Source organism: Lepisosteus platostomus, chromosome 11 (genome assembly GCF_059453375.1).
Source record: "Lepisosteus platostomus isolate fLepPlt1 chromosome 11, fLepPlt1.hap1, whole genome shotgun sequence".
NCBI lineage: Eukaryota > Metazoa > Chordata > Actinopteri > Semionotiformes > Lepisosteidae > Lepisosteus > Lepisosteus platostomus.
Genome location: NC_142621.1, coordinates 18,755,240 through 18,860,152, shown reverse-complemented (window position 1 = coordinate 18,860,152; position 104,913 = coordinate 18,755,240). Strand labels below are relative to the sequence as shown.

Genomic DNA, 104,913 nt, shown 5'->3' with positions numbered 1-104,913 from the left:
TTCCTTTAGTTGAAACCTAATAATCCTTTTGATTATCAACATTGAAATACAAAATTGTTGAAATCAACTGGTCCATTCTACTTTTTACATGCACATGGGAAAAATGTCTATTTAGAGATACATGGATACAGGTTAAAAGAGCTAAAGAAATTAAAGGAATTTTATTTGACCTTGTAAGATATTATTGATTTTAGATTGAAGATTTCCAGAATTGCTTGCTATATAAACTAATATATCCATACCATTTAAGTGCAGAAGTATTACAGACTTTAACAAATCTCTACATATTGTAGAAAGAGTATATTGATTTAGAGTTGATAGAATCTGCAAGCACTATCACAGTGAAACACACTGGATCCTTTACTACTACAAATGAAAAGAGTTTTAGTTAGTTTTAGTCATCTATTTTTAAAGGACACAATTTTGCTGAAAGCCAGTGGTTACACAGTTGGTCTTAAAAAGCAGACTCACTTTAAAGCACCTAGCAGTTTCACTATAGGCTTATATACAGACTGTAATTGATGTAGTGGTAGTAAGGGAAAAAGAAGGAGACAAAATCTATTTTATATCTTTTACAAAAAAATGAAGTCATATGTTTACTGGGGACTACTGGAGCAGGTACGCAGAGGGGCTGATACAAATGAAAGAGGACAATTTGACATTAAAAGAAAGGTTCTGTACCTGAATGACTACAGTCAATCCAATTTCCAGCACCTCAGGCCCAGTTCTTTCTTCTTTATATTCCTCAAACAGGATGAAATCTGTGAATGAGCCCTTGAATAAACCAAGCTCATCCCATGTCCATCGTGCTTAACTGGTAGACCTTTTTCTTTTTTTTAATCAAAATCTGTACAAATGGGACACATCTTCCAGCATCTTCAGAAGTCACTAAAGACATTTTAAACCCTATTTAAACAGCACCTAAAGAAGATGATCATAGGCTGCACCACATACAAAGTGAGCACAGAAGTAATAAAAATAGGATGTGAAATGTATTCACAAACATCAATAAATGCAAGCTTTTATACATGATGTCCTGAGACTGAAACATAGCTAAAAGAGGGAGTGAGTAGTTTTAAAATAAAAAAATACACTAAACTGAATCAAATATGTGCACTCTGTTGACCTTGTCTTAAAATAAAGTCACAGCTAGTGATTTAATTACTCTCAGCATGATATTGCCTAGATCAAGCCTCTTTATTGCAGAGACCTTACTGACGCAGATTCCCTTATTGCCTTCTCATCAGGTCAGCATAATGCTGTAGGTTTTATTATCTTTAGAAAATATATTGAATCTGGAGTATAGTCAGCTAGTGTCAAGCACTGTAATGAGTGTGTCCTATTGTTGTAATAAAAAAACTAGAATTGCTGTTGGCGTTATACTGTAGGTGAAATGTAAAATGTAAAAAGAAAACCATGTTGTCCACAGTAATGCTTAAACACATTTTTAAAACGCTTTTCTCTAAAGTGAAGGGTGATAATTGTGCTAAAAAGGTATATTGATTTGGTGTTTTTACCTTTAAAAATATTCAACACACTTAAGTTTATCAAACAAACCTGGCACAGAATCAAAGCAACAAGAGGATGCATTTTCAGCATATAGCTACAATAAAAGTACCCATTTGTTTAAAAAAATGCTTCCCAGAGACTACACATGCAGTGAAATTATTAGTAGCATGACTATTATTCTCCTGTAGGTAACTGATTTGGGTTATGCACTTCTCACATACACCTCATATTTGTTATTCGCATAGTGTATTGTAGATCATTGTAAGATCCTCAAGTGGCTACTTGTAGCTAACTCTTCCTTGCATTTTATCTTTGTCCAAAAACCCTATCTACAGATAAGACTAGAGTGGCACAGAACTCTATTTGGTCAGAATGACAAGATTTAAAGCGTAACTCCAGGGTGAAAAACTCATTACTAAAACATCAGTTAAACTCTTGGTTTATACAGTATATCATGAATTTAATTCATTTATAAGAATTTCCTAGAGAGGATGAAATTATTTTTCCAAATAATATTATCTGTATTTAATTTTTTAACTGAGCCTAAAAAAAAATGGATTTCCCTAAATAGAATTCTGTATGTAATGCAGTGTGAATTCTTATCGCCATCTGTTGGTTAAAAGTTAGTACTGCATGCATTGCGTCTTTAGTGTAATATAACAAAAGGGAAACTTCTAAGTAAATGAAAGTACCTGCGAACATTCTTACAGTCAAGGTCAATTGATGTAACAAATAAACAAAATATCAGAGACACCAAAAATGAATATTACTGAATCTTGATTGTGTATATACCCTAGGTATCATCAAGGTAAACACTAAAAAGCATCCATTCATTAGCAGAAAGCTTCTTATTTCTGAAATGGCCCATGACACAGTTTGCAAGCTGAGATTATACAGTGTTTATGGCATAAATAAATTACATGGCACACAAACACTTTAATTTAATTTGACTAGTGATACCTGCACATGGAGCATTACAGCAGTCCAAACCTACAGACTCATGAACTCTTCTCTCATTATCAGGAAGTCATAAGCATTAACTGATGTTTACAATATTTCTAAATGACAAAAGGATAATTATAAGTATTTTTTCAATATGTGACTCAAACCTTAAATCAGTGATTTAGCCTAATAATTCTGAATATGTAGTGACCAGTTGTGTACCATCATCATAGCATTGAGAGTTTATGCAATGTTAACAGATAAGTTGACAAATACAATTGGACCAAGAATGGAACTTTAAAGAACACCACAAGTAATATTTTCAAGGTTTTATACTGAAATACCAAGCACAAGAAAGAACTGTACATTTGATAGTAAAGATCAAAACCAACAGAATAAATTTACAGATGGGCTGACCCAGTTTTAAAGAGAATATTATTAATATATTTAATAATTAATAAGATAGACCACTGCCTCCAATGCAGAATTGTTGTCTAGCAGTGTTATAGTGCTCTATACATAAGGATTTGAAGTTCTCATCAGTACAGGTTACAGGATCTAGCACATTAAGGGGAATATTGAGAAAATGATACTACAAAGATATACGATTCAAAGACTCTCAGGTGGGTATGCATCAGCATTCATAAACTGCAAAGGAACAAGTAAAGGTTTATTACATGCTGAAAAGTGAAGAAAAGAAACGTGATGTTTGTGTTTCATCACAATGTGATTTGTTGACACTTGAAGAAGGCTCCACAGCCGAAATATCGCGTTTCTTTTCTTCTCTTTTCAGCATGGAATAAGCCTTTAGATGATTCAAAGATAATGAGAGGAGTCACAACTAGGGATTAAGATTTAATGATACAAGCTGATTTATATACTAGGTTTATGAAATTAAAAGATGCAACTCATGTGAAATCCTATAATAAATACAAACGTTTTACCAATACATAAAAAGAAAAAAATCAATTGTAAATATACTGTGACTGACTTAGAATTCCAAGCTTTATGGGCAAGAAAGATTTAGGCGATGTTTTAGTGTTTTACCGTTTGCAAATACGAAATGCACAGAAGCAATTAATGAAACTGTTGTTGAAACTGCAATACCCTGCTAGACATTATACAGAATGCCAGTCCGCAAGCAGAATTTACAAATACAGTTTCTTTGGCATGCAAGATTAACTAGAACGCTTGGTACCGCTACAGTTTGTGCTTTTCAGAGCATACAACAGGATCTTCTGCATTCTTTAATAATTAAAACACCCACTGAAGTTAGGCTCTTTAGGTCATTGCAGTTCACAGCTCACCACTTGTTTAACAGGATAAACCGACTCTGCGACAGAGACCTGGATACTTATTTCATTGCCTTTATGATTCCCAGGATTGGTATGCGACAAATGTGACCAGAACGCGCACGCAATCATTCCCTTATTCTAATCACCCATACAGGTGAGCTTTAAGCGAACGCGCACGCAGTTTCGTGCTTTTTCCCCCTCTTGTTTGAATTGTATCTTAAGTCCAGCTCCAGAAGAATCTAACCATATTTTCTTGTCTTTCTGCAACGTTAAACGCCTGGATTTCGATATTTGAAGGTCTTTCTTTCGCTATTGGAAAAACAGATTATATCACTTTCTTCGATAATACAGGAGACGATATTCAGAATGGAACAGGTGAGGCACTTGTTTTAATTTTTACGTTTGGGGTAGAATTACGCAATTCACCGTAATACAACTATATAAATATAGGAGGACAGCAGAGCCTCATTTCTTTTCTGCGTTATCCATAAGTAAATAGTTGCGAATGTCCGTTTTGTATCTCGCTATTAATTTTTAATTATCGCTGATAGTAAAGATCGCCCACGTTAAAAACCTATCATTTTTTTCACACCGTTTTTACTTCCCTTATTTGCGTTAAATGTTACATTTTATAATGACTGAAGGATGTGTGTATTAAAAACATTTTAAATGTTTTAGTTGTGAATAATAAATAGGCAACCAGGCTGTTGTAACCGGAGGTTCTTCTTGTAATGAGAATTCCATCTATTTTTTTTTATATATCTTTTGAGGTATTTTACAGTTTGTTATCTTAAGTTTTAGCTCAGATCGAGAGTACTCCACCAGAACGTGCTTATCCAAGTAGCGAAAGGAATACTTACATATGTATCCGAAACACTTCTTTAAAACGTTCTAATTATACATAACATTTTTCACGGGTTAATTGCACGATGTGAATGCCTGACAAATAGCTTTATTTTTGTGAGTAGTCTACTTTTGTAATTGATCTTCCAGATTTCTGAAAGGTTTATCTATATTCATAATTTATTGATTGTGTTTTAATTAGTTAAGCCGAATGAAGACAGAAATGTTGTTGAGTTTTAAATTGACCATAAATCTCTCCAATTACCTTAGGAGAAAGGAAGAGACATTAAAGGTGTACGTGCCATGATGCAGCACAGTCCAGCCTTTTTGAGAAATGGGAAGAGCAACAAACCTGCAATTGCTGAGAAACCGAAGGTGATACCACTGCCTGAGAAACGAGTTGCATGCCTACACACAGGGATAGTGGCCAGAGAAGGAAAGGAAAATGTTGCAAAAACACCACTCTCACTCCCTCCAAAACCCAGCATCACACTTCAGAGCTGGCTGCAAAGCAAAGAGACTCATGTGGCAAGAGACCCTAACATTAAAATGGGTACACCAGACAACAAAGCTAAGAGGTATGAGGGATTAATAGTAAGTGATGCCTTAAGACAAAATAATGTGCAGAGGACTGTGAAGCCTGGCATGGCTCAATTGAATTCATTTGAAACTACAAATCCACTGCCAGGCAAACCAGAAAAGTTGAATTGTGACTCTTGTGATTATTCAAAGCAGAGTTCCCTTTCAGTCCCCCCAACCTTGATGGAGGAACTTACTCGGGTTCTACTACCTACAGTGGCAAAACAGGGAAACCAACCTCAAGTCAGTGGCAAGTCATCAAAGGAAGATCTGGAGTCTGACACTGAAACATGTAAGACTGACATGTCAGTGGTTTCTTTTGCAGCAGTGGAAGAACCTGCAAGCTCCCAGGCAACTGGGCATGACCCTCAAAGGGCAGATAAGATTGGTTTCTCCCAGGTGCAGAGAAATGACAGTGCAACTCTTTGTCTGCCAGCCAGTGTAATACCAGAGAACAAATCCAAAGTAAATGGAACTGTGCCCCAGGGACATGCTTTTCCAAAAACAAAGAAGCAATTGTTTCCAATGTCATCACCAATCAAACCTAAAGATGTGTCTTGGGGAACAGCTGATCTACTCCATGGCCTGAGCACAAGTCGTCCTGAGCTTCCTGCTGTAGATTATTTGATGTCTGAAGATTCTATCCCAGAGGAGGCCTTGATTCAACCCAAGAAGCACCAGGCTGTTGTAACAGGGGCATTTCCTCTTGTACTGTCTGTTCCATGCTCTCAGGGTGACAGCTCACCTTACAGTAAGTCTTCACAGGGAGACAAAGATTTCCCCCAGGGTAATTCAGGTGAAAACCCCCTTAGGGTTCTTCCCAGACTATTATTTATCTTAATAGTTAAATGAAAACATGATAAATGTTATAACTGTATAGAGATTTGCACTTTGTTGAAGCAGCTCAATTGACTCTATGCCTTCTTTTGTTACTGTATGGTATGAATTATAAAATATTGACAGTAGTTAGATTTAGGTACTGTCTTGAATTCTCTTGAGTTGATTAAATTCCTAGACAATTGCTGAAAAGATGGTTTGAAATATTTAGGGGAAAATAGAAACAGTTGACAGTGAAAAAACAGATGCAGAAATAACATCCAGCAGCACTGAAAATGAATAGAGCAATCTTCTTTTAGCTATGACTAAGTATTTAAAGTATTTGGTTCATTCCACTTTGCTTGTGTTATCTGAAATGTCTGCCATTCTCAAGAAAGCTCTCTGGTCACATTTTTTAGATGGGGGGGAGTTCTTGAGAATTTGAATACTTATGCAAATTTAATAAATAACATTTCTTCACCAGAGATCGACAAGAAAATAATTTTAAAATGCAACTTGTATAAAAGGATAGTTTTTGGCATAGGTAGTGATATACTGTATATAGGTGGCAATTCCTACAGCTATTTTCTTAAGAATGCAAAGTTTGCACTCCTTCCAGGGTGTCTCTGAGGTGCATGATCACATTGATGTTGATTATTTTCCAGGTGACAGAGAAATCAGAGCAGGTCTTTTTCCATCATATTTGGAAGCTGAAAAGCCTCCTCTGAGAAGACCTCTTCCAGATATGTGGTCACTGGGCAAAGCCCCAGAGAAGCCCCCCAGGCCTGAGATTGTGGCCCTCAAGCCATTACAGACTGGGATGCAATACACCCAGAGACAGAATGGTAATACTAAAACAATTATTGCTTATTTTTAATCTACATGAATGCCAAGAGACATGACGGAGTTCACATTCTAAAGGCTTTGTACTTTCTTAAACCATCATGTTTTTGTTCATTCACATTTCCGCATTGGAGTTCCACAGGACCCTCCCCTTATGTTTGCCTGCTATGCCTTTTTATTCATTAAATTTCTATTTTACTGCATACAGGAAGATACAATTCTTGCAATAGTCATATTGTAGTACAATACAAATTCATTTAATGAATTAAAACTAAGCACAACATTATAGTGCCAGAGCAGAAGTAACAAATCAAAATGACCTGTGAATTAACTAATTGTCATTTTTACAGTTTTTAAAGGTTTTTGTTCATCATATAAATTAATTAGTTATTTACTACCTTTCCATACTGAAACAATCTTTAGCTCAAGTAATGTTAGAGGAGGTACAGTATGTCCAATGAAGTCCCAGGGAGCATCAATTTTTACTTTTTTTTTATTCATTTCATTTTAATGCCAAGTAACAATTTTCCAAGGTTCTTTACCATAGACATACCAAAACATACTGGGAAGTAGCCTTGCAGGACTGGAGCTCTTGTGGACTCAGTCTGGACACGCTTATTTTAAAATGCCTGTTCAGGTATCTAGGTCTAGGTCTCCTAGTAAAAGTAATTAATACTATGCACTGACCTAATGTCACTTTTAGGGCCTGACATCATTGGCAACATGATTCATGAGTCCTATTATGCAATACTGAATTTTGTTTAGGGAGTGTCTTTAGCAGGTGTTGCTAGTAGCTCTCATAAATCAAACGATCTTTTAGTTACCATTCAGTCTTAGTTATGTCAAAGCCAGTTACTGTGCCTGCTTGGTTCTTTAAAACAGCTGAGTCCTAAATCATAAATAATGATACCTGTAAATATTGGATTGTCCACCCTGATGCATGAGTAAATTAAGTTCTGATACTGAAGGTTTATTGTGCTAAATCTCTTAGTTTTAATTGTGTACAGACTGAGTTTTTTCCCATTTTGCTCCCTAGAACCTGAGGTTCTAGAATTGACAAAAATATCTGCTGGAGACACGAATGACCCAAATGAGAGGTAACCTCATACTTGGTCAAATGGCCAGCCCATCAGACTCTATCATTTTATCAATAAATATGTTGCTTTCACATGGATGTGGGAATTTATCCATTGCTATTGAAATGTAGAATTTAAATAGGCAGCATAACACAATTAGCAAACAAGGTACAGTATGTAGTTTACACCGGAAATACTCTCTCCTGTTTGTGGTGTAGTCAGGACCATAACTCACAGTGGCATAGTGTTGGATCTACTCCTGAAAGGATACCTTAAATTCATATGATCTCAAAATCTCACATAGAAACTATACCGAAGGTATTGAACTAGAGTGTATTAATGGGGCTAGACATGGTGGATGATCCAGCATGAGCTAATTTTCCCCCAGATGTTCCCATCTGTCCCAGCTCCAGGAGTGGGTAGCTCTAGAAAATGGGGGTAGCAGGGTCTTCTGCATTCCATTTTATCCACATTCTTGAAGAATTAATCAAACCACTCATTTTCTGTATGGAACTAGTTGAGCATTGTTTCCTTGATTCAAGTGTAAAGATACCTAAAAACCCTACAGGACTGCAACACTCCTTTAAATGCCTAGTTATCGCTTTACTGTTTTTTTTTCTTGCTGATAAAATCTTTGCAGTGTCCTTTGCAACCCATTTGATAATGTATATGATGACATTGAACTGAGAGGATTTCCACCATCTGCAAGTGCACAGAAGGATCAAGGAGTCCATACAAGTAGGGGATTATTATTACCAATTTGTTATAAAAGAAGCATATTATGTAAATATACCTCTTGCTATCGGAGAATGCAAAAATTCCAAAATAAAAGTTATCTATGGCATTGTAGTATAGTTACTAGAAGATGACTAATGATCACAGTCCACTAAGATCTCATTTTTAGGGTTGTGAAAATGACAGAATACTTAAACAGAAACCAACTTTTCATACATTTGAAAAAGGTTTGAGTCAATTCATCTCTCTACCTTTCCAATGATTCACCTCCCTACTGTATATCATATAACCTGATCTTTTACTCTTATACACTGTTTATAAAACAGGTGAACCTTATAATAACACTGTTCTGAATAATAATCTAGATGCAACCAAATAAGCTAGTTTCTTCCAAATAATAAAATAGTTTTTAATCTTCATTTATTTTGTTGTTTATGTTTTTAGCAGACCTGGATTCTGGAAGCCAACAAAAGGTAAGAGAATAATTATTCTGATTAATTAACTCTATTGTCAGGATTGATGCAATCAACAGCATGTGTGATTTTATAAGAAATGCAAGTTTATCTCATCAGTCATCCATCTTAAGATTCTTGTGTTCTGTGAGTCTAAAACAAGAAATGTTCTGCGCAGAGCATGTTTCTAAAATGGAAACCAACTGCTGACCTCATTAAATTTTTTACCGCATGCCAGGTATTATTGTGTGGTAAATCACCATTTAATCAGCACCAGATCAGTGATCACTAAAACGTATTTGTAGATGCCACTACGTTAAAAAAGCATATATAAATCAGGTAGCAATAAATATGAAGTTTTTTTTCTATTTTTCATAAGGAAGTTTGCAATTAAGACTTAGTTATTGACCTGCTTTTAAGTTTTACTGTAGGTTTGAATAAATTATATATTACATAGATTATTACAATTAATATGTATGTCTGCATTTAGGTTCTACTGTACATGTAGAAATCTGCATTACATTCAAAAAGTAAATTATCTTTCTAAAACAATTGCTTTATATTTGTCTGTATTACTTGGGCTGTAAGATTTAATATGATATTTAGTAGCTCTGTCTTACCATGTTTTTCAGAATGAAGAAGCAAGGAAAAACGTGTGGTTTGTAAATTCACGGTAGATCTTAATACTTTCCTGCTGTACGAGCATAAGGAAAATTGAACCTGAGTCAGTGTTAGATGTAAATAAAAGAAATACAAAATCAATATTAGGGTCATTTATTTAAATGTTTTTTTCAAAAACTTTGTATCTTACTAAATTTGATACTGAAGGATAGTACTAAATAAAAGGTGAATTTTGTTTAAAGTCATCCAGGCACACTTAGAATGCATTGTAGAAAACAAAATATTTTTCAAGTACCTTGAGATTTCTTTTAACTGCTAAGGGCCTTCAGGATGCCAGATTTCTTGATTTAAGTAAAATTACATGAAAAGTAATTTAGAGTTCAGGTGGAATGATGAAAGCAAGGTGAAAGAAAGGTTCTATCCAATTTGAGAGATGTCGTTTTTTGAGACTCTTTCAAAAATATTTTCCAAGCAGTGTTTTAAGGTGAGGGCTTTGTTTATGCTGATGACCCTCCCCTCACAGGTATGTTTTTATTTTTTCCTTTGCAGGGATCGATCCGAGAGTTCTGATAGTCAAAGTGACAAGGAACAAAAGAAGAGGGAACGTCAGAGGATTGAGAAGGAAAGAAAGGAGCAAAGAGAAAAGGAAAGGAGAGAAAATGAAATAAAAAAGAAGTTTAATGTAAGTTAAAACATAGGGACTGCAGAGCAAACATTGTCAGTGAAGATAGCATTCCTCATATTGTTTTATTAATTTTGTACATTTTATTTAAAGCATTTTGAATTCTCCATTTGCTTTGAGGGGGATTGTGTGCTTATGAACCTGACAGAAATGTGAAACTGCTTCATTCTGTTTGTAGATTACTGGTTTAGAAGAGCCTTTGTACCATGCACGGGTGATAGCAGCAAGTAAAAGCTGGAGGAACGACCTGCAAGTGAAGGTTGGGGAGACCGTGAGCATCATCCGTACCACCAACTGCCCGCAGGGAAAGTGGCTGGCGAGGGACTGTGACTCAAACTGTGAGTCTCAGCAGTGCTTCTGGATGTGCAGGGCTTAGTTACGAAATACTGAGTTAGATCGGTAGATGCTGCATATCCAACCCTGATTCTGCCTTAAAAAGTTTTATAAAATGATGGATTAAAGTATGAAATCCATTTTACATGCAAATGTAACAGGTGTCATGCTCTCAGCCAGTTACAGAAGTGATGTCACCCAATCTGAAATCAAGATGCTGTAAAATTCTGCTGCAACTAAGGACCATGCCTTGATTTTTTTTTCTTTACTGTCCAAATTGTGAGTTAAAGCTTATTGTGTTTTACAGGAAAAGATTCAGTTGTTTCACACTTTAAAATCCAAGGTGAAAATATTAAGGAAGAAATTAATTGAAGCATTTCATTTAGACATGTTTATTTACTTTGTTCAAAATTCTTGAATCCAATTCACACAATTTTGCAATTAATTTTAGGTTGGGATTAAAGTACCTTGAATAAGTAATTATAATTTTAGAGAAGTTTTCCTGTCAACACTTGCATTTCTGAATATGATAACAGATGGCTACGTCTTGGTGAAGGATCTGGAGTTGGATATAAAGGAAATACTTGAGCTTGGAAAGAAGACCTCACAGGCTGTGAGATGCAGCTCCAATGATGAGGATTCCTATAGTGTGGGAAGCAGGTATTCTGTCTGCTGTTGATTGCCAAAAAAATCATTTTTATGCTGAAATTCTTCATTTTTTGGCATTTTATCTACAATAAATAATGAAGCACATAAAATCCATGCTGAAATTAGAACAAGACATATGAGAGTGTTGCAGGGCTTGAGGGCATGTTTTTCCACTGTGATTTGTAACTATTTTGCTTATGAGACTCTCATTGCCATAGGCAAGATTAAGAAGTACTCCTAGAACTTTTACTATCTGAATGCATATGCTAATATATTGGTTATTTAATACATTCTGATTCCCAAGGTTCAGACACCACCCAGGTCCCCACCTCAGTTAATTTGTCTCTCTGGGGAGAGAATTTAACATAACAGTGATAATATATTTATGATAATATTCTGATGGTATCATTAGAAACCAGTCATTTTTACTCAGCCTATTCATCACACAGCATACTTGCAGTTCAATTTTTTTTTTAATTTGTAGTAGAACAACTTGCTGTTTTGATTTCAAGTGATCATTATGAAAAGTAAATGTAACGTTTTAAAAATATCTAGCATTTTTTCAGTTATTGTGAATGTGTACATACTGTAGGTTCCTTTCCTGGCAATATACTGCACTTAATATGTATATACCACAACACTGGGTTTTAATAGATTGTTTCTGATTTCAGTTTGCAGCCTGAAGAATTCTGATATTAAGAATGTAGTCCAAGAAATGTGAATTATGGTTTTGTTTTTGAACAATGCATTGCGATTCAGGAGCATATTTAAGATTTCAAAATAAATATTGATTTAAATATACTTAATAAAATGTTTACAGGTTATATATACTTAATAAAATATATAATATTAATATAAATGTATATATATTTAATATACTTAATAAAATGTATCTCTTGAAAGTCTAGTGTTTTGAAAATTTCAGTGGTCTTCCTAACATATTTTTTTCAAGGATTCAAAACCATCACATTATTATAAAAAGGTATTAAATGGGAGGTTAGATGGATAGGTTTGACCTATTACACACCTCTTGATGGATTTTGCAATGAATAACCTAATGAGTGATAATATGCAGGTCCTACCTGCACTGAGGAGATGCCACAGTAATTATTACGAGAATTACAGGTAGTGGACTAAAAAAGAAACACCTGGCTAAATCCCACCATGCTTAGGGTGATGATTGCTGATAAATATGGCTAGCATTGTTGTGAGTGGAGTGATGATTGGGTCCATTTGGCAGCACATTTCTCAGATCTTTCATGAGCAACAGTGCCTATGGTGTCGGCATGGAAGTCAAAGGGAAAGACATCTTCAGCAAAGGGCAACTGTTGAGCGCAAGTGCATAATCAAGGATCATGATACCAGTGCATTAATTCAAAGTGTAAACAAAACACGTTAGATCTTTTGACTGAAAATTTCAAAGTGGTGTGCAAGCAGCCTGTTAATGAAAAGTGGCCCACTGGTAACTGCACAGAGCAGAATACCTTAGTTGGATTGCAAGCACAAACCACTCATCATACCTGGCAGTGCATGTTTGAAAGTCCATTTTTGCAAAGAGCACAGACAATGGACTATCAGGCAGTGGAGAAATGTGATACGGGTGTGGCTCTGCAGTTTTTACTGCTTAATTACAATAATAAAGAGTTCCATAATGTTGTAGGCATTTTCCTGCCATGGTTTGGGTGAACTGAACAAACTTGAGCATTTATGGAATATTGTGGAATGATACACTGAGTATTTTCCACCTCAACCAGGCATGACTTGACTGACTTTTTCTTTGAAGAATGGTCCCTCTAATAGAATTCCATACACTGGGAGATTCTGTGCCGCAGAACATATAGGGTATACCGGCTGCATGAATTGGCCTAATGCCTCATTATATTACTTTACATTGATGTCAACTGCCTGTACCATCTTGCAACAACTAATACAGTAATGTGTTTATGTACATGATGTTATGTAATAGTGTTTTGCATGTTTTTTAACTTGTTCAACCAGTTATTGCTCAGACTCGCATGTTTGTTGTGTATATTTTTGTGCTTGTTGTGTACATATTTCCCATAGCCTTAGTGCTGTTTCCATAGTTAGCATACATATTTATAGGTACAATGATTTTCTGCAGTCTAACTGTAATTGTTATTTTGCAGGTCTTCTGCCCTTTATCCAGTTTCTACTGGCAGTTGTAAGTGGTCCTATTTCTTTAATTTCTGAACAGTGGATTATACTGCAGAAAGCACAATTTTGTTCCAAAGTGAATCCTTTACACGTTAACCAATAAGGGGCTATTCAGGTTTTTGCTTATATGGCTTTATGCTAACTGAGCTCATGCAGTGTGTTTTTATCTTCAGTCACAGATGACAGTGAAGAATGGTCCTGCGATGATGAACTTATCCTACCTCCCGAGTAAGTACATACAGTACTAGCAACTTGCAGCTGAAAGAACGCAAGAAATATTGTCACATAATATGATTTATGCTTTTTTGTGGTGTTTTCCACATCTGCACCACACATACTGAAGGTGTTATTCTCTTGATATGTAGGGCAAATTGGTTCAAATTTTAAATTGTCTTAATTTTTACTGGTTATGACTTTAAATTATCTCAATCAGTATCTAATTAAGTCTATCACTTAAGTGCTTATACAACAAAGATGATCAAACATATTACATTTGACCAATTAATCAAAAAGGCACTACAAACATTTAATCAATATCAAAAATCCGTATTTATTATTCTAAAATCATACATGAATAGTGATAAGCTTCTTATGATATTCAGTGTAGTATCATATCCAGGTGTCTACATGTAAATAAGATGTACAGCACTGATGTTTTGTGTATGTATTAGAATAAACACATAGTTCAGCTGCCATATGAGCAGTGACTGTGCCTTATTAATCCTCATCAGGTTGCTAATTTTGACAGGTGACATGCATGTATATAAAGGAACAAGTAATAGGTTTATTCCGTGCTGAAAGGAGAAGAGAGAAAACACAACGTACATGTATATATGCATCGATAAGCAAATATCTACTCGGTTATCTTTGCTTGTTTCTAGAGTGCATCTTCCTACACCCTTGGATCCAGAAGCAAGTGAGTATGAGTTCTTGTGCTTTTGAGCTACAGATGATTCCCCTTTAGGAAAAGGTTATGGCTAAAATATGAGATGTTACAATGTTAGTGTTTTCTTTGATGGTAACTTTGTTGCTGCAGTTTATGCATTATAAAGAGACTTTTCTAAAAACATGCAGGGTTTCTAGTCTTGTATCAAAATTAAATACTTAAAAATTTAAAAATTCTGTAGTAATATTAAGATTGTATTATTTATTGTGACAGATAGTAGACCTGTGAGTGCTGATTGTACAGATGGTGAAGCTGCTCAAGAAGACAGCCATTACCAGTGAGTGTAATTGATTATCATTTCTAGAATTAAAACATGTTCATGACAAATCATAACAAAATCTGATTCCCCATTAAAATATCATTTTAAGATCATGAAACAATTTCTAGAATTAGTATATACAGTACCTATAAAGAAAGATCAATGCTTTTTAATTTTTATTAACAGGTTTATATTAGTTTAATAGTTTCAACATTTTAATTATCAATTATATTGATTATCAATTCTTAATTCATCCTAACTTAATATCTGTGCTTGCACTTTTCAGGATGCAAAATGAAGCACTTCAGAAACTTGCCACTTTTTTTCAAAGCCGTGTAGAGACAAAGGAGCAGCAGGAAGAAAACAGGGATGTGATTCCTGAAATGTAAGTTCCTTTTTGTCTGAATGGATGCCACACATCTTCTTAGAAAGACATTCTAAACGGGTCTGGTCTTCAAAATATTTGCTTGTTTTACTGTCCTGAAAAAGCAATGGGGTTTTTTTAGATTGTGAAGAACAATCCACTAACTAAATCAAATACTATGTTAGTAGTTCAGGTGGGTAGCTGTGTCAACATGCATATGCTGCAAAGGATCAAGTAATAGGTTTACTCCATGCTGAAAAGAGAAGAAAGAAAACACAACGTTTCGGCTGTGGAGCCTTCTTTGGAGGTAAGAATGATAGGGCAGTCAGCAAAGATTATATAGAATGGGAAAAGAAAAGCCAGGAGAGAGAAGGAGGCGGGAGCAGGGGAGAGGCAGAGTGGCCAATCAAGTGGTGCAAGGTGAGGAGAGGTGTGAAATGAAACCTGTAAATGAATAGAGAGAATTAGAAGAAAACAAGTCTGTTATTGAGAGAAGGGGGAGGTGTGAACCAAGGTGCAGGATAATTTTAGTTTCCGATATCTTTCCGCTATAGGAGTTAAGAAACCCTATTTTGAGAATGCAGAGGGTGAGATCGGTGTGATCATGGCTGTCAGAGGTGAAATGAGAAACTATGGGCGTGGAGAAATCTTTAATTTTCACAGCCCTAACATGTTCTCTGAAGCTGTCTCTGAGTCTCTTTCCTGTTTACCCAATGTAGATGGCTAGCTATTTACTGCAAGAAAAACAGTAAATAAGATTGCTGGAGGTACACGATGTCATCTCAGTGATCCGGAATTGGCCTGAGGGGCCTTGAATGAATGTGGTGTGGTGTCAGATATGTACTTGCAGGTGATACAGTGATCTCTGTTGCAGAGGAAAGTGCCTGGTGTGGATGATTGCTGAGGGCTGTCAAGGGAGCTGTGAACAAGAAGGTTACACAGATTAGGTGGTCAGCGATATGAGATGATGGGGCAGTCAGGAAAGACGGCCCCAGTGGAGGGATCATCCTGTCGGATAGGATTGTTAACGGTCCTGGGTATAGAGAGTGTGTTAGGGTGGTAGGGAAGCACCAAAGGTTGTTAGGCTGGGAGTTGATAGTCTGAGGGCTGTTTTTGGCTCGGGTGAGGGCCCTGTCAATAACACGGGTGGTATATCCTCTCTGAAAAGGAACTGTGAAAAGGGGAGAGTTTTTTGTGTGTTTGGGGTGAAATGAACCGTACAGAAGATAGCTGTGTGAATCTTGGGTTTGTAATAGACTGAAGTAGAGAATCGGGGATGGTTAATTGATAGGTTTATGTCTAGAAACGAAAGAGTAGCGGAGGATATGTTAACTGTATATTTGAGGGACGGGTGGAAGTTGGTGAAGTGATGCAGAAAGTGCTCTAGCTGGTCATTAGAGCATGTAGCGACGTCGGCTTGTAGAGGTCCAGGACAAAGCCAGTGTAGAACTGTGAAACCAATATAGATGTCTGTCAAAATTCACTTAAAATCCAAATCAACAGGACAATTCATTTTGTGTTTATAAAGTGTTTACATCATGTTATCTATATGTGAAAATGTTATCAAATTAAGTTGGCAAAATGAACCTAATATCTAGAGGTGTAAGTATTTAAACGTGTGAAATACTGAGTAACTTTTTAAAAAGTATCAGCCTAATCTGTAAAACTCATAATAAGCTTGGGAAAGCAGGAAAGCATGTTCTCTTGAAAAAGAATGTGTGCTCAGTGAGAGGTGAAATACCTAAGGAAGTGAAGTCATGAGAACGTTGCTGACATTCTGCGTTTTTTGCTTGTATTTCCTCCCAAACCTTCATAATAATCTTTTACTGTTTGATCCTAGCCATGTCATACAGTAGGTTCCAGAAATGCATGAGGCTAAATGATTTGAATGTCTTTTCTCATCATACAAGAATATACTTGTGTTGAATACACTAACCTTTTTATACTCTTTCTCCCTGTCATGTCTATCAAGACGAGAAAAACAATCAAGTAAGTGAAATAGTCTGTTCTCTTACTGCTGATTGTGTTACCAGCTTGTCATTAGTGTAATTAACTGTTAATATTTTGCTCCTTTGCATAATTTTATCAAAACAATATGTCCAGAGATCTTAAGTATAGCTGATGAACTGCCTTATGGCATTTAAACTGAATGCAGTAAAAAATTTAAATGACAAGTTTCCGACCTCAGCAGTTACTGAAATTTGCTTTTCTTTACAGCTGTTTTGCTTCCCATGGAGGAAAAACTCTCCCAGTAAGTAAACTTATTTATGTGTACTGTTGGAACAAAAAACAAAACAGACTTCTCTTTAACATTATTTTCAAAAGCACAATCATGTTAAAACTATGCATCAATCATGGTTAACTTTTACAAGGTTTAATACTCAGAGTTCTGGATTTTGTGTATTTATTCTAGTGTCTGGAATGACTTCAGGAGATGTTTTTGTCTTCTGTGATCTTCCCAGTGCATGTGTAGATGATTATTTCCCTCTCTCACACATGCTTTTCCTTCAGAGACCAAAATCCAGCTTATGAACCCATTGAAATTGTCCAAAATCAGGCAAAGCTGAAGGAGAAGAAACTGAATAGTGGAATGGAAAGGTAGAGTCTTTGATGTAACAAAATAATTTACCTCCCTACAAATGTCTGTTGTTAAATAAAACGTTCTCCAAATCAAATCTAGTAAAAAGATATCCAAGCATTAGCACAAACCCTACTCCCCAGGCTTTTGTCCATTAAAATTAAACTATTCTACGATTAGTGATTTAAATCTAAGTGAGCTGTATACTGTATATCTTGAGGTCCTCTTTAGCAGCATATTTGAATGTAATAAATACTTCATATTTGAAATACTTCAGATCAGAACTTTGTTGGCATTTATTTTTTAATTAATATAGGATAAATTAGGTTTTTAAATTGACTGTTGTCTCTCATAATTGTTTGCAATATACGTTATTTGTAAATCTACAGTCTCGAAGCCTCCTTGGTTGGGACTTAGAGATCTAAATTACAAGACTTTTACAACAGATAAAATATTGATTAAGTTTTGCCTGGATGTTTTTGTGAGGAAACGTTATGCATTTTACACCTAATTTATTGCTCTAGACTACAGTTGTGTACTGGACAGCCTTTCTCCAGTTAATCTTACTGGTCACGTGGTTCTAAAATGTGCCAGCCATTTATTGATTGATTTATTAAATATTTGCTGAAGAGTACCCAGATTCTGATTCTACCTTATCTCTAAATTACTTAGTTTAACAATTCGCCTTCTCATTTGGTCACAGTGAGATTATTCCAAGTCTTTAGAAATAGATGATTTCATGATGACCTATAAAATCTACTGGACTGTGGCTCTCCAGGTCCAGGGTTGGAAAACCTAATTCTGTGTTCTTTTGTACTATGCTGAGTACATAAAAATAAATTGTAATTTATATATATTTGTAACTTATTTCTTTTTTATGTTTGTCCCCAAAGAACCAAAAAACTAAAAGGTAAGAATCAAAATTCGAAGTGACAAATACTTAGTATGTTTTCTAGATTTTAAAATTTTAAATGCTAATTTAGTTTTTTTCTTTCAAGTCATGAATCCTTATCTTGAGCTGCCTACAGCTGCTCAGAGGTATGTTACACACTACATTATTGTTGTTCCTGCAATATAAAGGCTTTTCATACTGTATTTTAATAATGCATAGGCAATCTTTATGAAATGCAAAGACTATAATAATCACCATGAAATATTTCATATGAAATGCATTTTGTTTGTGTTCGGGGTATCTTCTCATTGAGAAAGATTGCAGTAAAATACTACACCTTCATTTGCTCATTTATACTTATGTGAGTGGAAAAGATAAAGGGCTGCAAAGATCATTCAGAGAGTCTTTAAGTTTTCTTATAAGAACATAGAATGGTTACAAAGGAAGGAGACTTTTAGCCCATATAACACATTTTGTATTTAGTTGCTAATTTCTCAGAATCTCATTCAGCCAATTCTTAAAGCAGTGGTTCTCAAACTTTTTGGACCAAGTACCACCCGTGATCAAACCAAAGCATCCAAGTACCACCTACAAGTCATCTTCTCATAGGAACCCCAGAAATTCTCAATGACCAACATGAGAATACAAACTCTGTACAAACTCCGACGCATTTTATCCGGCCGATGACATTCTCTTCGATAAATTCATTCAGAAGCTGAAATATGTGCTCTACTGTAGTTCCCGTTGGTAGCAGCTTACAGAACGGAAAGTCCTCATGGGACGTACCCTCAAACTCATATCTAACGTAAACGAGCAAATTGGCCAAATCGACTACACACTCATCTAATTGCAGTGAAAAACATCTGCTCATCTTAACGCGCTCTATTGGCGTACTTTTGATATCATCCGCCATTTTAATAATTCTATGACTGACTGTGTCTTTCAGAGGGGGCAGCAGGTCGAGCTGTTTAGCAGCTTTTTCTCCACACATAATTTGTGTCATCTTTTTTACCCACGGTAAATTAGGTTCTTCAAAAATAGTGTGGGGCTTACCTGCTTTAGCAATCTGCAAGCTTGCATTTTCCCCCGTTTCCGTTTCAGGATTCTGTCTCAGAAGTTAAAAGAAATGTTTATTTCATGCACATGGGAGCGAAACACAGAGACGCTCTGTGTATTTTTCTCAAATTAACTTAGAACAGTTCTTAAATATTTTTCTGTTATCCGTCATGCTTTCCTGTGCTCACAAGATTACCAGCATTCCTACTGTAGCACGCATTTCTATGCATTCCTGTGTTTACAACATTGGCATTGGTCCAAAATCACGCACATTCTCCTACCTCTCTATTTGCTGGAGATAAGTTTTTTAAATACAGTTGGCCGCTTTCGTTCGCAGTACGCATTCCTATAGAGTGGTATAGAATTACATTGTAGTTCTGTGTCCACTCAAGTATTAGCGTGCACTGTATCGTAGTACGTAGGCTGTGTATTCGACACGTCTTAAAATAGAAAATATGAAAACCCGTCCCGATTTTTCAGCGCATACAACAAAGTTCCAGGGTCATATGGCGTACCAGCTGGCGGCGCTCCGCATACCAGGAGTGGTATGCGTACCACAGTTTGAGAACCACTGTCTTAAAGTAATATGAAGCCATCTTCCACAACACTTTGTTTGAAGATGTTCCTGCTATCCACAGTGTAACTAGTGAGGAGAGGGGATCCAAATCCAAGAATGCTATTCGAGACAAGGGAAAAAAAAACGAAAAGAAAATGACAAAGGAAGAGAAGGAGTTCAGGAAAAAGTTTCAGGTGAGTTATATGGTCACTGTTTCTCTATTTACTTCTCTTTGGCACTCCATCTTTTGCTTTCTCCAACTTTGGACATGAGATGTGTTGAGTATGCTGCACAACGCAAGGTATTTGCCTTTTACCGTAGAAATTGTTTCCATACCTAAACAGTTTTTACATAGTCTCAAAAGTAAGTGAGAACAAACTGCCAAGAGTTGGTTTAGAAGTCACAATGGATACGTAAAACAAGTAAACAAAATTGTTCTTATCTCTGTAAATCTTGTTTTATTGCAATATTTTTGTCACTTTATATTAGTCGCAACATTTTATATTTTTTATGTTCCAATAGTTTTGAAGTACATTTGGAATTCAATAAGTTTTACTTATTACTTACTCTAATACAGATTTGGATATTCTAGTATTTAGCTGCATTAGCATGCGCAGGCTGCAAAGGAACAGGTAAAGATTTATTCCGTGCTGAAAAGAAAAAAATGTTTCGGCTGTGGACCTTCTTCAGATTCTCTTTTTTTCATGGAATAAACCTTTACCTGTTCCTTTATATATTCTATAACATGAATGTTCTAGTTTCTGGTTCCCTAGAAAGACAGACTATATCACTTAATGTACAGTTGTGGATGTGACGAAGGCTGCTTATTTTCATATTGTTTCAGTACACCAAGCCCATTGAGGTACAAGGGCAAGCAGTGGTGAATTACATCATTGTACAGGAGTTTCCTGATAGCTGTGACCTGCCCATTCTCCCTGGAGAGAATCTGGATATTATTGATGTGAGCAGTGCTGATAGACTCATTTGCAGAAACATGGCTGGAAAATGTAAGGATAATTTTGTTTTCCATTTCTGAGGAAAGTAATATTCTCTGTGGTTGTGAAAGGCACTGTCATAAGTGTTTAAATCCTACATTTAATGGCTAAAAACTATGACCATAGAAGTAGTTCAGATCAATTAAGGCAATAGTTGATTAAAAATTATTTAAGAGCAGTTAGGACAAAGCTCTCTGCTCTTATAAGACCTAAAATGAATTGCAATATTGTGTAATATTTTTTTAAATGTTTTTCAGGAGAAGAGAGTGTGTTTTTTCTTTTGTGGGTCACAATGTTACTCCCTTTGTAAAGCATTATTTACAGTAGACACGATTTTTTTTTAAATCTGAAAACCTTTGATGGGTGTAGACATTGTGTATATACAGAAATGGAATAATTGTCTCAATGGTTTGTTTGCAGATGGCAGTGTCTTGCTAGAAAACCTAACTTTGGTAAGTATTAAGGCAAAATTGTCACATAGGAAAATGTTAAATATTTTGACTGAAGATATGTTAGATATGAACATTATAACTTTCTATTTTTAATTAAAACAGCATATTAAATATATTTTCCTTTAATGTCTGTGATGTGCATTTGTTACACATTGTGTACATTTTGATTCCTTTCTTTTTTTACAGTTAACGTAATGCTGGACAGGACCCAATCAGCAATATTGTTTATCTCGATTGAGAACCACCTTGTGTCGTGTACAAAATGTATATTTGCTGGTGAAGGATTTTCTTTGAGTTGATTTAAAGTGAAAATGGGACCTTATGAAGTATCCTCTGGAAAGCACTGATAAGAGAGACTGAGTTGGTTTTGCAAGTTTTGTTTTACTTTCTCGTCTTCAAAACTTACCAGTCAGTTCTGTTGATAACTGTTTACATGAGAATGTAAACACAAAACCAACTGAGTCACTGTAATCAAAACTTAATATGAAGGTAAAATGAATCACTTAGATCAATAAGAATGAAATGTTTTTCTGAGAAGATAGGAATTATTGCTGTTGGAGTTTCATAATACAGAGCTTAAAAACTTTCAAGCTCTAACAGTTCTTAGGCTAAACCGATTTGAATAGCATTGTGTAATCATGAATTTTTCACCAACTCATGATACAAGAATTAAAGTTGTCAGTATAGTGTGCACATAGTGTGATGCAGTCTACAAAATTGAGAGTATAGAATCCTGGTAACAATCTGTTACCAGAATTAATTCACAGGGAGCACTGTAATGATCTTTGTGCACATACTGTATGAGCAAGAATATCACCCACATTTATTTAAACCAGTGCACAATGGACACACCTATAGACACCTGGTCCAGTAAGTCCAGAAATTGATGAAGGTGAGGCTGTGCAACCTGCAATGCTAGTTGATCAGGTTTTTGATGACCAGTGTTAAACGATATGAGACAAAATCCACAGCCATTGCCGAACTCTTCACAAGGTTGTCACACTAATGAGACGATGTTTGCATTAATCTGGAACAAGAAAAACATAGAAATCTAAAATCTTGGTTGCTTCTACTACACTCTTTAACTGCACAAATCTCAGTGTGAGATGTTTTAGGTTTATGTTAAGACCTATGTGTATTTTTAGTTTATTACATATACAATTTTCAGTTGACTATTTACAGGATGTACAGATAAGCTAAAGTAAATTGAGTACCGCATTATAACTAGAAAAGTTTAGCAGACTATGTACAGCATTTCCAACATATGGTCGACTTCTGTAATTTTTAATTAAATTCATCCCTGTGCTAGGGGATATAATAATCCTATTTCAATTTAATTGAAACAATCAGTGCTACAATCAATAAATGTCATAATTTAAAAATCTTCATTCTACGTTATTGAATCTGTGGAATTTACTGGATTAAATAGGTATTTAGAAAGTGAGACCGCAATTTACACTAGCACTGTAGGTGATAGGACATGATTAACCATGACAACTGCCTCATAGAACAGTGCAGTACAGTAAAGTATTATTCTTCCTAAAACTTTAGCAAGATTAACATTTCCTTTAATAAATATATAAGATAATGAATACTGACTATGATAAGGTATATTGCCAAGCTGCATTATGCTAACTCCCAGTCCAGACTGGAAATTAATCATAGTTTATAATTTGTCAGTCACTTGAAGTTTGTACTTATATCTGTATATGTAATTGTTTAGTTATGTGTCTGGTTTAGAATTTTTTATGTATTAACCGATACTCATCCTCATGTATGGAAACAAGTTAAATCATCTGACAAAGCAAAAACTACAAGGGCAGATGAATTACTGTTGTGTTATGCCTATGCATAGTCTTGAATAAAAACAGATGCTTCAATTTTTACTTTTGCTTCTTAATGAAACACACACAGTGTTTTTGCATAAATATTTACTGAAGTGCAAATCATCAAAACGCCATGCAAGACCAGAACAAGCAGAAAAACAAAATGTAGAAAAAACTATGGCTGCTGGAAGGCCAAAGCCTTTTAATTTTCACTTTTCACACACATGTGGCTTGGAACCAGGGCACAATCAGCACATGACTTACAGACCTAAGGATACACAAGCTGTATTTTGTGACATTGAAGAGGTACACATAAACGGTAAACAATTTATCAGTAGATAAATTTAATGCTTAACATAAATTGTACTTTGGTTCTAATATTCTTGACATTCAGTAGAGCATTACAGTGGAATACAGATCAGAGTGACAGATAAGACATTGCATATGTATGACTGTTTTTCACACGTAGTTGACATGTTACTGTTGTTGTTATTATCTGACCAAAAAACATTTTTATAACCATTTTAAAGAGTCATTTTCTGTATTCAGCTAATGAGAAATGTACAACATACTGTACCAAAGTAACTAGTATATTTCATTGTATAGTGTGATTAAAATAAGATCTAAACATGCATAACTTTTGTGGTTACACAGTATATTTGTGTATTTATGGGTGAAAATAGCAATTTATTGTCTACAATGATTTTTAATTGTAAATGGTAGTTTGGATCTTTATTTCATACATAAAAATATATAATATTAAAAAAAACTACAGAGCAGATGAATACTGAAAAAAAGGACCATAACATAACCTTAGGTGCTTCTTCTCCACATTACAACATGCTTGTTTTTATATTTAATTTTGCAAGAAGTGAATTATAGAATAGAAATCAATTGTAGAACTCACTTGGATTCATTAAAATACACACTTCTTCCATTATTATGTACTTCTAAAACCTTTGAAAAACCTTTGCATATGGGCATGGTAGAAGGGAGTGTACTGTATATGTTGCAGTGTCAATATAAGAGCCACTAAGATCTTTGATATCTTGAGGTTTAAGTGTAATTGTAGGATCTACACTGGAGAGACCCAGTGGTATATTCTGTAATGATTCTATTCCATCTCATGCTCGACTTGCATTTGTTTTTATCAAGGTATGAAAAGCACATGATTTCCGCATAATTAAATCCTATGCTGCAGCATGGTTATTTTTATGTATGTTTACTTCAAAGTCTCCCTTAACTTAATCATAGGCACTAGCAGATTATTACAATTACACATTATATCATCTATATATCTGCTGAAATTACACTTGAACACTTATATGATATTGATGCCTGTGTTTTTGTATTAAAACTGTCCGTTACAACATTCACAAAACACTGCAATATCTTAGTAACTATAAATCGGAGCTTCACTACACTTTTCAGTCTGGTGAAATTAATGAATGTTTTTTACATTCATTTAAAGTAATGCATCAATGCCCAGGAGCACGCAATCACATTCTTTAATTGGAAAATTCTGTCTCGCATTCAATACAGTACCTGAACAGGTAAACGGGTTCTGATGTACTTACAGTATTCAGCAAGCTGTGAAACTGACCAGAGTTCCTTCAGTGCATTGAGGCACTTCTAGGACACAGCATATAAACCTACTAAAATGTGACAAGTGAATGTACAAGATAAGAGACTGATATTGACCCACCTATTTTTAGTACACTCAATTCTGAAAGCCATGGCTCTTAGAATGAAAGTTGGACTAGACAAACAGCAGTAGTGTGAAAACATAACATGGAGAAATGAAGTTTGGTACATAAACGTGCAATAAGTCACAGCATTGCTTGGCAGTGCTCACAGGGAGAAATGGACAATGATATTCCCCACCTGTGAGCACTGTCATCCACAGACGAAAGAATCCGTTCACAGTCACAATGAGCCTAGGGTGCTGCCATTGTCTAAGTGAGCATGTCCCCATTGGCCTATATATATATACCCATATAGGTCAAGGGTGCACAGTTTCCACATTTAAACCAATCCACATAACTTGAGAAGAACCACATATTTTGGAAACTAAAAATAAATATTGGTAGGCACTTAAAAGGGGTGTCTCCCCATTTGATAGCTAGTAATGCCAGAGGTGTCATATTCACTTCCGGGAGGACTGCAGGGCCTTCTGTCTTTCATTACATGCCAGTACTCCCTTTTGTTATTGCCCTAATTAAATATTTGGTATAGAATGCGTAAAACTTTTATTCTAACACCAAAAGACCATGGAAAAACTATTTTATGACTAGTTGACTTGATAATTAGACCCATGAATATAATTATAAGCTTGTGCTGGTACAAAAACCAGGAGCTAAAACTGACATCCCTGCCCTGTTCCCTACTTGGAACAACCTGGTAAGATGACCTTTTTCAAATGTGTACTTCCAACAAGGACATGCTTCACTTCCAACTCGCCCGTATATATTTTTAATAATAATCTACTGATCCTCCATTAGAATATCATAATATTTATGTTGGAGAACTTCATTATGTGAGGAAACAGTTTCAGGCTTTTTGGAGATACCCTGAAATGACTTTGAGGCTCCCCCAATGCTTCCATGCACCCTGGCTAGGGAAGCCGTGGAGTTTGTATGTTCTCCCATGTTTGCATGGGTTTTGTCTGGATGCTTGTTTCCTCCCACAGCCCAGAAATGTACTGGTAGGTTAATTGGTTAATTGCAAAATTGGGCCTTATAGTGTATGTCTGCCCTGCGATGCATTGGTGTCCTGTCCAGGGTTACCCTGCCAATTGCCCGTTGCTTGTTGAGATAACCTCTGGCTTCCCCATGATCCTGAACTGGAAGAAAATAGATGGGTAAATGGAAACTGACTGCTGAAAGCCCCATATCTGAAATAGTAATTTATATGTGATCGACGTTGTGTTTTATGAAATTGACACATGGATATCATAACACATCTTCAGGAAACAATGTTGCATTTTCTAACCCTGCATGTAGAAATAAATTATTTAAAAGAGTGGCTGTAACTGACAGTCTAGTTTCTCAGAGTGAGAAATGTAGCCACAAAATAAATGCAGGAATAGCATATCAGATTCGTTCTTTTTTTTAAATTCCTACACTGAACCTGTCCGATTACATTTGTAGAAACCCTACATATTACTGGCCCAAAAATACAGCTTGCTGAACAGGTCACCATTGTACTTAATGACCCCTTTTATTAATTGATTCATAGTTTCAGAAATGGGGGTAAATAAAATCAAAATAAAGTAAACTATATTGTTACAAAACATATGGCAATGAATGTAAATATGAAAGATTATAACAAAAATGAAAACAGTATGCAGAACACATATCGTAAGGCAATTTGAGAATGATTTATCTCTTCTGGGCTGAAGTGTTTATTTGAAACAGTGTGTCCATGATTTAATCCTTTCATTCCTAACTGGGTAAACTACTATTTATGCAGCCTATGACAGTTTTTGTCTTCATTGTAAAATTTAAGATCCAGCAATTAGACTAGCTGGGCTCACTTCCTCACCCATTTCACTTTTGCAGCAATGAATTACAACAGATGCTATAATTACATTAGCCCTGATCCCTGATAAAGTTAAAGGGTTGGATAATTGTTGACTTACATTATAGTATTTTTACTGCACACTTAATGCATTTAATTAGGATAAATGGCATTAATTTAAATAAGAGAACAAAGTATTTGAGTTAATGTTGTAACTTCAAATGTTTTTCATTTGAGAACTGGCAAAGATCACTAACCGTATTCTAGATGTGGTATTTATCAGACTTTAAAAATATAGTCTGCATGAAAACATTTCATGTAGGCTACAAAAATACTAATATTAGCAAAATATAGGTACAGTAAATAAAATATTTTTACAGGAATTTGAGCACCAACAACAGAAATCATTGGCTTCAAGTGCATAATTGTGCATCATTGACAAATATAGTAATATCTAAATTCTGTCTGTATTTAATACCAAAGAATACAAAATTCAAAACTTTAATATACTGGTTTCCTTCATTTACACCACAATGTGTTCCAGTTCACATTCCAGTTGATCTCTGAGCGATTTCATTAGAACCACTACTTGATCAATTACTGCATATCTCTGGTTTCTATTCAGTGATAATTTACAGCTTATAAAATCTGGTAGACTACAGCTCTACACGACAAGGGTTGCAGACCCCTGGGTTAGAAAACAGCCCCGCAGGCAGGGCCAGGATTTTGGCTGGATCTTTAATCCTCTCTTATTCCCTGCTATGTATCTTACTCAACCACACATGAACTGCATACTCACAAATAACAAATCTGCAGTTATTCCAATAAAATAATAAAATCACTAAAAATGTTCATATAAATTAATCCCACAAGTAGCTTTTTATATAATAGAATGACATTTTTTAATACCGTTTCTTTAGATGATTTACTTCAAATGTTTTTGGTGCTCCAGAATTAATAGTGTGACTTTACAGTACATTTGTCACCCACCTTCTTACGTATAATTAGATAAATTACATAGGACGTCTAACAAATCATTTTTATTCTGAGGTGTTTCATTCTTTCAAGAGTGGAATAGAAAATTATAATCCATGACCAAAACCATGTATTTTTGTTATGAAGTGAAAACAGTACTTTTTAAGCAAACACTGAAGAACAATGCTTTATTTCCCCCAGTCATAACGTTGTTAGAAGATAAAGTAATATTTTTTCTTTAATTATTTTGACAAGTAATACATTTTTCATCCAATTAATGATTCAGAAAACATTAATTGATGTAAGCCTGCATGTTATCAAAAGATTTTAAAAAATCTGACTTTATTGCTAATTTCGAGCCTCTGCCAGTGTGATTGTTATACTGTAGCATGTACCTGCTGTATACAGGATATATTAAAATATAAATTATAAATTTAAAAATTAATATATAAATATCTGAGTCATTAATAACTGCGGAGTGGGTTTTGCTATAGAGAGATGGACATAAAGACTTTATGTTTGACCCACCTCTGCATTTTTAATAAGTTGTTCTTCCTTTCAAAAACATAGGACAGTAAAAGAAGAGAGTTTACATTCAGGTCTAGCAAACAAACAGGGATTTCTGATGAAAATGATTTTTTTCATTTTATATTATTGAATAAAATAATTCTTAAAAATAAATTTCTGATCTCTTTCTCCTAAGTACAGAAAAAATATTTGAATATACTTATTTTTGGTTTACCTTCTTAATGCCTGAAATAATAAATTACTGTACAGTAAGCAGGTGATAATATATAAATATAATATTTTACGGCTATCAATAGATACAGTGTAGATTTTCAAAACTTAACTAAATATCCGATAAGTGAACACTTTGACTTTGCCGTTATAAAAAACAATAAAAAAAGGAAAATTAAGCCATGAACCTTGCAAACTCTGAGGGATTGTGTCTTGTACTCACAGCAATTGATGGTTAAACTCATGTTGCTATAGTGACCAACACTGTAGTGGTGTGGACTCAGTGGGCACAGTGAGGGCTCTGGCTTGGGAAGGCTTGTGCAGCTGCCTGCCTGCCTACTCAGCGTGCCAGTGTAGTGATGAGACTTGCACACATCTCGAAGAAGTCCATGGTGTGGCTGCCCTGCCGGGGAGTGACGAGGTGTGTGCTGCCAGTCAGAGAGCCTGAGAGCAAACCACTGAGGACGGGAGTCTCCATGACAATGGCCACCGAATCAATACTCAGCCGGGGTCGGTGCAGGCCCGCAGCAGAGGTGGAGCGCTGGGGTGTGGAGGAGCCTGATTTTTGTTCCACAACATCATCTGGAAAGAAGCAAGGAGGAAGCAGTTGCAACTAAATTAAATTTAGTGGACCAGGCGTTTTGTTTCGGCGACGACAAAAAGACAGCATAAAATAATCAGAAAGGAATAGTAGTGAATAATTTAATGCATCTACTTTTAAGAAATTCTAAATGTGTAAGTATGATATTTAACACAAAGCCAATATCTTCTACATACAATATGAAACACTTTTTAAAATGTTTTGCCCATCCTAAAAGTACAGTATAGATATGCAGTTTCTATATAGTAGAATCATTTCTATAATTGCACAAAGTAAAGCAGACTCTGAAAATTATTTTGATACAACTAAGGTTGCTGCTGGAAGAGGTGCTAGTGGGGCCAGCAGGGGGTGCTCACCCTGCGGTCCATGTGGGTCCTAATGCCCCAGTATAGTGACGGGGACACTATACTGTAAAGAGGCGCCGTCCTCCGGATGAGACTTAAAACCGAGGTCCTGACTCTCTGTGGTCATTAAAAATCCCAGGGCGTTTCCCGAAAAGAGTAGGGGTGTAACCTTGGCGTCCTGGCCAAATTTCCCCATTGGCCTTTACCAATCATGGCCTCCTAATAATCCCCAACTATGAATTGGCTACATTACTCTGCTCTCCTCCCCACTGATAGCTGATGTGTGGTGAGCGTTCTGGCGCACTATGGCTGCCGTCGCATCATCCAGGTGGATGCTACACATTGGAGGTGGTGGAGGGGAGTCCCCATTACCTGTAAAGCGCTTTGAGTGGAGTGTCCAGAAAAGCGCTATATAAGTGTAAGCAATTATTATTATTGTTATTATTGTTATTATTATTATTACTCCTAAATGATTTTGCATGGCGAATTCTGCTTTTCCAAGTGTCAGCTCACAGTTACCATTCTTGCACATGCACAGGGGAAGAAGTGTCAGCTGACCTGCTCAGCTTCGAGCCACTTGTGTTTTAATGTCACAGGCACCACAGTTCAGGAGGTTCGGTGCCAATTAGAGAGAGGATCATCCCTCGCTGACAGCACTGCATTCCTGCACTCAAGCTACAGGAGGTGCTGTTCCACCAAGAGCCGAGAACCCCGACTGACTAATCCCACACTTACCTCAGAGTTATTCGGGCTGTGAAATCCCTTGTGGACAAGTGAAAAAGTCTACAGCTTAAGTGCCTTTCTGGTTGAGCTGCACAGAGGGATATAGCTAAGATAATATTCAGAAGTATGTGAAGCACTGCAAATGCCATACTACTTTGTGTATAAAAATGTCTCCAGTGTGATTTATTAGCATGACATAGCTGAAGATGAGCAGTACCTTTGTTTTCCTTACCGTCAATGCTCTTAAAGTCCAACAGGTAACTGCGATTGTCCACCTGATAAAGCTGAAGGCTCATTTTTACATAATTTCCTGTTACAGGATTTTTTCTTCTAACTCTCAGGTGATAAGGATTCACAACCTGCAATTCACATTAAAGATTGACTCAATACATGCCAAAAGAATAAGATTGCAAACACAGTACCAATACATTAAATGAGTAAAATGGAAGTGCATAAGTATGTAGTGTGTAGGTACAGTGCCGTATTTGCCCCCTTACTGATTTCCTCTATTATTGCACATTTTTGACACTGAATATTTTCAGGTCTTCAACCAAATCTTATATTAGATAAAGGGAACCTGAGTGAACAAATACATGTTTTTACTTATTTCATTTATTTAATTAACAAAGTTATCCAACACAAACTGGCACTGTGTGAAAACGTACTTGCCCCCTTAGTTAAATCAACCCAATTAAAAGGATAATTTAGAGTCAGCTGGTTGAATACAGCCAGGCTTGATTACAGCCAGCCCTGCTCAATATAAACCTCACTTAATTTGACCCTTACTAACAGAGTCAAGTTGCCAGAACAAAGATTCAACAAGCACCTTATGCCATGACCAAAGGAAATTCCTGAAGAAATCAGAAAAAAGTTGTTGATATCTATCTGTGTGGAAAGGGTTACAAAGTCTCTGGGACTCACAGTGAGAGCCATAAACTCCAAATGGAGAACATTTGGAACAGTTGTGAATCTTCCTAGGAGTGGCTGGCCTGCCAAAATTTCTCCAAAGGCGCAGTGTAAAATCATTCAGGAAATCACAAAGGATCCTAAAAAAACATTCAAAGAACTGCTGGCTTCTCTTGCCTCAGCTAAGGTCAGTGTTCATGACTCCACAATTAGAAAGAGACTGGGCAAAAATGGGCTTCATGGGAAAGTAGCAAGGCAGAAACCACTGCTAACCAAGAAGAACATAAATGCTTGTCTCTCATTTGCCAAGAAGCGCCTGGATGATCCCCAAGCCTTTTGGGAGAGTGTTCTATGGACAGATAAGTCAAAAGTGGAACTTTTTGGATGACATGGGTCCCATTATGTCTGGCGTAAAGCAAACACAATATTCCACAGTAAGAACGTCATACCAACAGTCAAACATGGTGTTGGTAGTGTGATGGAGTGGGGATGCCTTGCTGACCTGGATTACTTGCCATAATTGAAGGAACCGGGAATTCTGCTCTGTATTAGAAAATTCTTAAGGAGAATGTCCAGTCATCCGTCTGTAAGCTGAAGCTGAAATGTAGTTGGGTCATGCAGCAAGACAATGATCCAAAAAGAATGGCTGAAAAGAAGCAAAATTAAAGTTTTGGAGTGGCCTAAAAGTCCAGCCCTAAACCCAATAGAGATGCTATGGCAGGACCTGAAATGAGCAGTTCATGCTCGAAGACCTACCAATGTTTCTGAAATAAAGCAGTTCTGTTAGGAAGAGTGGGCTAAAATTCCTCCACAATGATGTGAAAGAATTATAGGTTGCAGTTATTGCAGTTAAAGGTGGCGCAACCAGTTATTAAGTGCGAGAGTAAATTACTTTTTCACACAGGGGATATGGGTGTTGGATAACTTTGTTTATTAAATAAATGAAATAATAATAATACAAAAGGTGTTATTTGTTCACTCAGGTTCCCTTTCTCTAATACTAGATTCTGTCTAAAGATCTGAAAACATCCAGTGTGACAAATATGCAATAATAGAAGAAATCAAGAAGGGGGCAAATACTTTTTAATGGCACTGTATATATTTATAAAGTGTGTAAAGAATATAGAAGTTCAAAGTATCTAAGTCCCTGTAAGACTGGATGCATTTTAATTCAAAGTAGACTGCAATCTTCAATGATAAAATTAGACACTGTGATTTAATAGTTGTATTATAATAGCTGGATTCCTTATCATTAAAAACTGTCTGGCTTTTTAGACAAGGGTAGTCTGAGTCTAGCTAAACTTTGAAATCCTAACAAAAACCTTAGCTTTTACAAGACAAAACAGTTGGGCAGAGTTTAAATAATTGTTAAATGTTAATGGCTAAACACAAACTATTTTGGCATAATGTCCATATACTATAATATGTGTTCTGCTGTTTTGTTCCCATTCATAATTAAAAACAAATATGTGTTTTGATATCAATTAAAATTAAGTGAAATGCACCAGATAATACCTGACCAGAAAAAAAGGCCACTAACTACCTGAAGTGAAACGAGGTAAGTAACACCTGGTCCTTACTGAGTTATTTTAATATGTTGATTCAGACAGGAATATCACATAACACAGTTTTGAAATGCTGTATTCAGCACAATCCTAATATTTATATGTAGTCTGTATATACTGTAATAGTTTGGTATTTACAGTGGCCGTAAGAGAGTGTATTTACTGTAATCTTTCTCAGAATAACAAGAAGATGGAAATGTTACAAAAAAGAGAGAAATATGCCTATTTTATTTATTTAGCTTCTTTAAAGAGCTTCTTTTGAAAGGCTAGTTAGGATGGGGAATACTTTAGATAGACACTACATTGTAAATGAGCTAATGTTCTAAGTTGAATAAACCTGAGAACAGCATGCCGTGTTTATTTGGCTATGACTTTACACATGAACCATGATTATGGTTCAGATGGTGTGGGTAACACTAAATCTGTAACGCCTAAAGAACTGACCACCCTTGGTAATTAGTTTGATGCAGTCAAAAGCCCTGGTGGAATTAAAACTACACAACCCAGAAAAGCAGCAATTCCCACTTTACCAGTCTGCATCCAAAAACCCACCTTCCATTCATAGTCTAGCTGTTTCATGGCCCGGTACACTTCAGCCATGATGTCGTAAGGCTTGCTCTGGCTGCGAATACCCAGGTGCCACTTGGCCTTCTTGACAGCAAGGGGCTTGGGCTTGGTGGTGTTGAGGGCATCCAGCGGACAGCGTGCCTTGGGGCTGTCAGCCATGAGTGGGGGCATGCGCTCAGGGTGGGGCTTGACCCCAGGGGGCAGGGGCATGTTGTCGTCCATGAAGGAGCCCGTGGGAGGGCTTGAGGCCAGGTAGAACTCGCTGGCCTGGTTCATGATGCGGCGGTTGTCGATGATGAGGTGATAGGCCACGGCCAGCTGGTCCTGGGGGTCCCCACTGTACAGGCTGCTCATCACCTCTGACTCAGTGCACTCAAACTTCTCACACACCTCCCGCACTGCCTCCTCATCAATCACATTGGCATCGTAAGAGGGATCCTCGGGAAAGAGGTACCCAGGAAGGTCCTGCTTGAACCACTCATGTTCCCTGCCACAATGTAAGAAAGGCTACTGTGGTGGTTAATCAAAACGGTTAGAAACATATCACTAACTGGTTTGGGGATGCACAGAGGCCTAAGCATCTTGGAAGGCTGTGAAGAGATAGAATTAAAGTAATTATATATTTGACTCTTAGATATCAGTAAACCCTTTCCAAATGGCTTACTGATTATTCTGCTGTTTTCCTTGTATAGCACAATAAAGTGATGATGCTAGGTAGGTCTGTTAAGGTGCAGGGGGTGCTGTATGTACAGATGCAGCCATTCAAAACATGTGGGGTATTTTGCGGTACACCGGGGTGGGCGTGTCGCATGGAAACGCATTTCATGCGGTATATCGCGTCATTTGACGTCATGCCGGAAAGTATCCGGAATCACCTTGTAAAACCGCCAGGAGGAGCCAATAAAGCTTAACCTCTCATTTACAGCATTTGAGCTTTTAAATTTAAACTGTGTATTACAGCATGTTAATCATCAGTCATTAAAAAGTTGGTATATTTTATGAAAGCAAGATTGCTCAGTTGGACAAAAGTACACAACCTACCTTTATCAGAAATATTTTAATTATGCAGAAATATTTTATGCATCAAAGCCTTTACCGGAGATATTACTAATAGTATTAATAATGAATGACTTTGGACAAGCTGTAAACTCAAAGTATTACGCTGGTCCACATTCTTTCTAACCGTCATTTTAAACGAAAATACTTTTAGTTTTTTTGACAAACACCACAGCATTTCGTTGATCTAACTAACGAGGACAGGACATTAGCTAGCCAATACGATAAAGGAATGGCATTTTTTGCTAATTTCTTTAGCACATTTGTACAAGCACTTGGAATCTGTCCAAGCCCTACTTTGTCAGGCATTTTCTTTTACTGTAACGGACATAAGAACTCCCTTGCTTTTAACAGAGCATTTCATAATTTCTAACTACGAAAATTATTTAAACTGCGACACTTATCATTCAAGCAGAGCTCAAAATATCACAAGGATCCTCAAGAGCACATCAAAGACTGTATTAAAAGAATCGCGTATCTAAAGAAATTAATAAGATATAATTATATTTGTGTACTGCGACAGGGCTGTGTAGGGCTGTTTCACCTCTCTCTTCATGTGACTCTCTTCAAAAGCCATTTAGCAAAGAGGTAATGAGAAGAGTGACAAACTAGTATACTTTAGATCTTTTTTTCTGAACCAAGGAAAATCTGATCATGTTTCTCTACAGATGCAGCCATTCAAAATGGGTGGGGTATTTCGCGGCATACCCCGGTGGGCGTGTCGTCAGTCATTAAAATGTTGGTATATTTTATGAAAGCAAGATTGCTCAGTTGGACAAAAGTACACAACCTACCTTTATCAGAAATATTTATGCATCAAAGCCTTTACCGAAGATATTACTAATAGTATTAATAATGAATGACTTTGGACAAGCTGTATACTCAAAGTATAATTTCTTTAGCACATTTGTACAAGCACTTGGAATCTGTCCAAGCCCTACTTTGTCACGCATTTTGTTTTACTTCAACGGGCATAAAAACCTCCCTTGCTTTTAACAGGGCGTTTCATAATTTCTAACTACGAAAATGATTTAAAATGCGACACTTATCATTCAACTAGAGCTCAAAATATCACAAGGATCCTCAAGAGCACAGCAAAGACTGTATTAAAAGATACTTGTTTGAGATACATGAGAATCCAGGCTTTTTTATCAACGCTTTCTTTTCCGTATACCAGATCTTATGGAACCACTTCAGAAGGGTGTCAGCCAGACTCCAGGAATCGGTACTTTAAAGGAAAAATACACACCGGTATTCCATTTCTCCCTAAACATTTTAAGCATCGAAGTATTAAACTAACATGTGAAATAGCGTGTGAAAAAGTGGTAGTTTTAAGCTTTTCTGCTAATATAATATGGAATCGCGTATCTAAAGAATTTAATAACAATATGATTACAATAATAAAAAACATTATTTTACATATCACCTTTAAAAGTGGCATCTCAAAGCAATACAGTAGATGTAAAAACAGTTATTGCTTTGAGATGCCACTTTTAAAGGTGATATATAAAATCAAGGCTTTAACTTGCCTTAACTCCGCAAGTCTGAGTTCTTGTGTCCGTCCTATCCGAACCCAAAAGTATTACAATATGTGTCTTTATAGCAGGTGGTGTACAGCTTTTTAGTATAGATTTCACTTTTCTAAAATGTATTTAAAAAATAAAAACGATTACAATCTAATCTTTCCACGTTTGATCCCAAGATCCCAAGAAAAATAAATCTAAACTGGGAGAAAGCTATGCTGAAAGTTTATTAAGATACTTAGAAGACAAAGATATCAATTTATGTTGCATTTGTCTGATTGTGAATCAAAACGCGATTTAAATCAATATAAATGTTTATATTGTAACGCATAGGTGACTATTCATTGTTATTAAAATGACTTAAATTTGATCATGTTGTGATATTTAGAAATATACATTTGTTTGGTGCGAGTGAAGTTTTATTTAATCTCTGACCCAGGGAAAAGTTTTATTTTTTCAAAGAAATGTTTATTTAAAAAAAAGTCATGGCTCCAGCTGGATTCGAACACCCAACATGTAATGTGTGAGTCGGGACCCTAACCCACAGCGCCACTGGCAAGGTCACACGAAGAGTGTTGAAAAAGTCCTACAGAAACATTATCAGCAGACAATGTACAGCGTGTACTATTCTTGTGTTGCGGTACATGAATATAATTATATCGTTATTCATTTCTTTAGATACGCGATTACATATTATATTTTCTTTTAATCAAATTCTAAAAGTATGCTTGTTGACTCCAGTATCACGTTAGTTAAAGACTTCGATGCTTAAAATGTTTAGGGAGAAATGGAATACTGGTGTGTATTTTTTCTTTAAAGTACCAAGACCAGCCATATACTGTATGTTTATGTTCCAGAATTAATATCGTTTATGGCCTTCACACGCGTTACAGTATGCTCCTATTCTTTTTATGCTCAGCTACTAAGATTTCCCTTCAGTGGTAAAATTCCATATAAATATTCAATACTATAACGGGCACAGTAAAGACATTTAAATCTTTCTACGACCGACAAACGCACCACGAGTGCCCCTGTCGGTCAACTAATCACGTATCCCAGTATTTTGCGTCACGATCCGCGAGGCCGTAGCCAATTACCCGCGGTACGTGTCTGTGCCGCGTACTTTGAATGGCTGCATCTGTATATACATAGCTATGCCGGGTTTATAAGCTCTTTGTGTTATAGTTAGTTTTTTGTTGCTTTACAGAGTATACTTTATATATGCTATATAATTTCTTAATCAGTAAACAAATAATAAAAGGTTGTAATAAAAGTCAATAAGTCATAATAGTGCATTTTGCAAGATTTTAGTTCTACAAGTCAAATAATGAATGTCTTCTATTTTATTTATAAAAGTTAGAATCGATTAAATCAATCAACCGATACTATTATAACGTAGAGAATGGGCCATCATATAACCCAAAATATAGCTAAAAGTGAACTGTCTTGCATGGTTTTTATTAGCAACTCCACAGGAAAAGACGATCTAGAAACCAAAACCATGTCTAGCGAGTGCATATCAACAAAAAGAGCTTAACGTTTACTCCATGATAAAACAATTAAGGATTCAAAGGCAATCAATCACGTGATCATATGAATGACATGGGTACCTGATGTCCTTGATGGTGGCTCTTTTCAGAGGGTCCACTTGTAGCATGAGCATGAGGAGGCTAGCAACCGAGCGATTCAGGTACTCTGGGATGTAAAACACGCCCCCTCTGATCTTTTTAAAGAGTGTAGGCACGTGCTCATCATCGAAGGGCAGTGTTCCACACAACAAGGCATAGAGTATCACTCCGCAGCTCCAGATGTCCACCTCAGGACCTGCATAGAGCCTGTGGGAAAAAAAAGGAATACAAGACTATTAAGCATGAGCATGTCAAATCCTTATTAAAAGGTTAGAGAATGCCACATGGTATTCATGGCAAACAAACAAAACACTAATTCTGTTCACTGTCCTTTACAAATTCTTGATACACATGTAAAACATGTTTATGTTAAGTTATTGTCTTTTATACATTTTGATCATATAAACAACGTGTCATTATTAACTCAAGAACATTAATTAATAAAATAAAATTATCCACGTATTTAAGGGAAAACAAGAGCTATGCATGTGGATAAAATCATACTTTTGAAACAGATATAAGACTATAATACAAAATAATCATTGGTTATGAAGTGTAAGTTCATTTTACTACAAAGACCAAACAAAATATGTTTCAATTATTTAATTCATGTTACCTTAAACAGAAAAAGAAGTTCTGTTTGAGTAAAAAATATCTCAACTTTTGTCAAGCCAGACAATTCTAAAGTGCATACACATTCCTTCCCTAAGTGCCAGTTAAAATACACACAAACATATGACCTCTCACCTCCCAGAGATGACCTCAGGTGCAGCGTAATTTGGGGAGCCACAGCTGGTCCTCAGGAACTCTCCATCTGACATCATGTTTGAGAGACCTGACATAAACAGGTTATATTAACTTTCACGCACACACAAAGTGGATGTCCAACTCCAGGTGTGTCTTAGGAGTCCATTGTGTTCTAGTGATTGTGAAATAGATGAAGTCATTATTTTGTATTTTTGACTCTCCAGCAGCAGCTGTTAGCATATTGTTCATTATTATCTACAGTATGCAATTCTCTCAGAATAAATGAGTAATCAGTAATTAGTAGTACAGTAAAATCATATCCAAACATGATTTTGAAAAATCTATTTTATAAATGTTCTGTTTTTAATAAATGAATGCATTAAACCAAGATGAAGGCTTTTAATTAAAACAGCAATTATAATTAGGTTTTTGTTCTGAATTAAATGAACATCTTGTTTGTTTCTTTTAAAAAGTCAACAAAATGAATGATGTCATTAAAGCTTCCTATTTGTGGCTCTTTTTACATGCTGTTGTAGGACTGAATGCATATCCTGTTCCACTAAATATGCCTTGCCTTCACATCTAAGACTCCAGTGTAAAAACACAAAAATAATTACTCCTCCACAATCAGAAAATCCAGGAAGGTCAAGAGTGAAATTTTGTAAGGTTATTAAATAACTGAAGGTTTTACAGCTGTGGTGCTTGCTGCCAAATTGTAATCAACACTAGTTGTCGCCTAGCAACCAATGAGCTCTTGTCAATCTCACAATCCCCAACTCAGGGATAACAACATACCGAAGTCAGCAATCTTGGCATTCATACTGGCATCCAGGAGAACGTTCTCTGGTTTCAGGTCACGGTGAACCACCATGTGCCGATGGCAGTAATCCACTGCTGAAATTATCTGCTGGAAGAGACGTCGAGCCTCTGTGTCCTCCACCTAAATTAAAAATCTCCACAGCTTACTACAAATTCTGGACTCTTACCTTTTACAGATTGTAAAGCATATTCTTATTATTGTATAATGGAAATGTATTCAGAAATTTACATACATGCAGAGTATATGACTGGCTCTGCTAAAACTAGGTTTGTTGAGGATCATTCCTAAAGTATCCTTTGTTCAAGCAAGTATCCTGACCTTATGAGGTAATATCTGCACAAGTAGTCAACGTAAAAATGCTGACTTTGGCTCCATTTTCACGACTATCAGCAAAGATTATGTATTTATACAGAAAAAAGCTCAAGGAATCTAATTTGGGGAAACAGGATAGCAATAGCTGTCAGGAAATTAACATATAGTGGAAGGAATTTCAAAATCAGAAAAAAATATTTTCCAAATTAGACAATACAATGTTAATTATATAGTTTAATCAAAATCCTCAAGGGGGGAATATACAGTCATAAAGAGAACAACACCCAAAGTGCCCTTTAGATGCTTTCTTAAACTTAAATCTTTAATGTTTTAATCTTTATTCCATTTCAGGGTTACAAAATATGAATACTTAGTAAAATACTAGATTTTCATTGAAATTAGCAGGAATTCTCAACTGCACAGTAGGAGTGGGCGAAAAAAATCGATTCTTAGATGCATCCTGATTCTTTCTTGTACGATTCTGCATCGATGCTCAAAACTCCATAATCGATCTTTTAATTTTTGCACAGTAATAAACATTTCAGATAAAAACAATACAATGTACAGTAAAGGACAAATAGAGCAAATAGTAATGGTTAAGTTTTTTGGGCATAGGACGAAACTAAGTGTGTAATGAAACGTAAAAACGTATAGGTTAACAAGTGTGCAATGCTTACATTTTAACTAAGCTAAGCTACCCGGTTTGTAAAGATGGACAAACTCCGGCCTGTACCCTCCACTTGGAAAGCCACCGTATGGGCACATTTTGAATTTTATGATGTAAAAGGTAAAAATGAACTGGATAAGGGCCTACAGTGTGCAAGCTGTGTCATACCAAGATAAAATATTTTGTTATTTTGGGAATACAACCAACATGCGAAATCACATTTCACGTTTCCATCCAGAGTTGGAGGAAAAATTGCCTGTTCTTGTTGCTGCCGAACAGAGAACCCTCAAGCAAGTGTCAAAGCTTCCACATAGTTCGGAAAGGGAGAAGCGAAATACCAGGTCTTTAGCAAGTTTTATCGTAATGTACGCCCCCTACTCCCTTGTTGAAAACCAGGGCTTTCGCTTAATGTTGCAAACACTGGAGCCAAGGTATAACATACCATCTCGGCGTCACTTTAGTGAAACAGCAATACCAGTGCTCTACAACGACACCAAAACTCAAGTTTTGGAATCACCGAAGAAAGCAAATAGGGTGGCAATAATCTGTGACAAAAGATTTCGTTTCGTTCTAACATGGCTGTTGCTGCACAGCTGGCTAAATTCCTACACCTGAGATGTTATGCTCACACACTGAATTTGGCCTCTCAGCAAGCACGCAAAAAAATTCATGATGTATAGAAAAAAAATCGAGATGCATCGAGAATCGATTTGCATTATCGAACCCTAAATCGAAATCGAATCGAATCGTGAGGTGCCTAGAGATTCCCACCCTACTGCATAGCACACAAAGGGTAACACCAAGTTCTTACCCTCCCATGCTTACAGATGTAGTCAAACAGTTCCCCTCCAGACACGTACTCCATAACCATGAAGAAGTCCGTGGGTGTACTGATGACCTGGTATCTAAAAAAAAAAGAACTCCAATTACCAATCAAGGTTCCAAAATATCACCCAGCACTGTCTGTGACAGTCTCAAAATCCAAAGGAAAGCCAACATTAATGTTCTAGACTTGCAGGCAAAATTCATTCCACTTTCATATATTTTTTTCTCCTAGATTGTCTTTGATGTCATTAGATATAAGGTACTGTATACCTACTGCAATTATTTTTGTTTTGCTTCTCTCTAAAGTGTCTGCTTTGATTTTAAGTTATAACTTGCATGCATGTTAATGATGAATTTGTTGTCAAAATTAAACTCAATTTATAACATCTACAATTTGCTTTAAGGGGTTTAGGGAGTTCTGCAAGCACAGGTACACCTTACATGTACGCATACACAAATACATCAGTTATAACCAGCATTTAACTTGTGCACTACAGGACAGTGTTCAAGCTATAATTGATTTCACCTGTCTTCCTTGGCATTCTTTCTCTATTTGTACTCGGGAAATTCTCAAGGCTTTTTGTAAAAACTGTAAGATGACTCCCAGCGAAATGTTTTGGATAACAGGTCTCAGTGGAGTAGTTAACAAGGCCTTCTGACTGGTGGAAAAATTAACAGTTTCCTCAAAGCAACCACACAAAGCATTTCAGAGAACTGAGACAACCCATGCCTTTCTCTTCATGTTCCTTTTTGTTTAAGTATTCTATGTAATTATTAAAATTAAAAATTTCAAATATTGATTTTATAAATAGAATTTACAGTCTATATACTGGATTGCCTGCTAGTCACCAAATGGATGTCTACCAAGGTTCAGTTGTTGGTTAAAAACCTAAATAGCCAAGGCCAAGTCTTAGCAGAAACCTAGGAAGTCTTCCAACAGCTTTTACAAAGCACAGAATTACTCATACTAGTCTCATCTTAACCTGAGAGAGATTTGACCTATTACTGCAGAAAGGAAGACAATGTAATGTCAATAGCAGAATATACCAGCACTAGCTTGTGAGCATTTAACTTTTCTTGCAGGATGGAATACTGCTCTAATGTGCCAGTGACTTCAAAAAATTGTTTAATTGGAAAAGTACTGTATCTTCTTCCACCACTGTTAGGTTGTATGAACTTTTTGTGTCATGATATCTGTTTTTTTCAGCAAGCCTGGATATCATCAGACAATTTAAATTACTTTAACTTACTCTGAACTAAAATTGGCCACAAAATTATTAGATATTTCGATTGATTTAAAAGTTTAAACCTCTTTGGAGTGAAATATGTTGGTCAAGAAAATAACTTAAAGAATGCTATCAAAAATGTGCTTATACTGTATGGTATTATACTGTGTATTTGTTAAGTGCATACAGAAGCAGTAAAAATGCTTATTTTATACACAGTGGTGTGAAAAAGTGTTTGCCCCCTTCCTGATTTCTTATTTTTTTGCATGTTTGTCACAATGAAATGTTTCAGATCATCAAACAAATTGAAATATTAGACAAAGATAACACAAGTAAACACAAAATGCAGTTTTTAAATGAAGGTTTTTATTATTAAGGGAAAAAAAAATCAAACCTACATGGCCCTGTGTGAAAAAGTGATTGCTCCCCCTGTTAAAACATAAATCAACTGTGGTTTATCACATCTTTGGAAAGCTGAGTTCAATTTCTCATGCCATACCTAGGCCTGATTACTGCCACACCTCTTTTCAATCAAGAAATCACTTAAATAGGACCTGCCTGACAAAGTGAAGTAGACCAAAAGATCCTCAAAAGCTAGACATCATGCTTTGATCCAAACAAATTTAGGAAAAAATGAGAAACAGAGTAATTGAGATTTATCAGTCTGGAAAAGGTTATAAAGCCATTTCTAAAGCTTTGGGACTCCAGCGAACCACAGTGAGAGCCATTATCCACAAATGGCGAAAACACGGAACAGTGGTAAACCTTCCCAGGAGTGGCCGGCCAACCAAAATTACCCCAAGAGCACAGCGATGACTCATCCAAGAGGTCACAAAAAAACCCACAACAACATCCAAAGAACTGCAGGCTTCACTTGCCTCAGTTAAGGTCAGTGTTCATGACTCCACCATAAGAAAGAGACTGGGCAAAAATGGCCTGCATGGCAGAGTTCCAAGACTAAAACCACTGCTGAGCAAAAAGAACATAAAGGCTCGTCTCAGTTTTGCTAGAAAAAATCTTGATGATCCCCAAGACTTTTGGGAAAATACTCTGTGGACTGACGAGACAAAAGTTGAACTTTTTGGAAGATGTGTGTCCCATTACATCTGGCGTAAAAGTAACACAGCATTTCAGAAAAGGAACATCATACCAACAGTAAAATATGGTGGTGGTAGTGCGATGGTCTGGGGCTGTTTTGCTGCTTCAGGACCTGGAAGACTTGCTGTGGTAAATGGAACCATGAATTCTGCTGTCTACCAAAAAATCCTGAAGGAGAATGTCCGGCCATCTATTTGTGACCTCAAGCTGAAGCGCACTTGGGTTCTGCAGCAGGACAATGATCCAAAACACACCAGCAAGTCCACCTCTGAATGGCTTAAGAAAAACAAACTGAAGACTTTGGAGTGGCCTAGTCAAAGTCCTGACCTGAATCCGATTGAGATGTTGTGGCATGACCTTAAAAAAGCGGTTAAGGCTCGAAAACCCTCCAATGTGGCTGAATTACAACAATTCTGCAAAGATGAGTGGGCCAAAATTCCTCCACAGCGCTGTAAAAGACTCATTGCCAGTTATCGCAAACGCTTGATTGCAGTTGTTGCTGCTAAGGGTGGCCCAACTTATTAGGTTTAGGGGGCAATCACTTTTTCACACAGGGCCATGTAGGTTTGGATTTTTTTTTTCCCTTAATAATAAAAACTTTCATTTAAAAACTGCATTTTGTGTTTACTTGTGTTATCTTTGTCTAATATTTCAATTTGTTCGATGATCTGAAACATTTCAGTGTGACAAACATGCAAAAAAATAAGAAATCAGGAAGGGGGCAAACACTTTTTCACACCACTGTATATATTTTAAATATTTCCACATTGTTTACTGAGAATTATTTTTCAGTATATTATAACATTAGGGCCTTCAACCAGTGAATATGGGAAAGGTCTGTTTGAACTTGACTAGCACCAGCATAGCATGGGAGGATTATGAACTGAAAGAGACATGAAAGATTTGTGGTTACTGTGTATCTTGAGGGCTGCAATCATGCTCCACTCTGACAAAATGCCCAGATTTTAGTTCACCTGGTGTTGCTCACAGTTTAATAATGTGAGGGTGACGGAAAAGCTTGAGGTTCTGTATTTCCCTTTTTATTTTCCCCACCACATCCAGGCTGCGGATTTTCTGACGATTCAGAATCTTCACTGCGACCTTGTGTCCAGTCAGCTGGTGCTCCCCGACTAGCAAAAGCACAGAACACCAACAACAGTGAAACAACTGAAAGAATCCAGAGAGTAGGTAAGCAAGACTCCAGGCCCATAAAATGTACACTTGACAAGCAAAAGTGATGGAACTGTCAGTAAAAATCAATTCAAAGGTCTCAGTTCATTTGTGAAAAAGATATACAAGTACTGATTAAAAAGTGAATATATGATCCATTTGCTTAGAAAAAATAATATTCAGAAAAAGTATTAACTTTCCTTCTTTATGAATGCATTCCCGCCAATAACAAGAGGATATGGTGTGCATATTAAGAGCAGAAAATACACTTAAAACTAGTCTTTCAACCCATGACAGCTTCCAATTCATATATACTGTACAGAACGATTCTACTAGGAAGTAAAGCGAAATTTTAAAATTTGTCCATACATCAACCTGCACAGTTGAAGTGGTAAATCATTCTACAGAACATTAAGTATGGTTTGTCATGTTATTTCTCAATGCCTAATTAAGCAATTAAAGACCACAAGACTAAGACTACCACGTTTTTTTGTTAAAAATCTACAAGATTAATTTAAACTACCTTCCTGGAGTCTTTAATTTAGCATTCTGAAAATATTTGTGGAACATTACTTATTACTGCAAATTTATTTTGGTGGTGAATATTACATGATTATGATCAGAAAATGCCTGGTTTATAAAGTTTTTGAATTGGTCTCACTGCTCTATCTTAAAATAATCATGGTTGCAGTATAAAAAGGCAACAGAAATCAATTCACTGACTTAATGTAAGGTACAAACCTGGTTAATATTAAAGGCAGAAGAGTCTACTGAGATCTCTGGTTTGCCTATTACGTCCCATGCAATATTCTCATTAGACTTTGATAAGTACTATTAATGTATACAACTGGAACATCAGGATTGCTCATTTGAGAGCAGAGCTCCTGCCGTCTCTTGACATGAAGCATGATAGAAGCCAAAGACAACACACCTCGCTTTTCTGTGAGAACTATCAATATTTAATAAAACAAAAAAACAGAAGGAGAAAGACATTGTAAAAAAATTGTAACACTCAAACTCTTAGCTCAGCTTCAAACATCTTCTACAAAACAGCCTGGCTGTTTCAGAAAAGCAATTAAACATGCTCAGAGAGCCAGCATCCTGCTTGTGAATCCACATCCCCTCCAAATAAATATGCTGTGCATCCCCAACAGAGAAAATTCAGAATATGATATCTTTCTAAAATGTAAAAAAGTACTGTGTAGACCAAATAGAAAACGGAAAACAGTGATTTACAAAATTGCTTGATAGACTCCCCAGGGTTCAGTGTTATCTTAGATACCAGGCTATTTTTTCTCTTTTTGTGCTTTTATCTAATTCCTGCTTTCCCCTGGTCCTGAAAACTCACACAGCATGTTAAGGACATCCAGATTGCAGCCTATAATCTTCCTTGGGGTAGCAATACAGTACATGTTCTAAATAATTTAAAGTTACTGATGCAACCATTTCATACAATTGATCTCACTTTTTTATATTGAAGACTCATGCTATTTATTTTTTACCTTACCCTTATAGTGAAGGACAAGTCCATTATAGGAAAAAGGATAAATAATATGTCTGTATTAATTCTTCTCCTGCCCCAACAACAACCAAGCAAAGTCTAAAACTAAAACAAAAAGCAAAGTAATGTCAAGTTTGCCTCTTCTGGATCTCTATGTTTTGTGGTCTGTTGTGACCACATGGGGACTAGATCAATACACTAATGGCTAAGATGTATGTGATAAAGTAACGGGTGCCTGAAAATGTCTTGGAGCTTATAGTTTTGGGAAAGGTATAGCAAAAGTTATTAAAAACTCCATTAAATCACTGATGAGATTTCAATTGCTTATATCCCCAAGTTCTATTAATATGTACTGTAGTTTGGATTTTCAGCAATATAGATACCAAAATCAGAGAAGCACGTAATCACACTAGAACATAAATCTTTTATAGATAAGTCTACTAAGTCTACTCTGATGTGGTGACAATTAATTACCGTATTTCAAAAGTTGAGCGGTCCAGACCTCAGACTCGGCCATTAAAAATCTTACTATTCTTGAAATACGCTGTTTGCTTCTCTTTAAAGCGGTTTCCAAGGTCAAGCTGGGATGCATTCCAAATTCCAACCTACAGGTGGCTGCACTTGCTGGTTTGTCTAGGCAGTGCTGATAATTCACATTGAGAAATACTGCAGACATATTAGCGTGAAACGCTGAAAATGAAAAAAATGAGTTGTCGTTTAAAAACCACTTGGTACTTTTGATCATGAAAAAGTAGTGTTGCTCGTGCTTTGTACTCTCATGAATGGTTCGAATTTCCAACTTTAATAGAAATTGACATTTTTAGTTTTAATTATTGCAGCTGCAAACTATTGTGGTTGCCTTATTACCGGACAACAGTCTCCTAAATTACTTTCCCTCACTCTGTCGAACCTTAACATTGACCTAGCAAACAATAATTACCATTTTAACTTGAACCAGGAGAGCACTAATTCTAGTAGTAACATACCAGACAGAGTGGATCTTGTATTCTTTGGTTCTTTTGGTCATATTCTTTTAAAATCCAGAAAAAAAAACGTTTGGCAACAGATGCAGTTTACTCGGAACCGATATCAACTAAACGAATTTACTAAAATGCCATTTTTAAAATTAAAATTTTGCCATTTTTAAAATATCCTCATAGATTGGCGTGCGTAAAGGTTAAAGTAACAAGGTCAGAATTACAAGCCGACAACACAGTTATCAACTCTGGTTTCCTTAAGAATAATATGCTGCGTACATTTTACATCGGTTTAACATAATATTTGATATGGTCTCCTATCATTACCAAAGTGTGATGATTTTTCTCAATATTGCGCTGTCAAAGCGCAAAATACTTTGACAAAATACTGCATTCGCATTTATTGTTACTGCATGTCAGAAAACAGGATTTTTGATTTACTTATGCTTCCTAAGCATGAACTGCACACCATAATATTTACAAGCGTTTAACAAGACTGCTCTCTGCATTGATGACAGAATTCGGGATTTTTTAAAACACTCCCCATTCTTCAGTTATATTTACGAATTAAGCGTTCGCCGTTCGTAGACTGTCAAGACACTGCTACGCCGTTTGCGTAGTGTCCACCTGCAATGGTTTAACATTCACAGTCAAGGCAGAGGAGAAAGACATTTACAGTCTGTCGGAAGCTGTAGCAGTTGATTAAGAAAATAAAAAACACTTAACTCTTCACTTTTCCGAAAGTGCCGACTCCAAGGGTGTCTCCTAATATGTAGTGTCCTATTTTAACCCTGCCTTCGTGTTTCTGCTTCTCAGCCATTTTTGCATTTGTGATCCTTCTGTAGTTTTACCCAGAGTGCAGAGGGAGGCGAAGAGTACTGTACAACGCACACTACACCAAGCACGCGAAAGAAGTCAGACACCAGACAGCGCAATGCTGTTTATGGTGATTGTCAGTCTTCTGGCGAGAGACATGGGGGGAGGATGGTGGCAGCCTATTAACTCTTCCCCACAATTCGAAATGTGTGTCTGAAATGCCTGTGTATTTACCTGTTATTGGGAAAGTAATATTCTTAATACTTTACACGCTAAAACCCTAATCCCGCTAGAATCACGGTGGCTGCACTTCAAGGACATTTCTATGCAGTGTGTCACATTCTTGTCTTTTTGGAGATACTATAATGTTTGATTGTTGTCTTTGATAACAGCATTAAAGTTGTTGCTGTTAGGAACTGACGACGTACTAGGTATTCTAGTGTACTGAAAGGTAACTCTTATTATGTACCATAGCAAATGAATACTGTATATGCCAGAAAATTTTAAATTTATGATATACTGCAGCGAACGACCCTGCGGCTCTGGAGGCTGGAGACAGAGTACTTAGTTTAAACAAAAGGTGTTTATTGCCCTTTAGATTACAGTATGTGTGCTAGTCACTAGGGGAGAGAGAGTGGAGTCCCGCAGTCTCCGGTAGCAATACATGGCGAAATAGAAGATTTATATAATATAATACATGAGTATACAGATGCAGTTAGGGTCAAGGTTGAGAGTGAAATGGGCAAATCCAATACAGGTGGGAGAGGAATGCTACACTACATAAATGTGAACACTAGGTGGAGATGTACGATTTCTGTCGTTCTTATATAGTTCCAATAATAATAATAATAATAATAATAATAATAATAATAATAATAATAATAATAATAATAATAATTGCTTACACTTATATAGCGCTTTTCTGGACACTCCACTCAAACTGCTTTACAGGTAATGGGGACCCCTCCACCACCACCAATGTGCAGTATCCACCAGTAGAAGGTAAAATGTCCAACAGCCCAACTGCTTCCAAAATATTAAGATAACACAACAGAAGTCAACAATAGGTTCTTGTTTGTCTGTTGAAGATTGAATTGATTCTCAATGTTGTTTAGCAAAAAATCATAATCACTTTCAACATCCACTTATCCAGTTTAGGGTCACAGATATACCCTGGATGGAACATCAGTCTATCACAGAGGACACAAAGATGCAGAGCTATTTTCACACCATTTTTTATAGAACAATCAGTTTATTCTTAATTTGATTAAATTAGTTAAAGGACAAGATTTGTACTAATGTGCTCTTCTGATTTGTTACCTCTATTTTAAATTGTTTTGAGATGTCCTAACAGGAAAGGCACAATATAAAAATTATTAAATTGTGCATTTTAATTAAAACTTTCCAAATGAAACTAATGAAATTAACTTAGACTGTGAGCAGGTCAGCTCTGTGTAATATCTGAGGTACTGTTTACTCTGAGAGGCAGAGAGATGTGACCTTAACTGAAATTTTACAGCCACCTTGCCACTTGAAGAAGCAAGAGAAGGTCCTGTCCACCAGCTAGATTGAAGACTTCGTTTGAGTCTTGTCAGAAGTATACTGCTGTGCAGCATTGTTTGTAAATTTCTGGTAACTGTACTTCTCTCATTATCATTATTCATTTTTGTTAGTAATGTTGATGCTGTTGTCAATGTGTTCAAGTACATATATTATAGTAAATTCAGTACAATTTGGTGCAAGTACAGTTAAAGTTATCCATAGACAGACATCTTGTAAAATGCTATGATGACCTGGTCTTTCTAAATTGATTCACCTTTAATATCTAGTAAAGTATTCACCACATTGCACAGAAATTAAATTAATATGTTAATTGATTAGTTGGAAGGTACAAACAAGTAGGAAAATTCATAGTTTATTGTCCAACCAAGGTTATTTTATGCTTGTATTTTTAAAACTTTCTAAAAATACACCATTACCCTGACATTGATAATGTTAAGTATTTGTACAAATTTATTTTTAGTAGGAGATCTGCAGATGAAATAGCTACTACCAAACAAGGCAAATGAGCTAAATGGACTGTTCTTATTAGCCACTATCCAGGTATTGATTTTTAGGTTTGCTTATTGCAAATGTTATTGTCCCCATTTAATCACAAAGCATATGTAGCATTTATTTTACTTTCCTTGCAATGGTTACTTTACAACAAACAAAAATGGATAAATCTGTTTAAATATATCATTAGAAAAGATGTTTTGCTGAATAATTCACCTGAGTGCTTACCATCTTACATTCTTTTCCTTGTGTGAAACAGCTTATTGGAAAAGAAAGATAATCCACAATAAATTCCTCTTAAATGAGTGTGATTAATTTCTAAGAAGTTTGTTTTTTCTTTTCATGATCTTTTTTTTAAACTTAATTTCCATACCTGTTAACTTAAACTTATTTTTAGTTGAATTTTGATGTTTCCATTGATGCAATGCAAGAAGTAATATATCAAAGATAACTTGCATGTGTCGGATGTAAAACTTATTGTTGACATTAGATGGCACCTTTGTCCTACTTGTAAATTGGAGCCCACATTGCTAAATAAACTAAAGTGCCAAACTTAAACACAGTACAGCACTGTGTTATTCTGATAAACTATTAAAATGCATAGAAAAACATGTGCTGAAGCAGTATTTACTTTCTTAAGTAAGTACTTTTTGATTGTATTAAGCTATTTATGTCAGTAACAGTGTTCCAGTGAATAAGAGAGTAAAGAACATAACATTTCTTAGAAAAAGAAGTTCCTCTGTCTAAAATTATTCCTACAGTATGTGACAGGCAGCACATATCCTTTATTCTACAGACGTTTACATAAGGTTTGCAAATGACAGGGGCCCATTGACCTTGTTTCGTTTTTAAAAGATAAGTGACACAAGGTTCCCTTCCAGTTGTTTATTGAAAGAAGCTTAGGTACCAGCTTTGACAACAAGGCTGGGGAGCTGGTTCCATAGTTCTGAAAAATAAGGTTTTCAATCAGACAGAATGTAACTATTACCTCATGGGAAAATGCCAAGTCACATACAAAGTTATCCAATTGGATCCTAAGACCTTATTTTTCTGCATGGTTGAGCTGTTTTTGCTTAATCACTGCTTTACTTCCATGTTTTGCTCAGATTTGTGAATTCTATTAGACACAGCAGAAATCGTATGCAAAAAGCTGGCTCACCCCTCTCCTGGGCTGCTGAGTTGCTCCTTTCTTTCCATACCTTAGCATGGAATTAGCATCTCCTTCTGCCCTTACTGTGGTTCTCCTGCTGTGATCAGACTGATTGTAGCAGTGTCTCTGATTTTTCTTGTACATACTGCAAAGGTCTCTGGTATTCCTGTAAGATTCTTTAGTGCTGAGACTGCTTTGCTTTGTTTTAATGTCCCTCTCTTTTATTTCTTCACCTTTAGTACCATGTGAGTACTAAGGGAACTTTTTAGATCCATAGTTATATGTGCTACATATTCCAGTCTCTCCCATAGCCTGCTTTCCAGCTGCCAATGCCCCATCTCCTTTGGGGCATGAATCTCTAACATTAATGCTTGGTGCAGACCTTCAGTATGTGGCTAACTTTTGACACAAATTGCCAAATGCCAGTGCATTTGTGTAGACCATCAGTAAAAATACTAGCACATGGAAACTAGCTTTAATGCATGTATCAAGCACCAACCCATGGGAGCAAGCACCAATATGCTGTCTTGCAATGACACCAACTGTGCCACTGTGCTGACAACTCTGATACAACCTGTGAAGCATTGCAGTTTGATTCTATCTACCTGTTTTGGGAACAGGCCCTTCAAAGCCACAATTTCTTGCTACACCTCTTACTCAGAAATGTCCTCTAAACAGTAGCATTATCCGTGTCCTCCACTTATCCTCCAGTCCATGGGCTTTCCATCCTCATGATCATTGGAGCCACAAACTCCTGGCTGAGGGTGGTCTTGACTTTTACCTCTGCTGCCAAAGTCCAGATTATGCCTATAGCATTCTGGTTTCCAAGCATGTGTTGCTTTTTTGAAACAAACAAGAAGGAGACAAGTTCACAAGATAGAATATGTTAGTTAGATGTCTGCCATCTGATCACACACCAGTAACTACCCCAGTGGCAAAACTTCAGCTGCTCCCCATTTAGTGAATAAAAGCTCTAAGACACACCAGCTGCCCTGTCCATCAATTTGAAGGATACATGCTTCCTTGTTACCATTGTAGAACATCGCTGGTGCTATTGGTCTCAACAATCCTGTCAACCCTTCATATTTACCAGGCAATGACTTCTGACTCTCCATCTGCTGTGCTCTGATTGGGTTACCAATTCAGTCGTAGCATTAATGGTTAAATGTTTCAGAATGCACCCTTCTGGACACCAAACCAGTTCTTTGTGTCCTTTATGTTGTGGACACCAGGTGTAGCGACATTCAAACACTACTTTTTAAGTGGTTTATCAATGTTATCCACGTGGTTTTTGAGAATTGTTTCTTTCGCTATTCTGGTGGCCTGTGGGCTTACCTTGCTAAGACTTTATGGACTTTATCTGTCACGGACGTCCAAAGGGACTAACCGTGGGGAGTAGGAGAGCGGAAAAAGACCCATATGCGTACCGGCGAGACGGGAAAAAGGCCCGGGCTCATTAGTGCAAAGAGTTCAGGAATGCCGTATAGAAACCTATGCCCTCAGGGAGCGGACATGGGGCACCCTGGTGCTAGGCGGGTCTCAGGACATCCGAACGTCAATGTTGAGCGAGGGCAGAGTGCAAGACCCGGAAATATATAGCCCAAGGGAAATAGAGGGACCGGAAGGACAGCAGACCGGAAACTAGGGACAGGACAGAGAAGGAGTGCCCTCTGGCTGCAGAGGGTGTGACATTATCTTTATCCTGGGCCTTCTGTCATGGGACATCTATTGAAGACTTCTGCCTACGTGTGAAGTTGGTTATTCCTCCATATATATCCACTTCTGTCGAATAAATGTGACTGTTGCGGTCCAACTCCCTCTGGGACTTAGGGCCTTGTATTCTGTAACGAAATTTCTTTTTGAAAAATTTTCGCCATGGGCAATAGTTCCTTGGGTTTTTATTCTGACACAAAATCAAATCAAATCAAAGTTTATTTATCAAATGCACAACAATACAACATGCAGCAGTGGTTGCTGGCAATGAAATGTATTTTCTACGTGCTCACCGGGGGGGCGGGGGGGGGGTAAAAATCACAAAATTTACGAAGGTTAAAAAAGGTTACATGATAATAATACATAATAGTACAATAGAAATTGAATAAAATAAACTCAGACAATACTCAATATGAATAGAGCTGCTATGTGTCCATGGTGTATGCAACGTATGTACAGTATGTGTATGTCCAAGTAGTGCAGTATGATGAATACAATGAAAACTGTATGTCCATGTAGCCATTACAGGTGATTTGCTAAAGGAGCTGCAGGTGTCACGATCGCAAACCTCTCCTCTTAAGGGCGCTCCAGCCCTTCAGTGTTTTCTCCCATTACCTGCACTTGTTGCCTATTTCCGTTCCCCCTTAAAAGCCAGACGCAGACTTTACTCCTGGTTCCTCATTGAATTCTGTTTCATGAGAGCCCGGGGTCCTGCCGCGTCTGGCTCCGTTATGCTTTTAACTCTCTGTTCCTGATTCCCCTCGCCGGTTCAGACCCGGTTCCTGTTCCCCCCGGATGGATCGCCTGGCCATGGACTTCTACCTTTGTTTCTGATTACCCGTTTGGATTTCCTATATGGATTGTTTGCCCCGGACCCACTTCCCCTGGACACCTGCACTCCTTGGACATGCCCCCTTGTCTACATCCCTTCTCCTGCATGATTTTATTCCTACTGTGTCTTCACCAAGATCTTCACCAGATCGTGTCGTCTGCATAGGGCCCGGAAAGAACTGCTACGTGACAGCAGGTTGGCTATTTACCAGCCTTATTGCCTGGAGGTAGAAGCTGTCCCGTAATCTGTTGGACCTTGACTGAATGCTTCAGTACTGTTTACCGGACAGTAGTAGGGAAAACAGTTTGTGACTGGGATGACTGGGGTCCTTGAGAATGGACCTGGACTTCTTCAGACATCTAGCTGAGTAGATGTCCTGGATGTTTGGTAGCTCACAGCCGGTAATGAGCTGCGCTGACTTCACCACCCTCTGCAGTACTTTGCGATCCTGGGCAGAGCAGTTCCCATTCCAGGCAGTGATGCAACCAGTCAGGATGCTCTCAAAAGTGCACCTGTAGAAGTTGGGCTGGATATGTGATGGCGTGCCATACCAAACGTCTTTAGCCTTTGGAGAAAGAATAGGCGCTGCCGTGCTGTTTTGACCACGATGTTGGTGTGGTGGGTCCAGGTTAAGTCCTCTGTAATGTTAACTCCCAGGAACTTAAAACTGCTGACCCTCTTCACTGCAGTCCCATTGATATAGGCATCACCATGCCATGATTATGGGTCTAGAGGAGCATTGCTGTCTTGTAGGCTGATCTTGTTAGGTCTCAGAAGTTAAGCAAGAATGAAACTGGTCTGTAATGTGGTGATACAGCCCTAAGGAAAAAGACATTGCTGTTGTAAGTGGTGTTGTTTGTACACAAGTTGTTGACACTCTTCCCTCTGGACCAGAATTTCCAAATCCCAATGCCCTGCTGTGGTGACCAATACCCTAGTGTTGCTACTGACAGCACTGTGCTGTACCAGCTACAATCCTTCAGATGAGATATTAACCTAACATCCTGACTAATTGGTCATCAGTGATTTGATTATGTCAGTGTTAATGCTGAGTCCTAAGTAAACTCAGCATTTATACAATCTAGCATTCATAGATTCTCCCTCAGTGAAGTAGCTTCTCACTTTCTGACCTAATTTGCTAGGTAGTGCACAGTGGCTGCATTTGTCACCCAAATGTGTACTTAACTCCAGTGGTAGATGTGTCTCCTCCTATATGTCAAGTGCCTTGGAATCTATTGGGCTAGAAAGTGTTGTTGCTATAATAATGATGATGACAACAGTAACCTTGCATTTTGTTTGAATGCTCTCTTAAAATTTAATGAACCAGGGTTCCCAAAACAACCGTGGTGTTAGACTTTACTATGACTATGCACCTTAATATAAATGTAGCTCAGTATGCATAACTGAGGTGCTAAATTCTTTTACCCTGAGAATGACACTGAACTCAATATTCACCATATGATATAACTTACATGTTAACAGCTTTTCTCCTTGCAGGCTAGAAAAGACAGAAATTCTTTTTCTTTTGTGTTTGAGACCTAAACAAATATATTTATTATTAATCAAAGAAAATAGTTCTAAAACAATTAGAATAGTTGTGTTCAGGAAAAAAGCAGAAAAACGTAAGTCCCAATGTTATACTGTATGTATGGCTAATAAGGCAAAAAAAAAAAACAGCCGCAGATACTCACTTTCAAAGTATTTTAGTATAATAATAATAATAATAATTATTATTAATAATAATTGCTTACACTTAGCAGCCATAGTGCGCCAGAACGCTCACCACACATCAGCTATCAGTGGGTGTTTTCAAAACATTTTATTTTTTATATACAATATGTCACAGTTTAAATTCCCTATATTCTGATAATAGATTTGAAAAAGTCATAATTAATAAGTAGTATGCATGCTTTTTTAAGTTTAAATACGAACGTTTTAAAAAGTAGAATTTATTTTCTGCTATCTATAGAAATAGTTTTCATCATTAAAAAATAACATGGTATTGATGACTGAACCGCATCCGCATTTTGGCCGCTGGGAGTGCTGTTACAGTATATAATCCCATGAAAACTTGGAATTTCTTCTCCAAGTTGGACTCCTTGTAAATGTGGAGGCAATTACTGAAGGGGGCCGAGTTAGTTTTGGGTTACTAAGTGCGGGGGGGAAGTAGGAGGAAGAAGGATTCATAAAACAGAAGGCGATCAGCATGCAGTTCAGAGTGCTCCGCTCGGTTCAAACCATTTGTACGGACGAGAGTTGCACAGAATCCCCCATTCATTATAATCTAGAAGTAGTCCACTTTTTTCTTGTTTCTTACAGCGACGGGGACGCATCGAAGAAGCCTGCAACAGCTCAAGCTTCTTAGGTTTCTTCATTTTTTCTTAAAAAGGGACATTGGTGTTGAATAAAATAAGGAGCTTAAACAAACGGAAAACACATCGGTCCATAACTAAGGTAAACTTTGCTGGTAGAAGTACAGTAACTGTAAATTAAAGAGTTTTTTAGAACTTCTCACGACGAGTTTTCGTTGTTGAAAAGTAGATTTAGGGCTGACTCGCTGTACACATACTAGTGTTTGCGATTGCCGTATTTTTGTCTTGGATTTTAAATAAAGAGAAAGTTTTCTCAAATGCAAAACTACATGTACGAAAAAGCAATGGCACCAGAGACCAGGAACGGAGGAACAGCTACGTTAAATAATAACAATAATGGCAAAGACAACAGCAAGAGGAAATTGCTAATCTGCATGGACATCTTCTGTTTGATTTTGGGTGAGTATAACATTAGTGTTGTCATGTATTTTGAAAAAAAAAATACTGTTAATATGCCACAATTTTATTTTGGATTTCGCGTATACAGTACAGGAAAAAACCATTCAGAACAATAATACAGTACTGTAAATTAAGTTTGTCGTGTTATGATTTTTTTGTTTGTTTAAAGTAAATCCTATGTTATAATACGACTCTCAAACACAAGTGATCGTAAAATAGTGAGTTGACATTTATATATTTAATACTAGTTTTTCCAAAAGTGAATTTAAAATTCATCATTTGTTATGATTGGACGTGTTAAAGCTCAACTCTTGTGTGAGACTTTTTTTAAGTAATTTGTTAGGAATTTAGTTGTAGTTGCACTGCTGAAAGGACTGCTATATTATTTTTTTAACGAGGTTGCACAAATGTGTGTTGTCTAGGTTAATTTGTCAAACTAAAGTAAGGTAGTTTGGCTAGCGTTAATATAGGTTATAAACTCAAAACATTACTGATGCATTACTACATCAGAGGTGAACTGTATGCACAACACATCTTAACAATTGTATTTCTGGAGATTCTTGGGATCACTATTTCTGGAGATTCTTGGGATCACTATTTTATTTGATGGAATCCAAATGTTTACGCAGATAAACGGCGGCAGTTTTGAGCACTTCAAATTAGCATGGTCTGGGGTAAATTTCTCTAGTTTATCAGAACTAACAGAAGTATACCGCCGTTTAATTTTATCTATCCTGTAGCCTAAGAGGTGCCATCTCCGTCCGGCATTCTGACGGCGAGTTACATTAAACATGACTTTTTTTAGTCGATAGCTCGATTTTCATTATATCCCCAGCCGCAAGCTATCTTATGAAGAAAATTACTTTCCACTCTTAACTCATGATATCATGTTTCAGGTGTTTGAAGAGATTATTTTTATTTAGTTTAAAGAACTAAAAAATATAATTTTAATTGACGTGATTTCGGGTAGTTGGGCTCATTGTATTCGGAATGTTTGTATTATCAAAAACACTAGTTAAACTCAGATGTTTGAGAATGCCTAATTTGTGAATTTAGTGGAGTTTCTTACATAGCTAGCTTTAACACAAAATAGGCATGATTTCATAATTAACGTTGATTGTGCGTTGTAAGGTTTCGCTAAAAAAAAAGCTCGATTTCTTTTTTTGGTAATATTTTGTTCATATGTTCAGAGTAATAGCGTGTAATCAACAGTTTGCTTGGTGACCGTTATTGAAAACCGTATCCCCCATACCGTAGCACTACCTTCAGGTTACATATTTAGTCTTCAAGTTCTAAAATAGATGTCTCTTTTAAGTTGAGTCAGCACAACTCACATAATGTTTAATTTACCTTTTCTTTATAGGAAATTACCTTTAATTTATAGGAAGCTTTTTTAGCATTTAAATAAGGCACAGTTGCCTTTTCATTCAGGTTAATGTGCAGTATGATAGCGCTACATGCTAGTTGTAGTTGTCCTTATTTGTTGCATAGTAATACATTACATACACTGAGCATGTGAACAACAACGTTGTTGGTAATTGTGCTTGTGATTAATGATTGGCTTTGAAAAAGTAATCCATGACTACTATCCAATTTACACTGTACAAATTGTGGAAGAACAACCTAATTTGAATTTATACAATAAAAGCCTAAGAGTACCTAAACATGTGTAGTACTGTAGTGTGGACTCGAAAATATTATTATTCCTAAACACTAATTTGATTAAATCTACCTTTAGGTAGATTAACTCATGGTTGACATTTTCCATATCTCCAGTCTTCATACCCAAGCACCAGGCACTCTATGATTAAGATGGTGCTAATGACAGTAACACTGAATAATTCAAGGCCAAGAGGTGATGACAGCTTCATTCTCTGCAGATAACTCATCACATATGAGCAATCCAGTTACTCTTTCACTTAAACCTATAGAAAAGCACAAGTAAAAAGTGACAGAAGCAAATTTTGTTTTTGCTTTGTATTGAATTAAAAAGTAGGTGTGGAATTGTAACAGGTGAGTCAAATTCTATTGAATTCAGCTTCAAGCTCTACAAAATGCCTCGCATATATTTTCTCACTCACTTTAAAAATCATTTCCATTTCAGGAATTTGTTTTTAAGGTCATGGAACTTTATAAGTGAGCAGGTGTAGCTGTGGACATGTTGAAAGCTTACCCAATGTGTTTTCAGGTTAACATGATCTAAATCCCTTAATTTGATTGGCATTCAGATAACTGTATGGTGTAGTGTTTAAAAAAGCTATCAGGTGGTTGTAAAAGCATGAGATATCCCACATTAGAAACATATTTTTCTTTTGCTGGAAAATGTAATTTGAAAGCCCATCTGTTCATTTTATAGACCTTGTCTAAGGTGCTATTTTAATAGTGTTTATATGTGTGTCTAAGGTGCTTGTGCAAAGCAAATTGGAATATTTCAAGGAATTCTAGGTTGATATTAGATTCTTATTTTTTCCTAATAATTGAAAAGAATGTGGTTTAAATCATACATCAAAGTTAAAAAAAATTATGCAACCATGCTGAACATGGAGAAGCTGTCTTGTTTTGTAATATTCACTGGAAAAAAAGCACTCTGGGTTATTTGGGTAATAATCCTATATTATGACCAACTGATACAGTTGAAGAGCAATTGATTTTAATTCGTTTTATGTAGTGAGATCAAAACCCTGTCCAAGATACTGCCTGAATGTTTCATCTCTTTATATAAGCTGGGCATCTGGTCCTCATTACTGAGAGCTGATGTTTCATAATGCAGAAAGTTACAGCTTTCTGCTTAAGTTCTTTTGTGAGGGGGGCACTGCAGATTGACATAGTAGTTTATTTTGCCAGTTTTTTGGTTTTTAGCAGCTGAGCGAGTGTTTCTGAAATCACTGTGAAATTTAAAGAAGTATATACCTTTTAGCATATCTTTAATTTCCCAATAAAATATCGTTACAGTTTTAAAAAAGGCCATGTTTTGAAGGAACCTTAACTGATAAATCTCACCTTAAATGACAAAGTGCTCATCTGTTTTCATAACACTTCAAAGTAGGCAATTCATAACACCATAGGCAATTTTGTATTGTCTACTAAATTTAACAAAATTTAAATTTGTTAAATTAGGTAGAGTTTACAATTAAACTTTAAAGTGTGTTTATAAAATCTGCTGGAAAGCAGACTATTTCAGACTTTAGTTAAATTATCTGGTAAATGATAAAGCCAACACAAGGCCAACAGGCAAATAAATATAATATTTTTCAAGAATGAGGTTATGTGAGGTTAAATATTTCAGCTGGGAAAAGTGTTTTTTATATATATCAGGTTGGAATGTGTAATACAGTGAAATTATGTAGTGACATAATGAGTATTATTTGGCATCTTTGATCTCTGCGGACAAGATGTTCAGGATACACAGCATTATTGCTGTTGCCTCTTATTAAATTATTGTTTATGTTAGTTTGGTACTCTGTTATGTTCTTCATTAATTTTAACATAAATCTCTGCTGACTAACACTTTTTGAAATCTGTTACAATGGCTTCATTTGTAAAAGCATAATGGGACATGAGCTTCTACAAAGAAGTGAGATAAGCTTATGCAAAAAACAGTACAAAACTTGCATTAAACTAGTGGGAAGGTAAGGTCTGTGATTGTGGCCTCTGCTCCATACGGGATGTTTGTGACGGAAAGATGATCTCATAGGTCTAATTACAAAAGACTTTTCAGGAAACAGCAATTCTATAATTGACATTCACCTATGAAACATTTGTCTGGATAAAGAAAGGCACTAGAACAAAGAACCTGGAAAGCATTCAAGGTTAGTCTCTTAAAACTGGACAGTGACTCTGCCTCACAGCTTAAAGTGAGACTGCAAAGGAACAACTAATAGGTCTTCTCTTGGATTTAACCTATTACTTGTTCCTTTGCAGTCTATGCATGCTGATGCACCTACCCACCTGAACTACTTAAAGTGAGACTGTCCACCCAACCTTGATTATATATATATATATTTTTAAGTTTAGCATTAATCCTTTTAAAACATCTGAGATATCAGAAGCCTGTGCTTATCATTTGCAGAACTCAGATGTCTTTTGGGTGAAATCTCAACATAATTTTTAGTTAACAGTTCTCCAGCAGATATTAAAGTTGAAATCGGTTTTGAAGCAGCTGCCTTTACAGCGCAGGTTTTCATTGGAATAAAATCATGTGAATGGGGTATGAGGTGAACTGAAGAAAAATGGAAATAGCTTTCTGTCACATAAGAGCATAACACATCCAGCTTAACTCTCTTCAAATTGTGTGCTAACTAAAATTCCTGCAAGAAAGTTTCTAAATGGAATTTCCCAGTACAGGTATATATCAGTGTAGTACGTTATATTGCATTGTGTTTCTATTTATATACTCAATACCGTCACAGTCAAGTACTCTTAGGAAGCAGAAAAGATTAAGAAAAAGCAGAGTACATGGAAATGTCTTAATCAGATCATTTTGTTTTACTTTTCCTTTTTACTTCTGAATGTCTCTGACTGCCCTCAATTCTAAATGTTTTCCAAAATTTCTAACATTCCTTGTCTCCAATGCCAAATAGTACTGTTGATGTGACATCTGGTATAATTTTGAAATGTGTGTATGGGGGGGGAGGGTGGACTGGGTTAAAACAAGTCTAGTTTGGATTGAGGTGTGGCTCAAAGTGCTCTGAAATGCAATACTGCACTGTCTGACCCACTGCCGTGCCACTCGTGTTTAATTTGTGAATAATTCCCTGGACCCCTGGTGCCCTACATATTTTCAAGTGGGAGTTCAAAGGCTTTGGAAAAAGTTTATTGCTCACTTACAGTAACTGCTTGATTTGTCCACCATGTCTCTTAGTGGGGCTAAATACTGAGCTGTGCATTTGTAAGATGCCTTCTGTACAGAAAATAACTACTTTAGTCTTTTGGCATGAAATAGAGTATTCTTTGTCACTTAGGCTAGCAGTGATATACAGAACACTTAAAATAAATGTTACTGGCAACTGACATTTGGAAATTGATCTTTTGCATGAGGAGAGTTTTTTAAGTATACTCAGACATTGTATTTCTACATAGGTATGGTGACAAAATAGAAAATGAAAGAAACTTTGTAGCGAAACTGCTATTTGAAATTTTCAGCTAGTATTTTTAATGTAAGCTGTAATAAGTAAAGGTTTGAAATACAGTTTTTTGGGGGTTCACTCACAGGTATGAGAGGGAATGTAGAAGTAAATTGATCAGCTATATTTTAAAGGTATTGGTAGCTTTTCTCACTGCCTATTGGAAGATAGAGCTTATGAGCGAGAAGCTTACAGTAATCACTACAGAAACTGCAGTGGTGGGAAATTTGGTTTCATAGCAGATAGTAAAATAAGTATTGCCATTCCTTTCAGGTATGGTAACCAGCCTATGCCTAAACTTCAATTCTCTCAGAAAGTCATGGACACAGAACTTCATGCGGCCTTACTTATAAACTTGTGTGTTGTGTGTATATTCAAGTGGCAGTGTAGTATTGATAGCTACATTTTAAAAAAGTTTTCCATAAGGCATTTATCCAATAAACTGCATGGAAACTACAACAGCTTTACTGTGTTTTCTCCAGTGTACCGATCTTGAGACATTGTGTATGTTCTTATGTTAAGGATTAAATGGGTAGAGTTCCTTTATTCTCAAGGTTAGCTGGTAATGACTGTACTCAATAATATGGCTGTGTTCACATGCATTACATAAACAGCGTGTTGGTTTAAAATTCTTTTTGGTTTTGTGGCTGGCTACAAAATGACTAAATTATATACCTATGAGGTTTCTGAGGGATAAAGTTACTTAACATACTAATTATAAGGGGGCATATACAGTAGTCTTACAGAATTCCTGTATTCTTCCTGGTATTTTGACTTGTTGTGTATTTTGCTTGCATAGTGTGTGGTGTGGTGTTTGGTTAAGTATGTGTCCCACGGTGCTCCTTTGTATTGAGTCGGCAAAGGAATGGGCACCAGGAGCAAGAGTGCAGGCTGCCAGATGAAATAGTTTTCCTGATAAAAAACAGTTACATGCCTGTTTGTTAGGGATTTGAATACTTAATTACTGAGGTCCCCTTTTATGGTATAAGAGGGTTAGTATGCCTGCTAAAAGGCTTGAAATGTGGAGCAGTGGGCCCGAATGCTATTGCATCCAAGAGTTGCTTATTTGCAGCGCTCCTGTGAAGTCCTATAACACTTGCTAATGGAAAAGAGGAAAGAGACTGTCAGCTTTCAGGAAAAACCTGGCAGTCCCAGGAAAGACCATGGGTTTGTTTGTTTCCATAGGCAAGGTCAAATATACTATATATACTGTATATGTAAAGTTTACCACAGCTATGACTATAATTATTTAAACTATAAAATTGGAAATGTGGATTTAAATTTAAAATGAACTCTAAATTTTTCCATGCAGAAAAAATGTACATGCCAGAACTGAATTTATTATTATAAATACTGTTGTAATTGTGATGTTAATATTAAGGTGTTTTTTGTCAATTACTGTATTTGATATTGACATTCTTAAACCTTTCTTAATAATACTGTGGATTCAAACAGTGTACTATAATATCCTAAATCTGCTGAATGCTTTTCGTAAACTTTCACTTTATGATTGCTTAAAAACAGACACTGAATCCTTTTTTACAAAAAAATGCATTTCACCTAGGAATCATAGTGCTTTCTGTTAGATGTTGCGATTAAACGTCACTGACCTCTGATCACTGACCCATGCTCAATATCTGCTTTTTATTAACAAAGAGGTTCTGGATGCCCAGTGCTCCTTGTCTTTGCTTTTGTGCTGATTCAATCTACAATGTTACATACAAGGGACTCGCCCAGGTAGGTCCACAGTCCTTGTCTGATTAGTTTGCATCTGAGAGAAGAGCTTTCCACAAACATTTCCCTTAGAGAGGCATCCCTAAATTGACAGTGGTGGCAAAGCCAAGTGTGGATTTCACAGTGACTAAGAGCAGAATGGGAAATGCCATGTAAATCAAAGGTAAATATTTTACTATGGCAGGAAAACAAGTGATTTCTGTTTCAGAGCAGTTTGATACTTTTCTGAATTATTGAGCCTTGCATATATCCTTGCAAATTTACTCAAAATCGGAGTAACGCAAATACAATATCAAATGCTTGATGTTTACATCCTAGAGCTCAACGAACCCATGAGACATAGTCAATGAGTGAAAAACATTATGCAGTAATTATAATAATTAAAGGAATTATATATAAATGAATCTTTGCACACTCTGCACATAAATCTCAGATTGTTCCAAGACAAGTAAATATAATCAGTGAACCCTTCAGTTCTACTGTATATCATCATATTCTTTCTTCAAGCTAACTGGTAAAACAGAATATAGTCAGTGGCCCATACTCCCTTTTAATCAAGGCCTGTTTTCTTGCATTACTTGACTCAGCATCCTTTCAATCAGTCCACTGTCTCGTCCTGTTTGGATCCCAGGGGTGTCATTCTGTATCCTCAACAATAGCTTATAGAGGCGGAGAGAGGCTCGCTGACAGGCACAATGCCTCCTTTTGTGGCGTCAGAAGGCCCTGAATGACTTTCATTTGCAAGTGCAAATGGTCCCATGTGGCTTTGCTGGTGTTGCTGTACTTAAAACCTTTGTCCTGAGCTGCACTTTTCTGTGCTGTTTCTCTGTTGGTAACACATGTACTAGTCCACGTTTGATTCCTGCGAGTTTTGGAATCCCCTTGTTACAGCGGCATACATTAGTTAAGCTTTTTTAGAAAATTCCTATTGGTTAGTGCGGTGGCGTCACAAATAAAATAAGAGTAGTAAATATTGAGTTTTAATTTCGTTTTACACAAGCAACACATGTTTAAACCCTTTTGGTTGTATACACTATTTGCCTGTTATTGCCTTTGAAACCATGTTTTTGCATGTTTCTGTGCTGCAGCACTTGATGACTACACTTGACGGGTCACCCCAGTAATTGCATTTCCCTTACTCTATAATGGTCCCAATTAGGTTAGCAGTGCTTCAGACAATGGGACCCATCAACAGTTTCCACACACATAAAGGCAGGACATCCCTTGTCGGCAAAAGTTTTTCTTGCTTTAGTAGCCTGGGTGTGTCTGCATGTTCACAGCCCCAGACATGATCAGTCAACAGTTTTTAGGGTTGCTGGCTAAACTGTGGTTCAAGGGAGTTTACCACAAGAAGGAAATGGTGGAAGTATTTAAGAGATTGCTTCCCACCTTAATAAAGATCACAGTCCCTGTGTGAGCAGGTTCAAGACTCTGCTGTCCATTTTGCAGTTTTTCCTCTTCGTTTTGCACAATAAAGCCTTAATTGGGACCTGCAGGTCACAGGGGATCAGGCACATGAGACATGTTTAATAAGGCATATTCATAAGGCATAATCATCGCTAGTTGCGTAGTACTTTTAAATTAGATGTCGTTATTTTGGCAGTGTATAGTATCTAATGTATGTAGTAGCAATGTATAGTATGATGTGTATATAAGCTGTTCTTTCTAGTGCTGGAGCTTTTTCAGTCTGCTTAACAAATCCCATCATGGATATATTACTGATTTAACTGTTTTTAAGAAGTGTCTCAGATGTCCTTCTTTTTAGAAAATAATTTATAAGCAAGATGGTGTGACTAAAATATAAGTTCTAAAAAATATTTTTAGCGTTCTTTGTTGAAAAACAGTGTCCGTAGTGATCATTCTTCCTTCAGTACAAATTAGTTCTCATACGCATTACAAAATAAACAGGGGAAAACATGTAGAAATTTCCATTGATAATATTTAAGCCCCCCCAAAAGAGAGAAATTGTTAAAATTGATAAATATGTCTTTGTTTTTTTATTGTAATGTATTGAAAAATAAATGAAGGGGTCTTGGAAGAGAAGCTTTTCATTCATTGTGATAAGGAATCTATTTTAATATTACTTTCCTTCTTTGGCATATGAGAATGTGCTTTATAGACTGGAATTTGTTGTTTATTTACTTGTGGAAAAATATTTGTTGAAATGGTGCAGTGTTTCTATATCCTGGTTGACATAATATGGAATTTCAGAGTAAGGATCATGCCTACACAAGAAACCACCCATGCCTGTGAAGACAACTTTTACTGCAATTATAGTTTATCACATTTAATCAGTTAATTGAATATAGTGCCGTTCTTTTAGTTAACCAGAAGCTGATAATATATTTTGGTTAATATAGAGTTGCACATCATTTTTGTCATATTTAAATTAGCACATCTTTCAGATAAATAGTTTTTAGCTTTCAGCTAAAACAGAAACTGACTAAAGTGTAATTTTCATTAAAATAAGATCACATTTTTAGTTTCATTTAATGTGCTGCATTGAATTCTTCCAGTTATAAAGTGGACAGTGCACTTAAATGACAGGGAGTCAGTTCAGTATTAAGTGCAGTTATGCTAATCTCTATACATTATTCAAAACTTTGTTAAAATACATCACTAACCAGAAATCCATTACTTTAAACCTAAGTTACCTGGACTTCTGGGAAAAGGGGGAGCTTGGCACTTTGAAGCTAGGTGATTTATTGGCTTCCAAACAGATGAGAAGCATGCTTGTCTGTGTTCTCACATTGGATACCCGTGTCTATAGTTTAGCTGCTGGGAGCTATTTACCATCCTCAAACTCTCCTATAACAGTGTCTGTCTCTGGAGGTTGTGAACCTTCCGCTGTCATTAAAAAAGAACATCAGTGGCTCTCTGCCCAAGCATTCATTTTTCGGGACTTTTGTTTCATTCACAGATCTTAAAAAACGTGAGCCAGATGTCTCCCCTCTTATCTACATTGTGTCTGTCTCTCGTTTGGCAGTCTACTCCAGTGTGTCTTGGTCCCTTTCAACCTTTAGCTGCAGGGATGATAACTGAGTAGGGTGCTTTGCACTTCGTATCCAAGCCCTCATTATGATCTGCCCTCCATCACGTTGATTACACTGAAAACAGCTGAGAGAAATGGGTGGTGATATCATCAAACATCTCTAGTACTGATGATATGCTGCTTATCCTGTGGAGACAAAGCCAAACACAGGCAAATAGTGATACTGGTTTGCTTAAATCTTAAAATTAAACAATGGAGAGATTTGTGCACTTTCTATGTGCTAATGGTGTACATTTGAAGCTGTGTTTGGGTATTGTTTCCACTTCATGTACTTCACTTCTCAAACCTTTAAATTAATAAAAGAGAATTCTTTAGAAGGACACTGGTGGATTGGCAACTGCATAGCATGTTTGCTATTATCACTTATTATAGCTGGGCAGCAGTGGTTCTGCTTGAAGTTATCCAGGCAGCTTTTGAAAGGAAACCTTTGACTTAGTATAAGGAGTATGAGATTATTCAGTACATTTGTGCAAAGGCAACCATTGGAACACTAAAAGACTCATGGAGCAGAATTCTTTTTTAATTACAAATAAAGAAACAAATAGTGGCATTCAAAATCTTAATACAACCAAAGTCTTTACGTGCAGAAATGAAAAATTCAAATCACCCAAGGAACAATAAGGAATACACAACAGCTTACATCCAAAACATTTGAATTGTTTTGAAAAAAAAATGTTTACAACCTTTTAGTAAATCCGAACTGCAGTTAGAAGGACAATGTTTTTTTTCCTCAGTCTGCAGTTGTGTTCCTGTTTTTCTCTTTTAATTCACTGTGAAATCAACTGGCTTCACAGTCTGTACTGGATTACAGTATGACAGATGCTTTAATTCTGTGGTCAAGTGACGTGACTCTAACATATATCTTTTAGCAGTAATCCAGTCAGTTCGGTGGAGTACAACATGATATGCACACAGTTAAATTGAAAATATCATCTTTCTTAGAACATTTTGAAATGTAAAACTATCCTCGTATGTTTATGCTTATTTATTTATCATCTTGCATCAGTGGAATTAGTAGGATTTCAATGTCTTATAGCACTGGTGCATTTAAGGAGCTTCTCTAAGATCTGCTGCTTTTGTGGTATATTTTTCCTTGATGGGCTCATTAGCATTCCCTCCCCCCTTTCTCCTCTGAGCAGTCACATGAAAAGGATTTCTTATATGCTTATGGTGATTTTCTGTTCCTCATAAAAAAGTTAATGTTTAATACCAAAAGATTCAGGTTGCATTTTGCATTCTCAGGAGACCAGATAAATTTAAGGCCAAGCCATCAAAGTTGCAGACTGAGGTGGTGGAGGGTATGATCACAACTGGTAATATCGTCATTAAAATCTGTCTTATTCTTAAACTTCAGATTATCTGTTTCTTAGATTCTGTTTTTTATGAGTTGCTATAACTCCAGGCATTCTGTGATTTGTGATAAATGGAGCATTTGCAGTCTCTTCTCCAGATCTTTGCAAAGCCCCCACTGCCCCCTCTTCTCCCATCAACCCCTTGTTTTCTATGAAGTCTAGTTTGTGAAATAAAGCAGTATTCCCAGGCAAGCTGTTGCACTGCAGCTCTGTAGTTGGAAGTGATTATGTTGCAGCACTCAAAGTGCCTTGGCTGTATCACACAGGGGCGGGCATTTCAGAGAGGTTAAGGGTTCAAATGAAGGGTACAGAAATCAAGCTAGGGAGACTGAACAAAGACATCTTCCAGTATGTTTAAAATTAAACTGAAATTACAGCTGAAGATATCAGTGTAGCAGCTATGACCACCACCTGGTACACTACCCAGATAAATCAATATCACAATAATCATGTGCATAGGATCACACAGTGTTCCATTTACAGTGCTTTCTTGTCTTGTTGAAAGTGTATTTTGAGCTTTAGTTTGCTTTTACTCTGTGGTGCTAGCTAAAGTATTAAGGTAAATGAAGTTAATTCCATGCTGAAAGGTAAAAAGTATTTAAAATGCACAAGAGTTTGTCAGTGGGTTGTGAAACTAATCTCTGCTTCTTCATTTGCAGGCTGCACACTGCTTCAGTTCAATGCTCTAACCTCCTACAAGTCCATACTGCAAGCATCTTTGCAATATGGACTTGTTGGGTACAGAATCTTCTGTCAAATTTATCATATTATACTCATGAGTCAAGATTGTGGTCGTATTATTTCTGACGGTATATTACTTTTGCAAACAAATACTGTTAACAAAGAGTATATGTAAATTATGTGCTCTACAACTGTTTTACACATCCTTCTGTTGGCGAGGGGGAGTTTTAGAGAGAGGAGCTGCATTTATGTCTATTAAAAATTCTCTGAGTAAGCACATGTTTTCACGAGTGGACTGGCTCCATATCCTGTTTAATGTATTGAGAGAAGCAAAAAGGAAGGGATTGGCAATATCCCTGCAGCCTGCTGACATCAGCAGCCTTCATAGACAAAGCTATCTGAACAGGACTGGCTGACAATATGAGCTCTGGGAGAGCAGAATGTAAGGTGAGTTCAGACGGTGCACAGACCTAAGTTGAATTTGTTAGCATGGGAGCCTCCCCACAAAATGCAGTAGTACGTAACACTAAAGACGTATTTTCCACCATGGGCAAACTGCCTACTCCATCAAAAAAATCATACAAAAAATTAATTGCATTGACAATTTTCCTATTTTTAAGGGTTCCCGTTTTAGGCTTATTTTCACAGTTAATATACATTTTTGTTTATTTTTTAGCATTGCCATTTCCTATAAACCCAAAAACCACTTACTTGTCACATTGCTGTAATGTTTACTGAGGCATCTGGGAGGGAGCTTATGTACACACTATATTTTCCAAGAATGTCCAGTGTAGACATGCTCATTTCTGAGCTCTAATGCTGGTTGTGGTTCATATTAATCTTGGCATGGAGGTGGACATCTTGCATGGTAGTGAGGTATTTTTCTGTATGGCTCCTGCAATTAACCAGGACATGACAACACCATTTTGTTTTTGTTTATATGTATTTATTTTGCAACGCTCTTGGTTTATTTACCTATGAAAACATCATTTTAACACTTGTGGCCTCCTAGTGGGCAAACAAAATGCAAAGACTACCTTTGGTTAATTGCTATGGAGTAGAGGGATTTCACGCACAGTAAGACTGATAATGGTTTTTGTATGCATTTGTTTTTTGCTTTCACAGACACGTGTGTTTTTTCTTTCTTTTAGTCTAGTTTGGTCAATGATCATCTTTAAAAGTTTGTATCCTATGCATGGCTTGCATTTGTGCACCAAAAAGTCATTCCTCAATGCTGGTTTTCAGTTTCATTCCCGTTACACATTTCAGCATAGAGCCGCAGCCTCGTCTTTTGAAGCCAGTGGCCCCAGCCCTGTCAAGTCACTTGCACACTGTCCCGCTGAGGGGAAGACCAAGACCCTTAATAAAGTTCTTTAACACCTACCCACATTTTGGCCAGAAGTGAAAGGCCAGGGTCACAGCAGCATTAGTCTCAGTGTTAGGGTCCACTCTTATCATTTTTCCATTCATTGCCATAATCTCAACATGGATTCCAAGGGATAATCTTTCTGAGGAGCCTGTCTCACTGACGTGTGGAATGTGACATGTGACATATGTTTATAACATGGATCAGATGATAGGGCACCCATCAGAGAGTGTCAGCCCAGTTTAACACTCCAGTACTGGCTAATTAGGAATCCAATGCAACTTGTACGTGCAAAAAGGCACTTGTGTCCCCATATGTAAAACAACACTGTCCACAAACAAGGATTTCTTCAAATATATCAAATTAGAACAAGTCAAAGGTTTATTCCATGCAAAAAAAAAAAAGAGAATGGAATGGAATGGAATTTCAGCATGGAATAAACCTATTACTTGTTCCTTTGCAGATACCCACCTGAACTACTATCAAATTCGAATATGTGCTGAAGAGCAATTTTAACTTTTTTGTCATGGACATGTAACTGTTCTAATGTTCACACTGTTTACATGTTGTAAATCATTGATTATTGTAGAAAACTACAGGATTTTAAAACATTTAATTTAATTTCCACTCTTGGAGAACTATTGAACTGCTTTGTTTTGTTTACTTCTGCAAAACTGTTCTGTGATGTGGTGCAGATCCCTCATCCAGAGATTATAATTAAAAACGAAATGGCAACAATGTGCTGAAAAAGGTGTAAACTGTGAAAAAATATCCATTGAGTTTCACTAGGCATGAATTTTGTACAATTTGTGTTCAATGCAGATGCTGCCATTAACTTTACCTATGATATTTCACGTGTCATTGTAGGCACTTTGAGCTTTGTTACTGTGAACACATCGTCTTGAGCGTTTCAGTGTTTCTGTGCAGCCACCCGTGAAGAAGACACAAACCTGTCCCCCACATCACTTCTCTGGCTGTGGTTGGGCCTCCTAGTGATATGATAATTACTAGCTCCCTCTTCTCTAAAAGCTGCTTTATAGAGTTAGAAACATTTACTAATTAATGTACACTTCCCTGCTTCAATTCCCATAGCTACCGTCTTTGTTAATTTGCAGCGTATTGGTGTGTTTAGCAATCTGACAAACACACCAGGAACTTGGCACCCTGCCACTCATTCTGAGCAGAAGAATTCCTAGTGCTTATCTGCCTTGGACACTGGCCTCCAATCTAAGGCAGAGATTGCTTATGATAAATGTAATTAATGGAGAAAAAAACAGCCATCCTGGTTTCAATAGTGATTAGAATTACTGCTTTTATTACATATATAATACAGTTTTATGTTTCAAAATCTTAGTTTTAACATGCAAACATTTTACTATGTATAAACAGAAATTTTTACTTTTGCTACTTTCAGGTGGATTTATTAATTTTAATGACTCATATACGTCTCATAAAAATATATTCCAGTTTCTTTCTGCACGTAGTTAAATGAGTTGTTAATTAGTCAAATATAACTCTTTGCATTTTCCTTGTAAAGGGAAATGTATGTATGTTTAGCATACCATGCAACTAATATCAGTTCCGCTCTGAGGTTGATACCCTTTCAAATAGGTGTCTAATATTACATTTCTTGGCAAAGTCCTGCTTTGTACCAGCTGGTTAATGCATTTGTAGATGAACCCTGTAATAGCATTTAATGGTCTGAATTGACATTTTATATATGACACTAGTTAGTAAATAACACAAGCATATTTTAAAAAGAGTGAGCCCTCTTTTTTTAAGAGTTCCTCTCAGTCAGCCTGGAATCTGACTTTTACCCTGAGTACAATTTGTAACCAAGGTGACAAAGTGACAAAGGCAAAAAACTGTTGTATGTGTATGTCAGAGGGCAACGGCAAATGCTGCGGTGATTGACTGGAAGAGTGGAGATTTATGAAGTCTGGCATGGAGCATCTCAAAGCAAGATGAGGATGGGGATAGCTTTTCCCCTGTATTCCTGGAGCCAGTTAAAAGTCATAAAGAAAAAAGTCACTTGGGGGTCCAAAGTTGTGGGGTCCCAAAAAATTAATTAAACGGGGTCAAACATTCACCCTCTAAAAAAATATTTTATAATAAGACCCAGTTGCACATTGTTTAGTCAAGCTAATGGTCTGTGATAGATTTAAGTAAGCAGTTATTAACTGCATATTCTGATATTTATTTAGTTTGCCCACGATTTTTCAAATTAATGTTACTTCAGTACCTCTGTTTAACTTTCAAGAACATAAGTTCTGGGACTCTCTGCTCCCTGTGTTGGGGAGGTATTGCTGTGATTTAATGAGTGAATTGACAGTTGCAGGTTTTTCACACTCGAAAGAAGCGGCAGGTTCTCAGGGCCGGGCACACCTCTCTCGCTGGTGACCCTCCACATCTGGCCATGGTTGCAAAATTTTAAACACCCCGCCCCCCACCCAAGCGTCCCCCACACACACAGTTCTGCAAGGGTCCTGGGAGGTCAGTGCGTGATCCCTGACCCGATTAATCTGTCATTGTGTGGTCAGGCTGGAGGTGAGCAGGCTCTGTGGGTTAATGGACTGACAGCCAAACTCCAGAATGTTGTTTTTCTGCTGTGGCATGTTTTGCTTCATATCATACTTTTTTTCTAAAAGCGAGAAGAGAAAATCAAAGGCAAAAGAGGATATCCTTTGATTGGTTTAAAAGAGAAAATATCCCAGCTCCTTCCTCGCATAACCCACACTCACACAACCTAGCACACGCACAAAAAGCAAGTGCCTGCCCATTTTAATAAGGACGCCAGGCCTTCAGTGCAAGATTATGATTTTAATCCACAACATCAACAGTCAGTAGAAACAAGTTGGTAACAATCAATAGCCTTAGATAAGGTAGGAATTAATAAGTGAGACTTTTAATAGTTATAACCAAGCAAAAATGTTGACAGAACATTAATTCCTTGGCTTTTTACTGTAATATGTGCCATCTGTGTAAAGCAAAATTACTTGCAAAATATTGTGACCTAATTTATCATCAATTCATCATCACCCAAGTATTTCAGGATTGAAAAGAGTTGCTGCTTTAGAAGAGTGGTACAAAGATACTCAGTGCAGCTGCTGGAACCAACTATGGGTTTACTCAAGATTTGTGAACTGATAAGCAAGAAGCAACTGAACAAGTAGAATGCACCAAAACAAATCTGTTTTGAAACTCATCTTGTGTACAAGAGCAGAATGCTGCTCTGAAAGTGTTATTGATTTCAGTTTACTTATGAACTGCAGAACTGTGGATACCCTGGTTATTGTTACGTAACATGGATCAATCTCTGCCTAAAAGGCTTTGTACGATAAACACTGTTTGTTCCCATTATGTGTGTAGTCTCTCCCTATATTTAGTCTGTAAATCAGTTTTTATCTGCTTGTTTCACTGGCCAGGAATAGCATGGTTCCTTTTTGGTCAAAGCAAAGTGTACATTGTGTTGCAATATCTGATAAGCAAATAGAGAAAATATTTAGTTGTTATGGTATAAATAAGTACACCACATGGTAAAAGTGGTTTCACTGCACTTATTTGGCATTAATTTATCCACAGCAAACAGTGGTCAGTTATTTTTCTTTATAATTTAATTGAGCGGCTTGCTTTGAAAGCACCACAGGCAGATGAACGTGCTTATGCAAAGTTAACCCAGTACCCTTGAGAGAGCTGAGGTTTGAGCTTGTCCCAGTTTAAAGACTTGGAACAGCAATCTTGTTTGCAGTATTTATTTTGACCTAAATATAATAGAGGTGTTGCTGTTTACTTTAGAGGTGCTCATGTACTTGTGAAAGTAGGTGTGAGAGGATTAATTGATTTGATTAACAGTCTGAAAGCTCTGGGGCTGGGATGGGGTGGATAAACAGGAATTTTAAATTCACAAAACCATTTATCTGGATTAAACCATAACGGTAAGGACTGTGTTTTATCATTTTTGCCGATGTCTGTTTATAAGGTCAGGCAATTGTTTTTTGACATAATGTCAAGTCAGAATGGCAATAAAAGTGGCCTAGCTTTTCATCACTAAGAAAATTAAATATAAGTATCAAAGAGTTTGCATGGAAACTCTTTTGCTTTGTTCTCCCCCATCTTCATACTTTTGAATGCATGCTTACTTATATGCCTAGCTGGCCTCACCCCAACCTCTGTTCCCATTCCTCTACTTGGTTTTCCCAATCCATTTACATTTGTGGTTTGTACATTTTTGTGTGAGTGAGTGGTTTTGTTTCTGTAAATTACACAAAGAAACTTGTTGTTTTCTCTTTGGAAGGAGAAAAAATCTCAACATACCAGCCTGCTCTCATGGCAATGCCATAGAAGATAGAACAATGTTCCCTGGCATTGTAGCGTCTGTGCACTGGGGAGTGGGGAGAAACACACTGGGGCTTTTGTAGAAAGGGAGCTACAATGCAGTAAAGAAGGCAGTCCATTCCCCAAGATTGTCGGGCTCAACTTTAACAGTCTTTTCACTCTTTGTTCAGCAGCTGTGCTCCCCATTGTTGTGAGAGGTCTCGTTATGGAAGTAGGAGTTGGCCTTTATTTCAATCTTAAAGAGCTCACATCCACTGTGAGCCACTGGCATTGTTGCTTATTCTGTCACTCTTCACCACTAGAGCCTCATTCTCAGGCCATCATTAATTCATTTAGCTCCTTACAATGTGGTTTTAAAAAAAAACAAGGGAAAAAAAGAAGATTCTGAAGGTTGGAATCCAGCATTGCATCTCAAAAATTCATTAAACCAAGGCTTCTTTCAGATCTCTAATTTGCATCATAATCTGTCGGCATATATTTGTCTCTTGTCATCTAAATATCTTAAATGCAGATGCCCAGGGACTGTTAGGTGAACAAGTCTGTGTTTACTATCTAGCTTCTCAGAGTGGCCACCTCTGTGAATCTTTTTAGTTTTTAAAGATTTTTTTTTTCTCTACTAAAAGCTAGACAGGTTGCAGATCTGGCAAAGAAATGTACAAACCCCTTTTATTGGCTTATCCAATAAGCAGGCTTTTCCATCTTTTTACAGCTAAAAAAGAGGTCCAAAATGAATAGTGTTTTTGCAGTTCTTTTGCTTTACCTCTTAGTGCATCAGTTTTTGCTTTGAAATGCGGGGCATTGCTTGAATGTGTTTGCAAATGAGGAATCAACTCTGAGCCTAAGACCTGTCAATAACAAAAGTGACTGCATGGTTGGTATTAAAATGTCATGTCTTACCTCAGTTAGGATCAGCCTGCAGTCTTCATGTTACACCCATTTTATGAAAAGGTACATGGCACTCAAAGCCTGCAACAGGTCAGACAGTTTTACAGCTCTTCCTATAAATTTCCATGGTTTCCTGGTTTAGATTTTGTTACAAAATCCTGTCTAGTAGTCTTTATTTTTGCAGGTGGCCGCCTTCTGTTCTAGGTGAGACTTGTGGCTATAGACATATGTATATTGCAGAGTATGAAGGAAGAAAGGAAATGTTAACCAGCTGTTACTCTTGAAATTATTTTAAAAAACAGAGCTAATTTCATGTTTATCTAAATACTTGAGGAAGTACCAAACCCATCCATTGCAAAGCAATCCTAGAGAGATTGTGTTTCAATTACAGAATCAAATCACAAGGCCTACAGTGTTAGAGTGTGCTACTGCCATCAACACAATAAGACTTCTTTTAATAGTCATTTTTAGCATAACAAAAGAGAGGGATTTGACATAACACTGCACATTGTGCATTACCAGGCTGTTTTGCTCTTTTCATGAGCAAATGTTTAAAGTTAAAAACATACATGTATATATGTCAGTCAGTTAAATTAAAAGCTGTGATGTGACGTGAAGTCCCAAAATCTGATATTTTATTTACTTGTCTAAGATTGGTTGGAACTAGACAGAAACCCCAGTTTTGGCAGTCAGTTCCATTATGGAAAAATGTGGTATGCTTGTTAAGTGTGACTGGTGCACATGTCTGTTTGCTTTTAAAAAGGGTCATCACATATAGAGTAATGTCTTACTAAATACATTTGCATAATGTACAATTTTCTGTGAAACGTCACACACTAGCCAGTAGTTTAGGTAATGAGGGTGGTCTTGTTTTTCTATGCTGTTCATTGTGAACTGAACATGAAGTGTGTTTTTTATTGTGCTCTTTCAGTGTTCTGTATTTTCACTAATCAAAGTGAAAGACAACATGTAAGAGAAATACTGAATTGTAAAGGAAGAAATTTTCACCTATGCATTTCTTCACCTTTAATCTCAAAGTTCAACTCTTTCTAAAGAGCATTTGAAATGCAGAAATCTCTCTCTGCACTCATTTTTGCACCTTCAGCCCCTCATTCAGTCTGTCTAGGCCTCTTCAGTGTCAGGCCTGTTTATTTTACTATGCAGGTGAAGCTGGGATCTAAGATCCCGTGGCAGAGGCTTGGGTTGGCTCTATTACAATCCACATGTGAAACAGCAGCCCCTTGAAACGATGATTTTTACCAATGTGTTGGGTGGCTTATGAAAACCTGCCTTTGTTTTTCTTAGTCTTAATAAGCACTCACTACTGAAGGTATAGAGTTTCAAAGAAGTGACCACAGTATAGACCTCATGTTTGCATTGCTTTGATTTTTTTTAAAAAATATAAAGATTGAACATTGGTGACAGCTGCTGTATATCTTACAGGATGTTCAGTATTAGTTTACATTTTTATATTTGTTTTACAAAAATGCCCTCATACACTTTTCTTTTGGACTTTGTATAAAGTGATATGTACTGTTTTTGTGTGTATTCAGAAGACATTTCAGCCACAAAAATGCACTGTAATAATCTCAAGCTCTCACACTGGAACAGCAGCGTGTCCTAGAGTAGAAGTTATCGAATTGGGGGAAAATTTTATCATCAGTCTTTGGTGACACCAAAGGAACCTGTTTTGGAGTGTTGTTAATTTATTTTTCCAAGTATGTACTTTCCTGAAGCCCACAACTAAATAAGAGTTTAATGTTTCCTGATTTATGGTCACCACAGCATTCTGGCACCTCTTGAGAAATAATTACTCAAAATATTTGAGCCCTGCAAGTGTTATACACTATAAATAGGGGAAAAGAGAAAACAGTTTTCACTGTCTTTCTCCATCTCCCCTCATATTGCAATTTCAGTGTTTGGAGACAAAAAATCCTTAATGGATAGAAATTGAAAAACTGCAACAAATAGCCACAAAACATAGCTGAGGGGTGGCATGTTGCAGTGACGTCTGAGCACAAATATTTGTTTGTTGACACAGAGATTGTCTAGCCTGCTCCTGGTTTTTGCTCTTTCCAAAACGAGCATTTAGGTTAATTAACATCACTCGTTAGAGGTACGGTGGAATTCAACTGCTGTGTGAGCCAGAGTAGCATTTTTATTTATTAGTTGTATCTGAAGGATAACATTTTTGGCAAATATAATGTTTTTCTATGCTTTGGTTTAGTAATGAAAATAAATCTAGAATGGGTGTATTTTAGAAATTCTAGAATGTACAGTATTGCCCAAGTATTTCCATTTTGTTAAATTATCTGCCATTTTGTTAGACTTGCATTTAAAAATGCTTTATTCTTTTTTTTCTTTGGCATTTAATATACAACTTTTAAAATGGTTTGTAGACTGGGCACTTGTAGATGATAATTCACATAATAAATATGAAATATTTTCTTATAATTGCTGTGAAAATTAATATTCCCACATCTGAAAGTACTTATTAACATGTATAGATATACATCAAAGATCCTTTTCAGTGCCTTGATTGAAATATGACCTCTCGTATGTAAACAGGGCCCATGTTGACAACCTCATGGACAAAATAATGGAATTTTAATGGTGCAGCAGGCAGTGCAAGGACTATTACATTGTATTTAATTATTAAAGGTAGTGAGTGAGAGCTTCATTCAGTGAAACTGGTACTACCAACAACTGAAAGATCAAAGAAAGAAAACCCTCTCCACAATTGCTTCTATGTGACAGGTAGTGAACCAGTAGAGAATTTAAGAATAACATATTTGCATGTACATTACCTGATTCTTCTTCAGACAGCACATAACACATTAAGTACTTTTTTAGAATTGTATAATGTTAGCATGCCCAGAGGGGTTGGGCAGCCAGTTGACCTTGGACCCATTAGAGTTTTTTTTTCTCCTTACAGAGGAGTTTTTGATTCCTCTCTGTTGTCTTCTGGGTTTTCTTTTTCTCTTTCTGTATTGTAATGTTATGTATTTTCACGCAGCTTTGTTAAGTGCCTTGGGGCAACCTTGTTGTGAAAGGCGCTATATAAAAATTAATTAAATTGAATTTACATAACAGTCTGAATTGCAGTGTAGCTGCACTAAAGCCATTGCTGAAGAGAGGAACAAAAACAAAAAGGCTGAAGCAAAGGTTTCGGAGCAGCTACATGCCCATTGACATGTATCTGGACCCATGGACCATTTTGTGTGTGTTCATCTTACATTTCTTGAAAATATTTAGATTGGTGGCAGACTGTACAATAGAGTAGGGTTTAGCAGCTAAAGCTTTGATATCCCTGCTCTTGTCATGTGAGTTGTACTTCTCGTCCCCCATGTTTAAAATTCTACAGTGATATCAGTTTTGTAGGCCTTGAAGCAGTGTGGAACTGTTGCTGTCTACCGGTGGCTGTAACGTCATGTCCCCGGAGAACTTACTGCCCTTAATCAACTTCTTCACATTCCAGTGCAGTTTCCAATTAACTAATCAGACACACCTTCCTCCACCGGCCTACTTAAACCAACCTGACACACCACTCCTTGCTCAGTATTGGGTTTTTACCTAGCTAGAGCTATATTGTTCCCTGTTTAACAAGATTTCTAGGTTTTTGGTTCTGACCCCCTGGTTTTGTCTCTGACTTCTTCTGGATCTTGACTTGGTTATTGTGGATTTAGTGGTTTTTGACCCTGGCCTGACCTCCTGACCCATGTTTTTGGATAAAGTCCTGCTGGTACCTTTGAGTTCAGAGGATTCTGCTTAGGGTCCTTCTTCCGCACTGTAACAGGTGGCATTGTAGCACGCCAGTATAGTACTGTATTAGTTAACATTTTGGTTTTACACAAAACCTGTTTGTTAAGAATGTGTTATTTATGCTATTGACCCACTTTCCAAAATTATTTCCAGTACTGTGTATTGTTTCAAACATACTGTATTCATACAATGTGTGTAGAGTATACAGTACAGTAATTAAAAAAAAAATTGAATTGCATACATTTTCTGCAGAAACACACCTTGATGACTTTTTGCCACATTGAAAGATGATTTTATTTGGGTTCCAGTGTCTGCTGTTGGTGAGATTGTTCCTGGGAAGACTGTATATATGTAGACAGATTATGGAGGTGTGGCTTTTATCAAGGCGGTGATTGTAAGCTTTGATTGTATTCCAATGTTAGACTGAGCTGGGGCTAGGTGTAGAACATGGGACATGATTAAAACCCTGCAACCCTGCAGTGCCCTCTTGCTGTCCCGGTGCTCTCTGTCTTAATTTTTCATTGCCAGAACAGCGGTCATGAAGCTTTTTTTTTTTGCATGCAGTGGAATACCTCACAGTTCACTGCTTTGTCCTGTTCTTAATGTGTATTAAATGAAACTCTGTGATGTTCTGATTAAAAACAAGAGCAAGAGGTTATAGTGGAATGCTTTTGGTTTAGGTTTCAACTAGTAGGACTGTAATGGAGGATATTTCTTTTCAGGGAGGATATTGTTAACAGTCTTGCATCTTAAATGCAATTTAATGCATTTTTTTTTCTACTTTGATTCCATCAACATGTTACACCTCTCACAAAAGATAGATATGTGTTGTTTTTGCTGAGTGAGCTGTGAAATAATTCCTCTAGCAACAAGAAAGGACTTAAATGGCTCTTACCTCTGAGGTAGGTATCGACTGATTCCGAGGTGGTCTGGGATGAATCATTCCCTCAGCTGATGTGGTGTTGTCTGTTTGCACAGTCATGCTGCCATCGATAGTGCTGAACAAGGCGGGCGTCCAGCCCTTCCAGAGGGGCTTCTTCTGTGATGATGACAGCATCAAGTACAGCTTTAAGAGAAGCACCATACCTTCTCCAATGCTGCTGGCAGCGGGCATGATTCTGCCAGTCGCTTCTGTAAGTTTTCAACAGTGCAGCTAATTTGGACAAATGGGCACGGATGTTTCGCCTGTTATGGAAACAACATGGAATAGCCTTTTGACTTAAAAGTCAAAGGCATTGTTAGATTAACAATAAATTGGCGATTCCTGTTTTCCTGAATGTCTTAAGTATCACATTTGAGCAAATTTAGCAGCTTCCAAAAGAAAAATGTCTGGCAGATTAGAAGACATTGAGGAGGTGGGGGTGCACAAAACATTCTTGTCCCAGTTGCTCCTGATGGTTGTGCTGTTTTTTCTGTGGTCCTGTGTTTTGTCCTTGTTACTGATGGAACTTTGTTCTTGTGTCTCCTCTTCCACTTGTCTTGCTAGCTGGCCTGCCCTTCCTGATTATTGAAACTAGCACTATCACGCCATACCACCGAGGGTTTTACTGCGACGACGAGTCTATCAAGTACCCGTACAAAAACGGAGACACCATAAGTGATGCTGTGCTTTGTGCCGCCGGCATTCTTATTGCCATCCTTTCTGTAAGTCTTTTTCTCAATGTATTTCACAGCTTTTTGTTTCAAAATCTGCACTATCCTTTGTCTTTTCCGCACAAGGGAATGCGCAAAACAATTCCAATTTAAAGTAAATTGAGCAACAATGCTCAGGAGCACCAATTTCAGATTTTTTTTTTAAATGTGATATGTTGTTTCAAAGACAAAAGTGGGTAAAACAGAAATGGCATTGCCCATCCTGTATGCTCTACTGGAAAGTCCTCTCCATGGACTCAAGAGAAATCTTAACGTCAAATGCAGCAATAAAGCACAGCCCAGAATTCTAAGTCAGTTTTTAGAAATGTTTCTTGAGAAAGCAGAGCAGGTAAAAGCCAGCATACAAATTTTACATTCTGCAGAAAACAAAATTAACAATATTTCAACTTCATTAAAAAAAAAAAGTTAATGAAAAAGTGACCTTAAGTGTTTTCTAGTTTTCAGGGTGGGGGGGACAAGCTTTGCTTGTGCTTTTGGCTTTTCATTTGTTTTGTGTTTGGTGTTGTGTGTGCTTGACCTCCATGCATCCGCTAATGAATTCCTTTCCTGTTTCCTTTTGTGGAACATATGAAGTACTCGCAACATACCTCCTCTGCCATTTAGCACACCCACAAATGACTAGTAGCTTTGCGCATGTGTAGATCCACTGCTTTATAAAAGGTAATATTCATACTTTTGTTGGATTTTTGACAAAGCTAGCTGATTATTTAAATTAAAAAAAACAACACTTTTGTTGTAACCTTTTTGATCTGCAAAGCCTCATATATGTTTAACCCAAGTGATGGATACATCAAGCTAATTTTAAACAGCCTTGTATTGACAGATGTAGTACAAGACCCTGCAATTTATAAACTCTAAAACTGATTTGTGATATTTGTTTTCCAAATGTATCTTTTTATTAAAAATATAATATGCAGGGAAATCTGTGCAGAATTTGTTATCCTAGGCAGTCCTTTGAAATTGAGTACTTTCAGGTTTGGAAATCACAATATTTTTTATAATGTTTAAATAGTGGAAACCCATAGATTTTAGAATGGCATTATACATTTGTTGTGGAGAAGTTATCTTATGTGGGAATTGTTTGGTTCTAAATTTTGTGATACAGGACTGTGGTTTTATGGGTTTCATGGCAAGGGAGCTAGAAAGGCTGTATAATTATGGTCAATGTATTGGATGTAACTTGGATAGTACTTGTTTGATGGACATGAAACAAACCGTATAAATTAAAAGCAAGAACATATACTTGGATATACTTATCAAATGTTTTGGGTTTCATATGGATTGGCCAAGAAAAATGTCACCTTGGCTATTTAGTGGTGTTAAGCTGTGGGCTGGTGATTGAGTAAAAGCCTTGCAGGGTTTTTATGGAATCTGCATAAATGTAAAGACACTTCTGACCAAATGCTTTAAAGAAGTGTGTGCCTGAACACTAAAAGTCCTATATTCACTTTATTATAAATAATGTTCTTTAACTTCTAGTCCTCACTCAGAAAGGTACACGATAGAGCTGCTGTTTTACTTTTCAACAAAACCGATCAGTAGTAGTTAGATAAAGTAAAATCTCCCACCGATTCCAGCCATCCATATGCGACCCTGTAGGCCCACAAGGTTTCTATGGTGAATAATCTGTCATTAGTATGGGTTTCAAGCAAATTAAAACAATCATATCTCCAAATTCAATTTATATCTTTTTTCCCGTGCTGCCTCGGTTTAAAAAGGGTGGAAGTGACAAAAAATGAAATCCCGTATTGCAGTTCCATAAAAAACAAAAATGAGTTCTGATGCAGCCTCCTGCTGCTCATTTGGGGAAAACTGTCTACTCGGTGCTCCTTTTATTAAAAACAGGAATTCAGGGAGCTTGTTTTGTTCTGCTCAGAGCTCTTACTCTTGAGGCTCACAAGCAAGCTCTGGGAACAGCTGCAGTAGATTAAAAGTCGGCCTTGTGCTGTGTTATCGCAGTCCCTTGCTACTCTTTCTATATGAGGTTTTGTTAATGCACAGCTGTCTCTCTGCCAGTGAGTGGCACCACTTACCTGTACCAGTCTAATGGTGGCCACACAGATTTAGAGAGCTGAACAAAATGACATGAGACAGGATTAAAAATCCAATTTTGCCAACTTTGGAGTGCAGTATGCTCAATTCTAGGAATCTTTTTCATTGGAAGTAAAAGCAGGAAAACCTGCAGAAAGGGTTCTAAGGTCCTAGAGTACAGTACTGCTTTGTTAGGGTTTGTCTGTCCCTCAGGTGATATTCCAAATGATATCTCTGATTGGCACTTACAGTAGTTGTTCAGAACAGGGCTAGGATTGGTTAAGGGTCTTATTTGTGTCTTTTTCTTAAACAGTGTTGCTCAGTGTTCGTGCTGTAGCAAATCTTGCTTGGGCTACATCACATTAGCCAATTATGAAAACTGATATTTTGACTTCTTGAATTAGTAATAGTTAGATTTTTCACTCCTACAGCAGATATTCAGTTAAACTTTCCTATTTATCTCTCTCTCCTGTTCTGTACATTGAGATGCCCACTGTTTAGTGTCTCATTTAAAAGCCAGTAGTGATTTATGATTATACATGTCGAGTGGCTCATTGTGTATTTGAAAGCATTCAATGAACCTTTACTGCCTTTTATGACTGGCAGTATCTCTCGGATATATACCCAGCAATATATACCCTTTATCCTCTAGTTCTGGTATCAGTCCTAAACTGGTTTCTTCTCTCAGATATAATTTTAAATTTGATATTTTTATGTTCTCCAAACTACCAGCTAATCTCTGACACAAAGCACCCTGTGTTTTAAGAAGCATACATTTATTAACTTCCATTTGCTGTCTTCATGTAACTGTAGTATAGAAGAGTTTCAATAAGGGCAGGGCAGGCCATTGTCATATGTCTTTGTTTGCATGTTTCTCAATGCGCGAGCTTCCATTGTTTTCATCTACATAAACCTCCATGAATGCCGCCTTTAAAAGCATTTGAGAGTGTTAATCAGAACAGAAGTGTCTTCAGCTGTAGCCCTTTGCAAACCTCTCTTTGTAGATCATCATTGGGGAGTGCTACAGGATTCACTACCTGAATGAGGGATCCAAGTCCTTCATCAGTAACCCCTATGTTTCCACCCTCTACAAGCAAGTGGGGGTCTTCATCTTCGGCTGTGCTGTCAGCCAGTCCTTCACCGACATTGCCAAAGTGTCTGTGGGTCGCATGCGTCCTCACTTCCTTGCTGTGTGCGAGCCGGATTTCTCTCGTATTAACTGCTCCGATGGGTACATCACTGACTACTTCTGCAAAGGAGAAGAGAGCCGGGTACAGGAAGCAAGGTGGGATCTGATGCAGTCGTACATGCCATGACTGTCTATCATGAAATTGCAGCAAATAATTATATACACAATCTTGATGATTTGTTAAAGGAAGAAAAATTGTATTTTTTATGCTATATCTAGCAATATCATATTTTAAGTGAATAGCAAAAAAGATTCCACCATTTTAAGAGAGCTTAAATAATGAGCTCTATACACCACATTTAAAAGGAATCAACTCAAACGGTTTCCATCAAATAAAGTCACACTTTATTTTTTTTTATTTTAATTTTTGTTTTCTTCCAGGAAATCCTTCTTCTCTGGCCATGCCTCCTTCTCCATGTATACCATGCTGTATTTGGCAGTGAGTATCTCTACTTTTTCACTCAGCCACTGCACTTTTAATCTTTTAATTCTTCTAAACTTCTGTCTGGCGTCTTGCTGTAGCAATTAGATCCATGGACTGCTTATTGCTGTAAAAGTGCTTAATGCACCTATATCAGTTAGTGAAAGCATTTATGCACCTTCTGTTTGTTTTTCTAATTTATATGTGAGGGCAATAGGAAATGAGTATGTTTTAGACAGGTCTCAAGAGGATCACACATACAACATTGCAATAAACAAAGTACATTACCTAGCTTTGTGAAAGAGAGTCAGGTACACAGATATTAACTGAGTTTAGTTCAGTTAACGCTCATGAGGGGTAAATTTAAAATTAGTCATCTGTTCAGAATAGTTTATAGACTACACATTAACTGTTTTTCATTTGAGTGTTCTAATTGAAGAGTAATCTTGCTTTAGCTCCAGCATGAAATTAATTGCTAGACATTTTGACAGATCACAGATTGGAGTGTAATTGATTACTAAATTTATTTGAAAATAAATGTAATGTAGTTAGTGTAGCAGTAGTAAAAAATTCCTGCTAATGTGCTTTACCTGTCCTGCAGGCTTTCGTGATTGCTCTTTGACTTTACTTTTAACTGTCTGGTATTAAGAATTCAATACTTCTAAGATCTAAAAAAATGGTTCTGGGTTGCCTTAGCAAATTTTATTAACTCCATTTTATTTAATATTATTCTAACTTTAGAAATGCAGGTTAGAGTCATTGGAAATTCCTCCCTCAGGTCACAGTTTCAATATATTTTCTTCTCTCACTGTTATTCTCACAAGACACCCTCATCTGGATTCTGGTGTTGCTGCTGTGATAGAGAGGATGTTTGAAAGCAGTTGTGGCCAGCTGTCTATTCTAAATACTGATTGTAGAGAAGAGCATTAAATGTGAACTGTTAGCTAACCAATACTAAAAGAAAGCATGTTGCCATGGAAACATGAAGCCTATCTCAAAAGCACAGACTGTAAAGCACAACTATACCATAGATGGCACATCAGTCCATTTCAGAAATCACATAATTTTTGGAAGGAGAGAGAAAACAGGTAGAACTCCAGTCCAGAATCAAACCCAAGACCCAGGGGCTGTGAGGCAGCAGTGCTAGCCACTATTAGTGTAATTAGTTTAATAATCAAACTTCTGCAGCTAGGAATACCATCTTATATTAATGATATGAGGGGTTTTAAGGTATATTATAACTATTATATATGATAAGAATATGTAATTTGTATGTTAAGTTATAGTGTACTTAACGCTATCAAGACAAGCAATCTCATTTGGTAGGCATAAAATGATTAAAAGCAACAGCATTGTAACACTGTAAAGAGCTTTTGTGGAGGCATTTAGACCACTTTGACTGAAAGGATAAAAGGAACAGGTTATTGTTAGGGTCAAAGAAGGCTATTAAAACTCACAAAGAAAAAATATCTCCTCAAATATGTGATTTACAAGTTCCTCCCAAGAAAATAGGTCACTACTCCCTTAGTGCCTTTCTGGCTGAAACGTTTCAAGCCTGTAATACCTCAGAACTCTGTCTTTGCTGGGTTTTTTACAAACCCATTTTCTGGCTTAGGAATCTAAGCTTTTTCTTTGAGGACAGGACTTAACTTTGTGGAAATTAACCATTGTTTCCAAGCAGGCCCTTTACAATGCTGATTGTAGACTCCAGGGTAATTTATACCATAAAGGTATTATTATTCTCTTGGTGCCTGTTGATGGGCTTTCTGTTGTCAGCAGTATCTGGGGTCTTGGCAGATGGAGCAAGATACTCACATCCATTTGGACTCTGAATGGTAAAAGCTAAGTAGTCTGTAACTGCTCCAAACTGGTGCCGTGATCAACAGATAGAATCTGCTCATCCTTAAATTCTGTTTCTGCAGCTCTTAATCAGTGTTAAGAAATGTGTTTTCTTTTATTCTTTGCTCCCAGACAGGACTTTTCCTCCTTCAGTGAAGATGGAGGAAGGTTTTGAAACCTGCCTACAGTAGTTGACAAGTCTTTTTAGGGGGCTCAGTGTGAATGAACATATTGTGAATCAAAGCTTTCAAGCAAAACGTCAAGCCTCCTCTTGTTGCACTCTGCTTTACTTTGAAGGCAGGCTTCCACTTCAGTTCCTCCTGTAAAGGTGCTTTGTAGTTTCACTTCCAGGTTGAGAGTCTTACTTTCCACTGAATTATTAGCATAATCCTCTTTGATGAAAAGTCTGGTCCCTCTTTTTTGTTCTTTAGTTGAAAAGGTTGTACTAGAACAAATAAAGTACGACATTATTCCAATAAATGCAGATGTCATCTAAAGCAGACACTTTTTTATGCAGGCCCATGTTACGTCTATGGGAATCCCCTTACTTATTACTTTAAATAAGGGTTTACAGTAACCATGATAAGAGTGATGTCACCTCGCTGTGGTAAGTGAGAAATGTATAATGGGTATTTCCCAGCCCTCCAGTAACCTCCAGACAGACAGTTCACCATTACAGCAGATGTCTTTTTGGTTTGGCTGTGGTGTCTTGAAAGTGCCTTGACCACATAGTGATATGTGAGCCTTTGCCAGTCTTTCCAAATAGCTGTTTGGAGGGAGAAGCTTAATATATTGAATAACAAGGCAGTGAAGTGCTTCACATGCAGAAAAAAGAAAAGCAGTGTCACAAACAGAAAAGCAGAGCAGCTTAGAAATAAAGAATAAGTTCACCATATGGATGTTCCCTTGTTTGTCGTGTCCTCATCTGTGGTAGTCTGTTCCTGTAAGAGCTTGGAAGCATAACTGTTGTGGGCTTGCTTAACAATTGAATGGTGGTGTTCTATTTCAAAACTGTAGCCCATACAGATGGCAGCTCAGATTGAAGTGCTTTCTTAGTTGGATAACTGAGGGAATGCCAATCTCAAGGTATGGTTAGGTGTAAGGTTATCCATGTTACCTTACCTGTAGCAATTAATGCGGTCTTTGACCTAACTGGATTAATGTTTTCTAAAATGCAGAAAAATATATATGAGGTATGGGCTGTTAAACACCAGTGTGCTTCTATCCCAATGGAGTCTAAGGTCTTATTTCTTCAATATTAGCACTGCAGTCAGTTATCTTGTGGCACAACAGCTTAAGCGGACTGTCTGAAAAAGAAAAGATGTGAAAGTATTTTCTTGTGTCTTAAATAGACAGAGAACAAAGCAGTTTTCTGTCCACATCAATCTACAGAATCATCTGTGGAGGATGAAGGAGAGTAGGACTGGAGCTGGGTGAGGAGTCACAGTAGAACACTTTGTACACTACTTGAAGCTGTTGAGATAGGCTGAAGGAGATGGCACACTTCGCATTAATATGATACTATTTAGTGCAGTTTCAGAGAGTGCCTTTTGAAAAGATTTATGGAAACATTTTTGTTATCGGCAGCTAAATGCCAGGCTGTGTTGCTCCCCCTCTGTGTGTATGCAAAGAGAAGCACACACTTGGTGAAGTGACTGAAAAATCAACAGAACCTTACTATGTTGTGAAGGATGTAGGGTTGCCAGAGTGCAAAACAATTCCATAGTGACTGATATTTCAGAAATGTCCACTTCACACATAGGGCTGTCTCTATAAAAAAAAAGAGCAACGTTTGTACAGCCAATACTTTTTTTGCTGTGTACATTTTTTTTTGCAAGAAGCGTGACAGATGTTGAAGATTTATGTACCCAGTTTATAAAGGTTTTAGTTTATGAATGGTAAATGCAGTTCTAAGCAGCATAGTACTGTACCTAGTAAGCTGCAAAGCAGGGTGGTTTTAAAATTCGGTCATATTCAGTTCTTGATCACATATACAAGTGTTCAAACCAGAGCAACAAAAGCGCGATCAATTATTATTTCTTGACATTTGTCGTTTCTCTCCCTAGTCTATGCAAACAAGCAATATTGATACATTGTTTCTGAACATGTTCATTGTGAGGAAAATAACCATTCCAGTTACTCAGCTAGATTTCAATGTGTTCAAGTAAAAAGAGGCAGTGGGTGCTACACACTTCACTGCAGGTTGCAGGCATGATTTTCATCTTTTTGCTCTGTTTGTCCCTGTAATAGTAATGACTACAGGCGGGCAGCGAGTGAGATGGAGGTAATCACTTAACTGATTGTGCCTGCAATGGGGCTTTTTGTTCTTCTTTTGAAAGCACACCATAGTCACATACGGTCGGCAATGCACTTTTAAGTAGATTGATTGCAAAGATCAACCAAGAAAACCAAGTCTTGGTTAAATCCCTTTAGCTAAGGAGCTCAGCCGATTCCTAATACACCTTAGAATAAATGTATTTGATAGCAAAATATTTAATTTATTAAATATTGTGGAATTTAAGTCGGATGAATAACTGATCTGGTCTGTTTTTTTAAAGGTTATCTTTGCTCATCTAATAGATTATTTGTCTACTTTTCTTTAAAAAGCAATATTAATATCAAATTCAGCTTTTCTCTGTGCATCATCTTAAAGCTCACTTCAAACTCAGCCAAGTGAGTCACACAAATATTGGTCAAATCAAAGCTCTACAACCTCATTGTGTTTGGGTTGCGCAACATTGATTTTCAGATGTAATGTGAATTTGAGGATTGTTTTTTTTTCTCCTTTTTTCTATGGGAATTTCGGTAACATAATTGTCTTTGGAGCGAGTGTACCCGTAATCATAACCTAAGTTGTGAGACAATTTAAACTAGGACACTCTGATGAAAGAAGCTGCTTTTATATGATGCCAGCTAGAACTTTAATACATGGAGGCTTGATTTATGGATTGGAGCGTAAATCGTGGTTACACATGAGACATTTAGAGACGTCCTTCTGCCCAGGTGAGCTGTCCTTGAGCAGGGAGACATCATCATGTCCACTATAATGATAAGTAAACCATCATTGATAGAGAAGATTTTGAGATCTAGAAAAAATAGAAAGTGGCCTACTTGGAAAAGGCAGATAGAGGAGGAAATAGAAGAATACATGTGTAGCCAATGATTAAGTGAACAGTAATATTAATTTTCTTTGTATTCCAACCAGATGCTACCCTGAATCATTTCAAGTCTGGGAGCTTAGGCTACTGTGGTTCCAGCATGCTGGCACAAGTTTTATATTCAGTAAACTCATTTACATTGCACAACTGTCATGTTTACTGATTACAAGCATGCTGAAGGTGATTTGGAATAACACCGCTAAATCAGCCACAGAATCTTTTAAAATTGATTAAACCTTTTTTTTCTGTTAGGGAACATTTATGGATATGGTTTGAGTTAACACATTATAGTTGTCTCCTTGTGTATTCCAGGAATTTAGTCTTTCCCTCAGTTTAAAAGAAATTAGCTGGCATCCTACGTTTTGTCTGCACTGTAGTCTGTACTTACTTTCCCGGACAGAGGTGGAAGTTCCCTTATAGAACTGTAAACAAACGAATATCATTAGATTTCTTGGGAAAACGGGAAGTTATCAGATCCTCATCTGACGTCACTAGGGGTTGAGTTCTGTGGGATTGCCTTGTGTCTCTGTCCCCACATTGTGCTGACAAAAGGATTGTCATTATATAGTTTTTTTTTATCTTTTTTTATAGTGGGTTTATTACACAGCTGTATATATTATGGAACAATAGGTTTATTCCATGCTGGAAAGAGAAGAAAGAAAATACAAACGTTTCGGCCGTGGAGCCTTCTTCAGGTTTTTTCTTCTTTCTTCTCTTTTCAGCATGGAATAAACCTATTACTTGTTCCTTTGCAGCCTACGCATGCTGACCCAGCTACCCATCTGTATATATTATGTACAAGTCTTCATCGAAGCAATGGTAACAATATCTCTTCTGTATCCTTTGCTCCAGGCTTGTTGCTTTAAGCAAAGATTGTGTGCATCTTCACGGAAACAAAATATTGAACTGTTTCTTTTTGCTGTGTAGTAAATGGTCACTATTTAAAACACTAGGCATTTGAATTGGATTAAGCATACCTAGTTTACTTAGTCTATCCAGTATATTTAATAAATAAAAACAGAACACTCTTTCCAGGTACAAAAGGTATGTACTCGGATAACAGTAGAATACAGGTTAGTAGCAGACTATAGACTGTACCTCGGAACACTGAGATTAGAACTTTGAGTTGTGAATTTTCCCTGCATGTCTTTGATGTTTGCACTACAAACTTTGTATGCTTACTTCCTCTTTACTTTACTGTGCATTCTGCATTCAGTCCATTATGTGAAGTATTTTGTATATGTTTGCGCTTTTCAAAATTCACTCTCTGGACCTGTGGATATTGTTGTGTTCAAATACCCTGTACATGTTCTTCCCATCTCCCTGACCCACTTGTCTGTGTGTTGCAAATGTCTTGTAGTTCTATCTCCAGTCTCGGTTCACCTGGAGAGGTGCTCGCCTTCTACGTCCTCTGCTGCAGTTCACCTTGATTATGATGGCATTCTACACTGGCCTGTCCCGTGTCTCCGACCACAAGCACCATCCCACCGATGTCCTGGCAGGGTTTGTGCAAGGCGCCCTGGTGGCTTACTGCATAGTGAGTACTTAGATTCATTAAGTACAGCCTCATCAGTTTCACTCCCAAACCGTGCATTTGTGCAGATGACTCACTTCATAGAGATTTGCACTAGCACCACAAAAGATCCCTCTCGGACCCAGTCTTTGGACTTTGGCACAAATTTGTCCCTATTCAAGTTGATGGTAGGGACATGTTACTTTCATGGGAAATAGACTCTTAACTACAAACTATTTTGGTCTGCATATAAATGAATTATGAGTCCTCAGAGATGTAAGACTTCAGTGAGAAGCTATGTCACTTTTTTAATAGAATAAAATAACATTGTTACCAATTGCTTAATGACTGAAGCTGAGAATTAACCATAAAATATACTGGCATCAACTCGAGAGTCTTTGTTGTCCATCGAATCTTAAATTCAACTGAGTTTAGAAAATATAGTTTGTAATAATCAGCTACAGATTGCTTGAAAAAAATCTGGAATAAATGAGGAACACTCAAAAAATCTCAACAGTGTCCATTTGCAGAATGTGCAGGTTGTATAATGAAAGTTCCTCCAGCCACTGCCATAATGCAAACTCTGCTGTCACTAAGGGCAACCTGTTAAAGTAATACAGATTCTACTGTGTGTGAAGTACAAAAAAGCCATTAGTGTTTTAGTCCTTGTCTCCTCTGTGGTTTTGATTGTTTCACTTTACAATTTCAGTGAGTTTGCTTAAGGTATTAGGGGGGTCTTTTTTAAACCCAGACAGTAAACAAGCTCAGCTGCAGTTCGCAGAGGCCCACTTTTCTCTTGGGGGGTAGGCAAAACAATTACGAAAATTGTTTGCTTCAAACTAAGTGCTTTCACAGAGTTCTATAGACATCTCCCTGTATGGCAGCCAAACTTGGCACAGCCACTGTCACTGTCAGGATGTTTTCTGAGGGCTCTTGGCCGCCTCAAAACCTTGGGCTCTGATACTGGGTACACAAGAATCTGGAGGGATGTCTTTCATCAATGAAATCGCTGCTGACAGGGTCCCTTCTCTGTATCGGTGAAAGACCTTGTAGCTCAGTTGTGTGCTTTAGAAAGGTTGGTATTGCTTCTGACTGGTATTTAAGCGAGTGTCATATGTGCCAAACAACTTGGCAGTTATGGTCAAAGAAGCATAGACGTTTAATGCAGGAATGTGTGGTGCCATGGTAAGGGCTCATTACTGACATATTTGAATCTAATATTTTAATGTGATCCAAAGCTCAGTCTCCTAAATATTTATGTTCCCGCGTCCTTTAATGACCACTTGAAGAAGTGATGCCAGACATTTCATACAATTTTAAACATCAGCCAGAGAGGGCTCTTTCGAGTGGCAGTACACAGATTGGTTTCTTTTCAAGCTTGGTGATAAACATGTTATTAATGTTCTTTCACTAAGCTGCTGTAATTACAGGGCTCTGTAATATTTTTTTGGTAAATTGTTTCCTTTAGTTTAAGATTTTATAAAGTTCTTGGGTGACTGTAACTACTTCTTTACTACAGTGTTTGTCACACTGTATGCAGAAGTGCCTCCTTTAGGAATAAATAAAGGAGGGCAACGGAAGGATAGAATTGCCAGTGGAGTGACAACATTCTACTAGGCTAGGTTTGGCAGTGGATTCCAGTTGTTGTATCAGAAATTTACTTTCTGTTTTATCTGGTCCTCCATTCCCATTGACCCAGTAAACTACACACTATAACACTTACTGTGTGCAATTAAAATATCTTTAATAACCGATGATCAGAAGTGGTCTTTGGAGGAATTGCTGTTGGAGAAAGGAAACACCAGTCTCAAAACTGATCATACTTGGACTATGATCATGCCAGATCTTTAAAATAATCAGTAGATTGGGATTATTCCTCACTTAAAAAAGTGGACCTTGTTGTTTTTGCTAATGATTATGCTGATTGCATAGCTCTTTGTGGTAAAATTCCCCTTCATCAGCCTAGTAGATAACAGGCAGTCCCATTTTACTGTTTATCATCCATTATTGTGTATTCCAACCCCAAAACTTCAATTCTTTCTCCAGAGCTTGATCACTTATTTTATGGTCTCTACTGCCTTGTGCATAAAAAAACTCACATTCTCAATAATTAAAGAAATTAAGAAATGAGGCTTTAGCAAAAGTGTAGTCTTTAATATAGTCATCAAAAAACATGGGAGACAGTTAAATTGTATCATAATATAAGGGTACGGAGCTCCTGTCCTGTTGGGCCAATTAGTCCATTTAATATAGTGTCTGTGAAGATTTGTGAACTTAAACCATTCTGCTGGTAAATGTATAAGCTTCTTCTTATGGCACTATTTTCAAGACCTGCAACTTAAGTAAAGCTAATGGCAGCTTAGTGAAGTAAGGCATTCTTTCAGGACTTTTTTTAAACGTTACAAAGGGTTCATATATTTTTGGTCGTACCTGCATGTTTTCTGCAGTGAATGGCATCTTTTTCACAGATTCTGGGCAGATGGCACTTTGTTCATGACATGGAGGGGCAGAGGTGGACAGGGACTGAGCTAGCCATGAATGGCTTTTCCTGCAGCTCCCTGCACAAGGCCACTGGCAAGGAAACAGCTGTGAGAAAATGGTCTGAAGCTTCTCTTCCTTTCTCTTCATACTAAAGGATTTAGCTTTTAGCAAGAAAATCCAGACATTGTATATCCCATAATTCCTTAGGAGGGCAAGGGTCATTGTCAATATCCTGCGCTAAGTAAGGGTTTCTCCCAAGATCAGACTGCCAGTTAAGCGCTTTAAGGCTTGGTATGTTAGAGAAAAGGGTGCCCTTAAGATATCCTATCTGTAGTGCTTGAATGATTACAAGCCTCTCAATCAGACCTTTTTTCACTCCAGGCAATTGATTCACAAAGCAAACACTAGACTCCAGCAGTATGTCAGGGGCTATTACTGAAACAAATGTTTATAATCATTTTAAGATCACTCACACTTAATTTGACCCCTCACATATTTCACATTTGCCTTCTCTGTCCTAATCCACCAGTGTTTCAGGAGAGGGTTGCTTTCACTGTACTTCCTCGTTATAAAATTGACTGTTTACAAGACCTTGCATACTGTTGATGGTTGCATGGGGCAAAAGCAGATTCATTCAATGAAGAGAACCACTGATGCTTTCTCATGTTCTTCTCTCAAGTGTGAAATTGAAGAGCCCAGAAAGGGAGAAAGACAGACAGCTGTCAGTTATGGTTGACTCAGAAGAATAACACAGAAAATGCTAATGCCGAAAGTTTTTAACTTGAGATCCCTTAACTTGGCAGCTCTGATGAGCATTTTTCAATCATGGGAGGTTTTCATTTACCATATTGAAAGCATTATCTGAGATGTTTAAATATTTTTAAATGTCTATTTTCTTCATCTTCATTAAGGGAGGCAGACTTGTAAGCTCACTTTATCTTACTGGAGTTTTCACAAGTGTCCTAAATTCCCATTCCTTAAACTCAGGTTCCCTTTTTGGCACTTTTAACTAAAACCAAACAGGGATTTAGAGCCAGTCATTCCCATTGTAATTTCCTGCCTGACTCAACCATTTTGTGAGTCAGATGCCACAAAACCTGGTTTTTAAAGGGTTCCATCTGTAAGCCATTCCTCATCTAACTCTGATGTTCATCAGCAGGAGACTTTTTTGGGTTCACAAAACACTGCCATACATTAGTTCTCCTCACTTTATTAGTGACAATGTACAAAAAAAATTGAATGGTCTGTTAGTGTTGGAGATCTTGCTTCTCGGTGAAACATTAAACTTCATTGTTAAAATCTGAGTTTTCTCACAGAAAAAAGTGCTCTTCAATTCCAATGTTTACATATTATGAATAAAAATCACTTCTCCACTACGTTCTGTATAATCAGTACCTTATTAAATTATGGTAACAGTACAGTAACAGTACAGTACACCCACCAAATGCTTAATACAAAGAAAGTAAAGTTCTTGAAAACATAAGCCCTCTGTTAAGTGTAGGATTTATGATTTGAATACTGAACTCAAACAAATTAAATGCAGCATAGATCCATTTTTTTCTTAGACATGTAGCTGCTCATTATTAAATCACAGACATTAAACTATATTGACAGAGCAGTTTTGGAGCAACAGCCTTTGCTAAGATACTGTCTCATCCACCTCCATTCCATGACTTTCTTCTGGATTTGCTCCAGCAGGATTGCTGTGGCTCTGCAGTGAGATGAGGAGCTCCAACTCGGATTGTTTTTGCTGTCAGTACAGTCCCAATACAGTGGGCTTCCTTGAAGGAAGGGGACAACTTTTAATTTTTCCCCCATAGGGACACAGCAAATCCTACAACAATAAATATTAATTGACAGCTGCAGTTGTAAGGCCTATAGTGTATAAGGCCTACTGTATATAGCCAGGCTGTCATGTGATTACACGGGAGCTCATCATATCCTGAGTTACAGAAGACATTATTCTACAGCAATTTAGAGAAATAATTAGCAGAAATTAAGGACAAAATTGCTCTCTGGTTGGAGGTTTGGTGATGATTCATATACAAATGCCTCTCTTGAAGCTGGAATGGAGGCCCCTCTTAGTCATTTCATAATGAGAAGACCTAATTTTGTTCCTAATGGCATTACGTAAGGGTGGAAAAGGTCACCAGGAAAATAGCATGACTTAATCATAAGAATAACCATGGTCTCCAAGCATTTGTTTCAGAGTCCTATCTAAGATAAAAAAATGCTTATATTAAAGCTGTTATTGTATGTAAAAAAACTACTTTTTCAATTCCTGTGGATATAGAACAGTAGTTCTCTTTGTCAGGCAGTTGGTAGGAATATTACGAAGTTGTGGCAGAATATCAGAAAAGGAAGAATCGAAATACACAGCATGCAGGATAGTGTCTTAGAGTGCCCTGACAGCTGGCTTCTCAGTAGCAGGGTCTGTTCATGGATATGTCCAGCACAGTCTTCTGTTCAGAACAGGAAAGAGAATTCCTTTTTTAGCTTTCACTGGTGACTGGCGAGGGTCGTGACTTGCCATAGTGTGTAGCTATGAAACAGGAAACATGACGGGCAGATTTATGCCTACACTTCATTTTGACAAAAATAGTTATTGTTTCCTCTCTGCTTTCTTGCATTGTAAACTGTTCACTCCAGGCATGCAGAATCAACACATCCTATCAATCCAGACTGAAATACATTTCAGCTGTTATCAGCAGCTGAGCAGCACCATGGATCTAGAGAGGTTACGCTGCCCAGTCTCCCACACGTCCTTTGTGACCTTCTCAGGGTCCCTGTAGAGCGTCAGCTTTCTGTCTTCAGCTCTTTTGTCAGTCTTTGATAAGTTTCCTTTCATGAAAAAGATGTAACCTTTCACACACAAAAACTAGTCGTTGAGCTTCTTCTGATGTTCTTATATTCATGTATCACAGATGACAAAAATCTGCAAAGATTAAAAATGCATAAATCTAAATAATTTACATACTGTATGCACCTAATATGCACATTTAAGTATTTTATTATAGTGCATTGCTTAGAATGTTTTGAATGCTGTATGATATATTTTAGCATATGTAGAGACTTGTGTTGTATAAATGTTGTATATAAAGACATTACATTGTGTTGAAGACCAAAATATTACATATATTATGTAAGTTGATGGCCTTTACTGTTCAATAATTGATTTTTCTGGAAGGCATTTAATATCCATAGTGCCAGTCCCATAGATTTAAAACAGGGAAAGAGCTAGGACACACCCTATTAGGATATGTAGGCGGGTCCAAACTGAAGTGTCACCTGGGACTCTTTCTGAAAGCTGGCTCAAGCGTGTAAATAGCTGAGAAGTAAGGTATTGTGGGTTAGTGCTGGGCGATAATTCGATAACGATAATTATCGCAATATAATTTTCCTCGATTATAATTTTAACAAAAGTTCGATAAATGTTCGATATATATGTTTATGCTTTGCGCATGATATGCACATGTGCTAAAAATACCGCGCGAGTCCACGTGCGTGTTGGAGACCAGGCAGCTGACGTGGTGTTGTTTACCCACACGGTGGTTGCTGACAGGATTGTAGTTTGAGTTGAGAAATGAGCGACACTGAAGCAAATGGAGATATAATGGGTAATTTGGAGATATTTTGGCTTTTTATGATCAGACATAAAACAGAGCACTTTAAACTTTGCAGTCTGTCTGAGCCATCGTCTATGCGTGTTTTATCACACTGCAGTATTTAATTTTTCTATTAAGATATTTATTTTGTAAATTTTACTCATGCATATTTTTTGACATAAAAAAGACTTGAATACTCTCTACCTTTGTTTAATGTTTCTGCTGTTTGGCAAGTGTTTGTTGTGTTCTTAAAATAAAGAGTTGTTTAATTTACCAATTAATTTTCACTCAGGAGAAAAAATCTGCCTTTAAACTTGAAAGAAATAATGATTTTTCATTTATCGTGATAATTATAAATATCAACTGATGCAACACCAATTGCTGCAGCTCTTGCATCACTGACAGAACAGGGTAGAGGAATCTCAAAGGAGAACTGCATGAGATGAGACATTGGATCCCAAATGGACTGTTACAATTTAATATCAATTATTTTTGGCTACTAAACTGTTTTTTGTTTAAGGACGTATAAAGCTAGTAAAGGCTTTTATTTAATTTACTTCCTATTCCTTGATCTCTTCTATCCGTTCCTTACACCAGTGCTGAGCAAGCTTGAAAATGTCAATGAATATTATATTTTTATGTGTGATACCTTCATATATTTTCAGTTGGTTATGTAACACTACATTAGTAAGTACACAAATAATCACAGATGAAGAAAGCCAGACTTTAAGATACTTAAGGTATCTTGAGTATCTGGAGGGAAGCTGTAAAGTGTTCTTGACAATAGCTGTTTCCATGGGCCTGTTTCCTTTCAGACACTCCCAGGTAACCTGCCCTCAATATCCTCTCCAGCTATGACGTCATTGAGTATTCAGGAAAGGCTCTCTTTTTGTGTCTCTTCCTCTCGTGTCCTACTCCCACGGCAAAAGAGCGCTTACTCAGAGGAAACCGAGTGACTTCACACCCTCAGGCAGTAGTGGGAGGGAAATTTAATTTTGAAAAAAGGAAAAAAAGTGACTAATATTGTATTTTTCACAATTAATGGGTGTCCTTATTAATGGCTATGTGAGTGTTCTGTAATATCCGGGTAAATTAAGTATGAATTGTAACATTGAAATGATAGTCAGTATGAACAACACTCTTACCACTTCCTTTGATGGATTGCTTAGTAGTCTGATAATGCCAAGCAATTCCTAATGAATTGCATTTTTGTCCAAACTGGTGTTTTAATGAACTTGTTTAGACTTATATGCCTGAGGAAGAGACCATTTGTATTTTTGTATTTTGTATTGTATTTTTAGAGATAGCATTCTTTTCCATGTCTTAAAATATCATATGACTGACAAGTGTAGCATGTCATTTTCTTCTATGTAAGTGTATTCAACAGCAAACAGAATCTGACATGTCTCCTTTTTGAAAGAACATCAATATTCATTCCATATACTGTACAGTGCATTGGTGAATTGTTTTCCTGTCAACATCTCTGTGCTAAAAAGCGTGAGAGCTGATTTGAACAGTTGCCAATCCTCAGACATTTATATATATATAGCCTTCAAAACACAAGTCACATTGGAATTGCACTTTCTCAGCTAAAAGGAGCACTACATATTTGGATGCTTTTTGATATCTGTTTTACTAAATGTGTTATTTTTGGGATTCCTGTGTTATTTTTTTAGAGAGTAATGAGTATAAAAAGGTACTAATTAAACTTTAGAGTAAATTGTTTCTTTTTAAAACCATTGTCTGTAGCTGGTACCCACATAGCCTGATCTCAAAGCTCTTTGTTTTTTGTTTTCTTTAAGGTGTTTTATGTGTCGGATCTCTTCAAGCCCAAGATAAAGACCACCACCCCACCACCATCTCCCATTAAAAAAGAACTGCTTCCTTCAGCAGACATAATTGAACGTAACAACCATCACAACATGGTGTGAGCAAGCAGCGGAACAGTTTAAACAATGAAGAACAGACCTGTGACAGGTGAACAGCATCACAATGCTGCTTCTCTTTCTCATCTGACAGTAGAATGTAGGGAAGAGAGACTTTTTTTTTTACTTCTGTTTTTACCCACAAGTCAAGCAAAAAGGCCTGAAAATGGAGAGTTTTGAGACCATTGCTTCCAGTTCGCATGCAAAGAACTTTCTCTGAGATTGTAGGAGTTACTACAAATATACCGACATGAAGTGTAGCTGTGAAGATATGCAGCTGGTTAAAGTCAGAGTTCACCATTTTGTATTATCTCTGTGGCCTTGGTATTGGACAACAAATTCCTTATGTATAGGAATGTTTTTTTTCTGCAATTTACTAGCAATGATATATTAACAATATAAAATAATTTATAGAACTATATTCAAACTCATTGTCAACTAGTCTAGGAGCAATAATTATTAGAAAGCCTGTTGATATTTTTGTATGACACCAAGGAGATTCTAGCCTTAGAATATAAAGTGAGGGAAGGATCATTCTGATGGATAAGCTTGGCTCATGTCTGTCCCTTACTGGAATCCTCCGGTTACTTCAAGCATAGTAGTGCAGAGTCTGCAGTATGAGCTTATGTTTAACATTTGGTGATTTAATCTTTTGTAAAGGCATCAAGCTTGCTCAAAGTATTCAATACACCAATTCAACTCCATGGGATGTTGCAAAAATCATTAAAGCATGGAAGGGGTGGGAAAAACAATCTAGAATATCAGATGCCTGTTAAAAATGTATTTTTTATATATTTTTTTGCTTTGAAGGCAATGTGAAATGGATGTTTTATTATCACTGCCTCCCGTCACCAGCCGTACTGTAAAAGCGTGGCTGTGCCATGCTGAGCTGTGATGGTGGTAGGGTTTTCAGTACCAGGTGGGTGGGTGTTAGGGGGGAGTTGGGGTTAGGGAAATGGGGATCAGTTGTGACCGTCCTTGGGGTTGACTCCCAGGGAGTGCCGGCACATTGGCGTCAGGGCTTCCTGCTGGCTGGGAAGTGTTGACACAGTCGCACATAAACAGAACTATACATTCCAGGAGTACAGCAGACAAGCCCCCACACACAGCTTCAGTAATAAGGCCTGGCTGTTCCAATACGCGCAATGAATCATGACGTCTGCCTTCACTTGTGATGCATGGAGCATGTTTCACAACAACATCAAAGCCAAGCCAAGGGTTTAGGTCTCATATATATATATATCTTTCTAGTATATTCTTACTATAAAGATACATATGTGCTGTGGGTTTTATTCTGAATTTTATTTGCAATCAGTGCATCTTATCATTTGTGAAAAAAGGTTACTAAATGACTAGGGAATATTAACTGCAAATAAAGCATACAGTATTCTCAATGAACACAATAACATTACAAAAATCTCTGAACTGTTGCACATCCTTTTCATTGTATAGTCCGTCCTATCATTTCAATCATAACAAGCTCTGTTTATTTTTTTTATAAATATATAAATAATGTATAGAACACTTAAAGTAACTATGTAAAATATTTTCTGAAACTTTCAGATATTATATCCACTATGAATAAGTGTCATGACCTGTGTTATTTACAAAGTGCTGCTTAAAAAAAGCATTGACCGATTTTGTATGTAGTTAACTAAAATATTGTAGAATTGTAATAGATTCTTTTTAATAAAGGTTAAAAAAGCTACACCTACAATTGTATTAAAATTACTTGTAGTATTTTTGTATTGACTTTTTGTACAAAACAAATATTAGCAAATAAAGTTTGTTTCTGCAAAATGTATTTGGATGTAATACATGTGCTTTTAAATAAAAAATGTTCAGTATCAACAAATAAGTACTGTAACTGCAATGTATTCACTGAGACAATAGTTTCTTTGACAGAACAAATGTTTCTCCACAGGGAAGAGCACCAAGCAGTGTGAAGTGATTTCATCTAATCTTTCACTTTGTGTTACACTAATCCCGAAAAGGCCAGAAGGTTTCTGGTTTTATTTCTACCTTAATTACCTAATTGAACTCATTATGTGCTTAATTGGATAAATTGAAGTCTTTCCCTGTTCTTAAAAAGGTGGAGAATTTAAAGAGACCTGTAAAACCTGCTGGGAAACAGCCCTTGGGAACTTGAGTTGGGCTGCCTTACTGTAGACAAGCAATCTCCGTTTTGACTGATCATGATTTTGAACTCGATGCCCAAACATTTAGTAATCCTTAGTGAGTAGTCCCTTCAGTCTCTCAGATCAGCAGCACTAGCTTAAACAAGACATGTTTTCGACATGGTTCTGAAATAGCTGATGACCCCACCCTACTATAATTCCAGGATTGCTTTCAGGTGGTGCTGTGATGAGGTAATAGTGTATGGGATGGAACTCCACATTCCACTGGTCCAACCAGTATTTAATAAGATTAGTCCTGATGGGAGTAGTGGTAAAAGTGTGCCTTCAGCTTATGCCAGTCACACATTGCCTGCCACTTTCAATGTGATTCATAATAGTTTAGCCAGCAAGTGTATAATAACTTAGAAAAAGCCCATTAAATATTTAAGATACACTGAAAGCCCCAAACCCCCCAAAATCAGCAAGTGCAGATTGCTGTCTCTGATGTTTAATTTTTCATTGATAAAAAGGAATTCTTGCTAATTGATTATACATTGAAATACTGTTTATTGGCAGCTGTTTAGAGTGAATTACAGGTCACGTTGATGGAAACTGATCTTTCAGTAGAAGGCTAATTAATATTCTATCATTAAGATGAATATCTAACCACTCATTATGAGAAAGCTGGAAGGGACCCAGCCACCTGGAGCTTGTCCTGGAAGCACAGGGAACAAGGTTGGACTCCACCCTGGATGGGATGCCAACCATGACAGGCCAGTCACACACACCTGATGAACTCAGGGTGGCTTTAGACAATGAAAGAAAACCCATGCGACCACACAGAAGGCTGTAACTGCAGCACTAATTGCCATATAAGGGATTTTCCTCTGTTAGCTGGTATCATTTTGTTAACATGTTAGAACTGTAGTCTAGAACAGAGATTCTCAATCCTGGATGACCACACACCTGGTGGTTTTTTTTCCAGTTCAGCTTAAATACTTAATTGAAGCCTTAATTGAACATGTAAGGTGTTTGATATGAACTTTTGTTTCTACTCACGACTGTGTGTGATTTTATGTTACTTAATAAATGCAGTAGTTCAAAAACATCATCCAACACCTGAAAAGTAATCAATTCAAATGAATTCCATTATGAAGTCAGTTAAGGATTCAAGGATTATGTAACAGCTTGACTGGAACGAAAACCAGCAGGTGTGTGTGGGGGTCTCCAGGACCAGGAATTGGAACCGGAACTCTGGTCTAGCATCCAGAAACAGCTATACCAGCAGTGAGGTTGTGCTTTAAAAAAATAAGAAACTTCAAAGATCCACCCTTATGACAATTTGCTGTATACATTGATGGGGGTGCATGTGATTTATTTTAGTAATGAAGAAACGACACCAGCACAAACGCCAAGTAAGGTCACAGTTTTTGACAACAATCAACAGGTTTTTGTAAACAGTGTCCCTTGCAGTCGTGGAACACATGACCTGTTCAGATGTTATCTGGTTGCTAGAGCACCATCACAGGGAATCTGGACTGTTTCCCTGAGATCTGACAGCTATAGGCCAACACACTGCAGGCCGATTCCTTCAATGATTCAAATTCTCAGCTTTATTGCCTTGATATGTTTACAGTATCTTGGCACTGGAGAGATGAAGCTGAACATTACTTTGCTTTGGCAGTGCCCTACGCTTGCCCTTGCTGTTGCAGAAGGGATAGTGAGATCAGTTCCTAATGCTCGCATTGCGTGTCAAAAAACTTTCCCCAGGAAAAACATTCCTGCCCAGTATAATGTGCCCTGTTTACATCCTCAGTAATATAGTGTTGTATCATTTCCTTTAAATACAATCATATTTCAAAAAGGTGCAATGGTCACACAATGGTTAACATTGCTGCCTCATAGCTCTGGGGCCCTGGGTAAAATTCCAGACCTGGAGTGCTATCTGTGTGAAATTTGTATGTTCTGCCTGTGTTTGCCTAGGTTTCCTTCAGGTGCTCCTGTTTCCTCCAACAGTCCAAAGACTTACTGGTAGGTTAACTTGCCCTGGTGTAACTGTGCACATTTCTGTTTGTGCCTTGTGACGGACTGGCACCTGTCTATGGTGTGCCCTGCCTTGTGCCCGTTGCTTACAAAGATAGGCTCCAGCTTCTCTGTGACCCTGATTTAGATGAAGTAATTAAAAAAATGGATGTATGGATTATACTTTACACATCTCTTTGCACTCTTATCTGAATCTAGATTGCAGAATTGCAAAACTTTTTTTTTACTCTAAAGCATCTGTACTAATTCACAGGTAGCTTTGCTTCTGCTTCCCTCTACACAGTAAAAGCCAAGTCTCCAAATTATAAGTGATAGATTTCTGGTAGTTACTGTATATTGTGTGGAGGTGAGCAAAGTGTGTTTTAGAGCAACTGGCTAAGGTAACTTGTTATAATCTTTGAGCTTTGAATACAACATTTTGGCTGTGGAGCCTTCTTCAGGTGTGATAAAGAGAGGAAAGTCATTGAATGATATACATGTATGCCCGTACAGGCTTAATTCTCCATCTCTAACAATATAATTATCTAATTTATCCATCTTTTTGTGTGACTAACCAAAATCCAGCCATACATTTTTGGGGAAATAATTTAGTCCATGTATTGCTTGCTCAAAGTCCATATAAGACAATGTTTTACTAGAACTGCTTTTGTGCTAATTAAAATCTGTCCTTTCACCTAGTGTAGTTTCATTTGTTTTCCCGTGTCCCCTGGGAGGGTGCTTGCAGAATATTCCCAGAGAGGATGAAGGAGCCAACCCTTCTTCCTCTCATTATCATTGGACTTCCAACCAAGGCTTCACCTCTTGAAAGGTCTGCATTGCAGAGATAAGAGCAGCACTTTGAGAAGTGTTTTTTCACTTATTCCCAGGCATTTTAACTGGACCACACATACCAAAATACTTTATTACAAAAAGCATCAAATGTTTCTTTTGGACTTCAAAATCTTTCTAAAAATATTTATTTTTAGAAAGTAGACCGTAAGAAGTAGCTTACTTTACATTTGGTGAAAACAATTTTTAGAAAGATAAAAAATTTCTTCACACGGGGTGACATTAGACTGAATCGTGTCAGATTCTCCACAAATTGTTTGTAACTCTCTCATGCTGAATTGTGTTAACATAAACCTACACCATGTTGATAATTACTAAAATGAGTGTGAAAAACACAAAAAGTGGTTAAATACAAGAACATCCGTTTCAAATTTTGTTTTTATTGTTTTGTTCTTGATGTTGCTTTAATGTACAGTACACACAATCTGTCAACCAAGCCTTTAAAATAATGTATTAAAGATTAAACTCACAAACCTAAGGCAGTAAGTTCCAAGGTTCTCTGAAAAAGTGTACATTCAGGTTACTTTTTACCATTTCAGAGTATTCAGTTTCTCTGCATTTTATGAAACTATATTCCATTTTCAATATGTTCTTCTCTTTTCTGCATGGAATAAACTTTTACAGTGTTTTTTCTTCTTTCAACTTTTCAGTGTGGAATTAACCTGTATGTGTATGTGTTAATCTTTCAGAGACCTAAATGTTTATGCTGTTAAAATATATTGAAAAGCATTAAAAACAGAACTGGTTATATTTGTAGCATTTTATTGCCACTGAGTAATATTTCTTTTACACCTGGAATGGATCAAACGACAAGAGGAGACACAAAAATTACAGGTAAACAGATGCAGCAAGGTCCAAAGGTACAGAGTTTTATTTATGGACACCCCTCTTGTCTCCCAATATTAAATATGCACTTTTTCACTCTGTATAAAACAATTATGAAGCCTGGCCATGGGCACCTGTGAAATACCACTTCTATATGAAAATAAACTGTTTGTCTTATAAAATAAGATGGTTGTCTCTAATGAAGTGCAATTTCCATGTCTCCCTTTTGAGTGTGCAAAAGTGTATTGAGAAAGCTGCTATTTGCCTTATTAATGTGCAAGTGTTTCTCAGTTGTAAACTGAGATGGTGCTTTTTATTTTCAATGAAAGTACACTAAAAGTGGTATACAGTTGGCAGTAATAGGAATGTTTTTTGAGCACCTCTAATGTAGCTCAATGCCAAGTGGTGGGAGATCATTTTCACAGCACTAAGCTGCAAATAACACACAGTCACTGGTTATTGCATTTCAGGTGTGACGTGGGATATTTCATCATTCAAGAATGCAAGTAAAGATTCTGCTAAAATTATTTTGGTGATATGTTATATACAGTATGTGATATGATATGTATAATGTGTTATAATATGTGATATGTTATTATATATTTGATATGTTGAAATATGAGTGGAATTCTATTCATGAACAAATAGCTTAACCCTTTATAAATAATTAATTTACTATTTTGATGTGGCTTTTTTT

At 36.9% G+C, this 104,913-nt stretch overlaps 3 protein-coding genes across 11 annotated transcripts; 2 read left to right on the top strand and 1 right to left on the bottom strand.

Moving 5' to 3' along the window:
• Positions 1–3,751: 3,751 nt before the first annotated feature.
• LOC148652123 (uncharacterized) lies at positions 3,752–23,031 on the top strand. Of its 4 annotated transcripts, none has more exons than XM_088598747.1 (24): positions 3,752–4,121; positions 4,860–5,919; positions 6,650–6,829; positions 7,864–7,924; positions 8,544–8,641; positions 9,086–9,111; positions 9,723–9,748; positions 10,261–10,393; positions 10,572–10,731; positions 11,263–11,386; positions 13,522–13,556; positions 13,723–13,777; positions 14,431–14,465; positions 14,709–14,772; positions 15,041–15,139; positions 17,091–17,107; positions 17,336–17,369; positions 17,630–17,716; positions 18,590–18,606; positions 18,695–18,734; positions 20,283–20,394; positions 21,045–21,207; positions 21,616–21,647; positions 21,834–23,031. In XM_088598747.1, exons 1-24 carry the CDS (start codon positions 4,113–4,115, stop codon positions 21,840–21,842), a joined length of 2,676 nt encoding a protein of 891 aa, XP_088454873.1. In that variant the 5' UTR covers positions 3,752–4,112; the 3' UTR covers positions 21,843–23,031. The 4 variants fall into 4 exon arrangements, with proteins under 4 accessions (XP_088454873.1, XP_088454871.1, XP_088454872.1 ...); XM_088598745.1 differs by having other exon boundaries at positions 9,723–9,763; XM_088598746.1 differs by having other exon boundaries at positions 9,083–9,111.
• A 532-nt stretch (positions 23,032–23,563) lies between these two features.
• prkaa2 (protein kinase, AMP-activated, alpha 2 catalytic subunit) lies at positions 23,564–47,879 on the bottom strand. 3 transcript variants are annotated; one of them, XM_088598749.1, is made up of 9 exons: positions 47,688–47,879; positions 44,302–44,443; positions 40,976–41,069; positions 39,161–39,305; positions 38,366–38,453; positions 37,601–37,825; positions 33,397–33,898; positions 30,591–30,732; positions 23,564–29,287 (listed from the first exon to the last, which is right to left on the bottom strand). In XM_088598749.1, the coding sequence occupies exons 1-9, from the start codon at positions 47,779–47,781 to the stop codon at positions 29,046–29,048; spliced, it is 1,674 nt and encodes a 557-aa protein (XP_088454875.1). In that variant the 5' UTR covers positions 47,782–47,879; the 3' UTR covers positions 23,564–29,045. The 3 variants fall into 3 exon arrangements, with proteins under 3 accessions (XP_088454875.1, XP_088454876.1, XP_088454877.1); XM_088598750.1 differs by having other exon boundaries at positions 30,606–30,732; positions 47,688–47,877; XM_088598751.1 differs by lacking the exon at positions 47,688–47,879 and having other exon boundaries at positions 44,288–44,438.
• Positions 47,880–55,658: 7,779 nt separating this feature from the next.
• Positions 55,659–100,203, top strand: plpp3 (phospholipid phosphatase 3). 4 transcript variants are annotated; one of them, XM_088598741.1, is made up of 7 exons: positions 55,659–56,298; positions 79,567–79,721; positions 83,277–83,557; positions 83,843–83,900; positions 90,240–90,416; positions 92,861–92,991; positions 98,281–100,203. In XM_088598741.1, the coding sequence occupies exons 1-7, from the start codon at positions 56,157–56,159 to the stop codon at positions 98,315–98,317; spliced, it is 981 nt and encodes a 326-aa protein (XP_088454867.1). In that variant the 5' UTR covers positions 55,659–56,156; the 3' UTR covers positions 98,318–100,203. The 4 variants fall into 4 exon arrangements, with proteins under 4 accessions (XP_088454867.1, XP_088454866.1, XP_088454869.1 ...); XM_088598740.1 differs by lacking the exon at positions 79,567–79,721 and adding an exon at positions 80,075–80,232 and having other exon boundaries at positions 55,665–56,298; XM_088598743.1 differs by lacking the exon at positions 92,861–92,991 and having other exon boundaries at positions 55,669–56,298.
• Positions 100,204–104,913: the final 4,710 nt, after the last annotated feature.

Excerpts from the sequence above, each read along its gene's own strand:
- LOC148652123 (XM_088598744.1), top strand. Across the intron at positions 6,830-7,863 it reads ATACACCCAGAGACAGAATG|AACCTGAGGTTCTAGAATTG; the intron begins GTAATACTAAAA and ends TTTGCTCCCTAG. Across the intron at positions 10,732-11,262 it reads GAGGGACTGTGACTCAAACT|ATGGCTACGTCTTGGTGAAG; the intron begins GTGAGTCTCAGC and ends ATATGATAACAG.
- plpp3 (XM_088598740.1), top strand. The coding sequence starts at position 56,157 with ATGCAAAACTACATGTACGAAAAAGCAATGGCACCAGAGACCAGGAAC. Across the intron at positions 90,417-92,860 it reads CCCTGGTGGCTTACTGCATA|ATTCTGGGCAGATGGCACTT; the intron begins GTGAGTACTTAG and ends TCTTTTTCACAG. Across the intron at positions 92,992-98,280 it reads GAAACAGCTGTGAGAAAATG|GTGTTTTATGTGTCGGATCT; the intron begins GTCTGAAGCTTC and ends GTTTTCTTTAAG.
- prkaa2 (XM_088598749.1), bottom strand. The coding sequence starts at position 47,781 with ATGGCTGAGAAGCAGAAACACGAAGGCAGGGTTAAAATAGGACACTAC. Across the intron at positions 41,070-44,301 it reads CACCCTCACATTATTAAACT|ATACCAGGTCATCAGTACAC; the intron begins GTGAGCAACACC and ends TTTTTTTTTTAG. Across the intron at positions 29,288-30,590 it reads TGACGGTAAGGAAAACAAAG|ATGATGTTGTGGAACAAAAA; the intron begins GTACTGCTCATC and ends GCTTCTTTCCAG.